Source organism: Spea bombifrons, chromosome 4 (assembly GCF_027358695.1).
Source record: "Spea bombifrons isolate aSpeBom1 chromosome 4, aSpeBom1.2.pri, whole genome shotgun sequence".
NCBI classification, from domain to species: Eukaryota; Metazoa; Chordata; class Amphibia; order Anura; family Pelobatidae; genus Spea; species Spea bombifrons.
Window position 1 is genome coordinate 4,299,689 of NC_071090.1, and position 133,802 is coordinate 4,433,490.

Consider the following 133,802-nt stretch of genomic DNA (forward strand, 5'->3'; position numbering starts at 1 on the left):
CGGGAAGAATTAATTGGGCGGTGATTGGGGAGGACTGACAAAAATGGGGTCACTAACAAGCGTAACAAAATAGCCGTATCCTTTCCGTGCTTCTTTTACAAGTTGTTTGTTTTTATTATTATTATTATTATATTTTGTTTATTAAGCAACAACAAATTCCTGCAGCGCTGTATAAATGAAACGGGGTGTAAACGCATACAGATGTGTTTTGGGTTCTTTGTTACTCTTGGCTGGGCCAGTCCTGACGTATTAAGACCTTTTTTGGAAAAAAAACTATGATGGAAAATGAACATAAACATCTCTTTTTGTCCGCAGCCTCCCAAAGCAGCGCAGGAACGTGATCAGCTGTGTCACGGTCCACGATTCGCCTATCTCAGATTCCTCTAGCAACACCAGCCCCTATGGAGCCGTCGGGCAGCGTCGCGGCACCAATACTACCGCCCAGGAGAGCAAATGCCCGCCAGAGAGCGCCTGTCCTGCCAACCCTCGCACCATCATCGTACCGCCTCTGAAGACCCAGCCTGCTGAAGGCCGCCTTGAATGTGAGAGGAGACAGCCAGGTACGGGTAACGGCCCTTCACCGGGGCAATAAAAATGTAGAATTTAGAAGTCCTAGCTTGAGGACTTTGATATATGCTTTAGAAACTGCTAACCAGAATTCTGACACAGAGCAATCATTATTATTAGAATGTATTGTTTTATATAGCGCCGTCATATTCCGCAGCGCTGTACCGTAAACACGACATTACAAGTAGTAGGCGTGTTTGTACTTAAATTTGAAATAAGGAGCTTCAAGTTATCCAGATGTCTTAATAAACGGTCTGTTATTCTACAGATACAACCAGCCACCACACGTATAAACCCAAGTCGTCATCTTCCTCCTCCTCGGCGGCTTCGTCTTCTCATGCCTCCAGTAGCACCGTGGGCACGTCTACGTATCGGCAGGCACGAGCTAATGGGCACTCCTTCCAACAACAGCCACTCAACCTCAGCCAGGTAAAGAGGCAGCTTTTTGGGGGGGGTTTGGGCTACAGGTAGGGGAGCCGTCCTGAGCGTGACTCAACCCAGCTTGTCAGGAGAAGAGGAGCTCAAGCCAAAGAGGGACCTCCGTATCTGGGGATCTATGGACAATAAGATAGGGGTGAAGGCGGGAGGCACGTTCAGATATCTTATTTTGCTTTGTGGGCTGTGGTATTCTTTAATAGCCTGTGTGGTGCTTTAAGAAAGTAGAACAAAAACAGCTTTCTGGCTTTAAAACATCCTTCCGAGGATCATGATTACTCCGTCTTATCGTGATTTGTTTCTGATTTTTAATTTTTTTTTGTCTCGCAGATGTCTCAGCACCTCAGCTCGGAGCGTACAAGCAGCCACCGAAGGCAACAAGCCTACTTAACGCCCACCCTCGCCCAGGCTCCATACTCCTTCCCACATGGAAGCCCCAGCCACGGAGCCGTGCACCCTCACCTGGCTGCTACAGCTCACCTCCCCAGCCAGCCTCACCTGTACACGTATACTGCACCTGCGGCACTGGGTTCCACCGGAACAGTCGCTCACCTGGTGGCTTCCCAAGGATCGGCGAGGCATGCTGCATACCCGGCCAGCATCGTACCAGTCAGCATGGCCCCCCGGTTACTTCCCTCACCAAGCCTGCACCCTGGCCAGTACCAGGCTCAGTTTGCCCACCAGACTTACATCCCAGCCTCTCCCACCTCCAGCGTTTACACTGGATACCCACTAAGCCCACCTAAAGTCAATCAGTACCCTTACATATAGAGTCCTGGTGGTGGGGTAGAGGCGGGTGCCTTTGAGGACACAAAACTTCTAACACTGGGAAATGAAGAATATATCGGAGGCGACATCTTATCCGGGGGTCAAAGTACGGGTCAAAGAAAGTGTCCTAGAACTTTTCCGGAATCAAAAAATAAATACAAAAAGAGGGGTCTCTCCATTAGTGGCAGGGCGTCTGGACACTAGTTATTAGTCCGTCTCCAACCATGTATTTTTTATTTTATTTTTGAGCAGAACCAGGTCTGGCTCTGATGAACTGTTAATCGGATCTCCTTGATGAAGATGGAGTCCTACCGGGACTGCTAGATTCCACATCTCCACTGGACATTGTGACTTGCTGCTCTTGGGGAGGGTGGGAAATGTATGATGAACGTGGCTGGAAGTCACCCACTGGGTTTCGAGAGGAAGTTTTATATTTATTAATCTCTGATTACCGTTGAGTTATTGGAGAGTCCATCGGGCTCTTCTAACATAGCGTTGACTTAGGAGTTTATGCAGAGTTTTATAGGGTTAGGTTCTCACCAACCATGTTTTGACTCTAGAACACATTTTAATTTTTCAAGGGTGGACTTGTAGGCCAGATTATCAAAAGGGGCCACCAAGTCCCCTCTATTTTATTTTCATTTTTACTATTTGAAGGGTGAGCGTGAGAAGTTTGGGGGCACCAGCTCGACCAACTTTTCCTGCACCTGTTTTTTTTTTAGGTTACAGGTTTCTTTTTCCCTTTCTCAGCACTAATCGTAATTTTGTTTTGAGTTTTAGAAGATTGTAATTTTTAACAAACATTTTAGAAGGACTTGGCATAAAAAAACCAAAACCATCTCTTCTGGGTTTTAACACACAAAAAAAAAATAAAAAAAACAAAAAAAAAAATAAAACAAAACTGAGCAGCTTTGTGAAGAGGGATTTTTGGGACGTCGTGAAGGGGACGAGGGAAGAAACGGGAAAGTTAAAATCCTCTTCTCGGAGGAATCCATGAAGTGAGGAGACAGAGGACGATCCTGATCTTTGGCGCTGTGCGGATCAGAAAGGAAAGGATTGGGAATTAAGATGAATCGAACGGAGTGAAGCGGACGCAGCTGCTTAACCTCTCACTGTTTCACGTCACTTTAAAAACTTTTAGTAAAGGAAATGTCCCTCCCCTGCGCTACAATGTAGCGCAACCAGGTGTAGCCCGTTTTATAAGCTTATCCAATAGATCTATATTTTCTCCTGTAAGAAAAGTTGCACAATAGCTTAGACATGTCTCGCACCGACTCCAAAACACTAATGGACAACTTGTGATTGAAGATACCGGCATGTAACTTTGTGACAGTCCTAGATCATGTGTGTGTAAACCTGTGTGTCCTTCCGTGTCACATACTTTGCTCGTAGTGCCTTACAACCTGTTGAGAACGTTTGACCCTGTTGTGTCTCTGATAATTGTCACTCTGCTAGTTACAAGAGGTGTGTTACAACCCGCTGGTGCTGTAGCTTGTGTTCCATTCTCTTCTCATACGCCTCGATCCGAAGTTCCGTGTTCCGAGTTACTACAGGGTCCGAAACGGGGTAACCCCTTTAAGTGACAAGACCGTAGAATGTTGAGGAGCGTCCGGTTGTCACATAAATGGGTTAAACCGGTATCACCACACTTACTATTCTAGGGTTGTAAAAAGAAAAAAAATATATATCATTTTACCTTTTTAACACTTTTGTCTGAGCCTCTCGACCTCTGGTTGTCATTTCAATTATGTTTTAACACTTTGGCTGCCAGAGTGACCGAGATATGCGATGCATGGCAATCTCCTCCGGCAGCCATGGGGTTAATTATGGAATTGTCAATTGTTGAGTGGAAACCTTTTTATCAAAGCAATTACTAAGACTCTTGAATTATGAAGAAGGAATGGCCGCTAAAATCCAAGCTGTGGGCACATTGTTATGTGAATGATGGTATGTAATCGTGGTTAACCCCTTCAGTACTGATGAGGTTAAAAAAAAGGGAATAAAAGAACTGTAATTTGTGATTTTCATTTTTTTTTTATTCTAAAATCGTTTCACTTGCAGCTACTTTTGTGCCTGTGTGTGAATGTATTCCTTGTGTCCTGCTGGCGCTGTCTCTTCTATACGTTATCCAATAATCTACCCGTCAGAGAAGATTTAAAGAATAAATAGAATGCGTCGTATACACAATGTTACAAAGTTCTGGATTCTCAGCATTTTGTTTCTTTGTGGAATGATGGATTATAGAGACCCACATTATTGTGGTTTTTAAGGTTGTAGGACCCCTTGATACCCCCAGCAGCGGATCTTGGCTTAGGTGGAATAGACATTGGTGGGTTGGTCTGGGGGGGCTGCACTACAACTGGCCCATTTACACAACGGGGGGGGGTCTGTGCCGCTCAACCTTATATAGGTCCCGGGAATCAGAACAGGTAACATCTAATTCAAAGAATAGGAGTGGTCGGTTCTAGGGGTGGCAGGAGCCCATTGCTATGGGATGATTGTAGGACCTAGCCACAGATATTAACATCACTGCATTAATTCATACCCATTGGTGATATGAACTCTACGAAAAAGGAACATCAGGCACCCAAAGAGGGACTGGACAAAGTAAATTGGTTGTAGCTTAATGTTGCAGAGTGGGATATGTGTGTGTGTGTGTGTGTGTGCCAACAATCCTCCACCGCAGGGGGTCTGGCTTAGTTGTGGCTCCATCTTTTGTTACAACTCTGCCTCCCAAGTCAACGACCAGGACGGATAACACATCGTCAACAATGAGTACTAAAGGAACCAAAGCCATCAGCACCATCTATACCACAACCACAGCTTCTCTTACATCCCACGTGCCCATCACACCTCCTCCTGCCATCACTGCTTTGACTCCTCTGACTGCCACCAGACCACCTCTGCTGTGTGATGTCGCCAACCCCGAGCCCTGTCTGATGACTGCAGATACATTACTACATCATATATGTTTTAAAATATATTTTTTCTCATTATTTTCTTCGTTCAGCTCCCTATAGCCAATGTCTAAAGCATAAAGTGTTTACCACAAGTCCACAGCCTGCCTCTTACTAGCGGTAGACAACAAATGAAACATAATACATTTTCCCCTTGTAAACATTTTTAAGCTTTCTGACAGCATAGGTGGGCCATAAATCTACTCAAACCCTACTGGGAAAATGGAGGATTTCTCTAGAATGAACTTCCAGAAAGTGTTATATAATTTAACCCATTCACTTCATGTTACTTGAACAAGCGAACACTTATTTCCTCAATACAATAGATTGTGGCCCCTGTCACCTTAACGGCAGCACAACATAAAAGCCGCTCACCCATTAAGAGGTTTACTGTTACCCTTCATTTTATTATTTCAAGGGTCTAACGGGGGGGGGGGGTATTGTGAATTTCACGAAATACATCAAGTATCTGCTAACAATGCAGTTAAACCGATCTGTAGAAATTGAAGTGAGTAGCCACCCGTACGAGGGGAATGTAATGGACGCTTCACCTAAAACATGACAAAGCAAACTTGGATGAATCAAGTAAAGATAAAGCTCTGGGATTTTACTTACAAAAAGGTGCAATGTTAAATGTTTAGATTTTTTAAAAATATTTTGTTTTATTTTTGTTATAAAATTAAAATTTTTCTTTTTACCTTGTATGACCTAATGAGACGAAACATTGTTTTAAAAAAAATAAATCATTTATTTGTATTATTAATGGAAATATATATATATATATACACACTGTAAGTACACATGACCATTACACCAACAGGGACTTTGATGACATCGCAGTTCAGTTCATCCCAAAGGTGTTGGATGGGGTTGAGGTCAGGGCTCTGTGCGGCCGGCCAAGTTCTTCCACCCCAGACTCCTCCATTCATGTCTTTATGGAGCTTGCTTTTATGATCTGGGACGCTGTCCTGCAGGAATAGAAAAAAGGGCCAAACTCTTCCCACAAAGCTGGAAGCATCACATTGTCCAAAATGTGTCGGTACGCTGAAGCATTAACATTACCCATTACGGGAATTAAGGAACTCAAACCTCGGTTTCAAGAAGTAAGAGATGTGTCCCAATACTTTTGTCCATATAGTGGTCGCAAATGCAAGGTCCATAAAGACACGTCCCGGCGTTTCTCCTCCTTATTTACCTCCCGTATATCTGTAGCCAATTAGCATTTAAACATTTGTCATATCCCCCATCTTTGTGCTTTTTCCAGAAAACCTATATCACCGAACCAACCTTCAGCTTCTGTATAGGGTAAGCGTAAGAGACTTTTATATGTTTTGGGTTTTCTGCTTTATTTCTCAATGTTATAGCAGAACAGGGTGTCAGAAAAAAAAAAGCTTGAAGTCATAATGAACCCAAGCCTAGCAACTGTGCTCAAGAGTCACTGTGTGTGTGACATCATAAGCCTTTATGTTCTTCTCTCTTCTGGTGAGCTGACAATCATATCATCTGACTGGGCTCAGTTGGATGTGCTGCTATGGAGCAGTCTGATATCGATTATTATTATGACTACAAAATGCAGTCTCTTTGGCCAAAGAGACAACCAGGTATTGTTTAAATCACTCTTTGTCAGGGATTTCATTACTATATTGGGTTCTGTTTTGCTTAAATGCTTGAATTCTTCTTTTGTCTGGCAGATGTAATTCTGGTATATTTTGGTTGATGGACTGGGCTGTTTTGGGTAAATGTCACATTTTGTGGCCGTGTGATGACGTTGCATTCCGCTCGTTATTTTTACCATTAATAGCATAATGTCACAAGAAAAGTAACCTGTTGTTTTCTCTACAGTGACGAGCGTTAAATCGCTCTGTTGCCCCGAGACCACCCTGGGGGATTACCATCTGAAGAAGGATGAGGTGCTGAGCTCAACTACCAACACCTACAAGGTTCTGGAGTTTTTGGGGAGAGGAACCTTCGGACAGGTCGTGAAGTGTAAAAGGGGGATCAACGAATCAGTGGCTGTGAAGATCTTGAAGAACCACCCTGTGTATGCCAAGCAAGGCCAGATTGAAGCCAACATCCTGGCCCGGCTGAGCAGGGAGGGCCCTGATGAGAACAACTTTGTGAAATTATATGAGTGCTTTCTACACAAGAACCACATCTGCCTTGTGTTTGAGATGCTCCATCAAAGCCTCTATGATTTCATGAGGGAGCGTACGTTCAGCCCGTTGCCCCTTAAACATATCCGACCTGTCCTGCAGCAGGTGAGCACGGCCCTCATGAAGCTGAGAAGCCTGGGGTTGGTCCACACGGACCTGAAGCCAGAGAACATCATGCTGGTCGACCCCCACAGGCAGCCATACAGAGTGAAAGTCATTGACTTTGGATGTGCGAGTAACATCACCAACTCTGTATGTGCCGGCAACCTGCAGACCATTTATTACAGGTAAGAAAAGTTCTGTATTCAGACGCAGGTCTCTTAGAGTTAGGCTTGGCTTAAGTCTCCAGGCCTCCATGGGGTTTTCTATTTGTAGACCTGAAGATTTGGGAAGGAATGTTTCTCCGGCTCATTCTTTGAAGAAATCGACTTAAATTTGTTTAGATGTTGACTTTAAAATCCTTAAATTTTTCATTAAAGTTTTTCTTTATAGTAAAAGTCTTTTAAAATAATTTTAAGTAAACTGTCAATATATCCTAATTCAGTAAAGTAGTTTATCGTTTTAGAATGTTAAGCCTTTAGCCATCTTCATGTACAATGTTGCCAATGTTAGTATTTAGATTAACCATATTGAGCCAACCCTCTAATCCCTATTATTTCTCACGCAGGGCTCCTGAGATCATCTTGGGGCTACCATTCTGCGAGGCCATTGACATCTGGTCCTTGGGCTGTGTCATCGCTGAGCTCTTTTTAGGGTGTCCTCTGTACCCAGGAGAATCGGACTACGATATGGTAAGTGGGACGACGGTCTCTTACTGCCTCAGCATTATTACGTCAAATAACCACCCTTCACAATAGCGATTAGTAGAGGGGCATCTCGGAGCGCGTCCCACCTGGATACAATCAGTTACAGCCGTGCCAGATAGTTGTGGCTAATAAAGAGGCCGCTTCACTATCTGTCTAAATGTAACTGTGAGCTATGAATAATCTTAGTATCGGGTCTTAGGGGCTATCATGAGTTGGTATGAATGTTCTTCTGCTTTCCGCAGATCCGTTACATCTCGGACACTCAGGGTTTACCGGCGGAGCGTCTACTTAGCACCGGGACAAAGACCACCCGCTTCTTCCATCGGAGCAGATATTGTCCATACCCGCTGTGGAGATTAAAGGTACTTTCTTGAATATCAGCTATACAGGAGTTCTCTGAAGCTAACAAAGTCCAAAATCAACTAAAACTTGTGTTGCTTTCTCTTAAAAGTGAATTTCTGACCGTGGATAGATTGATAGAATGATTTTAGGTTATGCTTAACTTAATTCAGACAAATTATCTTTTTCAACCAACTAATTAATGCCAAATCCTGTTTCTTCTTCTTAGACCCCTGAAGAGCATGAAGCGGAGACCGGCGTTACTTCCAAGGAGACCAGAATGTACATCATTAATAGTCTGGAGGACATGGCTCAGGTACTGGGTTTTGATCCCGTTTTGCGCCGCTCTTGGCTTATTAACATCGGTGATAAAAGTCAATAATTTTCTACGTAAACCTTTTTTAGGCGAAAGTGGCATCAGATTTGGAAGGGAGCGATTTGCTGGTGGAGAAGTCAGACAGATGCGAGTTCATCGACCTGCTAAACAAGATGCTGAGTATGGATGCGGACGAAAGAATAACATCTAGCGAGACTCTCAACCACCCCTTCGTGACCATGGCCCACCTGCTGGATTTCCCGCGTAGCTCACAGTATGGCATCTTCTTGACATCCTAAGGAGGGTTCTTAGTAATGGGGGAGAGTGTTAGGAGTGAGAATAGATAAATGAGAAGGGCACGGGGGAAATATTGCCAACAAAGTAGGGCTGGATTGTGTCCATAAATCGGATACATGCTGTAGGAACTGAGTGTGAGAGACATTTGCTTCTAAATTGAAGTATGGAGTCCACAGCTATTGGTGAAATTCCGTTACTTTGTGTCGTTGGCAGCTAAGGGAAGGCTTGGAAGTCACATTTGTTACGATCCAGATTTGTCGTCTCCTCCACCTCCAGTTCAATATCCTTGGTGATTTTTATTTGTAGTAAGAGGGTTATTAACGTAGGACTGTCCCCCAGCGCGTGAATATATATTTCATACGTCTGTTCTGATTTCGTTTCTCCCACCTGATCTCTCTTCTTTCTCTTTATCCACAGTGTAAAATCCTGTTTCCAGAGCATGGAGATCTGTAAGCGGCGGGTCAACCAGTCCAAGATGCCCTTCATCACACCTGTGGCCCCCAGAACCTCCACCAACCTGACTATGACTTTTAACAATCGGATTGACACTGTGCACAGCCAGGTAAGGCATAGGCCATGATGCTTATGGATAGAAGTGATGATGTTTTAATAGGAGAAACATATTTTTAACATAATTTAAAATGATTTATTTAAAAATTACACTGATTCACACAGTAATGTTTACACTGTAACCATTAAATAACCACGCTGGGGGCTGGCCCAGTCTCGGAGTCCCAGGGTAAATGGGAAGATTCAAAGTTGAATGTTTTTTGGTGGGCAAACAGAATAGTTGTGGGACATAAAAAACACAGTTGTAGATACCAAAAAACCTGTTTATGTTGGTTTTTATGTGATTAAACCCTCAGATCACCTTTGAAGGGTTTATATATATATATGCGTGTGTAATTGTTCTATGTGCTCTTTCCACGGCAGGCATGGCCCAGCGGCACACAACAGATCCTGTTTTCCCCGGCCTGGCAACAACTGGCCGGTGTGGCAGACTCCCCGCAGCTTGCAGATTGGAGGTAAGAGCCGCTGTCATGGTCATCATCTTATCTCCCCACCCCATACACAGTTTTATTCCTATTTCCCATCACTTTTTGTTTTTTTATTGCTGGATCTGTTCTCAGACTCCTTTATCGCTCTTCTTCTTCCCCTTTAGGGATTCCTCTCACTACCAGGTCTCGTCATCCCTGTTTGTCAGTTCTCCCGATCAGTATCAACAAATGAACGAGAACACATCTCCTTTCTGGTCGGTGCCCCAGAGTTCTTCCCCTTATAGCCCCTTCATTAACTGTGGCTGGGGAGAAAGCTCTATTACCGGGTGCCACGACCACCAGCTGCAAACAGTCACGATTCCTGACGCATACAGTCCTGAGGACACAACCCGTTTTTGGTCAGTGCCCCAGAGTTCTTCCCCTTATAGCCCATCCATCACCTGTGGCTGGGGTGAAGGCTCTGTAAGCAGATCTCCTGACCATCAATGGCAAAATATCTGGATTCCCGACACTGTCTTCAACATCGACAGTGACTCCGGTGAGGAGGAAGAACAAAGGCAAGCGGCCCCATGGTGAGTCCTACTGTCTCAAATGTTAGTGAAACCCCAATGAACCAATCAGAATTCAGATTTAATTTAAATGTATATTTGTTCTTCTTCTATGGATCTCTGCAGCTATCATTGGTTATAAATGACCGTTTAAAGGGACGCTCCAGCTGTCCCATGCGCTGTAATCCGTATGATAGTTGGGTGGTCTCTTTAAATATATCTCCATATTGCTGGATCTGTTCTCAGACTCCTTTATCGCTCTTCTTTTTCCCCTTTAGGGATTCCTCTGACTACCAGGTCTCGTCATCCCTGTTTGTCAGTTCTCCTGATCAGTATCAACAAATGAACGAGAACACATCTCCTTTCTGGTCGCTGCCCCAGAATTCTGCCCCTTGTAGCCCCTTCGTTAACTGTGGCTGGGGAGAAAGCTCTATTACCGGGTGCCTTGACCACCAGCTGCAAACAGTCACGATTCCTGACGCATACAGTCCTGCGGACACAACCCCTTTTTGGTCGGTGCCTCAGAGTTCTGCCCCTTATAGCCCATCCATCACCTGTGGCTGGGGTGAAGGCTCTGTAAGCAGATCTCCTGACCATCAATGGCAAAATATCTGGATTCCGGACGCTGTCTTCAACATCGACAGTGACTCCGATGAAGAGCAAAGGCAGGCGGCCTTAAGGTGAGTCTGTAAAGCTGGTTTAACCATAGATTTGCATCTTACTAGCGATTAATCTTCCTTTATTAAATCTCATCTCCAACCTGCTAATGAGAGGCTCGTACACCAAATTATTATTGTCTTTGCCAACGCAAAAGCCTTCTCTAGTGCAGGCAAATAGAGCAACAAAACGCAACAAAATGGTAAATTGCATAGAAAAATAAAATGGCATTCATTAGGCTGTAAGTACGGATAACTGTTTGGGGGTCTTTGTCGCCGGGGCTCTTGGCTGGGAATCACCCAAGGGTTAAATGTTGCCAGTCCTGCTTATAGCCACCTGTTTGGCAAAACTACAATCCAACATTAACCTCTAACCATCTTTCTCTGCAGCCTCCTAAATCAGGACAGGAACGCAATCGGCTGTGCCACCGTTCCCGATTCGCCTTTCTCAGGTTCTTCTAGCGACAGCTGCCCCTATGGAGCCATCGGGCAGCGCCCTGGCACCAATTCTACCGCCCAGGAGAGCAGATGCCAACCAGAGAGCGCCTGTCCTGCCAACCATCGCACGATCCTTGTACCACCTCTGAGACAGCCAGGTAAAGATAATCTGAAATTGAGTTAATTATTGTTATTATTATTATTATTGTTATTATTATTAGTAAGGAACTATCAGATGTCTAAATAAACTTTTATTATGCTGCAGATACATCCAGCCTCTATGGATATGAACCGGAGTTGTCAGACTTCTTCTATGCATCATTGGCTTCGGCTTTTCCTGCCTCCAGTAGCACTGTGGGAACGTCGGCGTCTCGGCAGCCACGTGCCGGCAGGCAGTCCTTCCAACAACAGCCAATTTATCTGAGCCAGGTAATGAGAGATTTCAGTGTATGGGTTAGCGGTGGGGAGTCCTAGTGGACCCAGCTCATCCCAGCTCCTCAGGAGAGGAGATGGTCAGGGCAGAGGAGGATCTGGGGGGAGTATGGGGAGAATACATGGGGAGGAAGAATGACCAGGTCCAAACCTTATTTTGTTATTTGTTTTTCTCACAGATGTCTCAACACCACATCTCAGAGCGTACAAGCAGCCACCGAAAGCAACGAGTCTACTTAACCCGCCGGCGTGCCAAGGCTCCGTATTACTTCCCTCGTGGAAGCCCCAGCCGTGGAGCCATTCGCCATCGCCTGGCGGCTGAAGCTCACCTTCCCGGCCAGCCTGACCTGTGCACCTATACCGCACCTCAGGCGCCGGGTCCCATCGGAACAGTTGCTCACCTGCTGGCTTCCCAAGGATCGGCGATGCATGTTGCATACCACACCAGCAACATACCTGTTAGCATGACCCCAGGATTATTTCCCTACCCCAGCCTCCACCCTGGCCAGTACCAGGCCCAGTTTGCCCATCAGACTTTCATCCCAGCCTGCTTCACTTCCAGCGTTTACACCGGATACCCGCTAAGCCCACCTGATACTGTCTATCAGTACCCTTACATATAGGGCTCAGGTGGTGGGGTAGAGGCAGGTGCTTTTGCGGATAGATCAACATCTTATCTGGAGGCCTACGGGGTTAGCGTGGGTCAAATTTTAGTTAGGATAAGATTTAGTTAGGATAAGAATAAAAAAATTTAAAAAACAAAAGGAAGGGTCTCTCCATAATTGGCCAGCCGTCTGGACACAAAGAACCGCAGGGTTATCAGTCCGTCTCCAGCCATGTATTTTTTATTGTATTTCTCGGTAGCACCAGGTCTGGCTCTGATGAGTTGTTAATCGGATCTCCTTGATGAAGATGGAGTCCTACTGGGGCTGCGAGATTCCACATCTCCACTGGACTTGGGAAATGTACGAGGAACGTGGCTGGAAGTCAAACACTGGGTTATGAGAGGAAGTTTATATTTATTTATCTCGGATTAGGGTTGAGTTATTGGAGAGTCCATCGGGCTCTTCTAACTGCTTTAATTTATGGAATCTTGGGACGTCGTGAAGGGGACGAGGGTAGAAACGGGAAACTTCAAATCCTCTTCTCGGAGGAATCCATGAAGTGAGGAGACAGAGGACGATCCTGATCTTTGGCGCTGTGCGGATCAGAAAGGAAAGGACTGGGAATTAAGATGAATCGAACGGAGTGAAGCGGACGCAGCTGCTTAACCTCTCACTGTTTCACGTCACTTTAAAAACTTTTAGTAAAGGAAATGTCCCTCCCCTGCGCTACAATGTAGCGCAACCAGGTGTAGCCCGTTTTATAAGTTTATCCAATAGATCTATATTTTCTCCTGTAAGAAAGGTTGCACAATAGCTTAGACATGTCTCGCGCCGACTTATGTTCCATTCCATAACCCATGTCACATAAATGGGTTAAACCGGTATCACCACACTTACTATTCTAGGGTTGTAAAAAATATATATTTTAACGTTTTTGTCTGAGCCTCTCGACCTCAGGTTGTCAGTTCAATTATGGTTTAACCCGTCGGCTGCCAGAGTGACAGAGATATGCGATGCGTGGCAATCTCCTCCGGCAGCCAAGGGGTCTATAGCAGAAGCGTCAGGCACTGAGACACAGATGTGACACCCGCCGTGTTGTATCACAACTCCCAACACAAAACATCATGTTTTCTATCTGATCTTTAAACCCGGGACCTGCAGTTTCTATACACATTATCGGGGGCTTTTAGGGCTGTAGAACCCTGCGGTACCCTCATACCCAGCAAACATTCTGACCTCCTGGAATCTACAGTAGGGGAAACAGGGACACTTGGGTGGTATGTTATCTTTGCAGTTGGGTTTGCCTATGCCATTATTCCTGAAGCCCCCACTCATGTGGTTGCACACCGTATACATTATCATTGCCTCCCTTTTCTTATTACTTTTTCCCCCAAAAAAATGTGCATTACTACTTTTTTAACTCGCTAGTGCCGCTAGGGGGCTCAAGGGGTTAAGCTATGTTCTAGTGCATGACGGTCTCATCACGAGAACAAACACGCAACCAATAAAGGAGCGGAACTACATCTCCCATGATGCCGCGGGAGATGGTGCCCAGTATTGCCTCTTGTGGTTGGAGAATTAGGTGCCATGGCAATGGATAGGCGTTGCGATTGGCTGGGAAGCGGGAAGCGGACTGTTTGGATTACAGTTAGAGAGCTGGCGGTAGCAGAACCGCGGAGGTCGCTGAGGGGAACAATTTACAGACAGGTATTGGGGTACAGAGATATACTCTATAGAGATAAACATATATATCTATATATATCAGGCTTAGAGTTTATACAGTAGAGACAGACTGCACTGTATTAGACTGGGTTAGATAACTGACAGCTGGGTCTGTTGCATTTTACTACAAAACTATGACATTGTTTTTAATTTTCTATTCATTATTATGCAGTTCTGTGCTTGTTATAGGTTGTCTGGTGCAATGCTTCAAAGTGGTCACGCTACCATGGCAACTGTGTAAGTGGTCCACTGGTTGCTATGGTGATAATGCACTTTCCCAACTTTTTGCATCAAAATCATTTTTTGTTCAGTAGCCGTGTCTACCTGAAGCCGTTATTTGTATATTTTCTAAAGATTTTCTGAGGATTAAATAATATTCCTAAAAAGGAATTATGTGTGTGTAATTTGGGAAAAATCGTTAACCAGTTTTTTTTTCTTCTTATAAAAAAATAGCCATAGAAATGGAAGTGACACCCCGCCGAGGTGGCAGGTAAGACATTTAGTTCTACGTCAGACTTGGTTACTGATCATGCCTTAAAGCAGACGGCAGCTGAGATGTTTAGTTCTATGCTCGTAGTTCAAGAGCTTACAATAACTTTATTAACAATACATGTTAATATTGGATAACACTAAAGGCAATGTCTTCTCTTCTTGGCTCAGGTATGAAGCTTCTCTATCGCAGGCTTCGTCCCTGTCTTCTGGCGACACTCCGAAGCCGGTAGACACGACCCCTCTGCCTCCGATTAACGAGCGATTGGCGTATCTGCGCCCGTCTCGGGAGTTGCTGGAGTATTACCGGAAGAAGATTGCGGAGTTTGATGAGGAACACGAGGATCTGGTGAAGAGGCTGGAACAATACAAAGCTACGTACGAAGAGCAGGTCCGTGAACGCATCTGTTTGTTAACTTACTGAAGGGACACTTCTATTGGCCTCCGCTCAACTGAGTCTTCGGCTCAACTCGTTTTGGGTCACTGAGCAGCTCTTTGGATGCGGGCGCTGAACAGTTTCTAATGTCCTACTCTCTGTCACAGCATAAACTGCAGTGGGAAATGCGTCAGCGAGAAGAAGAGATCGCAGAATTGCAGAAGGCGCTAAGCGACATGCAGGTTTTCCTCTTCCAGGAAAGAGAGCAAGTTCTGCGTTTGTACTCTGAGAACGACCGGCTTAAAATCAGGTGAGACGATCACAAGACTCCATTTCTAATGCAATACGCTTTATAATATGCAAATTGAACGGAAGAGTTCATATTTATCTGCTGTTCTGCGACAGGGAGCTGGAGGACAGAAAGAAGATACAAAAACTCCTGGCTCTTGTTGGGACCAGCAATGGCGAAATAACCTACTTCCATAAGGAGCCCCCAAACAAGGTGGGGACCACCTCTGCGCTACCTTTATTATTATTATTTTTTATATATATATATATATATATATATATATATATATATATATATATATATATATATAGCGCTTTACAATCTATCTGGTATTGTATTTGGGTGAATCTTAGATCTTGAATTCTTTGTTAATACGTAGGTAGCTGAAACATTTATTGTCTCGTGGTTTAATGAATGATCTTTATATAGTTGGGGAACAGTTGTAATTCAGGCCTTCTATAGGGGAGTTTTTAATCAGAAAAAAAGCACATGGTAGAAACATCAATTTGTGTTCTTTGTACAATTGCTGGCTAAAAGTCTCTTGATTCTTTCCTGTCTGACAGGTCACCATACCCCAGAGAGCAATCCAGTCAGGAGACCCACATGAGCGGAGAGAGAAGTGTACAGCACGGCTAGGTGAGGGAGCCATGGTAATGATCGGTATAGCAGTGGGATCATTTGGTTACATATTACTTTAGAACTTAAATAAAAAAAGGAAACCTCATATACCAACAGGCGTGTAGCTCCATGGAACACTAAGTTCATGGTGGCTAAGTATTAATAATTGTGATACTCTGTGCATTTGTCATTTGGTCGGCTGTCACAATTTCTAAGTCCTTTTCCTTGTTTCAGGTGGTAAACGAGTGTCGTTGAAATCTGCGGGGAAAGGTCATGTGGCCGATGTTCCAGACAAGGCTGATGAGCAAACACTGTTGCTTCAGGTAAACCGGCACCGGTTCCCAGCCCATGGTTTGCAGCAGATGCTTTTGGCTAAACCGGTGTTCTGCTTACCATTCACTGTGTACACCCCCGCCAGCCAACTTCAGCACCGGCCTGTGTCAGGTTTTCCAGACTTTTCTTTGCCGGTGCTCAAATAGTCCTGGGCTTTAGGGTTAGCGAGATAAGCAGATAATGGTGACCCCACTAACCAACACTCCTTTCAACACTTTTCTCCAGATAGAGGCCCTGCAGGCCCAGCTAGAGGAGCAGACACGTCTCTCCAAAGAGCAAGTAGAGTCTTTGTTGGACGACAGAAGGATTCGCATGGAAGAGGCACAAGTGCAGCACCAGAGGGACGAGGACAAAGTCAAACAATTAACCGAAAAGTGAGTCTTTTTACCTTTAAAATTCTAGTTCCGTAATGACGTTCGCACCTTAGAGGCAACAGAAGCCAATGTGTGCTGCTGCTGTATAGATTTGAACGTCCCTGAAAGGTACCCTCTTATGTGCCTTATTGCTAATCCAGTCATACTGTACAGTCTATTATTTACTCTGCCTTTTGTCTCTTTCTTCTTTAATCTGTGTCCTTTGCTCTCATCAGATTGAACAAAACCCAGAAGCTGCTGTATGAGAGCACAAGGGACTTCTTGCAGCTGAAATTCGAGAGTCGTGCTAATGAGAAATCTTGGATGGCGGAGAAAGACCGTCTTCTGAGGGAGCTCGACCGCTGCAGAGAGCAGCTGACCTCGGCTCATGACCCCGAGCGAGACAGAGAACATGAATTGCAAGTTCTACGGCTTTCTAAGGCTGAAAGAGCTGCTAGGACGTCACGCAGCGAAGAGGTCAAGGTAATTTATTTTTAATTGATCTCCCTGTGTTCCACCTGTATTTTGCTTTTTTATTGGGTATAAATGCAGCACTTCCATTATAAATAATTAGCTTCGAAAATATAATCCTTTTCTCTTTGTGTGTTATTTGAAATCAGCGACTGCCCTATTTTTCCACCAGGCCCTATCAGAGCAGCTCGCCCAGGCTCACCGTCTTTCTGATATGTACCGAGAGCAATGTGTGTCATTGGAAGATGAGCTAGCAAAGATCCGGGAGGAAGGAGATGTGGGGCAAGAAATATTCAAGGTAAGGTATACAGGTGACTCTAAAATAAAGTTTGATGAGACGTCTAACCTTGAAAGCAGCGCCTTCTCAACTTGGGGAGGTTTCATGGGGAGCCAGGAGATGCCCAATGAACAGTATGCCTACCTAGCGCTCATGCTTCCCCCACCGCACTGGAAAGCTAATCTGCCTTCATTACAATTCTTAGGAACGCTCCGAAAAAATGGCTAAGCGTCTGCAGCTTATGACCAAGCGCTACGAAGCTCTGGAGAAGAGGCGCAACATGGAGGTGGAGGGTTTTAAGAATGACATCAAACTACTGAGGCAGAGACTAAAAGATGTAGAGAAGCAACTGTTCAAGGTGAGTTTTCAGCCTCTGTGATGGAGTGTTCATTATAAAGTATGTGAAATATAAAAACTTAAAAATATATATAGTGTATGTATGTATATTCCAGTTTTTTTAAACCTAAGTGGTGATGTGTAGTCCCATGCTCTTCCTCCTGTGACAGTACCAAATGCAGTATTAATGCACATATACACAAAAATAGCATTTTACTTCTTATAAATCTATCATCTTTAAACTGTTTTGTGGCTTTGCAAGCACTAGGTGTATAAAGCTTGTAAGAAGGTCCCTAAAGGTGGACCATCTCTAATATTTAATAGGGGTTATCGTCATCAGCGACCTGTGCAATCGCCTAACGTCTCCGTAAATTTTATAGGTGACATTGAACATCGGCCCTGATCAGGACCTCGCCATCCTAAACGCTGTGCGACAGGGGAACAAACGGACGCGCAACATCCAAGGGGAGCTGCGTAGCCTGAAAGCCAAAATCTACGGCCTGGAGAATGAGCTCAGGATAGGATGATGACGCAGTCCTCAACACGGGCCATGTGAATGAGGTGCCTGCTCCCTGATCTCTGATTTAAAGGGCATCTGTCTGAATAGGCTAAAGGACGCATTTGCAGAACTTTTTCATTTTTATCATCTTTCTTTTATGGAAAATTGTATGGAAATTTTTTCAACCAAAAATAAACTTTTATGTTGAGTGACTGTGCATTATTTGCCTGTTTATATTGCACTTTTTATGCTCTCACTCTGCTAAAATAAGGCTTGGGGCTTCATAAATATGCTTCTGCAGCACAGAGAAAGTTAAGTCAAGTGGGCATCCGATCCAAATTCCATCCATGTAGATACTCTTTCTATTTACATGTAGAATTAAAAGCAGCTAAACGCTCACTTCATTCCTGTATTTCATTTCCAAACAATACATGTTATTGTATGCAGTTATAATACAAATTAGTTTTATTCTATTAAAGGTTTACTTCATTGCTTTTATTCTTTCTGTCTCTCCAATAAACCATTTTTTTTGTGAATAGTCTTAATTTATTATTCAGATGAAATTACAATTTCTGAACATTTTTAATCTGTTTTCAAAAACTAATTTCCTACAGCCTGGCTGTGTAAAAAAAACCCAAATATGATTAATAAACATCTGTTTAATTTTTAATATTCAAATTGAATTATTCCATTGTCAATGTGGAATTATTATTTTTTTTTTGTATCCTATCTGGGCTACTTAACTGCCTTGCTTTGCTGTTATTGGCATCCCAGCATGTCTAGCCGGCTAGTGTTCAAAGAAAGGGGCTACTATTAGGCTAAGAAGTGGGAACATGTAATGAGGTTCTCTGAACAGCCCCATCGTCTCATAACCAATTGTCAAAATTAAGATGCGCTGAGGCCCTTAATCCTCTTCTCCAGATCTCTGTTATAGGATGATAAAGCCCCATCCACTGCAGTGATACAGAAAAGAATCGTACCGTTGAATATTGGGGTAATCGATAACTTGCAAGATGTCCTCAGGCATTCTGAAGATCCTTATACATATTTGGAAGCAATATAAAAAATGCTACTTTTTGGGTATTTGATATTAAAATAAATATAATCAAGCTTATTTAAAACAAATTAGTTAATATGGAAATACTTTAGTTTCTTTCTTAAGCGTTATCTGTATACCGCACCATTAAGTGCACCGAATGTTCGTTATAAAGATAACACAGCTGTCTAAATATTGGATGTATGGTTAGTACCACACCCAAGCTCAGAAACAATCAGTTTTGGTAAAAACATTGTTTTAGCTTTTCTTGATTTAGTCACAAGAGCCGCGGTACTCTGTGTAAGTAAAATATTAAAAGATCTAGATTCTCCATTCTGGATTCTTTTTTTTGTACTTTAAAAGCAAAGCAAACATTGCAAGGTTCTAAACAGGTCCTGTTGTTCCTTTTGTGACCACCAGAGGGCCACAGAATTTCGCACCGAACCTCTGTACAGGTGTGGCCCCTGCCTGTGTGCTCAGGTGTTTGTATTGTCCTGGGAGAACACAAAAGGTGTGTTGCACGCTGGGATACCTGCCAGCTTCCTGAGTTTCTATCCCCTAAGGACCGTAACGCGATAACAACATGACATTTGTCATAAACTGCTCTCAATGTTTAATTGTTCATTTGCTTCTAGCTCACAATGAGCCAGGGATATCTGGCCCGCTCCCCGTGGAGGTATCAAGTGCTACATTAGAATAACATATAACTGCGGGTTTTCCGTCACAATTAGAGAGGAACAATACCTATTCTGTGTTCTAACAAAACAATGATTAGTATTTTCATTGCCAAATCAACCATATTATTTAAATAGATTATCAGAGAATCCTGGGTCTGGATTAATTTCGCCTAAACGTTAATACCTTGGGTGGGATTTAGGAAAATGATTTAAACTATCAAAAAAAAAATTACTATCCCAGGTGGTTTGAAGCTCAGCTTAAATTTGTGGCGTTTAGTGTATTTCTTATAACCTGTCTACAAATGAATTAATAGATCGTATTTGCAGGCTTAATAATTGCTAATTTTATATTCTCCTTCATGTTGGTTTAAGCTTTTTATTGTTATGGGATCCATATTAAAATAAAGATAATAGTTTCATCAGTGGGGTACAACCGGTATTTCTGTAGGGGGTCTGGGCAAGCAGGGGGCCCCAAACTCCATGGTCTGTCACGGGCCCCCTGAATTGCCCTCATGGCCCACTACCCAAGCCTTATTGGGCTCTGGGGCCTGATGGTCCTATTGCTAGCATAAGGCAGGGCAGTGGGGTGAAACGGGGCAGAGGGATATTTGTACTGGGTCCCAAGATTTCTGATGGTGGCCCCGCTCTAAATAATACAGTCAGTGGGTTTGCTGGCAGTAAAAGTCGAGCCAGACCACAAGGCTTGGCTTGACGAGCCATGCGCCAGACGTTAAGTCGTTGAAAGCATCCATATGGACCAAAAACCCAACGAGAGGAGGGATCCCGGGCTCATACTTTGCTTTTTGTGAGCCGACACCGACTCGTCCGGCTATACCTCTGAATCCTTAATACTCAGCTCCCCAGAAATCATCTGCGTGGGGCAGGGCAAAAGTAGGCAGCCGCCTAGGGTCCAAGAGAGCCATAGGGGTATAGAGTGGCTGCCTCGGAGATGAGCAGAACACGCGTGTCCTCGTTGTTTATCCGCATGCAGGGTTTGTGTTTATGCTTTGCGTGCAGCTGCCTGACACAATACACGGGAGGATTCGCCGTCTCGATGGGTAGCAGCTCGTACCGGCCCTGACGTTCTGCTGGATTCAGACAGGTCGTTAAAGTCTATGAAGTATAATAACAATTAGCCCAAATCAGGGCGCGGCAAGACTTTAAGACGTCTGCGGAGCCGAGAGCTGCTGACAGACGTCCGATTTCATATAAATTTACAAACACCTCCGACGTTTCCTGTGACTTTTCTTTCCGATGGACGGATATTTCTTCGATTTACGTTAAATCTGTCATTTCTATTCATTTCTGGGCTATAGAACCCTGGGATATCCTCAAACGTCCTGAGCGACATTAGAGGGACTGTTCCTCCTTAACAGGGACACTTGGATGGTGTATATATTGTGTGTGTCTGTGTTGCAATATGTCTTCATTTAATTATTATTGCATTCATTGCACAGCCCTCCAGAATAAGAGCAATATATCATTCGAGGCTCGTGTCCACTGATTAGAGCATTACATACATGTAGCTGCCAAGTATCTACCAGCAAAGGCACAAGTCCTGCAAAGGCAGGAATTATTATGATGTATTGAATTAGAAAGTGCCATCGTATTCCGTGGCGCTGTACAAGGAGACCTCTAAAGCCGACAAATTGTTATTATTATTTGAATTATTTATTCGCGGCTCACCCACGCGATACCCGATGACCTTTTCATCTTCTATTAGAACGCCGCTGCTTCTTAGAAGTCACCAGGAGACGTTCGCATGAAACCCCCGGAGGGGAAGCCCACCCTGAGCCGTCCTTTTATCTCGCCCTTTGTGTACACAGCACTGAACGTCAGAATGCAAATTCATTCATTTTTATTTTTACTCTCCCTTATTCTTGTTCCAAAATAACCGATAGGGTTGTTGATCGACGACTGCTTTTTATTTATTTTTATTATTTTATTTTTTTATTATTTTATTTTTTTATTATCATTTTATTTTATTATTTTATTTTTTTATTATTATTTTATTTTTTTATTATTTTATTTCGTATTTTTATTCTTTCGTGTACTTGTGTTTCTTTCTTTGTATTCAGTAGACGGATAAGAGCGCTTATCGCCGGCTGCACCTGTGATCTCTGCTTCCGTCACCGGGTAGGAATGGGTTACACAGGTTATTGCGGCTTGGTTAGTAAGCAGCTCGCTTTACGGGGAGGGGCGCCGGTAAGAGTTTGGGAGTTACCCTGCCCCTCGGACTAAGGTGTGTGAACCCCAGGGACACCGTACAAGGAAACAAGAGGAGGCAGAAAGGGACAAAGCAGGTCGGAGAGGACAGAGAATATCAGAAGCGGCATCGACTGTTAGGGAAGGGGCGGGTCCTTTAGGTGAGACAGGTAATGTATAGGTGAGACAGGTAACTTATAGGTGAGAAAGGTAATGTATAGGTGAGACAGGTAACGTGTAGGTGAGACAGGTAACTTATTAGTGAGACAGGTAACTTATTAGTGAGACAGGTAATGTATAGGTGAGACAGGTAATGTATAGGTGAGACAGGTAACTTATAGGTGAGACAGGTAACGTATAGATGAGACAGGTAATGTATAGGTGAGACAGGTAATGTATAGGGGAGACAGGTAACGTATAGATGAGACAGGTAATGTATAGGTGAGACAGGTAATGTATAGGGGAGACAGGTAACTTATAGGTGAGACAGGTAATGTATAGGTGAGACAGGTAATGTATAGGTGAGACAGGTAACTTATCGGTGAGACAGGTAACTTACAGGTGAGACAGGTAATTTATAGGTGAGACAGGTTATGTATAGGTGAGGCAGGTAATGTAAATACTGAAACAGAAAGAGCGGGAGAGAGGGAGTCCGGGGTTAGGACACAGGACCTCATTTTCTGTTATGGTCGGATTAGCAGGGATACAATAGAACGTGGGCAGAAACGTGTGACTAGAACGCATTGAGAAGACACCAAGGAACCTGGAGAACCTAAAGAACGTGCCACCACTGAGACCACAGAGAGGGGACATCTGGTGCTGCCGGGTCACTAAACGGGACACCTGCCTCCAAGCTTTTAATGAATGACGACGTGCCTGAGATATTGCACGGCCTAGGATCTTTATCTATTCCACGTTTTGGGCAAACGATGACGATAAAGCACGATGTAGGATCTGAGAAGAGATCTCTAAATGAGCTGAGAAGGGAATGACTTCTGGTAACGACACACCGCTTGCCAAAACCACATTGCCAAAGAAGGGACGTCGAATGGGGGCAGCCAGGATGTGGGGTCGCCCGCTCTCCATAAAGACGCTGAAAAGAAACTTCTGGCTGGTTGTCTTGGCCTCCATTCTGTTTCTAGGAGCGTGGATGATCTACGTGAACGTGACGACGTATACGGACGGACACCCCATCAACCGACGTAAGTCACTGACCAAAAACAAGAAATAGTCTAGATCTTAATAACATCCGATGCCGTCCACCACTGGCTCAGGAGGCGTTTGATTGGGGGGGACCCCTGCGCGCATGCCCAGAAAAAGTTTCCATGGTGTTCAATGGGAGCGCTTTCCCTGACACCGATTGGCTGCTTTAAGCAACCGGTGCTGCAGCTTCTCCTAAAAGTAAGTCATTCTTAATTAAGGACACCAGAATGTCCTCTGAAGAGGTAAAGGAACACGCTTAGGGTATTTATTAAAAATACATATTTTTATTGTATTATGTTTTATAAACCCCAAATTTGACAGTATTTGGTGCGTTCTCAATGAACTTTCTATTGCAATTTATTTATATAGAACCACACATGCAGCCCATGTCGCTAAATGGATCAATTCACATCGGATCCAAATTAAACAGAGCAGATTATGATATTAAGCCCGACTCGCATCTTTTAGATGAATACCCTTTGTGTGCTGAAGGTGTGGGTGAAAATCCCTCAATAAAATGACCGGGTTTTTAAAATCAAATGCTGGGACATTTTACTTTAATCCTTTTTTTAATGTGATTTTAAGAAGTTACTGGCAAAGGTGTATACACTGTATTCGAAAGAATAACAATAAAATGTATCCGTAATAAAATGCAAAATATATATGAGATAACTTCAACAAATATTTTATTTATTTATATTTATTATATTTATATTTATTATATTTATATTTATTATATTTATATTTATATATACCGTATATATATATATATATATATATATATATATATATATATAAATATGTATCATATGAAAATATATATTATGTTAAATTATATATATATATTTTATATTAAATTATATATCTATATATATCATATTGCCGGTAGATTAAATATTAATATATATATATATATATATATTATATAAAATTATAAATATTATGTTAAATTATATATCTATTTATATCATATTACATTATATATTCAATTATATATATCATATTAAATTATATATATATATTATATCTTAAATTATATATCTATCTCTATATATATCATATTAGATTATACATTAAATTATATACATATCTCTATATCATATTAAGTTATATATATTTTATGTTAAATGAGATATGTATATATGTATAAATCCATGGTCCTGAGTTTGCGTCACCGATTGACGTTCCCACTGAAATCAATAGAAGAGCTTAATGAGGTTTGGTTTAAAGACCGGCTCCGGTGGCAGACCGAGTCCTGCAGCGTGCGGCTACCGGCTGGATATGCCCGGTTTCTCATCATACCAGGAACTTCTCTCAAGGCTGAAGGGTAATTTGTAAAGTCGAGTGTAATTTCCCCGAGTGTAGATTTAGTAACTTGAAACCATGAGGGTAGAGAAAGTACATAAAGGGTTTGAGCGTTTAATTATCGGGACTAATGAGGTCACAAAGTGGTCAAACACTGAGGATTTTAAAGGGGAACGCTCATCACACCTCAGCATAACTAAACGTATTTATTAAAACTACTTATATCGCGCTTTTTTTGTGGCCGGGCATATCCAGCCGTCTGCTGCACTCATATCAACAGGCGGCCGCTGGACTCAAAGCAATATGGCCGTCTCGTAGCCAGCCTAGCCCAGGGCACAACCAGCATTATCTCATCAATTCCCAGTCCTGATGTTCTCTTCCTTCTCCTCCCCTCACCCTGACAAAGGCTGCCTGAACCAATAAACAGCAATCAGCAACAATAGACAGGAGAGATAAGACTTTAGTGGGCGGGGAGTGAGAGGGAAGTGGGCAGGAGTGGGCAGGAGTGGGCGTGGTCAAATACTGCATACCCGTCCCAGTGACCCAGAGACCTGGAGAAACAGAGCTTCACTATATAAAATATATAGTTTATTTTAATCTATAATAAAATGATATAGTAATAATGTAGATTTTGGGAAAAGTGGCAGATCCACTTTCAGGAACCCGCAGTGACCCCACTGGGCACCGTCAGAGGTCACAATGCACTAGAGGCTCCTTTGTAAAGTCATTTGGAGAGTCCTGCCCCCCCCCCCCGGACCTGCGGCCCCCGGATACGTCACTGCTTACATCACTCATCAAAAGAAAGGAGAAGTAGGGATAACGAAACAAGCTGCAAAAGAATCTCGAAGGATAAAAAAATCAGGAACTCGTTATTTTATGCAAATTGACATCTAGCGTTATCGGCGTTAACCATTTAATGCCACGACGGTCTTTTCGTTTTAATGCAGCATCGTTAATGACCGGCTGCCTGTTCCGTCCCGTCTGATGTCGGGATTCTGCCGTTCTCATCCCTTTTCTCTCACCCTCAGGGTACAGCAGCTGGGCCGAGTTGGGCAAAGCTCTCGCACTCAACAATATTCCCGACACGGACCGCAAAGTGGAGTTTTACAAACCCGCCAAACAACACGAGCTGGTAAGAAACCCCAAACATAGAGCCTCTCAGCGTTTGTCTCAGCCTTTTACCCCAACACCCAGGCGAAGGGGCAGATTCTCGGGGGTCTCGCAGTCTGGAGATGACCTGTGAGTGGCTACTACAGGGCGTGAGCCCGAACATTACAGAAATACCCGATCCTTGGACTAGTAGCCATTTTTAAAAGTAAAACGTAACTTTTAATGCTTTAAAAAATAAATTATAGGAACAAACAAACAAATAAAGTCCTTGATCATGAGCTGCTCCGGAAACGTCTCTGATTTATGATCTCTATGGTGAAAGTGTCCTGCTCTCTGATGTTCTGCCAGGAGATACAATGTAGCGAGCATAAGGGCAACCGATCTAAGAACGCCTGCGCCGCTGAGACTTCCCGCTATGCGGGCGAGAAGGGTCACCAGGCAACTAACGCCTTATGTACGATTGCTGTTATGCACGGCTGGTTGGGACCCTCGTCTCGTCTCGTATCCCAATTCATGTAATAAATTCTATTCTTCTAGATAAATTCTACAGTCTCTTTTGCTTTTATATATATATATTTTTTTGCTTATATATATATATCCATACCTGGGAACTTATATATCCATTCCTTGCGGGATGGGGGCAGGGTACTGTTTTGGGGACTTTTCTTCACCTGTATACCGGATAACGGCGCCCTCATATCTGCAAATACCGACAGATACGCGACGCGGTGCTCAGGGCCTTCGTGGATCCCTATAATCTGCCGTATCCCATGGCGTGTTCGGTCCGTGTGTTCGGTCCGTGTGTTCGTAGCTCCCACCGGCCAGATGTCTCTCTCTCTCCGTGACATGAGATTTGTGGCTTCAAGGTTATAACACCCACCTCTTCCTAATCCGCTGCGGGGACGCCGCGCTCCGTGCCGTACGGAGCGGTGGAAGGTTAAAGCTCTGCCCCTACTCATTTTATATGATGTTTATTACTATTTATTATTTTATATATAGCGCCATCATAACCTGCTAATACCAAGTAATACATAATATAACAATTCAACTTACAGAAACAAGAAGTAAGGAGGGCCCGGCACAGCCCAGCTTACAATCTATTATGTCACAACCCTTTCAGTAAATAGAGATAAATGCACAATAAAGTGACTCCACGCCCCTCCGGCAATCATAGAGGAGCGAATTACCTAGAAAACATTATATAATTATTCAGAGATATAGACAGTGCTGTATTGACCTTGGGAGCGGCCCCAGGCCTCGCCTCGTTCTGCCCCCCACAATCCCCCTCACCTCCACGCTCAGCGTCTCCGATTCAATAAAAAGCACTGAGCGTTTTTAATATGACGATACCTGGGAACGTTTGGGCTCCGGCTACCTGGAGAATACCCCTGAGGCACACGGACACGACTGCCCCTGTGGGCATTCAGCGCTGGGTTATTACTGTATACAGCACTGGAGGTTACAGCGCTGGGGGGATATATTACTGTATACAGCGCTGGGGGGTTATATTACTGTATACAGAGCTGGGGGTTATATTACTGTATACAGCGCTGGGGGGGTTATATTACTGTATACAGCGCTGGGGGTTATATTACTGTATACAGTGCTGGGGGGTTATATTACTGTATACAGCACTGGAGGTTACAGCACTGGGGGTTATATTACTGTATACAGCGCTGGGGGGTTATATTACTGTATACAGAGCTGGGGGTTATATTACTGTATACAGCGCTGGGGGGGTTATATTACTGTATACAGCGCTGAGGGTTATATTACTGTATACAGTGCTGGGGGGTTATATTACTGTATACAGCGCTGGGGGTTATATTACTGTATACAGTGCTGGGGGGTTATATTACTGTATACAGCTCTGGGGGTTATATTACTGTATACAGCGCTGGGGGTTATATTACTGTATACAGCGCTGGGGGTTATATTACTGTATACAGTGCTGGGGGGTTATATTACTGTATACAGCGCTGGGGGTTATATTACTGTATACAGCGCTGGGGGTTATATTACTGTATACAGCGCTGGGGTTATATTACTGTATACAGCGCTGGGGGGTTATATTAATGTATACAGCGCTGGGGGTTATATTACTGTATACAGCGCTGGGGGGTTATATTACTGTATACAGCGCTGGGGGTTATATTACTGTATACAGCGCTGGGGGTTATGTTACTGTATACAGCGCTGGGGGGTTATATTACTGTATACAGCGCTGGGGGTTATATTACTGTATACAGCGCTGGGGGTTATATTACTGTATACAGTGCTGGGGGTATATTACTGTATACAGCGCTGGGGGGTTATATTACTGTATACAGCGCTGGGGGGTTATATTACTGTATACAGCGCTGGGGGTTATATTACTGTATACAGTGCTGGGGGTTATATTACTGTATACAGTGCTGGGGGTTATATTACTGTATACAGCACTGGGGGGTTATATTACTGTATACAGCGCTGGGGGTATATTACTGTATACAGCGCTGGGGTTTATATTACTGTATACAGCGCTGGGGGGTTATATTACTGTATACAGCGCTGGGGGGGTATATTACTGTATACAGCGCTGGGGTTGTTACTGTATATAGCGCTGGGGGTTGTTACTGTATATAGCGCTGGGGGTTGTTACTGTATATAGCGCTGGGGGTTGTTACTGTATACAGCGCTGGGGGTTATATTACTGTATACAGTGCTGGGGTTATTATTATATACAGCGCTGCAGTTATGGTGAAGGAAATGTTTATTTTTCTATAGGACTTTTTGAAGGATTGTTGCCACAATAGTTAACCATTTCTTGACTGATTTGTTTCTCTTCTTTATACCTCAGCCCACAAGCCCTGGAAATCATACGTGGAATCACTCCGTCCCGTGGAGACCAGAGGTAAATCAAAAGCAAATCGCTTGTTTCAATTACAGGAGCCTCATAACGATCTGACTTTGTGACATTAATTAATGTTAAAACGGAGTGAAGCCAAAAAAATATCCACGGGAAAAGAACCTGCAGGGCAACATACTTTTATTACTGGTTTCAGGTTAAAAGTAACTTTTCAAAAAATGTTGTGCTCTTTTCTTTTTTTAAAACATTTCATTTACTAAACACCTCGACTCCTTATCATACTGCCTGTGGGGAATAATAGAATGGCTCGGTCTTAATCACCTAGCCAGACACTCTAGACTAATGAAAGTCTATGCAGGAATGGACTTCATTAGCATCGCCATAAAGCATATATTGTTACTTTAAAAGACCGTAACGACAGGTGCTACTAAAAAAGGGCACTCCTAGGCTGAAAATATGCTATTTATTAGTATTTATACAAATTCTAAGCATCCCCCCCCCGTGATCAGGTATTCTGTATTCTTCCTGGGTGTGCGGAACGCAAGGACAATACCTCTTTTATGCATTTTGTTTAATCCTCCACTGACCCCCTAACCCCCGTACGGATTTTGTCCCAGGACTCAGGTATCAATAGCATTATTTAGACTCGGGTTACCAAATCCAACTTTTTTCATCAAAAAAGCTTTACCTTAAAAAGCGCACCTTTTTTCACCTAAAGGTTCCAAGCATGCGAGAAATCAACGTTTAAAAAAAAGATATTTTTAACACCGGAAATTCCGGCTCAACGCAGGATCAGCCAACTTCCCTTACGATCCAAGCTAGTAGATTGTTCTGGTTCTGAACAATGAATGAATGATCCAGGAATGAATGAATGATCCAGGAATGAATGAATGATCCAGGAATGAATGAATGATCCAGGAATCCACGCTTTTATGGTCTATATTATTATTATTAATTTATTATGAATGCCCCATAAAAGAAAAGCACATGGTTATTATTTTATTGTTTTATGTAGCGCCGTCATATTCCGCGGCGCTGTACAAATGCATTACGACCTTTTCTACGTTTGCAGTTCAGGGGCCGAGTAAACCTCCACGTGTTTGAAGACTGGTGTGGAAGCTCCGTCAAACAGCTCAGACGTAATCTCCATTTCCCCCTCTATCCTCACGTGAGTGTCCGCTGGAAACACAGTCCCGTCTTATCATTATAGTAGGGAGAAGATAAGCATGGGCGGGGAGTGGGCGTGGCCACACAACACCCTGTCCCCGCCCCTTCGGAGAAAGCTGACCCAGAGACCGGAGCAGCCGCGCTTCTCCCAGAGACTCCGGGTCAAACCCAGATCAAGATTCTTGCTCACGTTTCAAAGGTTGCGGTCCAGGGGGGGGGGAATCACACAGTCCATAACCGGCCCCAATTCTACTCTGTTTGGGGCTGGTGAGTTTTATCCATTTTTATTTAACTTTTGCACTTTCCGCTGATACACAGTCATACCGGAAGGTTCTAAAAGGACCTAGCCTTGAGACACTCGAAATATTAACCCTTTGATTGCCCGTCACAAAGATTCCATTGTAGCGATCCCTAAAAGTTCTAATAATAGTCCCGAAAAACCATGATTTGCCGGAAAGGTAAAAGATATTCCCAATGAAATTATTTTTTGGGTTTATTCAAGCAGGAATAAAGTGTTGGGGAAAAAAGCATAAAATGGATTTTTCAGATTAAATCTTTAAATCAGCGCCAGGCTGCGTGACCCCTGGGGTAAACCTCTGAACGCTCCAGGGTTACGCTGCACAAAATCCTTGCCATTGGCCCCCGGACTGGTTACAGGGAATGGCAATTATTTAAACAAAAGAAAAAAAAAACAGGGTTATGCACACGGCTGGCTGCGGATACCGCTTTCCAGGATTTATTTGATCCCTTGTATCCTGATACATAGATTATTTAAGCTCGCAAACCATGCGCTGATACAAGATCCTGTTTAAATAGCTAACACCGGTCCTGTCTCTTGCCAGAGTCGCACCACAATCAGTAAGCTGGCTGTCACCCCCCAGTGGACAAACTATGCACTGCGCGTATTTGGATACCTGCATCCCCCCACCGACGGTGAGATACAACATAACACATAAACTATTATTACCCCCCCACCCCTAAACTTGGGGGGGGGCGGGGTGCAGATATCTACTTTTAAGACTTTTCTGAGCAGAAAGCACCGATTTCTTGAATGTCTGCAATAGCACCGGCTAAAAAGGAACAAAAAACAATAACTGTAGCACAACGTCACGAACGCCTGGTAAAAGACGGTTGCTGCTCTTGTGAGCTTACAATCTACTGGAACGTTGAGGGAGAACGAGGCAAAAAGAGATGTTCTCGATTATTTTTTTAATGACATTACTGGAAACATTTAGCCAGGTTTAGTTACTTTTAAGGAATAGCAGTATAAATCTTATTGTAACATAGAAGGGTCTGTTGACCCCCCCCCCCAGATGTTAATAGTCACAGTTTTCCAACGAAGCCCCGGCTTTAGAGAATTAACCCCTTGCGTGTTCCTGCAGGAGACTTCCAGTTCGGGGTATCTTCAGATGACAACTCAGAGTTCTGGCTCAGCGAGGATGAAACAGTGGGAAAGTTGCAGCTTCTGTGCCGAGTTGGTCCGGTACGGTCATTCAAACCCGTCTGTCCGCGTTGCCCGCGATAACGTGACCCGCGATTTCACAATTTGTGCGTCTCCGTGTCCTCCACAGCCTGGAAATCAGTGGACGGCCCCGGGGGAGTTTAATAAATTCCAAAGTCAGAGGTCGGGGTTTGTAAGGTGAGATCCGGGGGAAGCCGATGTCCAAGGTCCTTGTCTTACTGCGTTGTGTGAAACGATAGACTGTCTCAGTCTTAATCACCCAGACAGACCACCTGGGCAGCAAAGGTTTGTGGGCAACGGACTTCATTAAATAACTGCGTCTTATAAAGCGCCAACACATACTCCAGTGGAGATGAAACACGGAAAAGCGATGAAGATCTCTGATGGCAGGTTCTATGCTTTCTGTGTGGGTTCTCGAGCAGTTCTCAAAGTTCTCTGTGGTCTCCTCCGCAGGTTGTCGGCATCACGGAGATACTACTTCGAGCTGCTGCACAAACAGGATGACGCAGGAACGGACCACGTGGAGTTGGGGGTGAGAGAAATCTCTATTGAAGAGATCAAAAGCTTTTTAGGGTTTCATCGTAATCAAGAAGCAGAACCGGAATAACCAAAATGACCAAACTCCCCTAACGGATCCACCTGCGTTCATGCAAAAATACATGGCCTATGCATTGTGCAGGGCCAGCTCAGTCCTTACTAGACCTTCATAATGCATCCAATGAGTGGAGACCATGACTCTCTCAGGCCAACTCCATTTATGTGTTTGCTTCTGTCGCTTGCAGTGGCGTCTGTCCGGAGTCGGCTCTCCCTTCACTCTCATAGACTCTCAATTCCTGTCGCTTTACTCGGGTGAGTTCATTCGCTCGCCCGTGGCCATCCCATTTAATTTAATTTATTTGTTTAGATATATTTTTTAATCTCCCTGATTCGTTCTTCGTCCGTTAGATGAGTCTCACCTTCCCCTCGGAGACACATCTTTCATTCCGTTGACCTCTGCGAGCCACCCCAGTCTCTGCTCCGGCGCTCACCCTGCAGACATGCTGAAGCCCGACCCACGAGACGACATTTATAAAGGTGAGCGGCTTTCTACGGCCACCCCGTAACCTGCGTTGGTTATAAATCTGAATGTTTTCCGTATGCTGCTCAAATATGGTTCCCGATATTCTATAAGGGAAGAACCAAACTAGATCCCTCAACAAAGTTCTAGATGACCCAAGTTTATTGAAAACCTGGCCCCCATTTCCAGCCGGTTTCTGCCGTCCCGCATTAATTAGATCATTTCATGGATTGTGTGCATTTGTCGCCTTTCTGACGTTCTGGTGAATCGCCCTTTTTTTATGTTCCAGTTCCACTGCTCAGCATGAAGCGACTTCGTAGCGTTCTGCCCTCCTGCCCTTACAAGCCCAGCTACCTAATCACCGGATACCCGCTACAGCGATACCAGGGGCTGCAGTTTGTAAGTAGGGCAAACAAGAAAGACCCCCCTCCAAAAAAAAAGAAGCATACTAGGGTCTACGGTGGCTTGCGGTGGGGAATGGAGGGCAATGGATCTGGTGACAATGGCCATCAGAGAGACCAGAAATAGTGATGGGGTAAATCCGTAGCGGAACGCACGTCACGTATATGAGAAGTAAGAATGTTGAACGTTGTTTTCCCAGGTTCATCTCACGTACGTCTATCCTAATGATTATACTCGGCTGAGCCACATGGAACAGGAGAATCCTTGTATGTACCAAGAACATCTGCGATACAGTGACAGGTAGGCTTCTTACGTCATATCTGAATAACAAGAGTAACAAATATCGCTCTAAGCGCTGTGTTCGACTTCACAGGTATAAATATAACAGGTACATGAAAATGGAAGCCCCAGAAAATCAAGGTACGTGAGAGCTGGCAGGCTGGGGTTATTGGGAGCTGGAGCCGAAAGGGTTAATCAGTTCTATGTTTCTGGTATTACAGGAGGAGATGACGATTATAACCCCTCTGACTTTCAGTATGAAGACATGCAGGACGGCGCGAAGGAGGCAGAAGAGCCCAGGGACGATACATACGACAATAACGTTCTAATAAAGCATAGGAAGCTTTTTGGGGAGTCGGAGGTTAAATTTGCGGAATCCATGGCAAAGGAGTTACTAGAAAAACAGAGAAAAGTCAATTCTTCAGATCCATCTGAGAGCGGGACTGAGCGATCCCCGGACAGCCTTGAGAAAAGGCAGACGCTACATGGAACGGCCAGCGATGTTAATGGCCGACCTCCACCCAACGGGCAAGACTCACGATCCATGAGTGTCCGCAGACTTGGGAAGAATAAAAAGATTACACCCCCAGGCACAAGGCATGTTTCCCAAGTTCACAGGCGGACCACCTACCAAGGAGCAGGTCGAGGGGGTCAAAAAGTGGACTGGGATGGTGAAGAGCAGCAGAAGAACAACAGAAGGGGAGCAAGTGAGGATATATTGGATGGGCAAGGGTTCGTATTAAGTATGGATCATCCGTTGAGTACTAGTGAGAGGATGAGGCTTTCACAAGTAGGGAAGCAGCAAGAATCGGACAATGAGAAACATAAGACAATGGGTAAAGAAACCATTGGTCCCCCATGGACTGTAGGGACAAGGAGTAAGGAGCCCAGGCTGAGACAACAGGCGCAAAGGAAGGGAAAGCCGATGTCTCAACATGGAGAAGTAGTCAACCCAGTGTCTAAACCAGTTAATGGATGGGAGGAACTTTTGAAATTGCAAAAGAGAAATGGGCAGATGTTTGAGCGAAGCGATAGGGAAACACAGAACCCTAGAACTAGACAGGGTAGAAGAGAGGAGCATGAACACGTTGGAATGGGAAGGCGGAGGCTTGAAAATGGTGGGATGAAAAGATATGGTCCTGGAAAAGGTGAGAGTAGAATAGAGTGGTCTGAACGGGGTTATGGGGAAAGACAAGGTCTTAGAAACGCTCAGGGTGGTGGACAAGAGTCTGCACAAAGGAACAAGGAAAGAAGGGGCCTTGGACAGACTGAGGGTAGGAGACAGACGTTTGAAGAACTTGAAAGGAGAAAACAAACTGTCAGACAAGGTGAAGATGTCAGTCGGGGGTTAGAAAACAGCAAGCAGGGTGTGGAGGACAGGAGTAAATCAGATACAAGAAGAAGACTAGAGCCTGATCAGGTTATGGACCCTAACTATAACAGACTATCGGTCGTGGAGATGGAAAAGGTGATTAATGTTGAGCAATTCAATCAGGATGAGGATAGTCCTCCGTATGAGGAGGAGGAAGAAGTGGAGGAAGAAATGGACTACCCATTTGTCTTTGAGGAGCCAGTCAGCTGGAACAGGACTTTTAGCGTGGGTCGGACGGATTTCCAGGTCGTGCGCTCTGACTTCATCGACCTTCAATGTAACACGTCCGGGAATCTGATGCTGAGAGAAAGGGAGGCGATGAGCGTCACCAGAGCCTTCATGAAGAAACTGGACCAGCGATATCGAGGGTAAGGACTGGGGCAAGTAGACAGAGTGGGTGCAATCAAAATGTAAGGATCAAAAGAGTAGGTGCCGCATCAAAGGGAGAACATTATGGTATAAGGGGGCAAGTACAGGTCTTGTTATTTTATAAGTTTTATAAATCGATGGGGAAAAAGGACGAGGCTTCTATGTCACCCTTTAACAAGGTGTTCCAGTCTAGTGTCTGGCTTGTTATTAAAGTCCATTCTTTCCCTTTCCGCTGGGTGGAGGATCTACCAACTCTGGCGCGTTGTTAACGTAGAGAGGCACCTGGACTACGTACGAGGGAGTCGTTACTTTCTGGAGCTGGAGTTGAAGGACCGCTTCAACCGCATCCTACGTTTCTCTCAGTATGTTTTTGCCCCCGGCTGGAATGAGGTTTCTCCGGAGGACCGAGAAGACGAGAGGGAGATGAGGAACATGATGTGGGGTTCACGCAGAAGGCTTATGGCAGCCGAAGAACGCATGGAGCTGTGTTGGCCATCTGGACTAACCTGGAACCCACAAGCCACGGTCTACTTTATTGTGCCAGGTGAGGGGGATGTGTGATTGTCCAGTAGAAACATGGAGTCAGTCGTTGGTCTTGTTTTAGATTCGGGAGCCATATTCCCCCACTCTGTGAACCTCTACCACTTCTGCTGGGAGGCTGTTCTATTTATCCACCTATGAACGTGATGCATTTCATCTTAATCGTCTACTAACGTTCTTTTCTTCCCTTAGTTAAGAACCAAGCTCGCTGGGTGCAGAAGTTTATCTGGGATATGGAGGCCCTGTACAAGACGACGTCCGATGCCAGGTTCAGCGTTATCGTTGTGGATTTCAATAGCACAGACTTGGACGTAAAGAGTGCTCTGAAACAGTCGCGCATCCCCAGGTGATCCCGTGTGCCGGCCGATGCCCCTGCACAGTCAGCAACGCTGAATAGAATTATTATAATTAACTAAACCGCAAGGGGTTAATTCACTTCGCGTTTAGTGGGCTTAAGAGTAGATGGCATCGTAGAGAAGATCGTAAGGAGATCATTTAAAGAGTTGAAAGGGACCACCCTCAGAAGAGCTGGTAGATGCTACAATCGTCCCGTTTTCTCCTTCTCTGACCGGCCATCTCTCCTCTCTGTCCACTTCTCTCTCCAGTTATGAGATGATAACCCTCGACGGGAACTTTGAGCGCTCCGCGGGACTACAGGCTGGAGTTAACCTGGTTAAGGTGAGTGACGGACATCCATATGTCAGGATGACCCGTAATTACATCATGAGCGCAACCAAAAGGATGACAAACCAAAGCCCACGGAATAAATTCTTGCTCCTGTTGGATTTGGATGTTTTTATAACCGCTAAGTGATTCCAGATCCCCAATAACGCTTCATAATGTCATTCCTTACTCCAGAACCCGCACAGCATCTTTTTCCTGTGTGACCTTCACATGCACTTCCCCCCGTCCATCATTGATTTGGTGCGCACGCACACGGTGGAGGGCAAGATGGTTTTCGCACCTATAGTGATGAGGCTGAACTGCGGGGCGTCCGCTTGCTGGCCCGACGGTAAGGATGTTTAATGCACAGGACCATCGGGGAACACATTAACCAAAGGACTGTCCAAAGTATCCTAAACCGCAACATTATTATTATTAATTCATATTTATTCATCTATATAGCGCCTCATATTCTGAAGTGTTGTACAAAGGGGAGAGAAATAACCTCATCCTACATAGAATTTGATGGCGGATACGTACCATTCGGGCCATCTAGCCTGCCTCAGTCAGTCTTTGGTCTTGCCGTAGGTTCAGGTTTATGTCTATCGCATGCATGTTTAGACTAACATCTACCACTTCTACTGGAATGGTGTTCCATTGATCTACCACTCTGCTCCTAATTTGTCTCACCCCACCTACCCACCCCACCTACACACATTGTATCATCCAGGACCTCCTTGTCAGTTCCTGAGGACCACTGGTGGTTTTACGAGACCCTTGTCTACAGCGTATAATGGCCGGGTTACTCAAACCAGGGGTCCCAATAACTCTTTTTGTTTGGGGCCCCCAAAAGCTAGCGTTACACCCCTATAATATTCTATTAAAGCTCAGTCCAAGGCATTGAGTGTTCAACACTTCAGTCTTCATGTTTCAATGTGATGATGGACGAGTGTGACCCTGGAGAGAAAGGCCAAGCGATCTCTGCCGTGGTCCTCTGTTTGGCCGGCTGAGCATCATGGAGTTGTAGAATTTTCTCCCACGTATCGTTGCGTTATATGATTGTGTTGTGGATGCAGGTTACTGGGAAGTTAATGGATTTGGACTGTTGGGAATCTACAAATCCGACCTGGATCGTATCGGAGGAATGAACACGGCGGAATTTCGGGAGCGCTGGGGAGGAGAAGACTGGGAGCTGCTGGACAGGTGAGGAACGTTCTCATCATCAGAGGGCAACCAGGGATGGAGGGCCTGACGCCCAACCCGCAAAGTGTGCGAAAGGCTGGGGTGTCGGGGTGTCGCGTTATCACACGTTCCGTTACAAACGCTCTTTAAACTATTGTTACATCGTTGCACAATGTATCACTTCTGGAAAAAATCAACCCAAAATCCAGTCTGAAGGCTGTTTTTGCACCGAATTAGTGGCTGAAGCTAAAATTTACGGCGTCTTTTTATATTTTATGAATACTTTTAAAAAAGTGCAGATTTTTTTTTTAAACGTTTATTTCACAAAGTTAAGGAGACACCGGCAGACAGTCTCGCCTGACTACATTGCTGTAAATAATTCAGAAATAAATTGTTCGGAAGCAACATAGAAGTGTAATGATTTCTTTAGGTTTTTGCCTTTTTTTTTTTAGGCTGGCTTGGTAAATCGGATTAAATATTTTGAAGTTCGCATGAATACAGTTAACCCTTTCTCTTTCAGGATTCTTCAAGCCGGTCTGGAAGTTGAGCGCCTTGCCGTTAGAAACTTTTTCCACCATTTCCATTCAAAGCGTGGCATGTGGAACCGACATCAGGCGCCAGGAGGGCAATGACATCATAGATCGTAATGCTGTCATCCGTGGTGGTTGAAGTGTATCGATGTAAGCAGTTAACTCTTTAGGTTTCTGCTACAAGGTGAAGGAATCAGAGATACCTGAGATAGGGTTGATGGGTATCAATATAGGGTTAATTGGTGCCTTTTAACATCGCCAGAAAGTGACCTTATGGGTCAGAGATCAGGTGATGGTCCTTTCAACGGGACGCCTCCACGGCTTGGGTGGTCTTAGATATTTTCATAGCAGCCTGTCCAGCACCGCTAGACTATGGCCACAAAGGAATGGAGATGCAAAAGGGGAGATTAATCCCGAAACCATTAACCCCTTGAGTAGGGAGTGTGTTAGGAACAGCACCGGGTTTCTAGCTTTCATTGAAAAAAACTAACCGGGAAGCTGTATGTGTTTGAGCGATGCACGCGCGTTTATTATTCTAGCTTTTATTATTTATATGAAGGGTTAATTTCACTTTGGACAATAGGAGTTCTTAACCTGTAATACAGCGTTACGAGGACACGCGGGGAGGACAATTATTTAAATCAGAGCGTATTGTCTTGGGGGGGTATTTAATGCATTCGTTGGGCTGTGTGCCTGGGGGCCACACGAGGGCCAGAGAAGGACGGACTATATCCGAAGCAGCTGTTCTAAGGAGCTTGTTTACCGATCACAGCAATCGTGGACTCTGACATGAAGTATGTGCTCGGCCCTAATATTTAAAGATTTCGTTGAACGGACACAATGAAGGATATTCTGGATTTACCAAAAGGACCGCGATGCAATAAAAGAGAGTAGTACCCATCAGTCCCGAGTCTCTTCATTCAGTACCTATGTAGCGGAAAAGCTGAGCATATCAGGTGGTAGAACGGTCATCGTGTTGGCTTTATGTTCGGCATTGCAGGTATTGGGGTGTCTTTGTGGACGATGAGCTCCCCATTCGATCAGGAGAAGTCAAGTTCTAGAGCTCCAGATGTTCTGACGTACAACTCCAATCACACTCAGCAAAAGTCTCTTTACACTTCATGCGTCCTCTCAAATCATCAACCCCCCCCCCGCGAATTATATTTTGAAAGCGCATCTCATAATAAAAATATGTCATCGGGTGTTTTAAGAGAATTTGAACTCCATCCTGTATATTTATGGTGTCTTCTTCCGATCGGGTGGAAGGAAGGGTTGCATGTGGGTCAGAGAGTTAGATGAAAAGTCTCTAGGCTGAATTACGGCTTTAATTACGGTGTTAATAAAAAGAATTCCGGTGGTTATATACAGAAAATAGGAATGGGAAGATCTCTGAGTAGTTGGTTGCGCAACACAACGCAACAAAGTCACCGAGATCTGGAAAACAGCAAAGGAACATATTTTACCGGTAAGCACGTGTGTTACTTTATACACCCTACAGCCTTTATTGGCCCTGAACACATGTATGCTTATGGTGTATATGGAATCCACACTATGATGTTAAACATTCTAGAACCAGCTTCTCATGTGATCTAGAAATCTGGGGGCAGCTCTATGTTGTCGTGAGATATAGAACACTGGAACCAGCTCTAGATTCTCTTAATATATAGAACACTGGAACCAGTTCTAGATTCTCATGAGATATAGAAACCTGGAACCAGCTCTACATTCTCTTAATATATAGAACATTGGAACATTCTCATATAGAACTTAGAACTCTGAAACACACTCTATACTATTGTGATACATAGAAGTCTAGAACAAATAGCTCTTCTCCATTCTGTGTTCCTTGGGCTTTTGTTGGTGCCCCCCGTGTTCCACTGGATGCTGTAAATTAGAATGTTGTGAATATTTGATGTCTTCTATTTTCAGGATATCGTTAAGGGTATTTTAAGGTTTTTTAGCTGCGGCATCGGTAAGAACGTGGTGGCGTGTTGCAAGATTTGGCAAAACTATGAAAATCCACAACAGAGTTTTTGCCTTGTAATGCAACCCAAAAATGTGGCCCTGACCAATGTGTTATATATATATGATGTATACCTGTGAAGCTTGTCCGCTCAGTTGACTTCCCGTGGTCCTCTTGACGGGTAAAGGCCGGTTTTCTGCACCCCAAAGGCTGTGATGAAGATGTTCAAAAGGACCGTCAAGAAAACCAGCCCCGTGGCCACATTGTTCAGCAGATCAAGCCTGGGCTGTTTTTCAATATCGTTCAGGTTTCTACGAGCTGCATAGGTCAAGAACAGAACAGAATCTCAACTTGGGTTCTGCCACATCTCCAACACTCACTCTTGGAAGAACACATGTGGATCAGACAGGAGAAGTGTTTTTAGGAAAGCTCGTCATTGCTAATTAAAACTTCCTTGTGTGAAGAGATCACGAAGCAGACATGGATGGAGAGCCCAGTCCCCTTTATATTGTTCTAGATTAAAAAAAACAACCCGTAGAAGTCTAGACAGGCTACAGGTAGAAGTTGACCCCTCTGAGACACTGCCTTGAAGCAAAACTATCCGTTAATAAAAATACACGATGGAAAATAGAAAGAGATTATGTCAATATAACATTTTTTAACAAATCGTAACTATTCTATTGAGTTTATAACACCAGATTTCCTCTTTTCTGATTGGCCCCTCAACCTGTGCGAAGGGGAGAGGTCAGAATGGGACAGATCTCCTGCTGCCCCAGGTACACACCTATGAGACAGGGATCCCCGGAGATACCGGGCAGCGGACTCCTTGGGACTAGTCGTCGATGTACCCCCTGAAACCCCTGCAGTAAGTGCTGTAAAGGAGTAGCCCTTACCAATAATGATCAGTAGAATCCCAATGACCACCTGCAGAGCAAGTGACAGGCTGATGAGGGTGATGAGAGTGATATAATAAGTGAAGCTGGGACCTTGCTCCAGGACAGCTTTCAGTTGTGTTGCATTTGCCATGAATAATGCTACGTCCAACATGCTCTCCGCCAGACTCTTCTTGGTGGCGTAATGGTTAATGTTTATTGCAGATCTCCTGGCTGGTCCTGGGTTACCGATCGCCTGGATATATACATATATATATATATATATATAGGTAAGAAAAATAATAAAAAAATAGAATAATTACTTTTTGCTTAATTTTAAAGGAAATAACATTGATGCGCTTCTGTAAATAATGCATGTCCTGTAATTCCATTTCAAACCACTAGGTGTCAGGATTGCCAAACAAAATCGCTAATTGAAATGTATTGAGCCTGATAAAAAGTATGACATCATAAGCACTTAGATCATACTACACATATCTACTAAATATATTATCATATTATGTGGGATAGATATCCATTCCCAAACCCACCATATTATTATTTTATTTATGTAGCGCCAACAATGTACACAGCGTCTTTTACAGCCCATACGTTCAAAGGATCTGATTACAATAGAACCGACAGACTAAGACGAACCGACACATTAGGTACAGAGGGTCCGGCTCACAGGCTTACAGTATACGATGTGTATAACATGGGGGCAGTTTGAGACTCCCATCACTTCGGCCATCATGTTTCCGAAGAACATGCGTGCGGGGTTTTGTAGTCCAGGAATAGATGAATATATCTACAGTCTGCTCAGCCCCATCCAATTTTGAAGGCTACAAACGGAATTCATTGATTTATATAGCACCGTCATATTCTGCGGCGCTGTACAATGGGTAAACAGGACATAACAACTAGTGTGCATCACATAGCAATTTGAAACAAAGGATGACGAGGGCCCTGCTCACGCGAACTCCTTCAGCTCGATAGATCACGAGATTCTCGGGGCATCTAGGTTGGGTATCTACCCTTCTGTTGCAACCTGGGCTGTCGGTAATGACTCCTAGACTACAACGTCTGCCAGGGGCAGTTTCCCTCGCACGCCCAATTACCCAGACATTGTCTCATGGGGTGACTCATAAAGGACACCGTGACACATCGCAAACCTCAGTCATCCGGTCAGCGGTGCCAACGGGTCAGAAGATACACGTGACGCCGTAACAGGTTTATCAACCTGAACCTGGCAGGGATCCAGCACAGGAACAATGCAATAAAACATTAAATCATTCTCTTTATTACATGATAACATAATAGGGCTGTCTGACCGCACTGGCTTATTTTCCCCTGGTTTCTATGGGAACCGGTTCTTTAGCCCCGGGACAACCTCAAAACTTCCATATCGAGGCAGTCAAACACCTGAGGGGCCGGGGGGTAGAGTTAGACTTAATATCTTATTATTATTATTATTATTATTTTTATTATTTTTATTATTAAATATCTTATTATTTTTATTATTAAATATCTTATTATTTTTATTATTTTTATTATTAAATATCTTATTATTTTTATTATTAAATATCTTATTATTTTTATTATTTTTATTATTATAATAATAATAAAAATTAAGAATATATTTTATATATATATATATATATATATATATATCTATATATATATCCTAAATCCCACATCTAACTGTTCTATATACACTAAATAAACCTATGGAAGAGTGTTATTGATTTATGTTATATTTGCATTTTCAGCTGTGATTTCATTAACCCTTTGAGTACCACAGCCTTCCTCTTTCTTTCATGCATTGCTTTTAAAATTGTCAGTTATAAGAAATGAGCTAGAAATCCCTTAAATATAGGTGAAGTTTCCCCGTACGTGGCTTGTCGCGTCGCCGTATACCCGTCCCATCCTCCGATCAGGTGTTCGATGCTTGGCCGGCACGGGTGGAAATAATAAGAGGGACTGAGTCACAAATGACTCCGTAATTAGGCAATTTTTCATGATCTGATACTTTGGGATTTGACGTTTCCAGGCATGCGCCGTGACACTGTCATTCCTACAATGGTGTTTTTATAAATTCCTTTTGGTTTAGTAAATTCAGTATTTAACCCCTTAAGGACAATGGGCGGTCCCTAAACCCACTGAAAGCAATGCATTTTGAGCCTGTACATGTAGGGGCTTTGTCATTAAGGGGTTAAATAGTCGCCCCACTCATCATCCGCCTTTTAAGTGCCTCTGATAGCTGCGCCGTCCCTTTAAATCTTCTTGGTGTGGCTTTTGTCAATGGAGGATTCTGCAGAATCTCCCCCATTATGCATTTGCCCCCTTTCCTCCTGCCCCCCCCCACTAATTTCCACGCATGAGATGTGTTCAGCCTTCCCCCGGTTCAAGCAGCCAATCAGCAGCAGGAAACGCTGGACCATGGAGGAGGAGGGCAGCTGCAGCAACAGGGCTGCAACTTCCAGGTCAGGTGTTTTCTTTTTTTCTTTCGAAAACTGCATATTGAAGTATTCGCGGAGGGTTGGGGTTACTCACCGAGTACTTTAATATGCATCCTTCTTTAAACAGGGTGTCGAGGACATTAAACTGTCCCTTTAACACACTAGGGATTTAAAGCAGTAAAAGTGAAGCAGTCGCCATAGCAACCAGTGCAATCAGGTAATTATAACAAAAAAGACTTTTCGGTGCAAAGCCGATCAATAAAATACACAGAGCCGTGCGAAGAGACAAATGAATCCGGGGAACCGGCGGCTGCCGCCATTCTTTTCCCGCTTTGGCAGCCGTTGCGATCGTCCCAGGGAAAGAACCTGGATGGGCCTGCGTCTGCCCTCACACGCTGGGCACACGCCAAGATGGCTGCGGGCGAGGAGGGAGGAGACGCGAGGGCAATTATAACATTAATAATAGAAAGCACACCGCACGGGGATGAATACGCAACCGTCATAGCTGCCGATTGCTACGAGACAGTCCTGGTTTTCAGACGCTGCCCTGCTTTTAGGGGCAGCGGGGATCATGGGTTGGTTTAGAGAGGTCCTCTGATCTAGCGGGCTTTAATTGACGTGGGGAACGTCATAAATAGTTTTCCACAAGTCATGTAGTCACTCGAAATTCCAATCAGGTCCCTCCTCCTAACCAAACCTCAGAAATGCCCCAAAAAGCACCCCCCTCCCCCCTGCTCCCAATGTTGACTATTGGCCCTGGGGGGTAGTTTAGCTAGTCCCTTCTCTATCCTCTGTTTAGTTCGGAGGTCAGTCGAGGCCACAAAATACCGTTTTTTTCATTTCTAATACCAGAGAATGATCTTCCCGTTCAAACATCTGGGGCAGATTAGGAATTCTATGGTCTACGGTGCCGGGCGGAAATTCCATTGGGGCGTCACAGAAGAAACAGAGAGGAAAGAGATGTGCATCAAAAAATATTTCATGAATAATCGCAGGAACGGGGAGGGAGAAGGGCAGAGAAGATAGATAAACACAGAATGAACCAGAAATGGAGAAACCTCCAAAAAAATAACTTTAATCGACAACCAATTAATCACCCGTCTGTATTGTTGCTGGAGGAACAGTCCCGTCAACAGTCCTTGTATGATCCGCCATACAGGTTGATTTAAATATCAACCTGCCCACCCTGCACAACTTAAAGTGGTCAGGGCTCTCCATGCCTATGTACGTGAGAGCCCCACCCATGTATGTCACAAGCCCCCCTTTAGGTCATAAGCACCATGCACTTTCACGATAAGCCCCGCCCCCGAGAAGCCTCTCTCCTTGAAGAGGAAGCGCTCCGCGTAGGCGGAGCCTGAAAGTATGGTATCTATTTATTACTTACAATAAATATTTTGCCTTAAGTGCTCCAAAAACCTGCAGTCGCTCCCTACCTATATTGAACATAGGTATCCTATGGAGCGCATGTTTAACCCTATGTTTCCTGATTTGCATTCCAGTTCTAAAACCAGATAAAGCTACAGAGAAACTGACAGAATATATAAACTGAGCAGCCGCTACTAATGCTGAGTATTGGGTGCTAAGAACAAGAGAAAAGCCACCTGGCAGATGGACGTGTGGAGCAACCATTATGGAAAAACTATTATTATTATTATTATTATTATTATTATTATTATTTTGGTACCTTTATTAACTGTAAAGTATTCACAAGATAGCAGAACAAATAAATATTCTGTTCCAACAGGCAACAGATAATAAAAGCACAAATTGGGGGCTTTTAGGGCAGTAGAACCCTGCGATACCCTCATACCCAGCAAACATTCTGACCTCCTAGAAAAGAGGGGCATCAGGGCAGGAAAGAGGGTCATACATATTGGGGTCCCAAAAGGAAGTGTTCCTCCTAAGAAGAACACACAGAAGTTGCCCTTCCAAGAAAACTAGGGGTGTTATGGTTTGGGTCCCCCCTAAAAAACACTTTCATGCATATGGTGGCTGAGGGGGGGGATTCTGTGGAATCGTCCAATTTAAAAAGTCCTTTAATACGCATTCTTTGATCAGGAGACTGTCTGGGACCCTGGGGTGTCTCTTTAACACCGCGAGACCTACATCTACCCCCGTGCAGAGTAAAGAGAGAGAGAGAGAGAATGGAAAGAATGAAAAATAAACGGCAACAGAAGAGGAAAACTAAGCCAAAAAACGGTAAATGCGGAAATATATAATATACAGATGAGTAGCAAGTACTAAAACGATAAAAAAGGAAGAAGTCCAGCCTAATCGTCCTAGGAAGGAGGAAAATGGTGGCGAGCTGTAAACAGCAAATTTTAACCCCTCAATCGCTTTACTCGCCCCTTAGTGAGCCAGGGTACTAATGGCTGCATTGAAGTCATTTAGGGCAGAAAAGGGCACCGTAACTCAATGGAGAGAGCAGGAAAACCCGTAATTGGGAACAGCTTTTGGAAGTCGACGGAGACATCAGGGCGAAAGCTGGGATAGCGGAGGGTTAATGGATTGTGTGTGGTGGTGAGAGTAAGGGGGGGGTCCTTAGATGCGATTGGGGGTTTTGAGGTTTCCTCACCAGCAAAACCACAATCTCATTAACGAGCGAGTAACTAAACGGCGTGGAATTTCGGGAGGATCTGAAATAGAACATTCTACACGGAGATTCTAAATATCAAGTGCAGCGGAGTGAGGGGAAGGACGGGGTTAATACCCTTACTTACCCCCCGGGCATACTCACCTCCATACTGATGCGCTCCCCCTGCGTGCCCATGCCTGGCTGCTGTGCTGGGCGAGTGTCGGGGTCCTGGCGGGGTGCAGTTTTCTGGGTGGGAGTGCAGCTGGACACACACATGTACCATTCATCCAGCCCGAGTGGGACGCCATCCACGGAGCAGGGAGCGAGGGGGGCCGCACACAGGATCCTCATTGTACGCATGTGAAAGCGCTCACACATTTAACATCTTCCACGCGGGCTGAGTGATTTAAACTCATTTCATTAAGTGCAATAAGGAGAATTTATGATGAGCAACAAGAAATGTATATATTTTATGGAGCAATAGTAAGATTTTTGTGCATAGGTGCCAACAGCTGCGTATTTGCTGGGACAGTCCTGACAGCTGGAGGGGGCGTTATAGACATATAAGACTATGTAGAAAATATATAGTTTAAAAGTACGGGAGCAGCTCTAAGAATTCTGAAAGCCTGAAGGTCGGTAACTTTTTCAGCAATTTGAGCTCCAGTAGCTCGTCTGCTGGATTTGGCCCCGCAGGCCGGCCTTCGTCCCCCACGTGCATCCATGGGCCTCGGCCGCGCATGACCCTGTCGCCGGCTCACCGCTTTTCGTTCGTTGGACCCCTTTAGACCGACCGCTGCAGACCGGGACCCCCACAAGAGCTGCGGTTTTGGAGATGCTCTGACCCGGTCGTCTCACCGTCACACTTTGTCCCTCGTCGGAGCCGCTCAGATCATTACGCTGCCCATTTTTCCGGCTTTTAACATCAACTTTGAAGACAAAATGATCACTCGCTGCCCCCCCCCTACTGACAGACGCCATGATAACGAGATTACCGGCGTTATTCCCTTCACCTGCCGGTGGTCAGAACGTTATCGCAGATCGGAGTATATATTTGAAGAGCTCTTCTGTGTATTCCATGGCAGAAGCAATCTTATGTAGACAGAGAGGTTCATGAAGTCAAATCTTTGCTAAATGTTGTTTCAGATGAACCAAAGGAAACCAAACACATCTCCTGAGGCCATCGAGAAGACCAGGACCAAACTTAAAATGTCTTTCGGTACATGAAATACGCTGACCGAAAACCTGTGAGATAACCCCCGCTTGCAGTTCTATGGCTCGTCCTTGGCTCTTTACTCGTTCTTGTACCGGCCAAATATACTTGGCCATTTCTCAAAGAAGGAGCACCGGGCAGAAGAGCCGCGGAAGAGATTAGTGGCTTCCAACCACATCCTTACCTCTGTTCAGCTTTTCCGTAGCATTTCATTTATTTTCTTCTGGGGATGAGGAGGCGGCTAATCCCGTGGCTTACTCCTTCTAATAATTTAGGCTTGTTAATGTTTTCATTTCGTGGCCACCATCCTGAAGAACTAACGGCAAGCTACCCCGTATCATGGTTAGGGTTGTTGATGGGCACCGCCAACTACCCATCAACTAATTGTTAAGGGTTAAGATTCCAGAGGGTTCTCCATAAGTATCGTATGCTTCCTCCTTTATGACCGTAATTAAGATCAGCTACAGTTACACCTTAGCACCATGTCGGCTCCTTCTACATGCAGGAAAGGCCGAGGTTAGTAATGGTGGGAGAAGCCTGTCCTGAACCTATTCCTTGTGAATTCCCCTCACGGCAGAGAAACATTTTCACGCGAAGCGATACATCGTTATAACACGTCAGCACGGAACTGGGTTGCGGGTAACAAAATTGCTAATTCAGGCTGTAATTACGAGAAAAGGGGAAGAGACGTGAGACTTTTAGGGTTTCGAAGTATTATTTGTTCTGCTTGTGTTACATACGAGAAGCGGCTCGGAAATCCTAAATATAGAAGTGTAAATCTCGGCAGGAATGTGGCGCCCGTATGATAGGAGCGAGCCAAGGGATGCGCCCCGCGGCCCACACGGCACTGACACACATGTGTATATCCAGTGTGAAAGTGGGGTACACACATGGCACCCCACAGCTCTCCAGACCGGACTGGGGATGAATTAAGGGTGCTGTCCCTTTAAGGCCAGCAGCCACCAAATGTGTGACTGCCAGCTGTATACGCGTGGCATATTCTACTAGGGAGGAAGGTTCAGGGGGGGCACCCATTTGCCCCCAAACTGGGGTCGGATCCCCCTATTAGACAATTAGGCTACTCGGTGTGCTACTGTTTAACGGGCCGGAGATCTCAGACAGGCCCCGAACAGGCCCGTTTACACTGCACGCTGCGCCCAGGCACCACGCGTCTTTCATAGGCAAAACACCGAGATATGATGTCATATCCCTGAGCTCAAAAGCAAGGATGGCTGCGCAGGAATGACTGGGGACACGTCACCAAACCACTTGTATCGTTAATCCGGGTCCCATTCGTCAAGAAAACTTCAACCAATTCTTCCCGAGCCGAGATGCATTAATGCCTGACATGCACGGGCCTGTGAGATTAGTTTTGCAATATTTGGCTTCTTCTATAATTATATCATCGTCGTCTCACATGTAATATAAATGCTGAACTCTATAGAATATGGAATTTTGTAACAACATGTTCAGAATCAATCTAAAGGACGCCTTTTCTTTAAGTTGCTTTGGAAATGCAGTCAATCGACTAAAGACGGACAACATCTGGCTGGTGATCCAAGTCAAGGAGTCCACCCAAGGTCAACAGCCAATGTGGACCTGACCGTAATCCAATTGAATAGACTGATTATTGGGCTGTTAGCTAAAGGAGGTGTTCAGTTTTAGCTGGCAATCTTACGCAGGGTTAAACCCCCCCCCCAAAACCATACACCCAGAGAGGTAGGCAACGCATCACGACCACGTGAATCAAAGAGTTAAACTGAGATTAACTTGGCCAACGTCAGACTTCACCTGGGGCTAAATATTTTCCCGGTCATTATCTTAGAAACGTGCTCCTTACCCCCCCCCCCCCGTGCCTTATCTGCCCATACATCTAAATGAGTAATTACCCCTGTGAGATTTCTCCCAGTGCCTAGATTTCACCGAGACTTTACTCGGGGTGTTTTGTTTTCTAAAACTTTTATTCTTAGTAAAATGACATTTTTATTCCCCCATCATAAAACCATCCAGAATCCAAACCAGACTGTGTTTATTCTAGACCTGTGGATCTGAACATTATGATCTGGGGTAAATTATACCAACCATGAGACTGGTGTCTTTCTCTTCAGGACAGTCGCCTGTCTCGGTCTTAATCACTCAGCCAGACTCTCTGACTAATGAAAGTCTATGGAGGAACGGACTTCATTAGCATCGCCATAAAGCATCAGCTCAGTGTGGTGTTTGAGCCGGGAAAGTCACCCAAAATATCACATGAATGAGATAAAACCAGGATTTTGTCACCGACCGACATTACCGTATACAGAGCTGTGCTCCGACATGGGCGGCATAATCTTTCTTTTGCATCACGTGTAGATGATGTGTACACACACATACAAAGTTGACTAATTGTATGTTGGGAGCTACTGCCCAGAAACTGTCTCTGCCTGTCCCTGCTCGGTCAAGACAGAATTCACTGTAATCGTGAGGCTGGGCATTTCTCCAAATACCCCCCCCATCCAAGCTGTCTCGTGTATCCACAAACAAGAAAGGACCGTCTGTTTAAAGAACCCCCCACCCCACCCCACTTCTCCCTTTTCCAAGTTTGAATACAAGGAACAAGTCTATTTCTCTGTGTCGATAAGAGAGCGCAGAGCAAGCGTGCTTTTCAAGCTAGATTTTATTTTCTATGGCTTGTGCTTCGTTACTTTACTCTCTGAAAAATATTTTCTACCCAATGGCCGTACGATGACGGTAAATGCCGGGCTGCCGTCGTTAGAGGAAATAACAAAAGCCTTCGGTACATTTCGTCATTTCGACCAGATTCTGATTCTTAGAGCCACTAAATAAATGGCTAAATATAGTTTTGGCGCATCTTCCATTTTTGGTGGGGTGGGAAGTAATTTGGAGATAGACAAGCGGTGAGATCAGTCACTACTAGTGGTGCCAAATGGTCATAGAAGAACGTTACCACCTCGCAGATGAACTTAGGACAACTGTTGAGTAAGACTTCACTGCCTTCAGTTCAAGGGCTCGGAGATTGTAAGCGGAATCTGTGGAACCTAATCCTTGAATTTCGATTTGTTTCAGCTTTTAATTTCATGGTTTTCATCCCCAGGAACCAGTGGCAACCTACCCCAATTCAAGATGGAGCTGCTGAGGAGCACCTCAAACTACAACTCAACTCAACTAATTAGTAGGAGTCAAGATTCCACTGGGTTCCTCTTGAGTTTAACAGCACTTATGTCTCTTAAGATTCCTCTTTTATGGCGATAATTAAGACCAACTTTAGTTGTCACTATTCCTGACAACGTAGCACCATGTCTTCTCTGAGTATGTACAGGAACACCCCAGGTATTCATGGCAGAAGAAGTCTATCCTGTATCAATACCGTGTGAATAATTGCCACGCTGAGATCGTAACCAGAATCCACGAACAACCCTAACCTTCGAAGATCCCAAGAATAACCTGTCGACCATAAACTAGAACAGGCCCAGACCCATACATGTTTAACCCTAGTAATGCATGTCCAGGGAACTTTTTCCGTGCTAATACCTCTCTTGGGGCTCAAAATAATTCTAATAATGGTACTAAAAAAACTGTCTACAAAAGAAATACTGAAACACCACGAAAACATCAAATATTTGGTTGTGTCAAAGGCAAGGTCCGGGTACATTGGCCTCCGCCTTGGTCTTTCCTTATTGTTGGAGTGGCTGGATAACCATGGAGGACATTGTGAAAGTTAGCTGACTGAAGCACATTTATGCTATCATTTCCCTCTCCCCTTCATACAAAGAGGTGATTATTCTGTCGAAACTCATGTAGCATATCTGCCAAGATATTTCTGTACCGTGTTACGTCACCGTCCAGCTCCTGCCCGTGTTTTATGCATGGCAGCTGGCCTTTGATCTCATTGAACCGAGCCTGAATGGGGTCATTAATTGCCTGAACGATCTTCTGCTGCTGGTCACAATAATTCAGATGAAAATAGGTCTACCATGCAAACAAACTAAGAGTCTTCTCAATGGCACCAAACCAGCCCCTCCGTGAACCCCAACATTTTAACCCTGGTAAGAGGGGCAAGGGGATGGTTGGAACAATGACTTCTTCATTGAACCCTGCATTAGCACATGGTTATACTTGGAAATGTCCTAAATGAACTGATCCAGGAACAAATATTAGCCCTTTAATAGCTCATCACAAAATCCTATTGTAGAGATTTGCTAATGGTGATAACCAAATAGTGCTAAAGGTGTTCAGGATAAAGCCACCTGTATTCAAGCAGCTATTTCAGCTGCGATATTATAGGAAGAACGCTGCAAACGGGAAGCTCAGACATCATTCAATCATAGCGGAATATGAAGGAGTTGGCTTCAGAGTGTGAGACCCCTGAGAACCTGTCCATGTACCCTGAGATTGGGGTAGAGACCTTCAGACAATTGGGCATCGCAACCAAAGAAAGATCCAAGACAATTATGGCTGGCGTTTAATAATTTGCCAATCTCACAGTCACAGAGAGAACTAACTGCTGTTTTAAGTAAGGAACAACCATACGTTTATATACAATTAATAGCATCATTGTATCACTGTATCGTTAAAAGAAATCTATAAAATGAGTACACATTGGATTGCCGTTAAGCAAGGGCATCGTATATATATATATTTATATACCGTATATATTTATATATATATTGTCTATAATGAGTTAAGTAGGGGGTCCAGGTTTTGAATATAGTTGGATCGTGGTGAAGAATGGTAATCCTGGCTCAAATGATCAAAAATCCCAGCTGTTGTTGGAAGAATCAAATGTTGGGAAGGCCAGAGTCATCTGATTTAGGGCAGAACAAATGGCACATACCCATCCTTAACCCTGTCAGTGCCCTGAAGATGTGAGAACTGGCGTACAACAAATGTCCCATAAAGGGACAAAAATTAGGTTAATGCCAGACAAACGTACAGCCCCCCCCTCGATAGAATATCAAGATTCAGCTGACTTCTGCCATTACAGAAGAAAGAATCTCCACTGACATATCCGTCTGATCCTGCCCATAGTCTAGAACCTTATATAATATCACTTTTTAGAATTGCCCAATTTCTGGATATCTGCACGGCTTCATAATGGATGCACCACTTGTGTTAGGGAAACATTAAAGGACCCCTTGAGAAATGAACTGGGGAAGAAAGGGTTAAAGTGATGCGGCTAGAATATGATGTCATATACACGCATTATTTTAGGAGGATCCGGTTCCAGTTGGGACGAGCGTCCAAAGATGATTGACTGAGATTGAAACGGGGTTGGCAGGCTATGGCATCTGCCAATTGCCGAGTATCTCCTTACAACACATGCCGTCTCCCCCATCTGTACGATATCGCATGTCTCTTCAGATATCCGCCGCAGAGAAATGCGGGTCATCCCAGCCAGATACTGTACAAGAGCGCGGGGGCAGATAACGCTGCCGGTCATGGCACTCTCTTTCCACAACCACATACTTTCGTTAAAAGGGCACAAAGGGAGTGCCAGTCTACCCTTTCTAGGCTTTTACATCAAAAGACTAAAAATGGGCCCAATTTTACTGACTATAGCAATAATGTCCATCAATTGGAGCAATGTGTAGAAATATTGATTAGAGTAATATTAAATATTGATTTTTGTCAGGTCTCAAGTCACGTCTATGTATGTGTTCTCCAAGGAACAGGATGAACATGGATGATCCTGATAAGGTTGGGTGCATTCACACCTTACTTACCTACTGTTAGATATAGGCCACCTATAGAATTCCCAATACAAGGGCACATACCTCGTAGCATGCGTTGTCTGGGAATAAAGAGTCCTTTGATAAATTACTTAAGAGAACTAAATGGAGCACAGAAGTAGCCATAATGTTTACGTTTGAGTGCACAGGAACCGTAGGGAGTGTATGTGGGATATAACGCATCATCCTATCTGCTTGTCCAAAGTTTGGCCGAGGCGTCCTTTGGTTCGTGTCAACCTCTGGACCACGTCTATTTCCCCCTTCTGTTATTCTCTAACGCTGGGATCTGCCACTGCCCTAAACCCCTACAGGTAATACAGTGTCTGACTTGAGATACAATGTTGCCTATGGAATCCCAGAAATGTTTCTCACTGTCCTTCAAAAGCTGATTTTCCACCCTAAGGCTAATTAATTGTGACCTAGACAAAGACCAGCGGGCAGCCTTCAGACTCTGTCTCAAAGAGGACCTTGCTGCTCTCCATTACGTCGGTTCCTCTAGTTCCTCAACTAACGATCTTAGCCATCAGTTGCTACATCTCACGCCTGACCACCGAACCTGGCAATTACATTCCCGGCATGCATTTCTTACCTGTCAACGGTGCCTTGTATTCAGGGACTACCCAAATTTCGCCTCCCTGCCCCCCAACCATTTGTCCCAAATTGTAACCCTACCACCCAGGTCAAACAAATGTCCAGAGGTCATTCTGCAATTCATTCTGGAGGTTGACAAATATTTGTATTAATTACGGGTAAGAAGAACCAAAGTGTGTTTTAGCAGGCGAGTAGGGATTAGAGAGAGGGGCAGATTGGCCTGAGGAACAATTGTTCCACCACCTCCCCAGGCTGGCTCCTTAACATTAGGCTTGCCCCCTCTGGAAGGCAGGCACAACATGACCCCACTCCAGTAGAGCGGTGGCCAATTCCAAAAGACTTATGGAGATATCACCAAAAACACGCGTATCGGACAAATCTCCCTTGTAACCAGCCCATATACCCCACGGGGGTCTGTGCCTGGCTGGTACAGCCCCCATAGTGAATTTACTAGTCACATGTCCTCTAAATGCAGCACACTAGAATATGACATCATATCCCGTCATCGAAAAAGGGCAGTGGTTATGGAGGCAGCGGCAGACTGGTGATGCCCCGGCACGTTATGGTTTTATGGTCACCGTGCCGTCAGGCTTATCCAGACAATCTGCTGCCGGGGTGGCAGGTTGGGTGAGTGTGTGGCTGCATGGTGGTAAATGGTGTGTTGAGGGGTGGATGTTGAGCTGGAATCCCCTGGTTTGGTTGAGTTGGGTTTTGTTGATTATGCGTTTTTAAACCCTATTTAACAAAAAAATACCCGGAAAAATTGTAATCTCGAAAAAATGGAAAAATACAACACGAGACGACAGCAATTACCCTCAAAAGCCTGCCGCGGAGTTCCATGAAGCGGCTTTTATGAGAACCTACAGCTGTTACATGAAAGAAGTCGGACTTGCCACAGGGACAAAGTTTCTTTAAAAAAAAAACCTGTTTCGCCATCAAAGAAAAGACCCAGCAAATCCTGTTCCGGGGGATAAAGCAGAAAATCGATGTGTTTTGTTACCTCGACGGAGAAAAGGGCATTGAAACAGCGAAAATAATTAGAAATTCTGCGAAAATAACGATTTACTTCCCAGACGCTTCATAGTCACGGACCTATCCTTTTCTTTCATAGAAGAGAATAATAATAAATAATAATAATATAATAATAATAATATAATAATAATAATAATAATAATAATATAATAATAATAATAATAATAATATAATAATAATAATAATATAATAATAATATATAATAATAATATAATAATAATAATAATATAATAATAATATAATAATAATAATATAATAATAATAATATATAATAATAATATAATAATAATAATAATATAATAATAAAGAATAATAATATAATAATAATAATAATATAACCATACCCGGGACGTTTCGAAATGCGCTGACTCTGAGACTTTTTGAAACATTAACCCTTTAATAGCCCAGCATTTGACCCACAAAATGTGTTAACCGAATGGCTCTAATACCGGCCCTCGTGAAACAGGGAATCAGCTCCAGACGGAGTGACCTTGAGAATCTGCCCCTTCACCCCGACTAATGAATCAGGGGGGCAGCGGTTGCCCTGCAGCCAAACCGGGGTGGGTGGGGGGCAAATCGCTGCTCAATAGGGCAGTTACAGGAGAGATCTTTGATCTCCCAAACCATTTATACATTTGCAATACAGAGGCCTTTAAGACAGATGTGGAGACCCCCCATGTAGAGACCCCAATACATTAAAGGCTCAAACCTTCATCAGTTCTTAGTTTTGTCTTATATTCAGTACAGCTATATACCTACACCATTTAAATGTCCTCACTGTATTAACCTCTACTGGGAGACTGCCCCACTTATCTACTACCCTCCTAGATTATGACTTCTTCTTCTAACATTTCTCCTTTGAAATAAACTTCCCTCCTGTGCTTTGTTAAATCCCGCCATGTGTTTAAATCTCTCTTTCTTTTTATATAGCTGGAACGGCGAATTTATTCCACAGCAGCCTGGGAGGCAAATCAGAAACGGAAGTTAATTTTCAACTAGTTGAGTGCTGCCTTTTAAGATAATATTTCTCCGGTTTGGACATTTAGTAGGTTTTAAGCCGCAGTTTATATGGTAATACTTAGAATGTTAGACCTGTCAATCTTCTTAGACGAGGTAGAATGTTACGGGTACTCGCCAGCTACTGAGACATGGACTGCTGCGACTTTGGGTTAAAAAAAAAGGATTCCTGTAGACTTCTAAAAACCAGGCATTTTAATTTGTTATGGGAAGAGGGTCACTTGAATCAGGTTGCGGGCTAATATCACAAAGGGCCACGGTAGAAGAAGCCACTTTCTATGCATGGACTACCTGCTACAATAAGGATTTATTGGAGGCTTTTAGGGTTAAAGATTTTGGGGGAAAATACTACATTTAAAAGGAATTATTGCCTGGTGAATGACGATGGATACGGGCAGGTTGGCCTCTGGAGGACCCGCGGGAAGTTATTTAGGAGCAGCATCCCTATTGTGATAAAAGACGTGTGCGCTGATGACTTTGCGCATGCACAGAACATGTTTTCACCAATACTAGCACTCTAGGAACCTATGTGATAATCCCAAAGATGCTATAACTTTGCATATGTATATTATATATGTTCTATATTACATATTGCACTGGCCAAAAAGTGGCCTGCAGAGCCTAGTTGCTGGGATCTGATTGTTCGAGGAGATTCTGGGATTGTTGGCAGCTATGAAGGGATTTTTTTTTTTTCTGAAATGATTGCAACCCTTCCAATCACTAACTTGTTGGCCCTACAACTTTTAGATGACCACGATAGACAAATACGCCGGGGGGGGGTGTTTGCCCCAATCTCAGGGTGAAGGGGCAGATTTCCAGGGCTGCGCAGTCTGGAGCGAACTCCTTCCTATTCTACCCCGCTGTGAACAAATATATAAGATTCCCAATTGGTGCTTTTGCTACCAGTACGTTATGGTTGATATCCCTGCTTGAATGAAGGTGACTCAAATAAGCGTATATTTAAATAATGACAAGTCAAGGTTTCCATGACTACCAGTATTACAGCCATTTGGTTGTCCTTACTTTCTTTACAAGCTTATGTTTATAGATTAAATGTCAAACTATGACAACATACCAGTTAATAGCACAAATTAAAATAATTATGTAAAAAAAAATGAGCATTCCCTCATAAAGGGGCTAAAGAAATATTAGGACTACATTTCCCGAGACGCTCCGGGGTAGCCTTTCCCTCTGGGCAGGGAGCGGGTGTCACGCATGCGCAGAATTGTTAGCGCCAGAGGGCAGGGCGAAACCCAAGGCTTTTTTGAGAGAGCTTGATGGGGCGTGATCTAGGCATGCTGTAGGCGGGGTTATATCCAGGCGTTAATGTCGGTTGCAGTAGGCTGACCTTTGTGTTGGAGGGTGGGATTTTGGGAGAGTGGGCGTGTTTCGGCGCTCGCAGTGTGCCAGCTACGCGCCGCCGTGCGCCATTTGGCAGAGTGCGCTCCGTTTGAGCGCACCGAAAGCGCTCGCCCCTCGGATATAGAAAATTCCTGTCAGGGGGCCTTTTGTCGCTGTCCCTGACGCGACCCGCCTTTTTTGTTTTTCCCCTTATCCCTTGCCCTGACAGAGCCGGGGGCCTTTATTGTCATCTCCTGTCAGACATACCCCTTCCCGCGGCCTATCCCTGTCACTTCCCGACCGCTTTCGTCACTCACACTCTCACTAATCTCAGCTGCCTCTTTCTCGGGCTCATGTCGGTCTTGGAGAGCTCCCCACTACAGTATGGCGTGTGAGTTTCGGCCTTGGGACCCTGCTCGCACTCTGCCCACTCAGGGCCCCGACCCCAGGCCCCGCTGAACCCCAATTCCCCCCTCTATCCCCCGTTTATTTCCCTTACCATGTCAGGATCCCCTGGAAATGTCTTCCTGGCTCCCCCTAGGCCCTCTAATGGTTCCAGCTCTGACACCTCAGTCGGGGATAGGCTGTCGGTCCCCAGGGAGGGTTCGGGAGTCCGGCCTGAGGAGTTTCGACGTCGCCGGCACACCATGGACAAAGATAAGGCCGAACACCGCTTCTTCCGCCGCAGCGTGATATGTGACTCCAACGCTACGGCCTTGGAGCTGCCTTCCAACCAGTCTATCGTGGGCTCCCCTCCCGAGTCCGAGACCAGCCTCACCGTGCATGTTTCAGAAGAGGTTCAGGGGCTCGTTGAGGCAAGTGTACCGGATACCCTTCATCAGGAGTCCGTCCCGGAGCAAGCACTAACCAAAAGGAGCGTATCAAGGGACGATGCCCAGCCAGCTCCAGTGGTCCAGGAGGTGGACCATGCTGAGTCCTCCGCGGACCAAACACCCAAGCCCGTGGAGGAGGAGAGCGAACGGAGCCTGCAGGAAAAGTTGGCTGAGGAGAACGAGGAGCTGGAGACCAAGGCCGTTGGCTTCTCCCCAGATGGCAGGTTTCTCAAGTTTGACATCGAGATTGGGAGAGGATCCTTCAAGACGGTGTACAAAGGGCTGGACACCGAGACCACGGTAGAGGTGGCCTGGTGTGAGCTGCAGGTGAGGACTTGTTATATGGGCTAAAGGAACTCTTTAAGGCGAAGTGGCTGCAAACTTTAAAGGATCTCAATGGGTCTAGGGGTGGCTGATGCAGGAGAAGACACATTGTGGTCTATTCACTAAGAGGAGAGCTTCGTTTAACTCCCTCTCTTTTTACTTTCCCTTATGAAGGACCAACACAGACCGTCTTCTCCAGCAAGAAGGTCTCTGCTGGCCATGTATAATCTAGTTGGGAGGACTTGCTCATTTAACTCTACGTTATGAAAGGCCCAACCAGGCTGTTCCTGCAGCAGGAGCTCACTGGGGTTGGACCTTCATAATGTGTAGTGAATGCAGGGCATTGAAACCTCAGCTCTCCATAATCGCTGCTGTCAACTCTCCCTTTAGTGAATAGATCCCATTGTGTCGAGGAGCTGCGTGATTGGGGAGACCTTATAGATTTAAGGTCCCAGTGTGGCCGGGAGAAGAAGTTGTCACAGTGTTAAGGTGATAGAAAGTATTTGCAGGGGAAAACAGAGTTGACGAATGTGTGAAATGCATGTAATGGGGTGCGAGGTGTTAGATGGGAGGGGGTGTTGTGGACTTAGCTGGTCCAAAGGTGATTTGTTTGTTTGTTTCTTGGGTAGATGGGGGGGGGGTAAGATTTCAGCTTTTGAGAAGGCAGAAAAGACGAGGCCATTGTTTTGGTGGTAGAACATATTGGCGAAGTTTTGGTGAAAGTGTGACCGTGTTCAGTGCTGGCACAGGCGGCCATGTGTGCCAATCAAATTCTGCCATTGCCCTGCGTTGACGTAGAAGCAGTCACCCTGGGGTTGGAGACAAATACTTAAAACACAAGGGATCTGTATAGACAAGAAACGCTGATGATGTAGGAAAGGAGTCAAATATGGAATGTTTTGAAACTTAATGTACTTGTGACATCAAATCTTGATGTGCCGTAATGGAAGATGAATAATGCATATTAATGCACTTAAAGTGGTGAGTGGTGCCTCTCTTTTTAATGAAGTGTAAGTACTTTGGCTAATTGGAGTTGTCCAACATCTTACATCTCTCATGGTCAGTCTCGTATTAAATAATGCTGAAAACCTGCAAAGTTTTAGCATACTGCCCCCCCCCCACGTATGTAAACCTTTAAATCGGATCTCTGGTGGCGAGGCCTTTCATGACACCAAGCTTAGTATCTCTGTGTTAAACAGCATCTGGCATGCGCTGGAAACAAACTAACAGCAGCATTAGTTCCTGTGATACACGATGTCGCTCCACCTTCTTCTTGCCTCTCCTGGGCACCAGATGACTAATGTGAGCTCCTTAGCCGTCCTCTTATAATCTTCTATTCCCTTGGATACGCAGTAACTTTCTCTCCATCATCTGGGGCTTCCTGTTCTTATCGTCCAGATGTAGATAGGAGCAAGATATTTATTTGCATTTGTCAAGATTTTCATATAGGTTATCGTGTCAGCTAGTTAAAGCCGAAAAAGGTAACAGCGCAGATAGCGTATAATATCAATAACAGTAGAAATAAAGTATGTTAAAAAATACAGTAGACGGGTAATCTGCTATAATATTCAGAATAATTTCACAACTACTTTCTACTAATAAAAAGCTAATTTAACGTGGAACATGCTTAGGGATAGTTGGCTTTAGATATGTTTCTCAGTCCTGTGTATAAAAATAAAGCATTGTCTCTCTGCTGCTAAAAATGCTCCCCGTCCCGTTTTGGAACGTTAGCTCCCGGGATTGTGACGTCCTGTGGCACGTTGGGACACATTGTGGGGCTGGGGGACCTGCTTCTGTTGGACTTTTTATGACACCAATTCTGGTTGGCAAAGCTCTGCTTGCATAGCACAGAAAATACATCAGACGTCTGTGGACTTTTGAAGTCTGGCTACGGTCACAGGTCAATTGGCTTTTACAAAAAATAAAATAAATAATAAACGAAACTTTTTACTCTTTGAACAGCGAGGGCGCCTTAAAGGAATATAGGGACTGCACACAGCGAGTCATTGTCCTGTAAGTAGCACTCAAGCTAAAGTACCTACTGAGAATAATCAGACCCCTTTATAAGCCACCAACATATCGCATTATAAGTGCCTCCCAAATTCTAAATGTGTGTTTATAAAAGCCAACACTTTGAAATGGAGTTGTTAATCAGGACAGACCTGATTACAATTAATAAAGGCTTTGAGAACCTTTTATTTGCAGAGTAAAGCAGCAGATGTGTCTTGCACGGTGCTTTTGATCTTTTCTGATAACTATATTTTTGTATGTGGTAAAGCTGTGTACATGACAGCGCTGGCATGCTTGTGTTGAAGTTAGGGCCCAAATCTAAAGGCTGGCTATAATATATATATATATATATAATATATATTAATGTGTGTGACCCCCATAGAGATCGATATAAAATGAGACAAAAGGTTTAGGCCCCACAGCTACATGGCTTCTGCTACTTGTCTCCCCTCGAGACGGAGCACTTTTTTCGGTCTCTCTCTCGTCTCTCCCCTCTATCCTGCTGCCGGTTGCACAAAGCCTTTTAATTTCATTGAATCTGCTGTTTAATTCCTTGCCAGTTGATGTTGAAGACTAAACATATAGGAGTTGATGTTTAGACTGGAGGAATAGTCATCTCTCTTATCAAACCTTTCTAGTTTAAACTCCAACGTACCCTTTTATTCTACTGCTGAAATGTGTTTATTTCAGAGAGCCCTGGCTTGTGGATGCATAGAATGACCTTCCAGCAAGGGTGGTAGTAGTTAATACAGTGCTCGAGTTTAAGCAGTAATGTAATGGGCAGAATACTGTTTTGAATGTAATAAAAGAGAAGGACTAGATGGACTAAACTGTTCATATGGTGTCCTATTCAGTGCTCAGGATCAACACACAGCTGCTTGCGGAAGGCATTGGGTGCGCATGTATCACCCGGCACTCCTCAATGACCATTTTTGTTGACTTAACCTGGATTGCCCAAGCAGCAAGCAATGATCTCGGTCACAGAAACGATGCTTGCAAGGAACAGGCTGACACGAGATCCTGCGCGCTCGGTTGCCTAATTTCTTTTAGTCTTGGGGTGACAAGCGATCGGTTCTATAGCTGCCGCTGTATTGCCTGCGCTGCTACAGGTGATGCCTGTAGGCAACAATCAGGGCCGGAGTTCAGAAAAGTGTAAGATGACATATACCCATCCCTGTGATCTCCGTGATGTCATAGCGCTCTGACTCACCTGGCGGTGATAGTTATAATTGTGAAGTTTACTGCTCTCGGTCCTCTTAGTAATAGCAGACGTATTTTTTGGGCTGCGTGAGTGAGCCACACGTCGTTCTAAAACGCTCACGTGTAGCTCGTCTTGGTTAAATTGACATAACCTAAATTTATTGAACGTACCAAAGCTTTGCGTGTGCGTTCTGTATGAAAAGTGAATCCCTCTCATGGACGTCTAGTTAATATTCACGTCATAAGATCCCTAGCCCTTCGAAGTTAACGCAATGTTATCCTCTGTGGCATACGAATAAATGCAAAATAAAATCTGCATCTGCATGCCCTCTGGACGGATCATGGTGTTTGTTTGTAAATCCACCCGGTAACCTGGCTATAAAACGTCAGTTTCCTGGCATAGCGATAGATTTCGCTCATCCAGCGTACAGATAGATTTCATGCTTCTACCTGCAGTAGGCCCTTTCCTCCTCGCTTTTGTTGATGACCAGACCAAGGAGTCCTGTAACACGTCTCTATTCCGTACCCTGTTCGTCCCCATGTCACTGGAGAACCGTTTGCCTTATTTAGTGAAATCTACAACTGAAACTAGCATTTTTTTAAATGTTTTTTTTTTCTTTTTTCATTTATAGCTCTTTGGCTACCTTCCAAACTATTTCTTTGCTTAACCTTTTCATTACTAAGCCAGGCATTGTCCTTACGTGACTCGCTCTCCTGGAGTGAAGGGCGATAGCTTTTGTTTTTATCCCCATAGTATTCTTTTATATAGTATTGCATGTACCAAAAATATATAGTGCCAAAATGCTTCATTACCTTTACGTTGACCTCAAAAAGAACTCATGACTCTGATGTGCGCACGCCCAAACTGTCTTTTCTCTACGGACTCTTTCTTCTAAAAAGCGTATATAATAAAAAAAAAAAAGGGTATTTTATCTCTCCTATTATCTCTTACTGTTGGAACACATAAGAATAAAAATCTATTCACGGTGAAATCCCATTGTTTTCCTGATAAACATGGGAGAAAAAAACCTATACCCTACGCTTTGTGGCTTTAAATGACCCATTGCGTTTTCTTGCGTCGGGTCGGTTTTGTAGCGTGACTGTTAATGTATCTTCGTGGAAACGTTTCCTTCTGTAGCCTCCGCTCGCTGATATGCACCCTGTTATATAATGGAAAGTACGGTATAAAAAGGGAAGCGATAAAGGTAGAAGAGGCTGTAGAGCAAAGTTTCCGAATGTCGTGTTACCGCGATATCGATCCTCTAGATAAGGGGCCCTTTAAAACCAAGCGAAGCAAAGCAGACGCGATTAAACATGCGCATTCTGTCAAAATGAAATTACCCAGTTTTGTTTTTGTTTGGTTTTTTTTTGGATAGGACGTGAATAAGAGTTATGAGGAGACTTGCGCAAACGGACTTCTAATTATTGCCAACCCTGTAATGTGTACATCTAATAATTAAGACGCTGGACAAATAAAATATGCCTGGCAATAGTTCTCCAAGAACAGATCGGATCCACGGGGATCTAATTTTCCAGCACTGGGTGGTGTTGCCTTGTGGTTGGGAGTATATAATAAGTGAACGTGTCACAATCCTGTGAGCCTGTCTGGTTTGTCATGCGTTCTCGTTTAGAGTAGCTTCTCCTACTCCGGGGTCGCAGGCCCGGTTTGTACCCTTCATCATTCCTTCGGCTTGGTAGCACCGCGTTCTCGGGTGGATTTTAAGTATAATCCGTTGCTGGCGATGCCTGCCGGTAGGAGAGACGTCAGAGTTGGCGGTGCTCTTGGTTAACCCTCCTCTAGGTAAAGTTCTGATAAGAACAGTTTTAACCCCTTAAGGACAATGGGCGGTCCCTAAACCCATTGAAAACAATGCATTTTGAGCCCGTACATGTACGGGCTTTGTCATTAAGGGGTTAAATTGGTCCTGGGCGCTTCCTTATCAGCTGGGCCATACAATAAAAATGTCTTTCTCCCTGATCGACTGTTCTGGATGTACAGAGGAAGGTGACACATGCGCGAGAGGATCTGGAAGTACTAAAGGAAGGGGATCGGATGTTTGTTTCCTTATTTCAAGGTGGCGTAATGTTAAGTCGCAACAATGAATGAACGGCCCGGTAGTTCTGAATACTAACGTCTCCGTCACAAGCAGGCAGGAAAGGGAAATTATCAGACCCCAGGTGTTGCTATGCATGTTTATCTCGTACCTCTTAGGATCACCAGCTATTCAGAGGTCCGTTAAGTTCAGAGGTTTTGGCCCGGCACAGCAGTTAATTGCTCTTACCCTTCATGTGACTTTCAGGATGTTGGAGATCGACACCAAAAACTTAGCGAACGAGCCATGAGGTCCCATCGGCCTTTCACCCCCCGTTATTTAACATGTGCTGGCACACATATTTACACGCACATTTATACTAACACACACCTTCTCTTTAGCTGGAGACGCATAACATCATGTGTCCTCGCCTCCAAAGGCCTGATCCATGTGTGACCGGCCCTTTTTAATAGATTTGGACAGGCCTGGGGGGGCAAGTGCTCCCCAAGCTAGCCTGCCCTGTTTTCCCTAAAATCTGGAGGGCTGTTTCTTTAACTGCCCCTCATATATTGTGATCCTTTCCTCCCCACCTTTATTTGCCCCCTTTAAGAAGGCTTCTATACAGAATAGTTTCTTGGCGCTGTATACTTGTAAGGGAATTGAGATTATGCAGACAGTGAGACTAAATAGGTTCTGGTTCCTTGACTCTGGAGAGTTGCTGGCGAATATTTCTGTTTTGTTATCCCTGGATGTGTTTGGGATGACGCTCTCCGCACTCTCGTAGGTCTGTTCCGAGGCGCTGGACACTTTTAAGAGGGAAAGGGATTGTGTGTCACAGGCAGGCTTCACGAAGGACTCTTCTCGGGTTTCACGCCGGCTTTAGTCCAAAGACAGGCTGCCCGATTGACATGTAAGTTATATTTAGCCTTGGCTATTGATTCCTAGAAAGTGATATTCATAATGTGATACTCGATGTAAACGAGTGACCCTCTATCATAAAATATAAAGTACTTGCTTCCTTTACTATCGCGGGGGTCAGATCTTCGTGCCTGTATCTTGAGGGCTGTTTATAATCACTGAAATGGGCAGCTCTGTTCGACTTTACTTTATTTTTTTATCTGCAAATATGTAGGTCTCTGGATCCCGTCTGATATCCGGCGGAACATATTGTCACCAGATCTTTGATATAAGTATCTGTTCTGATTGAGAAACGTACGTTCTAAGTAAGCTTGTTCCGTGAGTCAATGACGTTTGCCAACACGGAGCCGGAGAGGACGGTTAACGCTGCTTAGTAATAATGTTTCTGCAGCGTTAAGTTTCCATAGTGTTTTATTGAGCCGAGGATGTGGAACTTCTTTAGTATTTACTGTCCCGTACATAAAGTTGAGACTTTGCTGTTGCCAGTGATCCATAGGGGGGCTCGCTGCTTCTCTACAGGACACTTAAAAGACACTTAATGTAACTTTACCAATAAAGAGTAACTCATCTTGGTTGTTTGCTGATGTAGATCGGTTAATGTAATCATACATATCAAACGTTGTATTCATAAAGTCGATGTTCCTACGGCTAAGCGGCCTCATCTCTTGCTGCTGGTAGAACCTGGTTGTTTCTTTGGTTTCCGGTTCTGAGAATGCGGTTATTCTGTGCCGTGCGCAGCCGGCGATGCTCACGGAGTCCGCTGTCTTCCTCTTGTGGTTTCTGTGCAACTGGTATTCTGATGTTTCAGCACATCTGCGCGGAGGCGTACAGTCTTTGCCCTTCTTGCTCAGCTTGGCATCATGCGCTTGTTTGTGCGGAGGGGGAGAACGTCTACAACATTGCCTCTCAAATCCCAATTGGAAGGGTTTGGTCAATCAATGCCAGGCGAAAATACTGCCTGTGACCAACTCTGTCATCTCTGCGAATGGATCCCTCTCTGGATCCTTAACTCTACATGTGTCCGGCCTTGTAGTTTAGGGTAAAATTACAGGCAAACGTTAACAAAAAATTCTGACCCCTTTTAGTACCCTAAAAGCAATAACATTGTATATATTTTGTGTAAGAGGGACTCGCAAAGTCTGCCTGGAAAGGCTACATTTTACCTGCGTAGAGATCCGTTAATAAGCCGCCAATCTCCTGTTCTCCGGACCTGTGTGATTATAAGACGGCAGCTTCCATAGTTTGCACGCTCCTAATGCAGAGTTTAATGCTTATAAGCCGTTAGGATTATTTAGTGTGCTGAGCTGATATAGCATCTCTGAAGCGTGATATCTGATTTAATATTGCCGGTTTCCAGGTATTTGGGGGAAATCATTGTTTTGGGGCACTATTACTAGTCACTCCACAATCGGAGAGAAGCCTCCATTGCTGCAGGGCGCTCCTCGGGTTTTGCGACTCCATCTGAATGCGGGCAGCCGTTTGAAATGAGTTGCTGGGGGCCGTGGCATTTATCCCGCTCACAATCGTCACATTCCTGTTGTGGTCCGTGCTGTTTGGCAGCTATACAAATGCATGTTTTCTAGAAAAAAAGACAGTCTCTGGTTTCTTGTTGCACTAAATGACTCTGCCCGGTCTAAACGATTCATATCATTGTATCAACAATATATTAACTTTGATTTCAGATTCCTTGCCAGCACTCTTGCCTTTATAGCGTGTATATATATATTTATATATTACTGTGCTGCGCAAATCCTTTCAGTAAGAATGCCATGAGTACCGATATCACTCGGGAAATAAATTCCCCAACCTGCAAGGAAAAATCTTTCTGTGAATAATACATATGGATAACCCGTTGCTTGTGAATTCTGATTACTTTGCTTCTCCAGTGAGTGTTTTATTGATTATATGATCAATTATTATTATTGATTATATGATTCTTGATGAATCCCGCGGGTGCAGCGGAAGCTTGGCTAGCTGTGGAAAAGGTGACTTTATAACTTCACGCAGCAAAACAAACTACCGGCGAAAGAGAAAAGGCTGGGAAATGAACTTCCAGAAGTCCCTTCGGGGAAAAGCTTTTGTCCGACGCAACTTGCAGCTTAGCATCGTCCTTTCCTTTTTGCAGGATTTCCTTTGATTTTTACCAGGGGGGCCTTAGCATTTGTCCTCAAAGTATGTCATAAAAAGCACTCGCTGGTGTTTAATGCACTGAAATTATACCAAACACATAAAATAAATATATAGCCTTTCAACTTGCAGAGCGATCTAAAAAGGAAAGCCCCCGGAAATAAGAACTGAGAATTAAATGCAATGATTTGCAGAGTAATGAACCGTTCAGGAAGAAGCAGTATGTTCTATATTATTACACTTAATCTAGATACATTAAAGGATCTGGTACTTCAAAATAAATAAATATAGAATATATATATATATATCTATCAGATGGTTTAAATATTATCTAGTCATTATCTAGTCAATGGCAGCGTACAATGGATAAACAGGACATTAGTAAATAACATAAGAATCTGGCCCTGCTCAAACGAGCTTACAATTTATATCAAAGCCTCTATAAGGAAGTCAAAATGTTTTCTAACTTAGTTTTTTTAATGTAAATTTGTGTTTTATTGTTTAGCATTATATTTATTACACCGGCTCGGTTTACTATTAAACATTTAATCTGCTGTCCAGAAGTGTGCCGCACCGTATCAGGGGGTATTCGGTGGTTGTCGGCTCTCGATTCACATCTTGATTCAGATTGTAATCTTTTTCCAGCTACTTTTTGGCTAGCAGAAAGAAACTGGAGACTCGCGTGTCGCTCTCCTCTGATCTACGTCTGCAGTTTGCAAAGGAGACTCCGCTTTGTACGTTTTTCGTGATAAATTTAGCTATTTTTCCCGATCTTATTTTCAGCAGCCTGAATTTGGTGTGCAATTTTTTTTATGTAAATACTGTATTAAGTTGAGCAATAAAGGCCTGCCGGAGGGGCCGCAGACACCTGCACTGTAGGTTCTCATGCATGTTCACGTTAAGCAATAACTAAAATGCTGTAATTAAGGAGCAGCAAAGTGTTAATCAGCTGAGTCAGATTTATGGCTTTCCGTTGGGGTTGGCTGTAAATCTGCTGGATCTTTTCTTAACCTCCAGTACCTCCTCTGTTTAGTGTTTTAATTATAATTCATTATATCAATTAATGGCAAACAAATTACATGAAGGGGGAACAGGGTTAAAAAAACATCGCTGCTGCTACAAACCCCCCCGCCCCCCCCCCAAACTCCTTATCCTACTCCCATCATCGGCAAACAATAGAATGGGTGGTCTGGCTGATGCCCTTCTCCGTGTCGGCCATATGGAATTAACGCGGGTCCCGTTCGGATGTTGTGTGTTTTGGGCGTGAGGCTGCGTTATGAGACATCGGACAGAGTGCCAGCGGGTGACTAATGCGCCCAAATGATGCTGCGTTTCGGATTTGGTTACGCCTCTATTTTTTTTTTTTTGTATGTTGAGAAACAATAGACTTAACTCATTAACTGCTGTATAAGCTTACTTTTTCTCTCTGAATGCAGGGCTTTTTGCCTTAAATTTTTTGGGGGGTCAACATATAATCTGATGGCAGATCAGACCCTTTCGGCCCCCGTCTAGTCACCTGTTCCTCCTGCTGTAAAGACTCAAACCTGAACCAGTCGTTGGTCTCCTATCCCATGCCTGTCCCATGCCAAGTCTTTGCAAAACAGTAACTCTTCAAGCTTTGCTGTTTAATCTGCGTTGGTGTTAAAGGCCTTTAAATCTTACGCCAAGGCCTTTAGCTGTTGACCCCCAGCATGTTTGAGCAGCTTAATTATGTTTATATAGCTTGTCTGCCGTGACAATCAGCCCCCCCCCCCCACAGGGGGTATTATCTGTAATTGAATTATCCTCTCGAGGTTATAAGCAAATGCCCTCTTTCTGGAAGCAGAGCGGCGCTCGCGCGATACATTTCCACAGGCAGGTATTCCGGGCGGAATGGGTCGTTCGCAGGAGACGGCGGATTACCCGGCTGCAGCGCGTGGGAACCTGTATTCAGGCCGTGGGTTCCCACGTTGGCTTCTGGGAAAGGAAGGTTTTGTCTGCATGAAGCAGCTCGATGCGTTTCACATTTATTACTCTAACGATATCTACAGGTTTAAATCCGAGCTCTGTAGGCTGTTTTATGTCATAGGTCTGAAAAAAACAAAACGAAAAACCCCTCTTTTTCATTAATCGTTGATGATGTTATAAACATTGTTGTCGGTCTTGTGATATTTTGGGTAGATTCCAAGCCCCCGCTGAGCTGGTGCTTTATGGCAATGAAAAGGAAGTCCTGTTTATGCTAATGAAGCTTCTTTCTCTCATTAACTTTAATTGGTCAGAGCTCCCTCGTCTGAGTGATTAAGACAGAGGTATTCTATAGTTTACCACAAAATACTTATGATAAGGAGGCTTTTTTTGTCTAGTATGTTGAGTTTGGATAAGATACTCAAACAGCTGTTACAAACATTGTTAAAGTATTTCAAATGGTAACATTTATTTTCGTTGACAAATAATAATATTCTTAGTTTCTTTTGCGTTTAGTAGGCCGTTTCACAGAATCGGCACCTTTTTCTACTTGGAGTAACAGGTTAAAATATTAATGTGAATATTTGGGGCATTTAACAGCCGCATTTGCCCCCCCGTTGACCCCCTCTGGTCTGGAAGACAATGAGTTGCTTTCTCTAGGGTTGAGAATGTCGCATATAGCTGGTTAACCCAATCAAGCTAAACCTTTATGTAACCGTTTATTGGGTTTATTTAATAAACACTAATGCAATTTTGAAAATGTGTTTACGATCTGCTGACTTAACGCGCATGTTGTGGAAAATAAGTGACCGCTTGCCTTCCTTTAGCGGTTGAAAAACAATTTTTTTTTTTTTTGTTTGCTGCCTTATGGCGCTTGCCTCGCGTTCTGCGATTCCCGGCGTGAGGCTCACTGCCTGTTCTTTAATTAGATTTGTAATTTAGCCGGAAGTCGAGGTGCGTGGCCGCTCTCCAAGCTGCCCAAATTGAGTTTCATTTTTATAAAAGTATCGGAACAAAAGGATTCCCGGCAACAGCTCGTTCCTTTCCACGCCGGAGATGGATATAAAGAAACAAACGCGCGCTTGCGTAGAGACGGCTGCTTATATGCTAAAAGAAGGAGGAAATAACCAACCATGGATACCTTGGTCTTGGACAATATTGGGCAAAGCGAAAGGCTGCATGTGGCTGATCTACTGGATGAGGGTTTTTACTTATCTCAGGCTAATGTATATTTCCGCCCCGAACTGCAAATGCAGAAGGCCTTGGGGCGACAGCTGATATTATACTTCAAAGACTATTGTGTAAATATGGTCTGGTAACCTTGTCATTTAGTCAACAGTCCTGTTACAATTACATGGATTACTTTTTTTTTTTTACTTTTTCGTATTAAATTACGCAACGCCCATGACTTGGCGATCGTTCTGTTTCCTCGCCATCGATGTGATCTGTGAGCAGAACCGTCATCGTTCAGAGAGTCCGTCCCCCGGTAATCTCTAAACTCGTGCTGATGACGCTCGCTATTCCTTCTTTCATCTCCTGTTAGTAAATTCAACGGTAGCTAAAGCAGTTCTAGGTTTTCGACGGCTACGGTATGTCGGATGTTTCAAAAGCCCCCCCCTTCCAAAAAAAAGCTGAATGTAGAACTCCACATTTATGGCTCTTCAAATTATTGGGGAAAAAATATATAAAATGTATTATATTTAGTCCCTGTTTAAAACGAATGTCTTAATTTCAAATGACGGTTTTAAATAAGATGTCCTCGATCACAATTAGCAGTTTGAGATTCAATTTGAGTTTCTCGTCCACTTTTGTTTTTGTACAGATTGAGCGAGTTTTAATTCTCGTTCAAATTACTCATGCTCTTGAGTCCCGCGCCAGTTGTAAAACCACAATAATAAAAAAAAAATAAAAAAACTTAATCTTAAAGGAATTTAACAAACTGCAGGGAGTTGAGTCATAGGCTTATAATGGAAGTCTTACTTCACTGAGAGGTTGGCCAATAAGCGCAACAGCCTCCCAGCAGAAGTGGCAGACCTAATACAGTGAAGGAATTTAAACGCGCATGGCGCAGAGGTTCGGCTCCTGAATCTAAGACGGCTCCAGGGACTGATTAGGTTTTGCGGCTTTACAGTAGAAAAGAACGGGCAGATTGGACGGGGGCCGATCTCTCGACGGCTTCTGTGTTTCGTAATCCGTCATTTTACTTTTTTGCATATTGGCTGCTTATTTTATTATATTATGTAGACATCTTAAATCAAGACAGAACGGGAAAAGTGATTTAAAATTCACAATAAAGAATAAAAAAAAAATAGGCGCTTTCCCAAGCCCCGGAATATATTTCATTGACAAACTAAATCGGTGTCAGCCGCAGGGCCGCGATCTTCCTCGCTTGTTATGGCCTTGGCAGCGTTCCTTGTTGAAGACGCAGAGCCGGATCCCGTGTGCTCCGCGTATGCTTTGCCTGGGCCGTTCTCTGCTCTGCAGCTCAGTCAGATTACAGCATGGGGACATTTTAAAGGACCTTTCTCCCAAGTCTCCGCAGAGCTCTGTGGCCCTTCCACTTTCAATGATGACCTAAATGATGGGACCTAAATGGTAAATATGTAGCCCCTTATTGGACAGGTCTTCCACAAACATGGATGATCGGGTCCACTGCTAACAAGAGGTCACTAATGTCTTTCATAATTAATGAAGCAAGCAGTGCTTGCTTTATTAGTAAGCGCGGCCCCTTGTACTTTTATTACAGACTCTGAACAACCTTTTCTCTTCCTCTTTTTGATGCAAACCGGTCCGCCATCTGCGTTTTTGGTGTAAAATATTGTACTTTCAGTCGACCAGCGGTGGCGGGGTCACGTAACGCTTCACCTCCGCGCCCCCTGCTTGAAAGCAGATGGGTGCCTGATTGACAATGGCGGCCCTCGGCCAGTTTTTTTTTTTTTTTTTTTATCCCCCTTGTCTTGCAAACCCCCCCCCCGCGCCGCATTAAAACATTATCACTTATCTGTTCTTTGGCAGAGATAAGACTACTGGCTTTAAAGCGGTTGATATCCTACCGTATTCCAGAACGCTGATTACACGCTGGCAGCTTTTCAGATCGCTATGGTAACAAGCGATCGCGCGGAAGATGGTAAACACGCCAACAGCATCTCCAGGATTCCTTAACTTGATTTACTGAGCGGACGTCCTTGTTGTTGGCGTAGTTATGTTACGTACTACTTGTTGTGTCCCGTCCACCCGTTGTACAGCGCTATGGAATTTGATGGCGCTATATAAAACTAATAATATGAGGATTGTAAAGACTTAACCAGTATCTCGGAAGGATTAGTGTTAAATCCATATGCCGTATTACACGGAAGACTCTCTGAAAAGTTTGAATGGATCTCTGTGGGTGAATTCTACGCTCTATGGGGTCTATCTGTGCAATCCAGGCATTGGACTGTATAGAAAGGGTTAAATAATTTAGCAAGGCATAAAATGCAGAGCTTTCCTTTACTCCGTTCTCTGTGTTCTCTGCCTTCGCAAAGGATTTCCGCTCTGAGATAATTTAATGTGTCATCGCCCAGACAGACAGACAGACAGACAGAGGAGCCCGAAGCCTCCCGGATACGGTTTCTACTTTTTTAGTGCCTTTTGCATGAAATCATTCTGCTAATGTATGAAGCGAAAAGATTCCTCCGGCGTGACGATAAACGGATAGCAAAATATATAAAGCGTTGTATATTTCTTCCCTTTTTATAACGCAAACTTTGCGGTAAAAATATTTTTTTTTTATACATTTACAAAATATTATGATTGTTGAAATAGTAAAAGACCATTAATTTTTAAACATTAAAGAAAAAAGCGAGTATTGCTATGACTTGGCAGCTGAGAAGTATTTAGAGACGGAGCCCTTAATGTTTATTATTTGCTGCCGGCGTTCAGCTTCTGGAATGCGGATGATCTGCGCAGAATGCGATGTCTGCAGATTGGGGGGGGGGGTAGCATGGATTCCCCCCCCTCCTTCCCTTTTTAGTTTCTCTTTTTGCCCCCTCTGGGCTGAATCTTCAACATTCTGAAACATATTTTCTTCCTTGGTTAACCCTCGAAAACCTAGCGGCGACATTGGGGTGAAGCGCCAATAACTTTTTTTTCTTGGGTAACGTTATCCTGTCGCCCCCACACTCCACAAAAAGTATGGTATATATATATATTTTTTTTTCTCAACAGAGGAAAGCGTTACGGATTCTTAATTGACTTCCGCTACTTGTTCATTCATAATGTTAGAAGCAGCGGAGAGACGGGGTGATGGCGGGTCGCTCCTTGGCAGTTTTGCTGCATTTCTTCCATGTCTAATATTAGGGTTTCTTTTGGTCTGCGTCTAAACCGACAGAGACGTTCAGTAACTGGACGCGGGGCGGACGAATTGTTTCTAAAGTATATACCGCATTCCCCTGTTGCCATAGTATATTTATTATCGTGGGATGCGTTTGGTCCTCTGAGATCATCCGCCGCTCGGTGGAAGTGGCGGGTAGCGATCTGAAGATGACTCCGCAGCCAAATAAATCACTGTTATAATTGCAGAGGAGGATCAAAGTGACGATTAGTGTTTTGTATATTCACATGCGTCATATTATTAATATCTGATCTCTGGCTGATGGGGGGGGCTGTTAGAATCCGTAGTCCTAATTAGTAAAAGCGACGCCGGCCGACTGTTTGGTGTAAAGCTTCTATTCACAAAGATCTGCTGCCCCCCCCAAACTGAAAATGATTAAAAAGGTGGTTGTTTTGTGTGATATTTTGTGTGATATTTACACACGCCTTACTATGTTATTTGCTGATTCCGTGGTAATTGCTCACTTATTAGATCCATAGGTAAGCAAACGGGTAACGGCTGAAGGTAAACATCGGTCTGCTTCTACAATACATAGAGAAATGGTTGCAGAAGTTAGGGCTCTGGTTGCTTTTCTAGAATAAACGGTGCTATTGAACGGGTTTAACCCCTTCACGACAAAGCCCGTACATCTACGGGCTCACAATGCATTATGTATTTAATGGGTTTACGGACGACATGTTCTTAAAAACAACTTTTGTAGGTCATCGATGACCCAAACTAATTGGGCGGAAGCGTCTGCAGGGCAAAGGCGAGGGCACTTTTATCAGATAATTGTTCAGCTGCTCTTAAGATCTGCCCCAAATACCAGAACAAGGATAGAAAATGTGCTGAACAGTTTAATGAGGAGGAACAACACGAAGATGCATAATGTGCACATGAAACGCTCTGATCTGGCGTATGAAAACACCGTTAATTGGAGGAAACCTTTATCTGATCAGTAATGCATTCAATTCCATCCCATATAGCAATAAAAGAAAAAAAAAAAGCCTTTTTTACAGCCTTTTTGTGGCTGTATTACGCCGGGTTTAGGGAGGACGTTATTTGGAACGGAAGAAACATTTGAAGCTGTATTTGATTTTTCGGGTAACGGGCAGCAGACATCAGACCAGTAACTGCGAAATGCACAGCTGACAAGGGACCGTCTCTCGCCAGCTTGCCGTCACATGTAGGCTGTTACTTTCCCGAAGATATTTACATTCCCAATGTGCTTGCGTATAAAGACAAGTGTCCTTTTATGAGCTTTGTACGGTCAAAGTTCTTTAATAAATTTACTTGACTCGTCAGGTAGGTAAACGGTCGCATGGTTCCCAACACGGTCCGTGTTAATGGAAAAAAGTGTTAATTGTGTAATCTGTTAATTTCTAGACCTTCGGCAGCCCCTTCCCTGACGGCGTTTGGGACTCACTGGTTTTGAGCAGGGATTCCCGCGCTAGGTTGCTATACTTTGCTTTTTAGTGCCATTTAACAGGGAGGTCAGAGGTGAGGCGTATCGGGACAGTGAGGTTTGTGTCATTTGGGGTTATACGGTCATACAGACGGCACATCTGCACAGTGTGACATTTTTTAAGTTACTCCACCTAATTTTATTTTGATTTGTGTGGAAATGCCCAGTGCCTTAAAAATGGTGCTTTTTCAATGTGATGTATCGAATGCTCTATTATCCCCCTGTTTATATATATATATATATATATATATATATATATATATATATGTATATATATATATGTATATATATATATTATAGACAAAAATACTCCTGTATGCTTTTTAGTGTATGACTAGGTCCCGGTGGCCTGGGGGATACTTGCTCTAAAGTTTTGATGACTGCTTTGGTTTAAAAACAAACACTTTTACAAATGGTTGATAGGGTTGTGTCTTCTGCGGCTTCAGTTCTGAAATCTACCAGAGGATTTGAGAGCGTGCATTATCAAGAGACAAATGGATGTAATATTCTAATCCCAAACATATGCAGCGGTGCCCAATGTTTGCCCTTAGTACTCTGCCCCGATGGAAGAGATTCATTGTGTATCTGGTTACGTGTTAGTCTTGACGATATAGGCAATGTGCTTGGTTCCGGCAGACGTCTCATTTATTAAAGTATGTTTCAATACAAGGTATGTGACAAAGCAATTCTTTAACCAATAAAAAAAATCACAATGCATGGTCACAGTGGATTTGGGAGAGTAGATGTAGAAAGCATAAAACATTTTAAGCAAGTTTTAGCGGCTTCACGATCTAAATGAAAGACTGATCAACAAAACAATTGTCATATTACTGGAAATAGTCTTCCAGTGGATTGTATTCTGTTGAGGTCTCACAAATTCCTTTTGGCACCGCAAGCATTTGCTTTGCAGGAATGTTGGGAAGGAGAGAGAGGCCGTCTGATCTCGCTGCTGTGTGTTATATTTGGAAGGTAGCGCTGAAAAATAATATCCTTCTTCTAATTAGCTCCGCTGGGACAGATCTGCTCTTGGGAACCCGAGTCCCTGAAAACGCATGTCATTTCTCACACTGACAAAAGTTTGAACGGCTCGGGAATTACTTCTCCACTCGAAGACAAAGAGCCAACATGACGATTTATAACTCTTCCTCCCACTCCCCAGTTGCTCGATGTATATCCCCCAACAGACTGGGATGTCTAGTAGATAAACGACACTAGATATGTGCTGTTTGAACCCTGTCCTGAAGACTTTCTGGTTCCCAATGTCTGAGAAAGATCATCTCCTGGAGTCTTAATGTGCGGAAGTGCAGTGTAGGCTGTGGTTGGGGCCCTGGATATGATGATTAAAAAGCTATTTTATATACTTAAATATACTCGGTAACCAAAGTACTCTTCTACGGCAGGGGTGTCCAACGTGCAGCCTGCGGGCCAAATGCGGTCCTGCGTGAGAAGGGCCGGACTGGCCCCCTGGCAGATTTCCTGGTGGGCCGGCCGCTCCGTGGCCTGGCAGACCATCATTCAAAGCGGCCGCACGAAGGGTGTCGGTGTGACAGAGCCTGTCCTGGTGTGCGTGTGTTTGGGTGTCGGTGTGGCAGGAGCCTGTCCTGGTGTGCGTGTGTTTGGGTGTCGGTGTGGCAGGAGCCTGTCCTGGTGTGCGTGTGTTTGGGTGTCGGTGTGGCAGGAGCCTGTCCTGGTGTGGGTGTGTTTGGGTGTCGGTGTGGCAGGAGCCTGTCCTGGTGTGGGTGTGTTTGGGTGTCGGTGTGGCAGGAGCCTGTCCTGGTGTGTGTGTTTATAAAAGTTGATTAAAAAACATTTCCACTGCTTTTTTCATTATCGCCAAATTAACCCTCTATCAATATGCATTATAACGCTAAAAGGCCGTATTTTCCCAGTGAAAAATGAGTACGGCCACATTTTCTGAAACTTGGACGCCCCTGTTCTATGGGATACCAAATGCTGTCTCTCCAGTTAGTCATGTGCCGTGTGCTGTCTGTGCTTTGTGGGAGTTAGTTTTACAGCTGTAGATCTTCCCCCGGTTATAAACCAGCGTTCCTCATAATGGCAAAGCCACCGGGCGTGAAGAACGAACCTGGAAAGGTGCAGATCCCCGTTACATCAGACAGAAAGCAGCGACGTATGAACTGGAAAGACTCGTGGAACTTTTTAAAAATGGAAATCTGTCTCTCCAGCCTGACACAACAGTCCGGCATCTCGCAGTGCCTGACCTATTTCAGATCTCGCCTGTGGCCGGCGGTAATAACAAACACACCCGCGCGCTCCACCTGACTTTCCGTGCGGGATTCTCATTGAACCTGTTTGTCTAAGCCCTAGAGTGTTCCTGTTAGGATCCCTGTCGGGTCACCTTATGCCCCCTGCAATGGGTTACCAGCCAACATAATCACCGGAGTCGCCGTTTACCACATGCACCCGACCTCCAAAAATAAAAAGCCAGCCGCGGCTCTGACTCATGGAATAATCCGTCCCCGGGGGCTCGAAGCCAACGGCAAACAAGTACAGATAAGCGCAATCACTACCGGCGTCCTAACGGGGCTTTCCATGGTAAAATAGATAAAATATGGGTATTATTCACGTTTATTTTTCTTTTATCTAGGTGGTCCCCTCCGAGGTTTAAGATAACCTTCTGAATGAGTAATGTTAACCCATCTCTGGCCTAACGTATGTTCAAAAAGATGTTAAGTATGATAGACTAATTTAAATCCAAAGTTGTGCATTTTTTATTTTTTTTTTAACTAAAAAACACCCAATATTTATTAGTTGTACAGCACTGTGCAGTGTGGCGGTGCTGCTGTATAAATCAATAAACCATGATTGATGAGGAAAAGCTGTCTGTTATATCTGAGGTCAGGATAAACGGACAGACGCGTTTGGGGTCCGAGTACCCCGTGATCTGGATATCACCCGAGCTGCACGGTGTAATTTCCGCTTTTGTGCGTGAGATGGTGTCTATCACAAAATATTATCTCTTTGTGTACCGTGATTCTTGTCGTTCGCTCGAATAGACTCTTGATTTCTGTTTATTTCCCAATGAATCTGCAGTATGAATGAATCCGGGCTCGGAACGTGCCGGTAAACGCAATTACCGTTTTTTTTGTACGTTCCTAATTACAGTAACCATGGGCACTATTTACACATAAATGTCTTTCCTGGCACAGCCCGTATCGGATTGTCTGCTTGGCAGAGTGAACACTTTGGCTCTTTGACTTCTGGCAATAGTAATGTATTCAATATACAGAATTTACCATGGCCCCCTCCCCATCCTGCACAAAGGAGCATATACATATACATATACACATATGGAGAAGCTCCCTGCTCCAGAGAGGCAAGGGTTAAGAAAGCTTCCTTAACATGTTGGGGAATATGTGTACATGTATGTGGGCATCTGTGCAAATTGCATTTTTTTTTCTATGAAGAGATGTATGGCTTTCTGATCTTGTCTGCGTGATTCTGTTATAGGTCCAAAATCTACCGGCCCTCTTACACTCGGGGCATGCAAAAATCAAACAGATCATAAAATCATAAACCGATAAATTATCTTTGCGAAAGTAAACATTCCTGTGTGTAGTAAAAATGACTTTATTCTGCTTTGCGTGTTCCGTGTGAGGTGCAACGAGGTTTAGGGCTTGTGGACCTCCATGGGTCCTCGCCCAGTGTGCTGAACACAAGTTTAATGAGCAGGGGTGGCCAGGCTTTGTGTCCCACAAATCACTGAGATCCCACTGTGTATCGGCTCGGAGTGCAAATTTTCTTCCCATACCCTGTCCTGAGTCGAGGTTTTCTCGTTACAATCTCACTGGCCTCTTTGTCGGGATCTCCAGTTCTGCGGCTCTTGTTCCCGAGCGCCTAGGGGAGGAAAAAGCTCAGTGCTTCTTGGATGAGAAGCCCTGCAGCCCACACAGTCCCATCGGCCCACTCTGTCTTTGCGTGGACAGCCCCTCTCGGCCGGCCGTGACCTCCCGTTACCTCTGCTCTGTAGCCTTGGAGCGCAGTCAGTCTATTGTTTAAGCAGGGAGGAAATCTCTTACAGGAGGGGAGCGTGTCTGGCCTGGTGTGCCCTCTCCCGGGGGCTTGAAGTGGGTCGCACTGCAGTTTTGCGTAGACATCTCCATTTAAAACTGTCGAAAATAGTGTGTTTCTAAAACTTCTATTCTCTTCTTTATAAAACGTAAGATGAACGTTCCGGAGCGCGACAAGCTGGTGTGTAGTGAGCCGGTTTAATGTAAGGGTGGCCATCGGGTTTGGCGAGAGATTGGGGACCTTTAAAGCCCATGACCTATAAAATAAAGTAGAAAAACAAATTACGGCCGTCAGATTCTGATTCCGAATCACTCACTTGGTCACAAGATGTTTTATTTTGTTACTAATGTAATTTAACACCCATTCATCCCGCCCGTCTCCCGGATAACTGTAACTCGATTGCCATTGACCTTTTTTTTTTTCCCTGGTGCTAAACACAGCCGACTTCATGGAGAATAATAAACTTTAAAAGCAGATTTTTGGGACTGATGAAACATGTCTCCTCTTGCCTCTAATGTCTGATGCGTGACAGTCGCCCGCAGCGAGACGTTGGTAAACCGCGTGGCCGCATATAACCTTTTCAGTCCATCGTGCGGTCTTGGTGAGACGTGTGTTTTTGGGGTCAGTTACAAATATTTTAGTTGTTTTAAAACAACTTTGCATTACAGAATATAATAAACTTGCATACAAACCGATCAGCAGCTGCCGCTGTTACCGATGAGGACACGCGGGGCATCGCCAAGCCTAAAATCATGGCAGAGCTTGTTGCCGCAGAACGGCTCCGTGATGACCGCTGGAACGCGTTGCCTTGCGAGTGCCGGCGTTCCGATTTATTCCTGTAGAAAAGGGGATCCGTCCGCTAAGGGGAGCGCAGCCAAGAGAGAATCGATTTCAGCTCCCTCGCTTCACGAGTCCATTAAGGAGGCTCAACGCTAGCAAAGTTTCTTCAGGAAGAAGGTCTGAGAATAACCCGACGGAAGAGGAGGCTTTAAAGCAATTAAATGATACATTTCTGCAGGAACAGCTCGGCCGGCTCTACATAAGAGGTGTTACAAACCTTTATCGTGTGCAGTGAAGTGACGGCGTTACAACCACAACATTATCTTTCATGAACAGTGCATTTCTGTGAACCCAACCGGTTTTAATCGTTAAATATCCATAGAAGGAGGGTTTCATGCAGTTGTATTGGAAGGGGGTTGAGCAGTCGGGGCTATAAATCACCCAGGGACCTGTTCACTAAACGGTGTGATCTGCCCCGTGCTTTTGCATCAAGAGGTGGACTTCACTTTCGTACAAGACCCTCTTCAGCTTCTCCTCAGAATACTCCGAGCTTCTCACCTCTGGGTGACCGCTCTGTTCCATCCCCGCCGAAACGAATTAGAACGCAACTTGGGACGACCGGTGAAATGTTCAGCCGTTCGGCTTATTAGCCCAAGATGAGCTTTTAGTTTTATCTTTAAATTAACGCTTTTTTCTTGTTTATATTTGAATATTGAATATAATATTGAATATTGAGCCATTTCTATATTTTTTTTTTAAGAAAAGATCTGGCGTCTGTCTGTCTTGCGTCCACCCAAAACCGTTTGTCTGTCCCTTTGTTTATAGGCCGGCGCTACGTCCTAAATGCACTTTAAGTGCCTTTTTTTTATTTATTGTATGAAGCGAATTGTTGACCGTACGGTGTGTTGATGTTTATCTGCCCCGATATTCTCTGCGGGACCTGGAATTTTCCCCATTGCTTTCTCTGCCCGGTCCGGTGCTGGCGATTTTCTCTGTCGCTCTGCTGTAAACACCTGATTGTCTCCCTCCGAGCAGAGAAACTGCACAGTCGGGCGACGGCCTTTCTACGGCTTTCTATTATCCGGGATTTTGCTGCCGAGATTGTTTTTTTTTCGGCAGGGCGCTGTTTACGGGCCTCCTATACGTTACCGTCAGCTAATCGGCTGTTTAATTTCCCTATCAAAGTATATGCATTCTTCTTTACAAGCCCCTTCTGCGATCCCTGAGCCGGCACACAAGGAAAGAATCATGTGCCGGGAGCCAATGAAAACCCCGTGCGTTTGGCTAGGGGGCATGCCACGGAAATTTAAAGGGCCCCCATAGCCCGCGGAGCTCTGGTTCGTCCCTTTAACTGTCTATATTTTATACTTTGTCTTTATTGCCTCTGAATGTTCATGCCTTGAAAGACATGGCGCGAGTTAGAACGGCCCGGCATTTAGTGGATGCCGCCTATTGTTTAAACGCCCGGCGATGCTTTATTCCGCGCCCGTCTCGGCACTGGCAGGGTTAAAGCCGCTCTCTCTCCGTGTGATTTATCGAGCACGTTTCGCTGATCTGTCTCTGCTTCCTCCTTGCCGGCGGTTTGTGTAGCTGGCGGGAAGTAGGGAGCAGGATTTTTTTCTTTAGTTCCCTCTTGGCCGCCTTCCATAGCGTTGGTCTTGGTGTAACGTTAAGAGGAGGGCCGTGCGTTCCTTTCCGTCTTGCCGGTGTCTGTTGCCGAGCGTCCACAGGGCCGCGTTTTATTCTCTGTCCTTTTATTTTCCAGTCATGGGATCTGTTGCACGCACGGCGCCTCTTAAAATATCCGACCTCCGTGTTAACAAGGAAAGGCAGCGCTAAACGGATGCACCCAAGAAAAAATTAAAGTAACCCTGTCCTCTCTGTGTTTATTTTTCAGGGAGTTTCCAACCAGAATTTTTTTTGCTGCTGTTAATGGGCTGACATTTTGGATACGGTGGTTCGTTGGGCCCCACGTATCTTCCCCACCCCGGTGTTGATCCCTAAGGACCCCTAGTGCCTAACGCAGCCTTATAAACAGAACGTGCATATTAAAGTGCCCTTTGAAAGTAGATGCATAGGGGAAGCTGCAGCTCCAGAGCTACAGTGCATTACCCTCTGCAGTCAGTTCTGTGACATTTTAGTTGAAACAGCGGGAGGGGGGGGCTTTCTGCATGAAGAAAATAGCATTAGACCCCCTGGCTGGCAATGAGTATAGTGCATGGGCTGTTTGGAAAGCAGATGCTGTGTTTGGCCCCCGGGTGCTGAGGGGGGGGAGAGTAGAGAAGGAAGCACCAGTCATGTTCTGATTACGTATCACGTCTGCAGATGTCTTATCTCATAGAAACGCAGAATGTGATGGCAGACAAGAACCGTCAACCCATCCGAGCTGCTTGTTTTTTTATATATATGTTTCTGGGAACGGCTCTCTTAGCATCCCAGGCGTACTGGAATTCCTTTGCTTCATTAACCCCCCCCCCCCAGCTCCTTGAATGACGGTGCGTCTCCGCCGTTTCCTGAAACCCTGAGGTCGGGGGAACGGAGGATTTTACGGGATTGGCGGCTTCGGCCTCTGCCGAGAGATTCCACACCACGGTATCTCACCCCTTGCACCGATTCCTCGTCCCGGCAGTATTATCACGATGGCGGGGGGGGGGGGGGGCGCCGTTCTCTATCCCGGATAATTGAGGACTTGTCCGGGGAGATAAGACTGACGAGCAAAACCTCTTTGCTGTTCCATTAATACAAATCCCTGGAATAAAAAGCCTGGCCTGTAATGCGCTGCTCTCTGATTTATCGCACCGCCAAAGGTTTAATTCAGGTCGGGCCGAAATAAAACTATTTTTAAAACCTTATCCGTGCCCCGGCGGCTCAGGTTGCAGAGATGCTCTTTCGGGTTAATGTTTTAATGCTTCGAGTGTAATATGCCGTTTAGCTGGCGATGCCTTAAAGACAGTCTGACGATTGGGAAGTCTTCAGCCAAATGCATCTCCTGCACGCCATTTAGTTGGGAAAATAAAAATGTAAAGGGGTCGTGAAGTTTAAATTCTCCCTTTTAACGGGGATGTCTCCGCTCCAGGCTCCCGATCGCCGGGTTTGATCGCAGTCCGTTCGTTGTGACGCTCTCCGGTAGATGAGCACGGGAAGACTTCCCAGAGATACCCAGCCCGCGTCAAACAAACGTATGCCGTTCTCAAGAACTTTACTCCAGCGAGTTCCTAGAAAAGAGAATAAACAAAAGCGTCCCACGGGGGATGATGGCGGCAACGTTTGTGTGACTGCTCCGCGGGATGCCGTCTATTTCAGTAAAATATATTTAAAGCCGCGAGTCTTTCTCGGGACGGCTCGTATTGGGAAGCAAGGGCTGGTGCGGCTCGGCGGGTCGAAGGAGAGCCGTTTGTGGCGTTGCTTTAGCACGATGTGTAAATCACCGGGTTGTGTTTATGGCCGTCCGGTTGCAGTGTTTGGGTTGAGGTAACGATGCTGGTTACATGGCGGAACCGGGGAGGCTGGGAATTATTTTGTTAAGCGTGTGGCTCGGGAGGTGGCGCGTGTGGCGCGGGGATGGCGTTTGGCTCTTCAGAGGGCCGGATCCACTAACTCGTTGCGACGTCGACATACCGGAACACCACGGGGAAGGGGTCTGAATAGATTTTTAAATAAGTGATCGTTGTGTTTCTCTATGAGCCCTGAGTTTTTTTTGTTTTTGTTTTTAATCCACAAAAACAACTTTTCTTATAGCTAATAAAGTTTCTGTAAGAATTTTCTTTTACTCCATATTTTAAAAATATTTAGAAACCAGCCCAGTAAGAAGTTCTGCTATGTTGGATCTGAACCTTGGAGTGGTTTAGAAAGTGAGCAGCAAAGTGAGCAGCGTGGATATAGAGCACGTGTGTAGTTTCCGCGTATGTAAGGGCCGAGTGCATCATATAGGTCAGCGTCGCGTATCTATGCTTTATAATGAATGTGATGGAATTGGATCGCTTGGCTTGTAACGCCGCAGTAGAGGAGACGTTGAATGTTTATGGAGAATGTTGCATTATGTGAATGTTATATTATGTGTATGAGAGCTGCTGTACCGGTCCATACGCCGTGAGCTTGGTCTTCCTAGCCGTATAGACCCAGCTCTTTGTTTATTCGGAGTGCTTTTGGAGAGTGCTTGATGTCCCGATGCCCTTGGATAATGCTTCATGTCGCGATTGGCACGGCAATGTTCAGGATGCGCCGCTGCTCGCCGTCTGCCTGCGAGTTTTTCCCTTTGCTTACGTCTTCGCTCTCCGCTGACGTTTCTGTGTTTATATCTTTAAAGGACCGCAAGCTGTCAAAGTCTGAACGCCAGAGGTTTAAAGAGGAGGCTGGGATGTTAAAGGGCCTTCAGCACCCTAACATCGTCCGATTCTACGATTCCTGGGAGTCCACGCTTAAAGGAAAGAAATGTATTGTTCTGGTGACCGAGCTGATGACTTCAGGGACCCTAAAAACGTGAGTAAGAACTCTGAGCCGGACCACAATACTGGGGGTTATCCGGCTCTTTGGGGATTGTACGCATAATCCCATTCCTTATTACTTCTTTTTTTCCTCCAATATAGGCATCTTTAGGAGCATAATTACGTAATTACATTAAATTGCATAAATTAAAGTCCTTGAGCACAGAATCCAGTGACCCTGATTTATCTCATTTTGTTCCAATAAACTCCCTTTATCTGCAGACCTGGAGGTCGTCTTTTATATCCTACCAATAAAAAGAAACGCATTTTTATATCCCCGGCAGATTCTGTAGCACTATTACAATAGAACAAAAACAGACAACATTAAAATTGCCGATATACGCAATAGAAAATAACATTATGGATGCTTGCATGCCGACGCAGAAGACGGCCCAGCTCATGTGAACTCATTAGGGGATTCCATTAAAACGAATCCATTCCTTTTTAAGTACTTATGGCTGGGAAGAGATTTATCTGGCTCCCTCATTTACGTTGTTCTTGGAAATCTTTGACTTTTTATACGTTGCGCAAATGTGAAGGCGCTGCATTATCCGGGGCGCGTTCATTCATTCGCTCTCTCTTTGATGGGCGTCTGGCTGGGCCGGAGGAAGTTTTCAAGGAGACGGGCGCGTTTCAGGCTTTGTTCTGTGCATTCGGAGTCTGTTTTTAGCAAAAGAATGCCGGGAATGTGAAGCGGGTAACGTCTCTTCTGTCAGGTCGTTTATCAATAGGCCCCAACGGCCCACAGTCCCTGCAAGAGAGACGCCGCTGCCCCCTGCTGGTGGTAAACGCACTTCTCAATGTAATAGCTGCATGTTCTTACTGCAAAGCACAATAATATTTCAGGGTTCTCGTTCATATACGGCAGACCATAAAATAAAGGATGCGCCCGAATTATCCCCAGTGTTACCCGCGGGGCATAAAGCTAGTCGGGTGGATATTATGTATCTGTTTACACTGATTTTCTTACCGCCGTCCTGGCTGTATGGCTTTGAAATCCTCGCTAACCCATTCTCAGCAGCTGCGAGCACCGTATCCGGTTTCTCCTCTGTGGTTTTACATCCAGCCAGCTTCGAAGCTGCAAATTTTCAAAAGAATTAACGCACCACCCGATCTGATTCCCAGCCGCGGCTTTAAACCCAAGATGCCGCGTTAATAGGGATTAATGAGCGTGATGCCTTGGTACGGAGCCGGGTGATTTCATCCTTCCAGACGTATTGTAATGTAGAAGAATTGGGTGGCAGCTGATGATGTGCGGGCGACGCCACCCGCGCGGCCAATTTAACACACCACAAAAAAAGGGCACGGTAACGGCGAAGTAAAATCACCAGAACGTGGTATTAAGGGAAAACGGTTTCCTATCGGCTGTCATATGCACTAAAGTGCATATAATGGTTGGAATGTCCCTTTCATGTAAAAATCATGTTTATCTTACTCGGAATATGCTATAGACACTTTATATACATCATTTACTATTCGTTGACAAATCTCCGTGGTGCACCCAAGGCCCTGGCGCTGTTGGCATTGCCAGCTGGGTGTTTGCTATACGTTGCTTTGCCGTATAGCGTACGCCTCCTCAGCAGCCGAATATAAGCAGATGAGTCTCGTTAACCTTGTGAGTATTCATTCAATGTGTCTCCATCTTTTTTTTTTCCTCCCCAGATATCTGAAGAGGTTTAAAGTGATGAAGCTCAAAGTCTTAAGGAGCTGGTGTCGTCAGATCCTGAAAGGGTTGCAGTTCCTTCATACCCGCACCCCTCCTATTATCCACAGGGACCTGAAATGCGACAACATCTTCATCACCGGCCCTACAGGCTCGGTGAAGATCGGGGACTTGGGCCTGGCAACCTTAAAACGAGCTTCTTTTGCCAAGAGTGTCATAGGTAAGTTCACCGCACGCATCTTCCGATTTCCCCCGTTCTCTCGGAACCCATCGTTTATCTGATCGCAGCCCGGCTGAGATCGTAATCGCAGTAATCCTGCTAGAAAATGGGTATTATGTATCTGTCGGTTCCCTGAGATTACTTCATTTGGTGAAAGGCAGGGCTGGTAATAACCCCCTTTTAGCTAAAAGCCGCAGTGGGAATGAAGCCAAAATCGATCGCTCTTGGATCGCAGAAGTTAATACAGAGAACGTGGATTCTAAACCGATAGATCCTGCTACATGAGGTTCTTAGTTCTTGAGCCACGTCAGTATTGTTTGCTTGAGATTAACCGGTGGTTCCTGTAAATTGCACGGATTTGCCGGTGCTGCTGCGTTCTTTCTAACAAACGATCCTAGAGGTTTGACGGATCCATGCTCGTTCCCACAGGCGCTCTGTGCTAAAGGTGGATTTACTTAGTTCGGTCTTTAGAGCCGTGATTTGATCTCTCTGTTAAAATAAAATAAAGTGAATATGGGTATTTTCTAAATATACAAAGTATTGATTATTATTTTCACTACCATCGCGTTTACTTGAAGATGATTTGGCGTCTAGAAAAGCTTGCAGCGTTTAACCTTCTTTCTTTCCTTTTTTTCCCCCCCTTTTTTTAAACAGCGAAGGCTTTTTATTTTGGCAGAAATTCCTAGGTAATACCCCCCCATGCCCCCCCAAATTGTTGTGTGGCCCATGGCGGCTCGGGTCCCCTGGTAATGAAACTCGCGCTCACCTCTTTTCTGTATTTGAGTGTCTTTCTGCCTGTAGGCTATGGCTCGCCATTATACGCTGCAGTAGGCTTTTAGGGTGTACTGCAGCTTCTCCGTAAGTATGTGAAGGTAAGGTCTCCGGCGAGCGGCCTTCGCGCAACCAGACCTGACGTTTTCATGCCCTGCTGTTATACGTGGATTCGTAGCTGGCACTCTTCCATTGCAAGGTCTCCAGTTCCCACCGCGTAGCCGGGTGAATGGAGAGTTGTACGCCGAGCTCGCTTTACTAACAGCCTTTTTCATTCCGACAGCAAGCGGAGACGTCTTTAAGGTAGGTGCGGGGAGGAGAACTCGTTCTCTGTGTTGGTGCCGGTAGGAGCCGCATTGCATCTCTCCATTTACTAGGCGTTTTAGTGGAATTATACGCAGTAACTGCATTCAAATTTAAAATATTTCGAAGGGGGGCTCCTCTTCGCTCGTTTCATAGAATCTTTGTACGCTTCGGTACGACACTTTCTTTTTTTTGTGTTTTGTCCAGCGTTTTACCCCATACAGGTTTTGTGTCCTTCCCACGTCCCTCACACAGAGGCCTTGCAATGGAAGATGTGTAAATTTTATCCTCTTTACAGATTAACTAAGAAGTTTTCCTCCTCTTTCTCTTTCTTTGCCCCCCACTCTGTCTCGCAGGTCTCCTGCCCCGGTTCCGACCGCGGTGAGTAGCGACTCCCAGATCCTGCTGGCTTTGAGAAAACTTAGAATCTGAAACGTTCTTTTAATTTAAGGTACCCCTGAGTTCATGGCCCCAGAGATGTATGAGGAGAAATACGATGAGTCCGTAGACGTGTATGCTTTTGGGATGTGCATGCTTGAGATGGCCACGTCCGAATACCCTTACTCCGAGTGCCAAAATGCCGCGCAGATCTACCGCCGGGTCACCAGCGTAAGTGTCTCCTCGCTTTCCACATCGCTCCCAGCCTGGCAGAGGGGAGGCCTTTAACCTCTACCTACGTGCTTGATCGAGGGATGTATAGAAATAGCTTGTATAGGTTATACTATACTAGATACTATGTGATCATTGCATAGTCTTCAAAACAAGAACGGTCTTCGTGTGCCACGCCATGTAGATGGAGTCTGATCCCAACACCTTAACTTGACCTGTATGTTTACTCCCAGCAAAAGAAAAGGCGAAATGAGTTGGCCCCTTATACACGGTGGGGCGTTCTCTCCCTATTCAGTAACAGATACGGGCATCGTGATGTTATTCCAACAACATGGGTAATCTCCAACTAACACGTGTATGAAAAGCTTTAGTGATATCTGAAATAGGTGGTGTGGTGACCCAGGGGCTGCTATATCAGTTCTGCGTATCATATGCATCTAAGTAACCTTCAAAAACAAGGTGTGATGGGTGTAGAAGCTGCAGCCCTGCAGCTGCTCCGTATTGCAATGGATTTTCTAATACAAGTAAGCTAGTGCCCCATTTTTCATAGAACTATTTTGAAGACTTTAATGTTACTCAACACAAAATGCTGACACCAGAATTCTAATACCTCGGGGTAAATTTTTATGGAGCCTGTTTTTATAAAAAAAAATTTTTTGGGGGGGACACAATCTGCCCACAGAATTCCGATACAGTTTAAACTAGGATTAAGCGGAGTAAATTCTCACTAATCTGTGAATGTCTGGCCCAACGCCATGACTGTAGCTTGATTTAGAACTAGAATTTAGGGGGTCTGCCACCTGCTAAATCAGACATTACATTAACTCCTTTCGGGTACAAGCGGATGAAAAATGAGTGACCTTGCACGCGTTATCCATCATGATCAAACCGACTGTCAGTCATTATAACACAAAGCTGGTATATAGCGCAAAATACATCTTAGATACATCTCTAGATACAAAATAAATCTGAGATCCACACCCGGGACAATTTAGTTTTTTCTATAGTTGAGTTGGACTCAAATGAGACCCAAATAATGAGCAGTTATTCCCAGGTTTGCCTACAGAGGGCGCCGTCTTGCCTCGGTTACTCCACGACAGTCCCAGTATTATATATGGGTCAGTGGCAGTACAAAGCGTAAGCCGGACTTGGAGCGGTTAACATCAGGGGTCTGCTATCCCAGGGGGGGGAGACCCCAAGACCGTAAGGTCGCTGAACTGGATGCCCAAAACCAGTACTTGGAACAGGCAGCCGCGCCATGCGAAGCTCTGTGTTTTGGGGGTCATACTGTAGGACTGCGATAAATTTGGCAGCGATAAGCGGGATCCGAGTGCATCGGCCAGATAACGTCTGGTTTTGTGCATGTATTATACTAGTAATATGACGCATAGTTACACTGAGCATCACTTAGTAGCCCAAGAGGTAATCTGTGGCATTGGAAGCCGATGCCAAACAATATGTGGTTGTATTTAACACTATTAAGGCTTTATAGATCGGTAGCACCAGCGATCTACCAGTCGCGGTGATTAGATCTGTGCATTAAGTCCCTTCGTCCGGCGGCGTGTACCGCTTTCTGCCGGCTGGTACCGCACGGTTCCGGTGTCGGCTTTAAAATGGATTTTCCGCAGAATCTCTTAGATCGGTTACAGCTGGATTCATTGTGCGAATCCAGGTGTGATCTGTGATCAAAGCAACCAACAGAATGTTCTGGCCGTGCGAAAAATTCCAAGAAATCTGATTGATGCCTAATCGTACCCTTTTAAATATTTCAGAGGAAGAAAGTAAACTTCTTTTCTCTCCTATAGAGGAAAAAAAACCTGTAACCCTTTAAAGCAGGGTGGCGTTCGACCGAAAGTGTTGACAGATCTAAGTATGCCTGCCAGACACATAAAAATGCCTTCCGCGTAGACGTCAGAGCGCTTTATAAATATACGCTGTGCCTTTTTGTTTTCTGCCGCTGAGTGTTAGTAACCTGTTCCATAAACATCGCTCATTAAAGCGGATGAGCGTGGCTCACGTGGACTCATGCTCCAGCGAGGAGGGTTCACTCGGTCGCCCTCCGGCAATCTACTAACCATAAAGCTCTGGTAATGTCTCCGTTCTGTTACACAGTTACCAGGCTTGCGTTCCATCACGGAACAGAACCCTCTGTTCTCCGCTTGCTTTTTTGGCATCTCTCTGAGCTCATTGATATATTTGGCAGCAGATATTCTGGGATCGGTCGAGTCTGCCCCACGGAGTTTTAGTTCCATTTATATTCCCTTCTCATGCGCGGTCCGCTTACCTGGAACTGTATTCCACGTAGACCTTGTCTGTCCCCCGACTTTGATCAGTCATGTTTGATGCTTCAATCAATGTTTGTAATTTTAATGTTTGGTCGCCAAGTTTTTTTCGCCCCAGTTTTATTTCTTCGCGGGAGTTGAATAAGCGAGGGGGCTGTATGTATTTTGAGATCTTGCGTGTCCCAGAGCAACCAGTAAGGTGAAAGTTGTGAAAACGCGCATGTATTCTCTCGATATTGGGATTCATTTAACATTAACGTGCTCGGTGTAGCCGGCCCTGTTTGTGTCGGTTATACCGGACCCCGTGCGGTTGGGCAGCGGCTCGGCTCGGAGTGGAATGCTGCTGCCGGCTGGCTGAACGCCCCGAGGGTCAGACGGCGAAGGGCACGGCGACCTTGTTAGTCGTACAACAACCTGCTTTGTAGTCGGCAGCCGCCCTGCGTCTCCTGTGCACATCATCAGTGGCAACGTGGGTCACAACGGGCTGTATATAGCGGTTATAGGGTTAAAGCCAATCTGCTACTTTCCCAAATCCTACATTTTACTGTTAAGTATCCAAAATAAACATATAATCTTTATTGGAAACTTTTTATTCCATGGGAACAACTATCTTCTCAACTCCAGCATAATTCTGTGTCCCTTATTAGTTTGCGGATTGTTTGAGCAGACTTTGTAAGGTTGATACAAGAGAAGGCAGAACACTTGATGACGGGGATTGGGTAACGCAAGTTCTGCCACCTTTTGCCACAGATCTAAACTTCCCTGATGTCCGCTACTTGCAAAAAGCAGGCCTGCTGCCTACCGTCAAGTCAGCTGGATCAGGGAACGCTGCGGACGGGGGTCTTTCGAAACCCTTGTGTGGAAAGGGAATATATATATATGTGTATATATAATTTATATTTATTCCTGGAGCCCCTTTTTAGCACAACTCTTCAGGCAGACCATTAAATCAGAGCAGCCAAGGGAGAATTGCCCCGCTGCCCCCTTGCCAGCTCTCCCCGTGAGCCTCTGTGTATCGGTACCCATTGTGTGACCTAAATATGCAGTTTATTACCCGGGTTTTGTAAACACTTCAATGTAACTTTGGTTGTTTTGCCGATTCTTATCTCCGCATACTCAGGACTCCATGACTCACGGGAGTAGCGTTGCGATTTGGGTGATTGGCGATGTAAAACTTTTAATGCGTGCTGTGGTTTGGGCTGAATCGCAGAGTAACGTTCGGTTACCCTGTACAAGCCGCGTATAATCGCTGCTCGGAAGCCAGCAATCCCGTTCCGTGACGGCTAACGAGCGTTAAGCTAATGTCTGGTGTTGTTTTTATACCCTGCGGAATAACTGGGAATGTTACCTGTGAACAGCTGGAAGTATAATCTGTACCGGGACTCGCAAACCATAAAGCGGGAGGTTTCAGGTCCCGGGACAAGCTGTCCATTGTGTGTTTTGTTTTTTTTATACATTTTGTATCAAACACAGACTGTTACTTTCCATTGGATTTCAAGGACAATTGGCAAAGTTTTAATCCTAAATTCATATTCTGGATAATGTTTAACACCCCCTCCCCCCCGGAGTAAATTTGAACGTTTTGAAGCCTCGACTGTTAATTTTAAGGAGCACGAAAGCGGTTTAAAAAAAAAAATAAAAATAAATGAAATGTCTACGCTTAAAAAATAGGCTATTAGATTCAAGTTGAGAACATCCTAATCACGTTGGCAAAGCAAAGAGCACGAGACGGATTAGTGAAAGAACATCTCTTTGCAGAAGCCGTATATGCTTTACCATTCTCATTAAGCCTCAGATTTGTTGGAAAAACTACAAATAGGGAGAGTTAAACTAAACGAAGCGTCCAGTTCTTACAATGTAATATTTCCTTTCCCCTGTTAAGCATGAGGAGCACCGAGTATCTTCTCGACTATCCTAAGCGTTGTAGGATATCTCCTTTAGAGCTCTCCAAAGATCTAAGGCATCGACCCGTCGCTTCCCTACTGAAGAATCACCAGGGTTCTCCGACTTTTGGGGAACTTTCATGCGGAAAGCAAAGAGAATGACTGGTATTGTCGACACTTGGGTGATGAAATGGTTTATCGCTTGCGCAATAACGTATACAAGATTAACATTAGTCTAGATAATAAAAAGGTGAATTATACGTTTCTAGCCACTTTTAACACGGCGTCTTTGGTAGGCGGCGGGAGCCCTACAACAACCCCCCCCCCGTGCAGTAAGTCGGACCCCGTGGAGTCACACTCCGTGGAGTCACACGTCTGTCGTTATCTCCACTTCTTCTCTCATCTCGGATTAGTGACATGTTAGAGATATTCTTAAGCTGCTGCTGCGTTGAAATAACGTTTTCAGCGATTACTTTCCCGTGGGAGAAGCGTCTCACATGATCTCCCAATTAGAGGAGCGCGGGATGATTTCGCTATAATTAAGCGGCGTCAAACATGTTCTACGTTCACCGGCGTGTTTGGCAACTGCAAGTGGGCTTTATTCACTAATCAATGACATGTAGGTGAGCTGATGTGACACAGACAGCCCTGAAGCTGGTTTGCGGTGAGTATATACCGCGCAGGTACGTGGAAGAATGCTTTAGAGTAACCTTTTATACGGCGAAAATGGAAGAGATCAGGTCGATATGATATCTAGGGGGCTAAATCAGGGTGATGAAGTTTAGGGGGGAAAGATGTGCCACAAATAGCTGTTGGACTAAGTGATTTGGACACATCTTAATAGTTTTTGGTCCGTTTTTTGGACAATAAATTTAATTTCCTGCTTTTTCTGGTTTGGAGGGAGTTCCGAGGGCTTTTTCCGTTGGTAAACAAAGTTTCGCTCTCAATCTCACCCGATCGCGCTTACGCTCTTTTGCTCTCTCTCATTGCCTCTCTACGTTCTCCGCCAAGCGCGTCCGCATCCCCTTCTCCTTTCGTTGCCCCTTCTTGTTCTACCGCTTTTGCCTTTTTAGTCCCCGCCATCAGCTGTTCTATCCCGGCCTCCCTTATCGGTTCCAACAGGGAACGCGGGAAAGGCTGCGTGCGCTGAGGGTAAAGTTACCGGGGAGAAGCGAACCAACGCAGAAGAAGCAAATAACGAGACAAAGCAAGAATTTCTTCCATTGGGGATCTCGCCTCTGTGTCGGAAATTTGTACGAATTCAGAAATTGGCCAACTTTGTGTGAATCCGAGCGCACATCAGGAAGAGCGTTTGATATTCTTCTGATATTCTGATATTTATTGCGAGGGGATTTGTTTTACGAGGAACCTACTCAGTCCGGTCAACCGCAAAGTGTGGCGGAAATAATGAAAGCTGCTTGTAATATATCTCAGCTCCAACTCCCATCATTCCGATGCGGAGGCTCTGGGTGCGTTTATAACGTGTCACTGATTAAAAGTGATTATATTACGTTTGTTGACTTCCATGTCATTTGAAGAATTAAACAGACTGTCGACGGCAGATACGGGGTACTGGGTAGTAGATGTCTGGGGTAAATGTTTATCCCGGGCACTCACGGCACTTTTGTTAATCAGCAGCGAGCGACATAAGGACAAAGTTTCCGACCGGCTGCTTTACAAGCAAACTGGTTCTTATCCGCCGTCACGATCTAAGAATTTCCCCGGCCAGGAAATGTTTTACCGAGAGAGACGGCTGACCATGCGCCGTGACAATAATACACCTTGTTTTTAATTTAGGATCCTTTACGTAACTTCTATAGCGTGCGCTGTCTCGGTGTAACTGTTCTCAATTTAAAAGTAAACTTTTTTTTAAATGGGCATCTGTCTAAATGTGGCTCAACTAGCATAATCGTACCTCCGTCTTGTCCTGAAGTTTACGGGACTGCCTGAACCACCAGTCAGCAGCTTAACGATAAAGGAGAGCGAACTCGGTGAAGAGGAATAACTCGGAACCTAGGAACAGAACGTTAAAATGTCTCATCTATAGCAGACATTAGGAAGGGTTCTAATATATCACTTATTTTAATATATATCTATATACACTAAGTGTACCAAACGGGATATGTAGGTTTCGGGGAATGTGATGGATCTGCATAAAAAATCATATTTGTAAATATTTGTTCACGGTGGTAACAATGTAACTCCAGCGATGAACACTGTGGGAATCACTGGCCGTCAGTAACTATATATATATATATATATATAATGCATGGCAAAGACTCCAATTTATACAGATATACACAAAAAGTGTAAAATAAACTCCTTGGTATTAAATGAAAATGAAGCTGTGTAATAAGGGCTGGTTTGTAAGGCCGCACGGTAAATGGTGTTGGTGCCCCAGGTCTGTTTACCCGTAGTTAATAATCTTAAACTTATTATTATAATTATAGACGTGTTCTCTTCGTCCGTGGAGTAGTAAGGCAGGTGGTGCTGGGCAGAGGCGGCTTTGCATTTAACAGCCCAGTAGGAGGCGCCGTGCGATGCCTTCAGACTCGTCTTACGGGAAAGGGTTAAGCGTGTGTGCGGAGGCCGGCTTTCTGGAAGTGATTGGTATTATGGGCTAGGAGGAGTCCGGTGAAGGTTACCTGCGCAGCCTCTTAGTTTCGTTGGACTTGAGACACAGAAGGCTTCTCCTGGGGCATTCGTCCTCTGTTCCCGTAGCGAAAAATGTCGTCCCCTTTTTGTGGCCGCCGCCTGCCCTCTGCAGTGCGCTGACCCACAAGTCCTACGCGTCTCTACCACCGCTTCCCACGCTCCGCCGTCCCGATGGATTACCCCTGGAATGATTTCTGCCCCGTGGTGGTCATAGTCAATTCCCACTGCTGCTGCTGCTCCCGCGACTGCTCCCAGGTATGATGCTCCCAGCCCGACGGTGGGTAACACGAATCTATAACCTCCTCCCGGGTACATGTGAAACGCACGGCCCGTGTTGTGTGAGCACGGCTTGGTTTTCTGGTTTCGCGGTATCGCTTTTGCTGGGATTAATAGGTGTGATTCGGGATCGTGGAGGCCGTTTCCGGTACCTGTTGGTCGTGTAAGGATACTCTTATCATAATGCAGAATGTTAACTATATGTGTTGGTTTGCTTTGGTTTTAAAGAGCCTGCTGTGGCTTGCGCTCTGGGTGTGTATTTATATAGGACCTTTCCAAAAATCCTATAGGAGACACCAGGTCAGAAAATCATGTTGGTCCCCTTGATGAATGTTTTTTAATTTATTATTTTTAATATATATATATATTTTTTTTTAATATACAACTTATTAACCCTATAAGGCTAGCGTAGCTGTTGTATTCGGTAACCTCGGAGGTATTTATCGCATATGCCGTTTCTGCCCGCGCGTGTGATAATTTATCGTTAAAATCTTGTATCAAACCGCGATTGTAGATTTACCTGTTCTGGGGTTCTTTGTCTCATTTTAGGGCATGTTTGAGTCGTGCCCGACGTTAACCTTTTCAATGGGCCGAGAGCTCTTATCTCCCGGGGCCGACACGATACCCCTCAGGTTACATTGTATCCAAACAATGAGCCTCCGATACCCCCCAATAACTGATGGTATGGAGGTTACCGCATTCTGCTGGATCTTTGGATTAGTGATTGGATATATATTTGATTAGTGAGGTACGGGGGGGGGTTTAAGGGGACAGACGCTATACTTAGACGTAGTTACTAAATAATGACACCGCAGAGAGGTGGCATTATCCTCGTTGAAAGAATGTTATTTGTCTGATTTCTCGTATTCTCGTTGTTGACCTTATACTTAAAGCTTTTGGACGCGTGCGACTCTTGAGGGTTATTCCCCTAATTCCATTTATCCCCGTGAAGTCAGGTTTAGGTTAGCATTTGAGACCTTTGAGTCGCTGTTCGCAGATTTCACGCGTGCCCGAATAAATTGCTAACTGTTTTATATGCAAGTCAATGCCTATAAGAACTTCTCAAGCCTTGACTATGTATGATAAGCTCCCTGCACTGCTCTACCCTTTGCTGCTGGAAGGCACTTCCACTTATCCACTACCCTCTCACTGGAGACATACATTTTGACTTGGCCTTTTAAAGCATATTACTGAAGAGCTCAATGTAAACAGAAATATATAACCTCTTTATCACAAAGCCCCGGGTCCCGTCTCGAGCACCGGACGCTTCATATCAGTTGTGTGATTTATTTATTTTTTTTAAATAGTAATTTTCCCAATCTCATGTAATCTTACGTAAAACAATCTCTTATTATATGGTGCGGTTGTCTGCATTTTCAGCCTTTATTTATTTTTTTGCGATCTCTGAATCCCTATCTGCTCGCGAATCTGATTATCCCGACAATAACACAACCCGGGTATCTCTCTGGCTTTCTGTCCATCTGAGCGTCTCATTGTTTGGCCACAAACTAGTTGTTGCCTTTCCTTTCTTTTTTTTTACAAATTGGGGCTACAAGCAAAGCTTCTCTATCAATATCTTTGGACGAAGGAAGAGAGGAATGAATCTTTCCCGTTAACCCAGAACATCGAGCCATAAATATCATGGATCAGAACCGCGCTTCCCAGCGATGCGGATTCACAAAACGTTTCAAGGACGCAGCGGAAAGCCGGGCGCGTGAAATAATTTGCATGTTAGGCGAAGAAAAGCAAAGCGAAATAGTGATGTCATCAGTCATGGGGTTACAGAGAAGCGGGAGAACGGGTCAGCTCTTAAACCCAGTGAGAGAGGAGAAATCCGTGCCATGTATAGGTTACTCGATGTATAGGTTACTCGATCATCGCTGCACAACGTGGATGGACTTTTCTTCGGAATATCAAAAATACCGGGAGATACGTTTTCGCTGAGAAACGCTGCTTTCCTGCTCCGTTCAGCGGCTGCCGCGTAAACTGTGCCGTGAGATCCTTATCTGCTAGGATCTACCGCTAAGAGGTCAGCTTTGGCAGAAGATCCAGAGGCATTTTCCTTTAAAATCTAAAAAAAACCCAATGTGGAGTTCATTTCAGTATAAATATTCTTAAATCTTGTTTTTAATCCCTTTTTTTTAGTGCTTTTTCAAGGGCGCAGCCGGTATCGCCGTAAAGTCTCCTCTTCGGTAAATAATTGAACGGAGGGTAATTCCACATCACGCCAAGGGCAAAACTTTTATATATCTATATATACGGATATATTTACAGAGATGTTTTTCACCGGTGATGGTGATTTATAGGTTTATGGATACGTTTATGGCAGTCTATGAAATTTTACACCTCACTGAATCGGGTCACAAAGTCGTCCCTCGGTGACCTTTCCAGCAGACGGATAATATCCGCTCCCTCTAAGGTGGTCTTTCAGCGCTCAGTGTGGGGTCCTGGTTTATTGACCGTCGCTGCCTTTATTTTTTATAGCGCTGCATGGTTTTCGGTTCTTTAAGATCAGATTGTTCATACTTTTACGATAAACGCTCAGCTGTGCCCTTGATGACATTAACTTGTTCATTATAATTGTTCAGATTGGAGAAAAAAAGAGCTTTGTTTCTGTTTGATGAAAGGGAGGGGGGGGGAGCTTATATAACCGACCCATGGTTACCCCACGTGATGGCAGATCATCATCAGAGCTGTACTAAAGGTTGGCTATTGACAAAAAATCTGGTAGCCAATCACAGATCACATTTCTGTTCTCCTTAACCCTCTGCGTGTTTTGCATCTAGAATGTGAGGCAGCTGGGTAGAGAATGGCTTTGTATGTAATATAAGCGTGTAAATATACCGTCACATAACTAATGTGTTCCGTAGCTAACTCTGGAATGTCGTCGGGTTAATTATCTTCTCTGGACTTTCTCGGCTTGTCTTTGAGATTGTCCTTGTGCTTGCGCGTACATGAAACGCGACAGAAATGACCCCCACTCCCGTGTTTGCCCGAGGAGCCGCATCGTCGGGGTGCACGAGGTCCAATCGGTGATTCTGTAATACATTTTTACTGCTGTGAATGAGCGATTGTTTTCTTCTATCACTTGGTCCTGATTGAAATTTGTTTCGTTCTTTCGCAGGGCGTGAAGCCAGCCAGTTTTGATAAAGTTGCCATTCCGGAAGTGAAAGAGATTATCGAGGGTTGTATTCGCCAGAACAAGGATGAAAGGTGATGCTTACATTAAAAAAAAATCGAAAAACAAATGTATCTTATTTTTTTTGTTTTGAGTTGTGTGACTAGAAGAGCATTCATCTACAAAACAGAACAATTCATTCATATGAAAGAAATATTCAATATTAGGAAACATTGTTAACATTTTCTACTAATTTCTTGTGTTTGCTAGCATGCGCCGGATTACTACTACCAGATATTCAGTTATTGAAGGTTTTTAAAGAGAACGGGATACTTTTAGGATTCATCTGTGTATGGCCTGACCAGGCTAATATGTTCTCTCATGTTGATAGATATGCCATCAAGGACCTGCTGAACCATGCCTTCTTTCAAGAGGAGACAGGGGTGCGTGTGGAGCTGGCGGAAGAAGATGACGGGGAGAAGATTGCCATCAAGCTGTGGCTACGTATTGAGGACATCAAGAAGCTTAAAGGCAAATACAAGGACAATGAAGCCATCGAGTTCTCCTTTGATCTCGAGAGGGATGTTCCTGACGACGTGGCGCTGGAAATGGTGAGTGGACGTGGCTTGGTTACATGACTGGCTCGGCATATCCAGGGCCACCGCACCTATGCCCCGCTCGTGCCCTGCTCTGTCTGGGCCAAACCTTAACTTCAGAACATGCTTTGTTACAATTATGTATCTATATGATTATTTTTCACCATCGAGTTATCTTCGTTGAGTTTCTGGTTGTTGATTGGTCCAGGCAACCTTTAAAATGGTTTTGGGTGGAGAAGGAAGTTCACTTTATGGTAATTGATTAGATTAATGCAACACTTCTCAGATTGCCACCCTAGTTATGTCGACAAAGAAGCACAAACTATAGGTAGTTTGAATTAATGAACTGGGGTATGCTAAAAGGTGTGATGGCCACAGCGTTGGGTTTGTTGGCACTTTGTAACGGGATATGCTCTACGTGGCTTGAAAATCGTTAGTTTTTGTGCAGCTGGTCACGTGACTCGGTCTGAATGGTTTTACTGTTTTATGCGGATATTAAAAGTGGAGATTTAGCAGCTACAGGAGATACAATGTTGCCTAATCCGGCACTCCTGGTTCCCCTGGCATAGAAGCAGACAATTGTTAGAATTGGAGAAAATACGAAGATTTAGACAGACCCTTTATTGGAAAAAAAGTTTTCTTCCTGTTATGCCTTTTTTTTTTTTTAACCCCATAAGGACAATGGGCGATCCCTAAACCCATTGAAAACCATGCATTTTGAGCCCGTATATGTACAGGCTTTGTCATTAAGGGGTTAAATTAGTTTGGTCATTTTATATAAGAGATCCCATGCTGATCTTTTGGATACAAACTGTATAATTTCATTTAGTTTTTCGCAAAAAATAGATCTTGCTCACAAAGCTTAAACTGTAATCCTTTTTAACTTGGAGAATTCAGATACAAATTAGATGCTTTGAGTGATTAGGCGACTTCAAAACTATCTGAAAATGAATTCTTATTTTGCGGTGTTCACTGAACAGGTGGAATCCGGCTACGTCTGCGAGGGAGACCACAAAACCATGGCCAAGGCGATCAAAGACAGAGTGTCGCTGATCAAACGGAAGCGCGAGCAGCGCCAGCAGGTGCGGGAGGAGCAGGAGAAAAGGAAGCAGGAGGAGAGCAGCCAGAATCTGCAGCAGGGCGACACTCAGCCCCACAGCCCCCCGCAGGCCGCAGGAAAGCCCGCCGCTGCCCAAGGTAGCGCTGGACCGTCTCCGGCAGCCGCAGCCATGCCATCTGGATCTGCCGCCCAAGTGGAGCCAGAGGAGCCGGAGGCTGATCAGCATCTGCAGTACCAGCAGCCAAGCGTATCCGTCACGTGTGAGTAAATCGGGCGCCAGGGATTCCTAACTTCGGTATCTGATTTGTTCTTTTTTTTGTCGGACGTCTCTCCCTTTTCACCTGTCCGACTTCTTGTTCTCACTGTCGTTTTCCTGTCTTCTTCACAGCTGACGGCACCGTTGACAGCGGTCAGGGGTCCTCGGTGTACTCGGATTCTCATGCAGCGAACCAACAGACGACTTCTTACAGCTCCCAGCAAGACGCCAGCCTTACCCCCAGCATGTTATCGGGGTACAGCACTCCGAATGCCCAGCCTTCTACCCAGCTTGGTGGAGTCCCTGCTACCATTGGGGTAAGAAAAGCCTCATCAGGGCTTCTGAGCTCACAATTTAACCACGCTAGGGGGGGCCACAGCTTTATTTGTAGCCATGCATGAGTTGGCACAGAACTGGGTTAGAGGTAATGGTAACCCAGCAGCTTCCATATAAAAATATATATAAAATTCCATAGTCTGTATAAACTGCAGTCTTGTTAACCCTTTCAGCACCAAAGTCTAGAAATAATGTGTGCCAGTCAGGGTAGGAAAAATTCAGCGTTTCACAAACGGGATGAGAGAAAGCAGGAGTAGAATAATGTGGCCGGAATGTACCGTGGATTTATATGTGGAAATCTTGTTGCAGAATGATGCATGGTTATCTATCCTGAGCCTATATCATGTATACGTGTTACTGTTGGTGGCCTGTATGCCTTGCATCCTTACAATGTACCCTTTTATTTACTTAGATTTTTTTTTTTTAAATTATATTTGATTTTTTTTCTCCTCGTGGGACTTTTTATTTTTTTTTTGGTTTTCTGTTTTTGTTTTAATAGGAAAAAAAAACAGGGGTGGAGAACTGCGTTTTACTAACAAGGGCGATCTTTAGCCCTGTGTGAAAATATTAATCTCTATTCTTGGTCTATATTTACAAATGTTTGTGCTATAATAACACTTCTTTAGGTCTCGACAATCAGTAGGTTAATGGAGGTTAATAAAGTCAATGGATACGACTTCGCAACACACTCCTGTCGTGTAATTCACACACAGGAGGAACCTGCCCTGAGCTTACGAGCTAAAAGATTTTACAGTTTGTGTATTCACCCGGAGCCATCATGGCCGGGTCTGTAGGTTACCAATGAATTTTCTTTTCTGGGATCAAGTGTGTGATAGTAACTAAACTAAAACTCACTCTACCTAATACTGATGACCTTTCAACCACCGTTCGTTCTCAGGGTCAGTCAACAAACCCAGTTCAATTTGTCTTGTACGGGAAATAGGTTACTAAGTTACCCTTCTGTGACTTTTATTACAAAATGGATACATAAAAAAAGAGTACCTATGATGAGATCGCCCCACGTTCTGCTGAAAGAGGACCTTGATGCATAGTTTGTCCAAAATCCATTCTAGAAGCCGAATGTGCAGCCGTGCCCCGTCTTGGTGAAGATGCCCCTGGCTTGTAGAGCCTATACGATCATGCTGGGTCTGCTCTGCGTTGGTGGAGCTTATAGGACCCTTTCTTGGCTAAAAGAGCCTATAGGCCCGTTGCAGACGACGTCCACGCTTCCCAGTAGGCTTCTCTTTCCGTTCGCTCTGTTTAAATTAACCGCATTATCTTAACATCGACTAAAACCTTTACTGTGCAGAAATTTACCAAACGGCACATCTCCACCCCAGTCACTTCCCGGCTGTCAACACTCTTAACTGGTTTCCCACAGCCCCAGGGTTCTGTCCGTACGGTTATTTCAGGTTACATCGGACTTTTCTTTTTCTTTTTTTTTCTTACGTGTTCAGTTATGTCTTTTGTTTGTTTTATTTCTCTCCTTTAGCCTCGCAGAGGTCGTAGCATGTCAGTCTGTGTTCCCATCATATCCTCGTATGCTACCCCATTTCCAGCCTCTGTCGTACCCAGTGCTCCTTGCACCCCTCCCCCGATTTGGTCTCCCCCCGCCTCCCCTCTCCGGACCACCCCCGAGGAGTCTTTTGCCGAAAAGCTTTCCAAGGCTCTGGAAAGCGTCCTTCCAATGCACGCCGCCAGCCCTCGCAAGCACCACCGCCGCTGCAGCCTGCCCACTCTCTATACCAGCCCTGTATGTGTTACACCTCGTGGCCGGTCAGATAAGTTACCATTAAATACATGCGCTTCAGGGCACGACTAAACTGCCGGGGAAAACCGCTGGGTTTGGCGGAAGCCGACTTACGTCCATAGAAGAGACTGATACAAAAACAGAAATTATTATATATTACCAGAAATTATAAAACAATTAGTGATCACGATATCCACATAGTATTCCTTAGCTAATACACAGACCCTTGGCGGCCATGTCCCTCTGTATTTTAGTTTACCGGTTTACCTAGGAGTCCGTGAATATAACCTTTGCGGAATCTGCTTAACCGTGAGCGTTTTCTCAGTCGGAAAAGCACAGATTGGAGGCTGATGCGGCCCGAAAGAGCGCTTCTAGAAAATAAGTGAACGGGTACTTAAATAAATAAATAAAATAAAAAATGCAATTTATAAGAGCGGAGTTTGAGCGCCTAGGGTCGCGTGCCCCGCAGGAGGTTGCCTATCCCCCCTCCACCTCCCCGTCTATCATGAACGCCGACATTATTGTGGCCGGTTGCTCTCCCGAGTCATGGGTAGGCGAGCAGGTCCTTTATGTATCGGCTTCCTTCTAACCCGGGCTGGATAATTTTGTGTTGGAGCGAGAGGTTGCATTATGGTTTCCTTCTGTCAGCCTTGGGCTGTTGGCATCTTGCTGATTCGAAGAATGTTGTCGGGAAACAAACTGTTTGCGGTGTTAGGATTGGTTGTTGTGTAAAAGGTTCCGGAAGTCACTGGGGAGAAAACGATGCCTCCATCAATGCAACCTCTTTATGCCTTGAAAGCGTGTGTTTAATGACAATTTGTCCCCCCCCCATGAACCCCCCCACACATTCTGTAACTCATTGTGTAGAAATGTGCGTCTGTTTTCCTGCTGTCTAAATGTGTCGCTTCCTTATCTCGCCCACATTAATACAGCCTTATTCTGCGGTTCATCCAACGCTCCCAGACGCTGCGCATTTTTTCCAAACCATTCATGAACGCCCCATGTCCTTCTCTCCACCACCTGCTTCTTCATCCCCAAAGGCGCCCGCCACGCAACGTCGCAAGAGCACCTCTTTCCTGGAGTCCCAGGGCCGCCACAGGCAGCCCCAGATGAGGACGGCGACGCCAAGCCCCCTGGTGCCTTCTGGCGAAACCCAAAACTGGAAGCCAGAGCCCGCGTTGGGTATAGCGTCGGCACGGGCGTCTGCGGAGACTGGTCATAGAGGCCTAAACCACGAGAGTCCGGTGTTTTCCGACGGGCGGTTAGGCACGGCAACGCTTAACGAAAGCCACTTAAGGCCTCTAGAGGCCACTTATTTAACCAGCCTTCCTTACGGCTCCCAGCCAGAAACTTTCAGCAGCTTCGCAGGGACGGGGAACGTCAACGAGCAGAAGGCGGCACAGATTGGCTCGTATGAGTATCCGTCCGGGCAAACGTATATCGCCCACCCCGTCCAGGGTTTGAGGCTGGAAACCGGTGTAAAGCAACCTTCTCCGATGGGCAGCATGTCGGCCCCCGCTGCGTCCGACTCCCACATAAGGGTACATCAGCTGTTCGTTCCACAGTCTGCTCCTCCGGTGCTCACCCAGGGCGGTGAAGGCCACACGAGTTGTGTCTTTGAGTTTCACGTGCACCCTGCTTCGGGCGATGGCGCCGTCTACTTACCCCATCGTGTCTACCGCGCACGCTGTGGCTCTATGGACCTCAACTCGGAGGAGCCGGCTCATGGGTCCCTGCTGCAGGGCCGTCTCCAGACAGTCACCGAGGAGCAGTGCAATCACGTTTGCCCGGAGCCCGTGACTCCGCTGTTAGGGGTCTTCAGGTGCAGCAAGCCGGAAAGTAGTCCGGAGTATTCCAGCGACTCGTCACAGAGGAATTCGTCGGACCCGGGAGATTACATGTCCCCTCCTGCCGGTGCTGTTGGCCCAGACACGCCGTTGCCGTACGCGCAGAATATATTTCCGGATCCTCACTTGTTCTTTTGCTTCCCGCAGACCGGAGCAGTAGCTTTCTCCGCACCGCATGCTGCGTACAACCAGCAGGTTATTAAAGAGGACGCTTTCTATGTTATGCCGGCTGCGTGGTCGCTGGGGTTCGATCACGGGTTATTACCCCTAATCATGTGCAGGGGTACTGATTTCACTTTTCAAGTTCTGTCGAGTGAAAGATTCCATGTTTGCAGCCTTTAGTTAAAAATAAAATCCTCCCCTGTTAGTTTAATGATAGAACATTGAATTGTAACCGTTGGAAAGTTATCCTCGAGTATTTCCCTTCCAGACGTTCTCGCTTGATCGAGTAAGTACTCCGAAGGCTAATATTTAGTGCACGTTTTTTATTTAGTTAACTAGATTTCCTATGTACTTAGCAGATCGTTCCCTAACCTTATGCTCTTTTAAAGTCTTCCCTAGGTTTAGCAGTAAACCGCTCGAGACGCCGAACCTAAATGACGTTTCTGAATCCGCCCTTAGTTTGGCCTACCTTCATCTGCCCTTAGGGCAAAAAAAAGACCCAAGAACACGCAGATTTACTTCAATGTGTAAAATATACAATTTCTTTTCAAACATTCTGTAGTTTGATACACAGAATACGGTTATTATTCAGCAATATTTTTTTTCTTATCTAATTTTTGTCTTCAGTACAGTTTCTGAATCTCAAGAAGCCTGGCACCTTGGAATTACTGTAAACTTTTTTTGTGTAATATTCCCTATTCTGTAATTCATAGTAAAGCCAAAGTTACGGGCGTATAAATCAAGCGACCACTAAAATATCTTTGGGAACATTTAATCATGTAGTCAGTGATTTATTATACTGCGGTAACTTGGCGCTCTTGTTTTCTTTAGGTCCCGATTTCCGGACCAGCAGGTGGCGCCGCTGTCCCCGTGGGAGTCAACGCCCAGCCTGCTCAGCATACACAGGTAAGGTCGTAACTTTCAAAAGGGGACTTTAAACCAAAACGATCATCCTCTGGTACTCGAGGTTTGCCAGGAGCGCGGGTTATTCAGGTTAATGTCTCCACGTAACCACAGGGAGGCTCTCCTCCAAGGCGGATCTACTTAGGTTGAAGAGATCTTGAAAGCAGGTGTTCTTGGCACGGTCCGATTTAAAGGTTCCTACAAAGAGTCGCGCAGCTTTATTGAAACGTACAGCAGGGAATATAGACACATCTGGGGATTCGGCGGTAGTTAGCACGTGTCAAAGGCCGATGATGGACGGCCAGTGCTGCTTCAGTGGAATCCACCTCTCCTGGAAACGTTTCTTCCCACAATAGAATCGGTAGAATACCTGGCTGTGCTTGTAATATTCCATAGGGTACGCGAGCCACGCATCTCTTAATTCCTAAGAAAACAGCCCTGTCCCATCCTCAAGGACAGACCGAGACCCCTCGCTATTAGAGTAGAATCGGTAATAGACGGGGGGAAGAGGTCCACCCCTTCCTGTAATCTCAAAAATCCGCGGAATGAATGTGTGATTCTTGCAGCTAATCTCTTTCCATTCTTTGTCACCTTCTTCTTCTAGACATCACAACAGCATCAGCCTTCCCCCCTTCCGCAGGGAACCCGGTACCAGGTACCGCAGCTGCTGCCAACCACCGTCTCGGGCATGGCTGCCCCGCCGCAGCCAGTCACCTCCCAGACCCAAGCGGCTCCGCAAGGCCCCCAGGTATGACACCTTTTTCATGATGGGGACATTAAACAGATTTTGGAACCTAGCCCTATTTATTTAAATTGTCTTTATTCTATATTAGAATTTCATCTTACCCGTGCGTATATTTTAGCATTTTCTGCTTCGGTATATCGTAAAAGCGTAACATTATGGGTCATGTCACAGGAGGCATTAACCCTTTATTGTGAAGGATGACCAGCCGATTAGAAGGCGTTTTCTGTCTCACCGAAAGGGTTAAATGTACCTCCTTCAAATTATTAGCCAAAAGTTTCCCAAAACGATGCCAAATACCGTGAATTTGTTGGCTCAGAATGGGTTTGACCCTCATAACACACCGGTGTGACTTATAGATCTATAGTTGGGTAATACGGTAGTAATGCATGTATGTGAGGGTTACTGTAAATGTTTCTGTACGTTTAATAAATGCCCAGCACAAGTTAAAAAGTGACCCGAGACGTGTGCCGAAACATGGTGCGCTTCGGCGGGATGATCGCTTAACCACAACGTCTGCTTTCACCCCACTTCTGTTGCTCACATGCGGGCAGAAGCCCCCACAAGTGCTTTATCTGCTCGATCGCACGGGCAGAGACCCGGACTCCCACAATCGTCCTTCACACTACTGCTGATTCCCCCCCCCCCGTCAGACAACAGCCCCTCCACACACCGGTTTTGCCCTGTGCACTGCATAGATGACACAGACCCCCACGGTTGTCCCGTGCACTGCTTCCGACTCAGTTAATCCGACTACCAGTAACCGACTAAAGATCTGGAAAAGCCTGTATACCTAATAATAATTATCTGCGCAATACTTCCACCCTGTGCTTGCTTTTTATTTGGAACGCATTCCTTCCACCCCTGAGCCTTGCGAAATATCAAGCTGCATGGATGTCTCTCCTGTTTCGTGTCTTTCCTTTAAACATCGTTTATATACGCCTGACGCGATTAATGCTTTTGCTGAACGAGGTGAAGTGGTATTCAGTGAGTTTGAGTGTTTGTGTTGCTGGACAGTATGGCTTTTCAACTCGGGTCTGTTTTCTGAACTTATATATAGCGGGGAATGAATTAAAACCACTGCTGGTCTGAATACTTTGTTAGCGGTCCAAGCTAGAGAGGACGATCTGGTCCTAGTATTAAAAAAACACTACATATATTCAAGTTATTATTACAGAGTTCCTGGCCGGCGTATGCCCCCGAACCCCCGAAATGTGCAGCCGTGGTATAAGATAATGTAAGGATTATCTCGTAACATACTAGTTATAAATGTCAGCGCATTACCTGGTGCTGTACCATTGGCACATTTCAATATTAGATGCCCGGGTAGGTTGCCCCCGCAGAGGGTATTATACACAGCCATGTTCATCGCTGCGGGTTTTAATAGATCTATAATGGATAGAGCCATTTTAGTGGTTCGCCCATCCTCTGTGCCAGATGGTAGGTGGTGGCACCTCAGGGGTGAGGCAAAGAATTATAGAACCTCCTTTTTTTTATTTATAAACACTGCATTCCGACACATTCTTTCATTCATAGTGTGCAGATCCTTCTTCTTCTATCCTGTTTAAGCGCTGGGTATGCGTGGCGAACGTCTGTGTGGCGCTTGGTATAGAATACCGTATGACCAGCATGTGTCTTATTTCCCTTGAGCGTGGCGTTTCTCGCGGGCCGCATTCTCGTTCATTGCTTGAATATTGCATGTCTTATAAATCAGCTGACTTTTGTTTTATATAAAATTTTTATTTAACAATTTACAAATCTTGCTTGCTAAAATCACCTGTACTTTTCTTTTACCCATTCTCACATTGCCAGCTCCCAGTCTCTCAGCCTTTGCCAGCTGTCCAAGGAGAGGCTCAGATTCCTGTTCCGGCAGCTTCTGTACCCATGCCTTCGGTTGCCCCTACAGTGCCATCCTCTCTGCCCCCACAGTTCCTTCCATTGGCAGTTCCCCTGATTCCCCCATTTGCCGCCCCGCAGCTCCCTCCGGCCCTGGTGCAGACAGCCTTCCCTGCCATTCCTGCGCCATTATCCCCTGGTTTTGGGCAGGCTGTGCCAGTCATACCCCGCTCTTTAGGGCCCGCGGTTCTCCCGCCGGGGCCAGCAGTGATACTCCCCGGCCACATTCCTGCCGTTGCTCTCCATCCACTGGCCCAGGCCCCCCCGCAGCCACTGTTCCCAACGACCCAACTTGTTGGATTACCGGCCATCCTCGGAAACGCTGCTGAACCCCAGCTTCCTCCAGGAGACCCAACATACCAGGTACTTCCAGCCCCCCGGTCCTGCTGGAAACATAGCCCCCCGCACCCCCATCGCTGCTCCTCAGTGAGACACGGGCCCTCCGTACTGTACACTAAAAGGCTAATTGTGTTTCTGCCAGTAATGGGCAGGGGTCCATGACAGCCCCGAGGGATGCATAAATTTTTTTTCAATAGGCTAGTAACCCGGTGCTCAGATGTTTCATATAAAACCAACCTAGGATTAGTGCAGGGCCCGACGGCGTTTACCGGTGGCACCCGTACCCTCTAGCCTTACCCAGATTTTACTTATCTCAAAACTGGATATATATCGGTCCAAGTGTGAATGCAGTCATTCGATGGTTACATACCAAAAAAAGTGTAACCAAACGTTACACCGGAGTCACCTTTAATGTGTAGACCTCAATGACTTGAGACTATGCGAGTTCTATGATCACTTGGATTTGAAGGTAAATACATCTTATGCAGAAACACGGCCTCTCGATGAAGACGCGACTACGTTCCCGTAGCTCCGCATTGTTCCAGCTGTCCTCGCTTTGGCCCGTTGTCTTATCTTAGGTTTCTGGAGCTGTTGGTAAACAAAGTTTATGATGGATGACGTGTCCAGCTATCCATTACCGCTTATTTTAATGACTACAGCTTCTGAACGCATCTCTCCCAAGAAAATAAACCTAGAACCTGATGGCAGTTAAGACTTGTTTTGCCCGTCTAGTCTGCCGTACTTTTTCCTCCTCACTCCTCCGACCTTCTAGTTGGGGTTGGCGTTGTGTTTCATGTACGGGCATGGAGGCCGCTATAGCTTTAATTCACAGGGATCTGTAAATTGAATTTAAATGAAATGAAACGGGGATTTCTCTGCCAGACTGCGGCAGACGCTTGTGGGGTTTTCTTTGTTTTGTTTTTTTAAATAACCCGAATTGCTCGACCTTTTGTCTTCTCGCGGCTCTCACTCTGGATTGCTTGCAGATAATCTCCTAGAATATCTGATCCATCTGGTTTGAGATTGTTCAGGAAGAGGGAGACCAGGCGGTCATCTCGGGGGAACTTTGTGCTCTTTGTGCCCACATTCTGCTCTGTAATAATTGTTTCCTCTCTTTCACTGCAGAACTTCCAACCCCCTTACTCCTCTCCCTTCCCCGGCGACACGGTCCTCCCTCCGTCTACTGTCCTCCCGACATCGGCCGGACCCCCTCCTGTGCGCACGGAAAGCATGACCCAGCCGGGATACCACTCTGGCCTGCCGCCGCCGTACGTGGACAGCAGTGGTTTGCTTGCTCAGGGAGGGCCCGCTTCGCAGCCTGCAGCTCCTCTACCCCAGCCTGCGCCAGCCGCGCATGCCCAGCCTGGCCTGGAGGTGAGTCGCCAGATTAAACGCCTGTACCGTAAACCGAGAGTTCATTCCAAACGTGAAGTTACGGGTTCTTTAACGATCTCTACTAGCCACATATGCATGGCGAAGCCACTGAGGTTTCTTGAGGTTCTCTAATGCCTTATACATGGGGTAGCCTCTAATAGTCTGACTGGCAAGTTGAATTGGTCCATCTTAATGCATAGTTTAAAGAATACCCCCCCTCTTGGAAATCTATACTAAGTACACCCTGCCCTTGCGTCTGAACGCTTAAACACCTAACTTTGGTCAAAGGAGAGTTAAAGTTAAACTTTGCTATTTGTGGAAAAGAATGTGACCTTTACAATATACACGAAGATTAAAGATTTAAATGAAGTCTGTGTATAAGTCAATAACTAACCGTACCGAAGCAATGCGGTGCTAATGTGCGTTAAGTATGAACCTCCTATAGTCTTGGCATAACTTACCTTTCCTTTTTCTCCATGTACAGACCGGCTAAATAAATCCCAGTTACATGGGTACCTGCGACATAAAAACTGTGCAGGGTTCTGTATGTGAATAAGGCAGCTCTATGGAACATTCACCTATAGGAAGCATAGATCTGTAAATGCAGGTTTCTTCTTTAGGGGCAGCTTTTTGGGGTTATTACTCCTTTTCTCTCGCCGGTCTGGCAGTCGGGATGGATTTGTTCTTTTGTATATAAGAGTAGCAAACAGAATGACGATTTAGGGGTGACAAGTAAATGCCCATTAAAGGGGCTGTACGAAGTGAATCGCCGTATAATGGGAGTGCAATGAGGTCCTTGCTCACCGGTGACTTTCTCTTGCAGCATTGTAACGTTCTAGATTGGGGATCATGCTGCCACTGGCTCTTCTGCTGGGAAGTGAGTCTGCCCTCTTGGTGCCAGCCTCTCCACCAGCATGGCACGGGCAGCGTGTGCCCACGGAGCCAGTGACTTAGACTAACATGCAGAGCGCTGAGTGTTCTCCTGCTCACTGCCACCCTCACCTTCCATTTCAGCGGCACGGACGTAGACTGCATGGCAAGGTCCGAAGGGGCACGTCTGCCTTGCATGTTTCCAGCTAGGAAGCGTAGAGCCCTGGCAGTGATGTCATTCGCTTTCCTTATGCTGCCACTTCTAGTGATATTCGCCGCTGGGGCGTATGGACGAATTTCCTAATTGTCCCTTTTTTCTTTCCAGGCTTCCCAAAGCGGCGCCCAAGCTGCCCCTCCAGAGACACAGCCGGCTTCTCAGGCCGTCTCTTCAATGGACAGGTAAGCGGTGGCGATCCTATTAAACGTGTGTTAGGAGCAGTAATATGATGAACTGAAGTGTTCTGGCAGCACGCTGGATGTAAATAAGAAAAGGAAGGCTTTTGACATTCCAAATTCCACTCTTAATTTAACATCCTTTATTGCAAGATTTCTTTGCTGGATGTTAAGCTGTACCACACATAGGAAGCCCCTAAAAGGCTTAGACCAGCGTAAGGAACCCCCGGTAATGACATGACCAGCATGTAATGGTACGGTCACATGTTTTTGGGGGATGTGAAACTTTGTATTTTCATATACTTTGTAGCTCTGTAGACTAACAGACTTGCTCTTTACGGTTAAGCAGTGCCCACTCTGATGTCGCGTCAGGGCTGAGCGATGGAAACGAGGGAGCTACTGGTTCCAGTGGGAGACACGAAGGACGGACCACTAAACGGCACTATCGGAAATCTGTGCGCAGCCGCTCTCGCCACGAAAAGACTGCTCGCCCTAAGCTTCGGATACTTAATGTGAGTTCAGGCGCTCGTCACCTCTTAGTGCAGCTAAACATGGTAACGTTTGCGTAGGCTGCTTAACACTAATACACTGGGTGCGCAGGGTGGACACTGCCAGCAAGTAACGCAAATCCAGTACAGTAACCTGCACACTGTCCAAAATAGCCTTTTAAAATTGACGTTTTATGTAAACATTTCAATAGCAAAAAGCTTTATTTGTGCGCCCCCCCCACACACACTTTTATTGCTTTTTTAAAGACTTAATTGCAAGAAGTTTCTTCAACTTGCATTTGTGTTCTTTCTTGGATCGGAGTAACTTAGATTTTGGTGTGAAGTTTTATACTCTGATAAGCTTCCTTAAAGTAACTTCTCAGCATTACTCTGCCAAGTGTCTGCATTAACGAGCGCATCGCCTGTGTGAAAGGTTAAACCTCTTCTGTTTTCTGCAGGTGTCCAACAAGGGTGACCGAGTGGTGGAGTGCCAGCTGGAGACGCACAACCGAAAAATGGTCACCTTCAAATTTGACTTGGATGGAGACAATCCGGAAGAAATTGCAACAATAATGGTGGGTGCGTCGGGTGAAATGGAGGGCTGCGTCCTTCTTTCTTTGTGCCGCTTGTTAGAGATTTTATTCGGTTTAATGCTGCGCTCGGTGCTCCTAAGGGCATATTTTGCTGAGCGCTTATGTTTATGGAGGGAGTAGTTACATGTTTTTACAACCTAAATGCTAACTTTTACTGTTCCAACGATACAAAGCTTTACGACAGAGCCTTTATTGGACTTTTTTAAGATGTCATAAATCACTTATTTACTGTACACGATGGTCTGTTCCATTAATCTATCCGCCATCATTAGGTTTCATATTGTAATATTGTACCCTGTGTTTGGGTTTGGAAAAGGTATTGGTTCCCAGCCATAAGGAAGCTACCTTTTGGGTGACGTTACTGCGATGGAATAGTAGACGTAGTATTTATCTGCTTGGGGTTTCTCCTTTGCAGCTGGACTTGTATATTCCCTCCCCGCCTTGACAATAGCGTTTGGTATTTAATTGTGCATCCTACGCTTCTTCTTCTTCAGGTTCAAAATGTTTTTATCTTGGCCACCGAGAGAGAGTCCTTTGTGGAGCAAGTGAGAGACATCATTGAGAAGGCGGATGAGATGCTGAGTGAAGACGTAAGCGTGGAGCCGGAGGGCGAGCAAGGAGGAGATAACTTGCAAATGAAGGACGACTCGTATTATCCGGAGTCCCAGGTACCGGCGGGATGAGTCTGAGATACTTTGCCTGTCTCTACAGGGTGGGCTTAGCACCTCCAATTAATACCAGCTAGTCATAAAGACCCAGTTGGTTCAACTGAATTGTGAAGACTGTGTGCACACGTTAGTGACACTCGGACAAGCCGGTGGGCAGAGCGACTGCAGCCATCTAGGGTCCCAAAAAAGAACCGGGAATGGAGATGAATGTAGATGCCTTTCACGGCCTAACTGCTGTTTTATGTCATTTGCAGAAACTGGAGGGTGAATTCAGGCAGCCGGATCCTGTGTACTACTTGCCGCAGAGAACATGTATGTATGCCGTGTATTCGCTTTTATTGCACATTAAACACCGTGTAGAGTTGCCTGATTTTTAGCTTCATGTGAAGAACAGACCTTCCAGAAAAAGAACTCTTAACGTGTTCTAAGAATTGGTGACTTTAAACTTTTATATTCCAATTGCGATCTGATTTATTGCTGTTACATTTTTTATGTGATTAAGTTATGGAGTTCTGGAGTACAAGTTTTGAAGCCTTTACCCGTTTCTGCTTTATTCCTCCCCCTCGTCTCCTGTTTGTGGTGTTTCGGTTCCAGCCGTTAACTTTGTTGGACTTTTCATTATTTAACACCGCAGATTCCTCTAGTCTTTTAACTTTGCCTGTCTCTGCCCCAGATCTCCCACCCAACTCCAACACTCAGGTCGTTCATTCTGCTGGGAGACGCTTTATCGTCAGTCCGGTCCCTGAAAGCCGTCTTCGAGAGCCCAAGTTCTTCAGCACCTCTCAAGAAGCTCCTTTAAACGGTGAGACCCGCCAGCATCTTCTGATCCCTGGTTTGAATATTTGGCTTTCTTTACTTCCAGATCTGAAAAGATTTATAGATTTGGTAATAGATAATATTGTGTATACTATGTGAAAAGGCAGGTTTTTTTTATAGTACAGCGCTGTGGAATATGCTTTATAAAACTATAAAATAATAATTATGCATACAGTGTTCAATTAAACCTCAATTCTCAACAAACTAATTTAATTCCACTCGTATACCTTTTCAAAAGGCATGCAAAACAAATGAGCTGCTCAACCAAGTAGGGACAGCCGCTTCATAGCCTGTCCTGCGGTGAGTCCCCACTTGGGAGCATCTCGAGTCTTGGCTCTCTCACACCATTAGGGGAAAAATCTCCCATTATTCTGATCCTACCCAAATAGCAGGGTTTCCCTGCACGAGGGAACCAACAAACCCCAGACGTAAGATTTGGCCTTCATTGACCTCATCAGTGGGGGGCACTGTTGGTATCCCCCCTAGGCACAAGAGAGCCGGGAGGTCCGCACCTGGATCCACCTTTCCACTTGGGATCCCGAAAGGGTAAAATATCATGCAAAACAAATGAGACTCTAAACGGACCTGTGCGACGCACGGCTGTTTCATGGCCCAAACCGCAGGGCATGCCCTTTCATATCTGTGTTATGCAGTCCTTTCATTAGCCTTTAATTTTAACTTGTACCAAGATGCCCACTGGCATCTATATAGTAATTTCTCCTACAGTCACTTATAAACAGGGCCATATAGCCATTACTGCAGGATTCAGCGTGCTTTACTTGGCATGAGAAAGGTGCAGCATAATGGTGACTGTGCCATGCCATAGTAAAGATGGCGGCCCATTGCCTTGGCATTCCGTCCCAGATCCCCAGCTGGTGTCTTATAGATCATTCTTTCTGTAAGATTGTTTTTTGCTGCTATAAACCTAAACAGTCGCTTTTGCGTAGAGGATCTAGGAACGCGTTTACTTTCAGATGCAGACCGTGTTTGAAGAGCCGTCCTGTTATACTCACTTCTCTCTCCTCCACATTTCTTTTCAGTTCCCATAACCCATGCGCCAGCTTCCGCTCATGGTCCCGGTATGAATCTTTCACATTCTGCTTCCTCGGTGAGCTTGCACCAGGCCTTTGCGGAACTACGGCAGTCCCAAATGGCAGAAGGTCCCAGCACAGCTCCCCCGATATTTAACCAAACTGGGCCGCCGTTTCCGCCATCCGTAACGAGCCTAGCAGGGACTTTGGCTACAGTTTCGGCAACTTTTCCTCCGAGTGCTGCAACGCTTCTGGGCGGCATCCATTCTAACGTTCCTCAGACGCTGGCGGAGACCTTGAGAAGTGAGGCAGCAGAAAGGCCCCTTACAGGAGTGGCTCCTAGCGCCAGCGTGCCAAGTTCAGTGCCCTTGTCCCTCACCACTGTGCCCACTCAGCAACTGCCTGCAGGGGCAGTTTCTGGTGTCTCTACGTCTGCATCGCTTCCTGGGACTTCCCTTCCTACGTTGCCCTTGATACCCGGCATTCCAGTTGCTGGATCCCAGACCTCTCCACCTGAGCAGTTAGTGCCCTCTGCTAGTGCCGCTGGTGCTGGAAGCCAGACTGCAGCTTCTCCTCCAATGCAGCAACCCATCCCGGGAGTGTTGGCGAGTGTGCCACACACGTCTGTCTCTGTTCCCCTCATTTCAAGCAGCGTGGCAGCGGGTCAGGTACCACTGAGCAGCAGCAGTTCTGCTCCCGGCTTTGTGGAGAATGTTGCTCTAAGCACCCCACCAATGGAGGTCGGTAAAATCCCGGCAGAGGTGCCATTGGCCATCAGCACGAGTGGCATGTCTCTGCCCGTCGTTGGCCCTCTTACCTACGCAGGGGTGGCCGCCTCAGGTATAGGTGTGAACGGAAACCAGCCTCTGGCTCATCCATCCCATCTTCCACAGGGTGTTGCAACAACTCCTGTTGTAGGAGCAGCATCTACACCCTTATCCCACATCCCATTGCCTGGAGGTCTCCCCCTCGGCCCACCGGTATCTAGCCAGCCTGCCGTACAGCACACGGTGGCACACGGCCAGCCGCAACCTAGCACTCTCCCCAACCTGCCTCACTCTCATTCTGTGGACAGCGATACAGACAGTCTAACCAAACCCGGCATAGATGATATCAAAACCTTGGAGGAAAAGCTAAGGTCTCTGTTCAGCGAGCATAGCGGCACGGGTGCACCTCACGGGCTCACCCCATCAGAAGCTTCTATAGGCCAGGACGGCGTTCCCCTGCCTGGGCCACTCACAACTACCACCGCGTCCAGTACCTCTGCACCGCCAACCAGCTTACCCCTTGGCCCAAATGGGTTGCCTATCGTGACCCAGACCCTGACTCCCGGACAAGCTGTTACACCAGTAACCTACGTGCCTGCAGCGGCCGCTGGAGCAGCCGCTGGGAAAGCAGGGACACCACCATCTAAGCCGCCGCTTAGTAGGGTACCGGTAAGAAACCTCGCCGTTCTACCTAATACAAAAACACATTCTCACAAACGTCCTTCTGCAGTCCCGGGGGGCTCTCTGGTGTTTATACATAATTCCCGCAAATACGATGTCTGCTATCCCGATGAGAGGAGTTTTATTAATGTTGGGCTAATCTCACCTTCAAGCGCTTAATCCAAAAACGCAATTCTTTGTATGTTTCATTTAACGTTCAACATAAATGTCTTCTTCCTTACGGCCCGCAGGGCCTCTTTACTAACCTTCTTTGGGGTGGGACGCCCGTCAGCGAGGTGGGTTAACTGATACAATAATGAGCAACAGTCTAAACGGTTTATAGGGATTCTGAGCTGACCTGTAAGCATAAATATAAGGATTAGATAGGAAGCGAGCCGGGATACAGATCTTGCGTGCTTATTGAGTTCCGTGTACCCGTAGAGTGTTTGAGGTGCTGACAGATTGTTCGGGTGTCTGACGGCGGTGCCTCTCCCTGTCCGTAGGTGCTCCCAGCTGGCTCAGAGAGCCTGGCAGGCAGTCCGCCTGGCGAACAGCTCCCTCCTCTCCCAGGACCTTCACTAACTCAGGTGCAGCATGAACCTCATCTTCCTCTTCCACGTAACCCCTGAGGAATGACCCTTTTGTGCATGTCTTCTTTCTTCCATTTTCCTTGAATGTTCTTACCTTTCGGAACAAACGTGTTCTGGGTTTGACAAGAATGCTCTTTTTCTAACTGTAACCATGACAACATGCTAGAGCCAGTCAACTCCCAGGAGAGTTTGATATGACCCCCCCCCCAAAGTCCATGCCGTGTAAGACTATCTTGGCCTGGGGGTTGACTTGGGGACCTTTCTTCATTTCAGTCTCAGCAGCCCCTGGAAGACCTGGATTTCCAACTGAGAAGGACTTTGAGCCCCGACACGGTCTCAGCGCCCTCTGCGCCCATCTCTGCGCCCATCACTCAGATAGTAGGTGGCATGTTAGATATTTCTGTGAAACGACACGGTTATTACATGCAGGTCTTTAAGTGTCTGTGAAGTAGGTAAAAGGCTGTGCTATACTTGTTAGTATTTTTACTGTATCTTTACTCTTCCTATAGCCCACTCCAGGACCCCAAGCTGTGACGGCGGGTGAACAGGTGATTCCTGCACAGCCTTCAGGGCAAGGTAGGACTCTGAACTTTTATATTCTACATACATATACACATATACACACACACATATATATATATATATATCTGCTGGTGCTTTTGTTTGATTAGGTCGTCGGGGGCTTATGTCATTTTTCAAAAAAACTTTAAAATGATATCTGTTTTTATAACAATTTTTATAAAATTTCAGTGGCAGCGTTAACGGAGTATAACCTTCCAAGAAGGGGTTGTTTTAAAACCAGAGAGACTTTGGTTTAAGGCACTTCTTGGGGGCACAAATAAATGTTCCGATGTTTATTTTTCAGAGGTTGCAAAGACCACAGGGTGTGCAGAAAGCGGTGCTGGTGTCCTCAAGATGGGGCGCTTCCAGGTACGTAAGACGACGTCTCTCCACGAGGAGCTTCTACTGTCTTAGAAGTCTTTTCTGATCGCGCTGCGTTGCATCTACAGGTGTCCATCGCGAAAGAGGATGTTTTAAAGCAGAACGAGGAGTCCAAGCTGTCTCGGTTAGAGACGTCATCCAGCTCCTCATCTACCACCACGTCGTCTTCCATGTCGGGCAGCAGTCCGGAGAGCACGCTGGTCAAACGCTCTAGTGCAGCCTCTTTAGATATAGTAGATGGTGCGGGTCTCCCACGTGGTCCTACACACAACCCTAAACCGTCTGTAACCGTGGGCCGTTTTCAGGTGACGCCATCTACCACGGACAAAGTAGGGCGCTTTTCTGTGTCCAGGGCACAAGACGAGCTGTCTGCTGGATTGATGGAGGCGAGCCCTCAACGAGCCTCTTCCCCAAAGACAGAGCCGCATCTCAACGGACCTTCCTCCCAACCCGACTCGTCTGCCCCCTCGAGCGATCCTGCCAGAGCCGGCCAGGACGACAGTTTGGGGAGCCCCGTTTCGCTTCATCAACTCGGGTCCAAGGTCAGCTTACAAAGCCTCAGCAACTCATTCAACTCGTCCTACATGAGTAGCGACAACGAGTCAGACATTGAAGACGAGGACCTGAAGAAGGAACTGAGAAGGCTACGCGACAAGTGAGTGCCTGATCTCATTATACTCCTGATCTGCCTGTGAACGGCATTCGCCATTACCCCCCCCCCCCCAAGTGACCGCTCTCTCTCCTCTCTATTATACAACCGCTGGATCTGTAAATACAAATTGAAATTATTCAGTGTATGGATGTAGTGAGGTTTGGCAAAGGCTGGGTTTTAGGTAAAATATAGGAATGTGTATATGTTAATGTTAACTTTGGGGTCACTTTGTATGTTTTATTTCAAACTAAAGTTTTCTTATTTAATGTGACAGTAAACGGGAATTTCCTGAGGTACTTGAATTTCTGTAGTCCTTACATAGAAAGGTGCATTCTGGTATAAAACAAAGCACGCAGGGTTGTTGAGCGGCGGGGCGCATGTTTAGAGCGTTATTGATGAATGCAGGTTACCAGCTGACGTTCTCTGCTCTCTCCAGGCATCTAAAGGAGATTCAGGACCTGCACGGCCGCCAGAAGCAGGAGATTGAGATGCTGTACACCACTCTGGGGAAGGTACCCCCGGCTGTCATTATCCCCCCGGCGGCACCGCTTTCAAACCGGCGCAGGAGACCGACCAAGGGCAAAGGCAGCAAGTCCAGCAGGGCCGGCTCTCATGGGAACCGAAGCCCACAGCTATCGGGTAAGAGGCAAAACCCCGGAGACGGGACAGGCCAGGCGGATCGCACCCCACGCATTACTGACAGACACATGCAGTGCAGGGTGGGGGTAATCGGTGGTCTTGCTCTGTATACAGTCCACAAGCTATACCGTAAGCTTGTGAGCTGGGCCGTCTCTACCTAATGTATAGGTTCGTCTTTGTCAATTCTAGTTATGGTAGACCCTTTAAATGTATGGACTGTAAAGTGCTGCGTAAATTGTCTATATACTGGTATATCAATGTAACAATGTCCTCCTTGCGCAGGTGACCTGTCCGCGCAGAGCGCTCCGTGTGTCGTTCCCACCCAGCAGAACCTCCTCCAGCCGCCCGGCGGCGCTCCGGACGCGGGGCCGCTTCTCAAACCCTCGCCTTCCAGCGACATCCTCTGCTCTGCCTTTACCAGCGACGCGGCCCTCTCCGTACCCAGCCTGTCCGCGCAAGGGCAAGGTAAGCGCTGCCGAAGAAAGTCTGTCTGTGAATATTCATAATAGTTCAGTGGCTCGAGTACTGAATGCGGGGGGTCATCTCGTCTCTGTGACCACCAAGGCAACGAGCAATAGCAGTTAGACCCTGGATCTGTTCTCATTGTGGCTTCTTGGTTGTCGGTTCCTTGGTTCTGTGATCAGCCGACCTGTCCCAGATCTATGAGCCAACACTTACTTTTGTTTTCCCCTTTATCTGAATCCACCCCTATATCCATCTTTTTATTATATGTATTGATTTGGGTCCAGATCCATGCGTTTCGGTATGCAGTGAGCTGCACATGCGCTCTTTAATATGTGTAGTTTATGGAGGGCGTCCTCTCTACATGGCGTCTTGTGGTTTGTGATGTCTCTTCCTTGTCTGTCTCTGTCCTGTTTTTGCCGTTTCCACCACAGGCTGGGCCAAGTTTAGCTGCGCGTCCGAGCGAGTGTCCTTCAAAGCTACCAGCAGGAGGACCCGATTTCTGAGTACGCCCTGCTTGGCTCTTTGTGTGTAAATCTTTTCTCCTTCCTCATCTGTCTCTCTCTTTCTCTCCCTGCATGTAACGCTCCCTCACCCTTCGTGTCCATGCTTTATGCTTCTCGAGTATCGGAAGATGCGGGTGTTTTTTTTCCTGTGAGTTTTTCTCTGGCAGCTGATTGCGTGTCGGGTTCTCGGGTACCGTATGGAACCGTGGGCTGCGATGGTCGTATGGGAGGAATAACTGCGCCAAGATCCAGCGCGATACCAATCAGAACAACCAATCCTTTACTGGTTCCGCTGGTCCAGTATAATTCCCGGCCCCCCCCCTCACTCGAGTGTAACTCTGCAAAAGTTAACGGGCTAAACGCTTCATTTTGTACACCCAGCTCTCCTGATTTTAAATAAAATTAGAGCAGGAGAATTATTTTTACAGTAGATACCCAGCGGGTCCTGGTAATACCCAGATCCCGGAGAGTCTGCCGTCCATCCCCGATATGGTCTCCGGTCCTTTCCTCTTCTGTCCCTGCCTGCTACGTGGACTCCAGTCATAGTGGGATTTAATCACCAAACTTGCGTTTATCTGCTTTAATTGGGAGGGAATAATATGTTGAGAGTATCTGTCCATGCGCTGGCAGTGCTTGGGGGGTATATGTGAGCCCGTCGGGGGCTGGAGAATTCAGTTGCTTATAGACGTTTTTTAAGGGTAAAATCTGAAGGAATCGCAATATTTCCACGCTTCCTGAATAACCGGAAGTCGCCTTGTGGGGTCACTCTTCGGATGGTAATTTCTTCTTATTGCTGCCGACTAATAAATGAGAAACATGATGAAAAAAGTGAAATTCATCTGTTTCAACTTATTTGGCTAAGATGCCCCTAATTCCAAATAGCGAGCCGTGTTCCCGGTGTAATAGTGAACATTCCCCCCCCCCCCCCGTAGATCGTTGCGCTGGGCTGGACGCCGTGGGCCGCGCCGCTTCCATTACTCATTTGATCCATACGCACCCTAAGCAAATACTCACAGAGCTGCTTGCGCTTGCTGCCCTGCTGAGTGGGGATCTCCCAAATACTTCAGCTTCTTTCCTGCAACTTCCATGTTCGGTTTCTCCTCCCGTCCCCTGACTGTCCTGTGAAAGCAGACTCTGTGCTAACGCGTTTCTCTCTCTCTCTGCCTCAGGGAAGATGGTGAAAAAAGTCTGCCCTTGCAACCAGCTCTGTAGTAACTATCTTTTCTATATCACTTTGTCTTCTGCGCATGTAAATGGTCCCGAGTAACCGAGTTAAAGCAGTGGGGGGAAATTCAAGCACTCTGAGACCTAACTATGTGGAATGTGGAATTCTTTGGTTCTTTGAGCGTCTGGGTATTCTGTGCCCTCGATCCACCGTCACTGGTGGTCTTCATAGAACGTGGCGGAATGTACATTGGGAGTTTCACTTTTTTCACCATGTTTCTTCTTACTGCTGCCGAATAAATGAGAAACATGGTGAAAAAAGTGAAATTCATGCCGGGATGCACTAGTGATGGAAATCCTACTACTTCCCAGAAATCCTGTTTAAAAAGTGTATTTTTGGGTTTGTAATTCCCTTTATAATTCCAGAGTATTTATAAATATCTATTCTGGGGCAAAGTTCTAAATGGAGCGTAGAAATCAGTCGACTCTCCCTGCTTCAGAATTCTTTTATAAATAGTTTTCTCGAAAGCTTCCCATTACCGTAATATAATGAAGTCTTTTTGTTTTGTGTTTTTGTTTTCCAAGCGATTGGTTCCCAAAAAATGTTTTTTTCTTAGGAATATTAAGAGGCGATAACGTTACCGGCCGTGTTTCAGAGCGTCTGTTACCGTTAGAGGAGAAATATCCGCCTCGGTTCTTACTTTGCCTGATTTGTTTTTTTCTTTGGTTTCAGGGACCAGCAGTACGAACACAGTTGCCCCTTCCAATGCTCCAGCCCCCCAGTCCAGCGTGGCCCCTGCGTCCTCGAGCCGAAAGGGGACCTTTACTGATGACCTCCATAAACTGGTAGACAACTGGGCGCGGGATCTGACAGGGAAAAAGAGCAAAACGGGGCATCCCAGCTATGAGGTGAGAGAACGAGGGTTATAAAATAAATAGAAAATCCAGTTTAAAGAAAATGGGATGCAACAAAATGACCCAAAATCTTAGCTATGTGATTTTTTTTAAAAAAAAATGTTTATGTATATTCACAATTTTCAAATGTTTTATTAATTTCTCTATAAGAACTGTGTTGAATAGTACTGCTCAATGTATAGAGATGCTTTGGGTAATTTTTATGTCCCCAGGGATCTCTTATCACGGGGGGGTACCCTATGCTGTCACTGGTGACATTACCTGTTAAGATACCCCAGCACTACAATAAGGGGGGTCCCCTATAGGGTTCCCCTGTGGAGTTTCCCTCTACAGTAGTGAGGGGAATCTTATGCAGAGCCCTATAATTGCTCGATCATGGGACTGCACCCTCACCAAAACCCCATGACGTAGGGGGATACGCCCTTGGTCATCAAGGACCATTTTTTTGTGACATACCCTCTACGTCGCTGGTCCTTAAGGTGTTAAAAGTAAATTAAACTTGGATCAAGATTTATGGTCAATAACGGGTCCCATCTTGCTGGTGAATGCTTGTTTTATTGCTTTGGGTGTTGCTGGCTGTTCATATGGCTGCGATGTCGACCCCGGTGCCACTAGCCATTAACTTGGTGTTGCTGTCAGTCTGCGGCTCTGATCATTTGTATCTTTCCACAGGGTCCCGGGATGGCTCGGAAGTTTTCTGCTCCTGGACAGCTGTGTGTTCCCATGACTCCGTCCCTTGGGGTACCAGGCTCTCTCCCAGCGGCCTCGGCTACCTCTCTGGCCCACTTCCCCAAAGGTATCTGCCCGCCGCAGCAGTTTGGCTTCGCCGGGGCCCCGTTCCAAACGGCCTGGAGTGGCCCTGGAGGTCCACCATCATCACAGCCGCTGCCTTCGTTTCCCCCAACAGTGACATCTTCCTTACAGAACTTTAGCATTGGCACCCTTCAGAAGTCCATCAGTAACCCACAAGGATCCAACTTACGGACTACCTAGCGACAGGGTGGTGGGCTCCCTGATGAATACTGCGTGAATGATGGGTGCACAAGGTGGTGGGGCAAGTGATGGCACCACAAGCCCCCCCAGAAGCAAAACTCCTGTCTTGGAATGATTTACACGAAAAGGCACAGCGTCTGTTTCCCCTCCTCCCCCCCAGCAGTGCGATCATCGGCTGTACTTTGGGGTTGTAGGCAGTTGGGCAACAAGGGAGTTTCTGACCCTGTAAGACTTTCAGGGCGCATAATTTAGCCGGCAGCAGGGAAACCTAACCAGGGATCTTTGCTCCAATGTATAGGTCATTAATGCTTTAAAATAAAGAATTATTAACAGCTTTGACTGCAGCATTACAATTGTATGAATTAAAAAAAGTAAATATATAAATATATATAAATATATTAAAAAAAAATTAAAAGTTCTGTGAGGACATTTCTCGGCCATCAGTTATGATGTGGATACACTGTGATATAAATATATATATATGTTGTTGGGCAACAGTAGTTATTATGAATCCATAGCAGAATGTTAGAGGGTTATAATCGAGCGAGCGCTAGGCTCTAATCTCCTCGTCAGAGACACTTTAAAGATGTTGTTTTGTCCTATTAGATAAATGTGAATGTACGATTGTGTAAACTGGACTTGAACGTGACTCTCTTCCCCCGGTATGCCTGATATGTATTTTAGTGCCTTTTAAAGCTACAGCCCGAGTACTTTAACCGTTTGCAGCCAGCGGGGGCTCGTCCCGGTATAATGTATAACGTATAGCAAGCGCCTCGCTGACGGTAAAATCATTCTCCTCCTCCGCTGCCGGGACACGGCCGGTGAGTGAACTTTTTGGGGGTTTTCTTGTTTTGTTTACTGTTCAACTCTTTTTTTGCTCTGGCATCGCTGACGCGCAGTGAAGGCAACGGGCTGTTCTATGGGTATTTAACTGTTCTGTCTTTAGTCTGCTCTCGGATATTCGTGGGACAATAGAAAGTGCTAAAAAAAATTCACTGCAGGCGGACACCGGTAGTTGGGGCGGCCGATAAATTTCCCGTTATCCGCAGACGTAACGGCGAAAGAAATCCGCCTTTACGTGTATTAGATGTACAAGTTCAGACAGGATGTGGAAAGGAAAGGGTTAAACGTGTAGAGGAAGGCGCTGCTGCTCCTTTAAGGATTTGTTTTGGATAGTTGTTCTTTTTAATGTTAAAGTTAAAATAAAGTGAAGCTGTGAAGTTGATAAAGCGAGAGGTAAAAGCAGACGGGGTCATTGCGGACAGTTCTAGGAGCAGTCTCTCTCTCTTTTTTTTCCTTTTCCCCTCCGTATATTAGAGATATTTCTGACAAACCTTTACATTTTATGTTTTAGTGGCAGGACGCAGGGGGGGGCATCTTCTGTCCCCTACTTTTGTCACCGCAGATGATAACCCACTGGCAGTATTAACGCTGGCACATTGCACAGATATCTGGTGTTTACACCAAAGCGATCTGTTTGCCTTTTTTTCACCCAAATATACTTTGGATCTTGAAAGGCGGCACAAATCCTTATCTTTTGGGCATAAGTCTGTTCTCATATTATGAATGCGCACCCCAAACCCCCCCCCCGCTTCTGCTTTAACACGCTTAGCTAATACCTTAATGCAGTAGTGGATATGAACCCTTTAGTGTATTCCCCCCTAGAACGTTATATTTATCTATATATCCATCAGAGAGCACGTAACACAATCAACACTTTGATATATTATTTTCACGGCTGTTATTGTCACTTTTTCTTTTTTGCTCACGTTCTGTGCAGCTCGCTAACGCTCGTCTGACGAGGAATACGTGATTGTCGGCTGCGCCGTCACCGCTCTGCGGCCAGCGGCACCTTAACCCCGCTCTGTAAGAGTAACGGTTGGCGGGGGTGAGAATAGCTCTGGTGTCTGGGATCGGATGACTTAGGAGGGGAGATCTGACGGGAGGCGGAAGTGGATATTTATTTTGCATACTTATTTTATACAATTATTCACTTTGACATCTGTTTTTTTTTCTCATTTAAACTGTGCCTGTTATTTTTCACTGATTTTTTTTTTTTTTTTTTCTTCCTGTGGACACGATAATAAAAAAATAAATGCTACTGAGCTGTTTGATAAAATAATTACACTTTTGCATATCTTACTCTTTCCCTAAATATTCTGAATTTATTAAATGTTTTCCCGGTAATATTTAACACTGTATTAAAGATTTTTTTATATATATATAAATAAAAAACAAAAACCCTGAAATAAAAAGAGAATATGGGATTCCCTGGAGCTGTGAATTTCCGGTTTGCACTGTTCTGCATCTTTCTGTACAAATTTGCACTTTTCTCTTTTTATCGCCTATGTAGACTATTAAAAACTAATAAAGGAAGCCTTATTTTATCCTGGTGTTAAGGTTCTTTATGACTGCGGAAACTGGTTTACCCCAACGCTGTGTGGCTGCGAGCCCACCACTAGGTGGCAGACTTCCCAAAGGCTCCGGCTGCAATCTTTCTGGGCATATGGGCAGCGCCAGCAGCCTCCTGATACAAAACTACAATACATGATATAACCGACGGGTCACTGGGGGTAACTAGAAAATAAAAAGGAGGAAGAAAATCTGCAAATGCCCTTTCCTTAAATGACTTGTGCTTATATCATGTGACAAAAAAGCAGGTACCGATTGGTTGTTGCGATTGAAAGAGGAAATCTTAAATGTTCTTTGTTTAGAGGGAATAATGACAAAAACACGATTTACTTGCAAACAAAAGAAAAATGAATGCTTTGCCTAAGCCGACCACCACCTTCAATATAGTCAAGAGGACATATGATCGAAACCTGAACAGGCCTGCAGCTCGTGATATTTACAGACTTACACCGCTGAAGACGATTCTGGGCTCAAAATCATCTAAAAGCAACAAATTACAACATTCGAACTAATTGCAAAAATAACACCAAAATATGGGAAATAATTCTGCTTCAATGGAATCACTACTGTATAGGTGCCTCGTGGCGAGGCCATTACCGTTAATATTAGCGGCAGCGGCTCCAGCGACATTCATTCCAGAACGATCACATCAAAGATAGAGGTAACGCTCCCCAAAACTTGTAAGAATACAGCGTTCTACTGCGTCCTCGCATTCACTGATATTTTAAAATGTATGTGGACCGTCACAAACTTCTCTAAGGCTACATAAGCCAGACCTCCTTGGTTGTGGCCCATCTGGCGCATTTCAGAGCTAAGCCCACCATGTCAGACATGGACAAGAAAGCTTATCGCATGGGGGTCTCATGAGATTCCTCCAGCCTGAGCTTCACCTCCTCACTGAAGGCCGCAGATGGTCAGCAAGAGGCTCTCCCCTTTTAATTTAAGGAGCAGACCCCCATCACCCAGAGCCATCCTTAAAGCATAGTCATTAAATTAATGTGCTGCTAATCACAAACCACTTTGGTATAAATAGACTATTTTATTTCATATAAAAGACAAACATAAAACCTATAAAATCACTGCTGGTTCGGAACATGATAGGAATAACATTTCCCCGTCCAAAGAGGACAAATCAGTGTATGGCTCCTATATCCAGCAAGGAGGAGGTTAAACGACACGGGCTTTATGGTGTAAAACACAAGTCTCTGCCAACCAATCATCACTTAGTAATCCAGAACCATCCATGTAACTTAAACCATAAGAATAGTGTCTGGAAACTCACGTGTTATATCCTTGAGTTGCGTTGAAAGATTCTTAAGGAATTAGAGAATTAGGAAAGCCTTATCATAAAAAGTAAGCGTTGCGTAGCCCCCGATCTCCAGAAGAGTGAAGTGCACGCGGACTGCATTCCCATCTTGTACATGCGCAGTGTACTGTGTCAGAGTCCACTGTTAGGAAGGCTCCAGCCGCCTCTTCTTCATCTGCCCCTGATTCGGCCTAAACGGACTTCGATCTGGAGGAAGAAAACAGATATTTCAATGGCGAGTCCGACGTACAGAAGGATAAATTCCATCCAACCCCCCAAAAATCCCATTATGTGAATCCAACAGACGTTATGGATATTTTGCTATAAAATTACATTGCAGTGACTTGAAAAAGAGAAAAAACACTTAATTCCAGTCCATCCAGGGGACAGGCCGACGCGCGGCCCCCTCAACTAACAATCCTGCCGTAGTGCTAGAAACGAAATAGTTAACGATACTAATTAGCGAGCAGCATGACGGGTGTTTTCCTGAGATCTCAATGTGTCCTCAGTTCCCCCTCCGCTGTTTAGTAACACATTACCTGGAGCAGAACCGAAAGAGTTACCTGTTCTCTGAGGGCCGACTGAGTTTCCGTGGCTCTGGATCCACGAGCCCGATCGGAGTGGTATCTGCGGGTTATTTGCCCGCTGAGGGGTCTTGCTTCGTGTCAGCATCTGGTGCTGCCCGACTGGGGTAACAGGGGCGATCACAGAGTTAGGAGCAGCTTGAACGTTGCCGTTTGAGAAATGATCCACTTCTACGTCTAACGGGATGTCCCAGAGCTCGGGATCATCTAGAACCACAATATATGTTCTCTTAGCTTTAGAAACGTCATCCATATCACAGCGGGGATCCGATCGAGCGCTGTGTACACTGCCGGCGCCCCTCTATCGGTGCCCAGCTCTGCAGTGGCAAGTGAAGCTTTTTTTAAAAAATTTAATTCAAACTTTTACAGTAACAATTATGTAAACCTTACTGAATATTAAATAAAGTTAGCTTAGTGTTAAGTGTCCTGCACTCAATTTCTGACCTCTAGAGAATTATCGATGATAAATAAAGCTCCGTGTCAGCGTAACATAAAGAACAGAATGTCCCTCTTCAGGTTAAAAGACCACATAAGACTTAAAAATGTATAATCAAACAGCAACATTTAATAACCTAAAAACCAAAGTCTTCAATAAAACTAGAAAACAGAGACCCCAATTTGCTGCTACCCCTGCCCCCCCCGCCCGATAACACACGGATTCACAGATTTTGCAAACGGCTGCATCATATGATAAGGAGCTCGAACGCGATCAGATTCGATCCGGAAGAGGTCCACGTAAGGTCTCACCTGCCAGGAACTCCTCCAGCGCAGGTGCGGCTTGGGCGGTAGCTGGGGTGCTGTGACCGAGAGGAGGGACCCTCTGAGCATAGGTGGCTCCTGAGAGAGACATAGGATATTAAAAAATATTACACATTGAGGGAAAAAAAGGGACGGGCTAGTTATTTAACATGATTTGCCGGTCTTTAAAGTAAAAAGATCAAATAGAGAGCAAAAACACAGAGCAGAATAAAACAAACACAAAACTAGTGGCCTGCAGCTGCTGTAAACTACATCTCCCATGATGCCTTTGTTCCAGAGGCAACAAATCACTGGTCAAATGGAACATGTTTTCCCAACAAGATTGGCCAGAAGTTCATGCAATCAGAGAACGCCGCCTCCGCGAGGATCCCCACCAGCCCCCTGCCCCTCGTGTCACCTCTGTGGTCTCCGCAGGGGGAGACGCTCTGCTGCTTGCGCTCCATCTGCTCTCGGAACCGTTGCTGAAGCTGTTTCTGGCGCAGTTTGCGTTGATAGGTGGCATCTTCCTCATTGTGAAGAGAGGTTGCTGCGGGCCCAGGTCCAGAGCTGGAGGGAGGTTTAGTAATAACATTAGTGATATATTATATTGTCAGAAGTGTTAAAAACAAACAAAAAAAGACAAAACAAACAGATCAAACCAAACATTATGTTCCAGACATGAGAGCGAAACAGACCTCCACAGACGTTCACTTTGAGTGGCAATAATGCCTCTTTCTTGAATATTTGAAATACTCCTGATCAGGCATTCTCTATTATTACTCATAAATCTGAATTATAAGCATTTTAACGCAGGTTCTCCCTGGAACGATAGTCATGCCACTTCCCTCATACAATCATACCTTGTGCTTGTTGTGTTGTGCTCCATGTTGTGGCTGGAGCTGTCCCCTTGGGGCTGTTTGGCAGCAGCTGGCGGCCGCTTCTCCGATGGCTCTGGAGGGAGCCCGTCGGCTGCTTTCTGGTCTTTCTGGAAGCTGCTGTACCGGGCCTTTTCCAACGAAGCATCAAAGTCCTGCCGTTTCGTCTGTGCCGGGTCCAGCTCTGGTTGCGCCTTATGAGAAACATATAGCTCAGTGAAATAAAGAGCACACGATTATTTAAATAGCACCAACAGATTCAGTAGCGATGTGCAGTGGCTTACAATCGAACGGGATTAGGTTAAATTAATTTGAGGGACGGCCGAGTTACCATCTTAATTTACCGCATTTCTTTTCTTAAAAAAATAAAATAAAAAGAAATGTAGAAAATAAATTTATGAAATTGATGCAAAATGTATAGATCAACTGTATAGATCAATAATGTATAGTACAGACCCTCCTCTACCTACAAGGACATTATTACATAACGTATCTCTGGGGAATACAGCGTACAACTGCTCTACATGAAGCTGCCGCGTGTATTTTTACATCATGGGCTTCCAGGAAGCGCCTATTGCTCACACGATACCGAAATACAGCTCAACCATCACGTCAGATCCCGCTACACGGACAGAAATAACAAACCCTTCATTACTGTATGGAAAGTGACTGCTTACTACGTGGATTTTTTTTTTTTTTTTTACTGGTTGTAGATTTCAACACAAGAACTCACGATCTCTCCTTCGCAACAGAACAGAAGGCATCCCGGAGGGGTTAAGAGATTAATTCTGTACATTGCAGGCAGTGAAAGGGTTAACAATGTCACTCACGAGTTTTGGGAGTTTGTTCACGGCGCGAAGGTAATCTTTATCCAAAATGCAGTTCCCGAGAGCATTACCAAAGCACCTGTAGAGAAAGAATAAATGCGCCGTTCGTCTCCTCTGTGAAACAGACAGCGTAAAACGCACATATAACCTTCTCCATCTCCATATACATTGCATTCTCCTTTAGCTCTGATAAAGTTAATGCATCATGAGATAAATAGGTGGATGTAGCAGTAACTGATAAGTACGATGCGCACAAACCTTAAACAAGAAAAAGGTGCATGAGGGGACAGTCATTTCTCTCATGCTGCAAACCCGAATTACCCATCACCCCTTAGCTGCAGAAAACAAACTTGTGGGTATATCTCAAGTAGTAAATAATCCCATTCTCTGTGTCACGCTTGCTGCCACACTAACAGGGCAATGGTCAATGGGTGGGAAGCCCATAGAGCACAGGTGTCCAACCTGCGGCCCTGCGGCTTCTACAGGACTACATTTCCCATAATGCTCTTTCAGCTAAGGGGCTGGCTGAGGAGTATGGGAGATGTAGTCCTGCAGCAGCTGGAGGGCCGCAGGTTGGACTCCCCTGCCGTAGAGGTACAACACTCAATGTTGCTCAGCTAGTATTCTAGAAGAAAACGCTGGCTAAGATTGATAGGAATTGCAGTACCACTAACCGCGTATGGAAATGTCTCTCCCCCATGGGCAACTTCCACTAACGCACACAACTAACTCAAACCCTCGTCCTCTTACTTGAGTGATCTCTTCAAGCCATCGGTGACTGCCTCCTTCCGAGCCTTCTCCAGGGAAAGCGCTTTAGACTTCAGGCCTTCGCTGACGCCATAACCTACGTCCTCGTGGTATGAGCCGTCCTGGGTGGGATGGGTAGATAACGCATTATCATCAAGATGACATTTAGTGGCTTGTTACATTAAACTAAAAGGTCTTATCAATCATCACTCCTAGTTCCAGGTGCCCGATGTCCCTCTTTTAATCTTTACCAAAAGCTCAGACACAGAAGGATTAAAGAAAGTCCAAACTCATAATATCTGCTCTGGAACTCAATGCATTTACCCCAGACCTGGATCCGTATCATCATGCAGATGGTCCCGGGGTAAATGCCTTTAGATTGATAGTGTTGACACGCTATGGAGCTGATGCATGCAAAGCGGGTGGGCTTAGCACCCCTCTAATGTGTTTCTCTTCGCATGGCACATATATGTTAAAAGTAAAATAAAAATCATATATAAAAAAAAAAAGAAATCTGGGTTGATTCATGGTGATTTTAACACAAAAGGGCTTAATAATCACACATTTTCTGTTCTCTGGAATGTGGTTATGCCTCGTTGGAAGACAGAGAAGGGGTAACGAGTCTCACCTTCAGCTGGACTTTGACGAACGCGCATACCCCCACGTAGAACTTCCCATTGCTCAGGTCCACGAAATCTGCACGAAAGTCACGCACATCATGATGAGCCGGCGATGACCTCGTGCTTCGCAGCTTTTATGTGTCAAGACTCACCTACATTCTGCTGAGTGACGGAATGGGACCAGCCGTTGTATCCAAACATTTCGTTGGCCAGACTGATGACCCGGTGTCCTTCTATGTAACAAACCTGCAAGAGAAGAGACAAAATGAGCACTTGGATCGGGCAGCAGGACTTTCCCCAATGCTACGAGTCCAGGGTCCGGCCACCAGCACAAGGAGACGATGTCTCAAAATAAAGACATGAGCGAGGGTTACATAGCAAACTAATTATGTTCCTGAATGTATTTACTTGCTCGTGGCTGCCTACACACATTGGGGAAGACTAAGTTTAAAGGAAATTTTATTTCCCGTCCGGAAAAAAAGAAATATTCAACGGCCTACCTTCTGCCCTCCTCCGGCTTGTCTGCTGCTGATGTACTCCGGACCAAGCTTCTGCCGCAGAGCGTTCTGCACCGCTTGGTACTCCTCGGCAGTGTACTGGTGCTGCAAAGAGAAGAGACGCGGCTGACGGTGAAGCATCTCCAGTACACGGACCGCAGCCCTAAGCTGGTTCATACAACAAATACCGTGCTAGCTTCATTAGAAGACGACCCCCCAAAATTGTAATATTAATATAAGACAACCCTATAAGAAAAACGTTTTACCAGTAAATATTAATTCATGTAAACTATTTTTTTTTATTTAATAAAAACCATGACTGAGAAGAACGCATTTTTTTCCCTTTGATTTGCCAACCTGTCCCTAGTTATGCACATCTGCCCCCCAGTTATGCCTTATACCCCCTATATGCTGCCCTGTCCCCCTGATATTCCTTTTAACCCCCTATATGCCACTCTGCCTCCCTGATAATCCTTTAACCCCCCCATATGCCACTCTGCCTCTCTGATATTCCTTTTAACCACCTATATGTCACTCTGCCTCCCTGATATTCCTTTTAACCCCCTATATGCCACTCTGCCACCCTGATAATCCTTTAACCCCTATATGCCACTATGCCTCCCTGATGTTACTTTAACCCCCTATATGCCACTCTGCCTCCCTGATATTCCATTTAACCCCCTATATGCTGCCCTGCCCCCCTGATATTCCTTTTAACCCCTAATATGCCACTCTGCCTCCCTGATATTCCTTTTAACCCCTATATGCCACTCTGCCCCTCTGATATTCCTTTTAACCCCCTATATGCCACTCTGCCTCCCTGATATTCCTTTTAACCCCCTATATGCTGCCCTGCCCCCTGATATTCCCTTAACCCCTAATATGCCACTCTGCCTCCCTGATATTCCTTTTAACCCCTATATGCAACTCTGCCTCTCTGATATTCCTTTTAACCCCCTATATGCCACTCTGCCTCTCTGATATTTCTTTTAACCCCTATATGCCACTCTGCCTCCCTGATAATCCTTTAACCCCCTATATGCCACTCTGCCTCCCTGATAATCCTTTAACCCCCTATATGCCACTCTGCCTCCCTGATAATCCTTTAACCCCTATATGCCACTCTGCCTCCCTGATATTCCTTTTAACCCCCTATATGCCACTCTGCCTCCCTGATATTTCTTTTAACCCCCTATATGCCACTCTGCCTCCCTGATATTCCTTTTAACCCCCTATATGCCACTCTGCCTCCCTGATATTCCTTTTAACCCCCTATATGCCACTCTGCCTCCCTGATATTCCTTTTAACCCCCTATATGCCACTCTGCCTCCCTGATGTTCCTTTAACCCCCTATATGCCACTCTGCCTCCCTGATATTCCTTTTAACCCCTTATATGCCACTCTGCCTCCCTGATAATCCTTTAACCCCCAATATGCCACTCTGCCTCCCTGATGTTCCTTTAACCCCCTATATGCCACTCTGCCTCTCTGATATTCCTTTTAACCCCTTATATGCCACTCTGCCTCCCTGATAATCCTTTAACCCCCTATATGCCACTCTGCCTCCCTGATATTCCTTTTAACCCCCTATATGCCACTCTACCTCCCTGATATTCCTTTTAACCCCCTATATGCCACTCTGCCTCCCTGATATTCCTTTTAACCCCTATATGCCACTCTGCCTCTGATATTCCTTTTAACCCCCTATATGCCACTCTGCCTCCCTGATAATCCTTTAACCCCCTATATGCCACTATGCCTCCCTGATTATCCTTTAACCCCCTATATGCCACTCTGCCTCCCTGATGTTCCTTTAACCCCCTATATGCCACTCTGCCTCCCTGATAATCCTTCAACCCCTTATATGCCACTCTGCCTCCTTGATAATCCTTTAACCCCCTATATGCCACTCTGCCTCCCTGATATTCCTTTTAACCCCCTATATGCCACTCTACCTCCCTGATATTCCTTTTAACCCCCTATATGCCACTCTGCCTCCCTGATAATCCTTTAACCCCCTATATGCCACTCTGCCTCCCTGATAATCCTTTAACCCCTATATGCCACTCTGCCTCCCTGATATTCCTTTTAACCCCCTATATGCCACTCTGCCTCCCTGATATTTCTTTTAACCCCCTATATGCCACTCTGCCTCCCTGATATTCCTTTTAACCCCCTATATGCCACTCTGCCTCCCTGATATTCCTTTTAACCCCCTATATGCCACTCTGCCTCCCTGATATTCCTTTTAACCCCCTATATGCCACTCTGCCTCCCTGATGTTCCTTTAACCCCCTATATGCCACTCTGCCTCCCTGATATTCCTTTTAACCCCTTATATGCCACTCTGCCTCCCTGATAATCCATTAACCCCCAATATGCCACTCTGCCTCCCTGATGTTCCTTTAACCCCCTATATGCCACTCTGCCTCTCTGATATTCCTTTTAACCCCTTATATGCCACTCTGCCTCCCTGATATTCCTTTTAACCCCCTATATGCCACTCTACCTCCCTGATATTCCTTTTAACCCCCTATATGCCACTCTGCCTCCCTGATATTCCTTTTAACCCCTATATGCCACTCTGCCTCTGATATTCCTTTTAACCCCCTATATGCCACTCTGCCTCCCTGATAATCCTTTAACCCCCTATATGCCACTATGCCTCCCTGATTATCCTTTAACCCCCTATATGCCACTCTGCCTCCCTGATGTTTCTTTAACCCCCTATATGCCACTCTGCCTCCCTGATAATCCTTCAACCCCCTATATGTCACTCTGCCTCCCTGATGTTCCTTTAACCCCCTATATGCCACTCTGCCTCCCTGATGTTCCTTTAACCCCCTATATGCTACTCTACCTCCCTGATATTCCTTTTAACCCCCTATATGCCACTCTGCCTCCCTGATAATCCTTTAACCCCCTATATGCCACTCTACCTCCCTGATATTCCTTTTAACCCCCTATATGCCACTCTGGCTCCCTGATATTCCTTTTAACCCCCTATATGCCACTCTGCCTCCATGATATTCCTTTTATCCCCCTATATGCCACTCTGCCTCCTTGATATTCTTTTTAACCCTCCATACGCCACTCTTACCCTCCCCCAACTTACCAGTGCTTCCCTAGACTTCTCCCCGCGCTTCAGATTCCTTGGTGTGTAGTGGTGGCAGCCGGTGAAGGTCTGTGCAATGCGTGCAGACAACCTCCGCTGCTGCTGGCACTTCTAGGGCTTCTATGAATGAGCACTGGAAGGTCATATGACGCCAGAGGTCCGTCATAGAACCCCCGGGAGAAGTGCTGGCAGCAGCAGAGGTTGCCTGTGCTTATCGCACAGACCTCCACCGGTTGCCGGAGAGAACGATCCAGGTCCCCTGCAGCGCTGCGGAGGATCTGGATCTTAGTTTTGTAGTCAGCCCCCTATTTGAGGTCTGATTAGAAGACGACCTCGAATATAAGACGAGGGGTATTTTTCCTGAGCATTTGCTCTGAAAAAAATAGTGTCTTATAATCGAACAAATATGGTATATCACATCCCTAACACTTTGTTCTCAACGCTATCGCCTAACTACAATCCTTCTGCGATCACCTCTGCTCAAGAACCGCAGGGACAATCTCAGTGCCCAATATCATTGCTGAATACCGTATTTGCTTGATTATAAGATGGCCCTGATCAAAAGACGACCCCCCAATATCTGAATATTAATTCAGGAAAAGAAGAAAAAGCCTGAATATAAGACTACCCTATAGGAAAAAAAGTTTTACCAGTAAATGTTAATTCATGTAAACAATTTTTTTTAAATAAAGCTATGATTGAGAAAAATATTCTGCTTTTATTTCCTTTTATTTTCCAACCTGTCCCCCAGTTATGCACATCTGCCCCCAGGCTTGCCACTCTGCCCCAGAAATGCCTTATACCCCCTATATGCCACTGTGCCCCATGATATGCCTTTTAACCCTCTAAATGCCACTGTGCCCCATGATATGCCTTTTGACCCCCTATGTGCCACTCTGCCTCCAGAAATGCCTTATACCCCTATATGCCACTCTGGCATTTAGGGGGTTAAAAGGCATATTATGGGGCAGAGTGGTATATATGGAAGTAGAAAGCATTTCAGGAGGCAGAGTGGCATTAAGTGGGTTAAAAGGCATTTCATAGAGCACTCTGCCTACAGAAATGCCTTATGCCCCCCATTTAACCCCCCCCCCAACTTACCGCTGCTTCTGACT

General features: G+C 45.2%; 7 protein-coding genes across 13 annotated transcripts in view; 5 read left to right on the forward strand and 2 right to left on the reverse strand.

Moving 5' to 3' along the window:
• LOC128490214 (homeodomain-interacting protein kinase 2-like) overlaps positions 1-3,791 on the forward strand; it is a 31,233-nt gene extending 27,442 nt beyond the window's left edge. For both annotated transcript variants that reach the window (XM_053462001.1, XM_053462002.1), the window contains exons 13-15: positions 316-560; positions 836-996; positions 1,333-3,791. In XM_053462001.1, coding sequence (XP_053317976.1) covers positions 316-560; positions 836-996; positions 1,333-1,773 — 847 coding nt within the window. In that variant the 3' untranslated portion in view covers positions 1,774-3,791. The remainder of the gene's footprint in view (positions 1-315; positions 561-835; positions 997-1,332) is intronic.
• Positions 3,792-5,758: 1,967 nt separating this feature from the next.
• LOC128490308 (homeodomain-interacting protein kinase 2-like) lies at positions 5,759-12,468 on the forward strand. Its single transcript, XM_053462140.1, has 15 exons — positions 5,759-5,830; positions 5,992-6,032; positions 6,419-6,429; positions 6,570-7,167; positions 7,548-7,671; positions 7,929-8,048; positions 8,255-8,348; positions 8,438-8,615; positions 9,056-9,200; positions 9,572-9,663; positions 9,801-10,208; positions 10,463-10,864; positions 11,231-11,436; positions 11,544-11,707; positions 11,890-12,468. The coding sequence occupies exons 1-15, from the start codon at positions 5,759-5,761 to the stop codon at positions 12,331-12,333; spliced, it is 3,099 nt and encodes a 1,032-aa protein (XP_053318115.1). The 3' UTR covers positions 12,334-12,468.
• Positions 12,469-13,937: 1,469 nt separating this feature from the next.
• Positions 13,938-18,273, forward strand: CCDC77 (coiled-coil domain containing 77). The gene is made up of 12 exons (XM_053463140.1): positions 13,938-14,022; positions 14,491-14,527; positions 14,698-14,917; positions 15,070-15,212; positions 15,308-15,404; positions 15,755-15,827; positions 16,044-16,132; positions 16,368-16,516; positions 16,732-16,978; positions 17,139-17,264; positions 17,449-17,601; positions 17,960-18,273. Exons 2-12 carry the CDS (start codon positions 14,499-14,501, stop codon positions 18,104-18,106), a joined length of 1,473 nt encoding a protein of 490 aa, XP_053319115.1. The 5' UTR covers positions 13,938-14,022; positions 14,491-14,498; the 3' UTR covers positions 18,107-18,273.
• A 4,535-nt stretch (positions 18,274-22,808) lies between these two features.
• B4GALNT3 (beta-1,4-N-acetyl-galactosaminyltransferase 3) lies at positions 22,809-37,611 on the forward strand. Its single transcript, XM_053464544.1, has 20 exons — positions 22,809-23,198; positions 25,533-25,636; positions 28,454-28,507; positions 29,535-29,630; positions 30,472-30,562; positions 31,012-31,112; positions 31,201-31,268; positions 31,545-31,623; positions 31,874-31,940; positions 32,037-32,165; positions 32,438-32,547; positions 32,750-32,850; positions 32,924-32,970; positions 33,051-34,569; positions 34,813-35,114; positions 35,303-35,456; positions 35,716-35,788; positions 35,969-36,122; positions 36,850-36,976; positions 37,476-37,611. Exons 1-20 carry the CDS (start codon positions 22,985-22,987, stop codon positions 37,585-37,587), a joined length of 3,702 nt encoding a protein of 1,233 aa, XP_053320519.1. The 5' UTR covers positions 22,809-22,984; the 3' UTR covers positions 37,588-37,611.
• A 1,202-nt stretch (positions 37,612-38,813) lies between these two features.
• NINJ2 (ninjurin 2) lies at positions 38,814-45,738 on the reverse strand. Of its 2 annotated transcripts, none has more exons than XM_053464546.1 (4): positions 45,517-45,738; positions 40,435-40,576; positions 39,583-39,766; positions 38,814-38,919 (listed from the first exon to the last, which is right to left on the reverse strand). In XM_053464546.1, the coding sequence occupies exons 1-3, from the start codon at positions 45,730-45,732 to the stop codon at positions 39,600-39,602; spliced, it is 525 nt and encodes a 174-aa protein (XP_053320521.1). In that variant the 5' UTR covers positions 45,733-45,738; the 3' UTR covers positions 38,814-38,919; positions 39,583-39,599. The 2 variants fall into 2 exon arrangements, with proteins under 2 accessions (XP_053320521.1, XP_053320520.1); XM_053464545.1 differs by having other exon boundaries at positions 40,342-40,576.
• A 10,808-nt stretch (positions 45,739-56,546) lies between these two features.
• WNK1 (WNK lysine deficient protein kinase 1) lies at positions 56,547-121,297 on the forward strand. Of its 5 annotated transcripts, none has more exons than XM_053462746.1 (28): positions 56,547-57,434; positions 82,598-82,770; positions 84,438-84,658; positions 86,184-86,341; positions 96,562-96,650; positions 96,947-97,166; positions 98,132-98,471; positions 98,600-98,784; positions 103,394-103,468; positions 104,070-104,213; positions 106,020-106,466; positions 107,568-107,816; positions 109,012-109,085; positions 109,426-109,591; positions 110,026-110,142; positions 110,655-110,828; positions 111,083-111,140; positions 111,502-111,630; positions 112,685-114,111; positions 114,606-114,689; positions 114,966-115,070; positions 115,202-115,268; positions 115,558-115,622; positions 115,703-116,289; positions 116,723-116,925; positions 117,208-117,390; positions 119,791-119,966; positions 120,645-121,297. In XM_053462746.1, the coding sequence occupies exons 1-28, from the start codon at positions 56,775-56,777 to the stop codon at positions 120,963-120,965; spliced, it is 6,897 nt and encodes a 2,298-aa protein (XP_053318721.1). In that variant the 5' UTR covers positions 56,547-56,774; the 3' UTR covers positions 120,966-121,297. The 5 variants fall into 5 exon arrangements, with proteins under 5 accessions (XP_053318721.1, XP_053318722.1, XP_053318723.1 ...); XM_053462747.1 differs by having other exon boundaries at positions 109,429-109,591; XM_053462748.1 differs by lacking the exon at positions 114,606-114,689.
• Positions 121,298-124,703: 3,406 nt separating this feature from the next.
• RAD52 (RAD52 homolog, DNA repair protein) overlaps positions 124,704-133,802 on the reverse strand; it is an 11,276-nt gene continuing 2,177 nt past the window's right edge. Inside the window, exons 3-12 of the mRNA XM_053463399.1 lie at positions 129,575-129,676; positions 129,227-129,320; positions 129,083-129,150; positions 128,458-128,576; positions 127,711-127,786; positions 126,866-127,074; positions 126,424-126,572; positions 126,015-126,104; positions 125,247-125,474; positions 124,704-124,890 (exon numbers count right to left, since the gene is read on the reverse strand). Coding sequence (XP_053319374.1) covers positions 124,829-124,890; positions 125,247-125,474; positions 126,015-126,104; positions 126,424-126,572; positions 126,866-127,074; positions 127,711-127,786; positions 128,458-128,576; positions 129,083-129,150; positions 129,227-129,320; positions 129,575-129,676 — 1,197 coding nt within the window. The 3' untranslated portion in view covers positions 124,704-124,828. The remainder of the gene's footprint in view (positions 124,891-125,246; positions 125,475-126,014; positions 126,105-126,423; positions 126,573-126,865; positions 127,075-127,710; positions 127,787-128,457; positions 128,577-129,082; positions 129,151-129,226; positions 129,321-129,574; positions 129,677-133,802) is intronic.

Coding starts and splice junctions, on each gene's coding strand:
- LOC128490308 (XM_053462140.1), top strand. CDS start 5,759: ATGTGTCGGTACGCTGAAGCATTAACATTACCCATTACGGGAATTAAG. Junction 11,437..11,543: donor ACCACCTCTGAGACAGCCAG/GTAAAGATAATC, acceptor ATTATGCTGCAG/ATACATCCAGCCTCTATGGA. Junction 11,708..11,889: donor AGCCAATTTATCTGAGCCAG/GTAATGAGAGAT, acceptor TTTTTCTCACAG/ATGTCTCAACACCACATCTC.
- NINJ2 (XM_053464545.1), bottom strand. CDS start 45,732: ATGTGTGAGCGCTTTCACATGCGTACAATGAGGATCCTGTGTGCGGCC. Junction 40,577..45,516: donor GGGAGCGCATCAGTATGGAG/GTGAGTATGCCC, acceptor GTATATATCCAG/GCGATCGGTAACCCAGGACC. Junction 39,767..40,341: donor GATTCTACTGATCATTATTG/GTAAGGGCTACT, acceptor TGACCTATGCAG/CTCGTAGAAACCTGAACGAT.
- B4GALNT3 (XM_053464544.1), top strand. CDS start 22,985: ATGACTTCTGGTAACGACACACCGCTTGCCAAAACCACATTGCCAAAG. Junction 23,199..25,532: donor CGGACACCCCATCAACCGAC/GTAAGTCACTGA, acceptor TCTCACCCTCAG/GGTACAGCAGCTGGGCCGAG. Junction 35,789..35,968: donor CTGGAGTTAACCTGGTTAAG/GTGAGTGACGGA, acceptor TCCTTACTCCAG/AACCCGCACAGCATCTTTTT.
- CCDC77 (XM_053463140.1), top strand. CDS start 14,499: ATGGAAGTGACACCCCGCCGAGGTGGCAG. Junction 15,828..16,043: donor GAAGTGTACAGCACGGCTAG/GTGAGGGAGCCA, acceptor TCCTTGTTTCAG/GTGGTAAACGAGTGTCGTTG. Junction 17,265..17,448: donor TGGGGCAAGAAATATTCAAG/GTAAGGTATACA, acceptor TACAATTCTTAG/GAACGCTCCGAAAAAATGGC.
- WNK1 (XM_053462746.1), top strand. CDS start 56,775: ATGTCAGGATCCCCTGGAAATGTCTTCCTGGCTCCCCCTAGGCCCTCT. Junction 104,214..106,019: donor CGGCTCCGCAAGGCCCCCAG/GTATGACACCTT, acceptor TCACATTGCCAG/CTCCCAGTCTCTCAGCCTTT. Junction 114,690..114,965: donor CAGGACCTTCACTAACTCAG/GTGCAGCATGAA, acceptor TCTTCATTTCAG/TCTCAGCAGCCCCTGGAAGA.